The sequence below is a fragment of the Pan troglodytes genome, chromosome 11, assembly GCF_028858775.2.
Source record: "Pan troglodytes isolate AG18354 chromosome 11, NHGRI_mPanTro3-v2.0_pri, whole genome shotgun sequence".
NCBI classification, from domain to species: Eukaryota; Metazoa; Chordata; class Mammalia; order Primates; family Hominidae; genus Pan; species Pan troglodytes.
Window position 1 is genome coordinate 7,795,453 of NC_072409.2, and position 143,116 is coordinate 7,938,568.

At 48.8% G+C, this 143,116-nt stretch overlaps 1 protein-coding gene and 1 pseudogene across 15 annotated transcripts; both read right to left on the bottom strand.

The window, feature by feature from the left end:
• Positions 1–6,388: 6,388 nt before the first annotated feature.
• LOC743951 (large ribosomal subunit protein eL19-like) lies at positions 6,389–6,970 on the bottom strand (annotated as a pseudogene).
• Positions 6,971–20,360: 13,390 nt separating this feature from the next.
• FUBP3 (far upstream element binding protein 3) lies at positions 20,361–79,420 on the bottom strand. Of its 15 annotated transcripts, XR_010148557.1 has the most exons (21): positions 79,224–79,391; positions 65,616–65,693; positions 63,407–63,512; positions 48,669–48,702; positions 46,150–46,199; positions 45,628–45,699; positions 44,309–44,366; positions 42,137–42,299; positions 40,755–40,853; positions 38,213–38,317; positions 35,853–35,955; positions 34,950–35,050; positions 32,165–32,306; positions 27,924–28,084; positions 27,419–27,551; positions 27,082–27,155; positions 26,690–26,770; positions 26,434–26,510; positions 23,974–24,045; positions 22,586–22,713; positions 20,361–21,699 (listed from the first exon to the last, which is right to left on the bottom strand). XR_010148557.1 is itself a non-coding variant. In XM_016961870.4 (20 exons), the coding sequence occupies exons 1-20, from the start codon at positions 79,305–79,307 to the stop codon at positions 21,691–21,693; spliced, it is 1,794 nt and encodes a 597-aa protein (XP_016817359.1). In that variant the 5' UTR covers positions 79,308–79,391; the 3' UTR covers positions 20,361–21,690. The 15 variants fall into 15 exon arrangements, 13 of the variants coding, with proteins under 13 accessions (XP_016817359.1, XP_016817358.1, XP_063643559.1 ...); XR_010148558.1 differs by lacking the exon at positions 23,974–24,045; XM_016961870.4 differs by lacking the exon at positions 27,419–27,551 and having other exon boundaries at positions 48,669–48,699.
• Positions 79,421–143,116: the final 63,696 nt, after the last annotated feature.

A 143,116-nucleotide genomic window follows, 5' to 3' on the forward strand; every position in this document is an offset into this window, starting at 1 on the left:
TTCCAGAACCTTGCACTCAATTCCACCTGAAATGTCCTCCCTGCATTGCCCCAGAGCAGACAGGGGGTTGAGTCAGGGGGCTGTGCCCTGACTGCTGCTCCCTGAGGCCACCTGCTGCCATCCAGACCATCTCCTGCCTCATGGGGAATCATTGCATTGTTCAACAAACATTTTTTGAGCACCTACTATGTACCAGGTCCCATACAAGGCCCTGGGGGCACCGAGTGACCAGGGCAGACCCAGTTCTTGCCTTCTCAGACCACCTTCCAAGCGGTGCACCCTGGTAGGCCAGAGCTTCTCCTAGGTCGCCCTGGTGGCTCTGAGGTCTCTCTTGACAGCTTTCTCTGAGGGCTCCTGCTGAAATGGCTGTAACTTCATTTGTAGAGTGGGAACAATAACCAGGCCTGTTTGTGATGCCTGATGTATCAGGTGAATGAGCTCACACTCAAGTTGCAGGGTGAATGGTGAAAAGGTGCTTGTGGCTGGCACTCCTATTACTGTCCCCTCCCCAGAGACCACTCCCCAGGTGAATAGGTCCTCTGGGGCCATCAAGAAATGCCCAGGGCCCCAGAGACCTGCAGATGTGGGTCCAAGTCTGGTTCCAGCAGCTACTGGTCAGGAGCCAAGGCACCCACTTGTCCTCTGTGAGCCTCAGTTTGTTTATCTGTGAAATGGAGATAAAAATAGAACCTCCACTGGGAAGTCTTTTGTAAAGGATAAAAGACAGTGCATGAAAAGCTCACAGGAGACAGGATGCATTTGACTTACGAAAAATGTGGGCACCTTCCTTACATTTAAAGGACAACATATGGCCGGGCAAGGTGGCTCACACCTGTAATCCCAGCACTTTGGAAGGCTAAGGCAGGTGGATCACTGGAGGTCAGGAGTTGGAGACAAGCCTGGCCAATGTGGAGAACCCTGTCTCTACTAAAAATACAAAAATCAGCTGGGCGTGGTGATGGGTGCCTGTAATCACAGCTACTTGGGAGGCTGAGGCAGGAGAATCGCTTGAACCAGGGAGGCAGAGGTTGCAGTGAGCCAAGATCACGCCACTGCACTCCATCCTGGTGACAGAGCAAGACTCTGTCTCAAAAAAAAAAAAATAAATAAATAAATAAATAAAAGATAACATATGGTAGGTCGGGTGTGGTGGCTCACGCCTATAATCCCAGCACTTTGGAAAGCTGAGGTGGGTTCAGGCTTGCCTGAGCACAGGAGGTTGAGACCAGCCTGGGCAACACGGCGAAACCCTGTCTCTATTAAAAATACAAAAAATCAGCCAGGTGTGGTGGCACACACCTGTAGTCCCAGCTATTTGGGAGGCTGAGGCAGGAAAATCACTTGAATCCACGAGGCGGAGGCTGCAGTGAGCTCAGATCACGCCACTGCACTCCAGCCTGGGTGACAACAAAATTCTGTCTACAAAACAAAACAACACAAACAAACAAAAACAACAGCAACAAACACCACATGGCTACATGGCTTTGGGAAATATGGAAAGAACAAAGGTAGGTACCAAATATCACCTATAAAGAGATACTGAAAGCAAAACCATATGCTAAGAAAGTTGACCAGGACGCCAAGGAGTCTGTGAACCGTATCTTACGAAGAGTGGCTGGAATGAAGAACAACAGTCATCAAATAATGAACATTTGCTAGGCACCCAGGGGATCTCAATCCATCCTCAGCCCTGCACCCTGAGGTAGCTGCTGTCATTATCTGTAACTCACAGAAAGGGAAACTGAGCCACAGGGAAGTTAAGTGTCTCAGCCAGGAACACCTCTGTCCCCAAGCAAAAGTGGACCTGACCCCAATGGCTGCTGTCACAAGAGATTTATTTTTTCACATAACAGAGTACAGAGGTGGGTATGTGTCTATGACCTTGGCTCAGCAGTTCAAGGATGTGAGGCCTGAGGTTCCTTCTATTCTCATGGTGACACGATGGCCGCTGCAGCCCTGCCATCACATTAGAGGCTGGGAGGAGGAAGGGGCAGAGTTTCACTGACATGTCCCTGGTCACACACAGTGAGCAAAGAGGAGAGGTGAAACTGAAATCCGGGCAGCCTGAGTTCAGGCTGGGACCTTAACTACAACCTCCCAGCTAGGGCTGTCCAAGCCAGAGGAACAATGACTCGGGGGATCCATGTACTGTCTGCCAACCCCGAGAGCCCGTTCAAGTGGGCAGGGAGCCGCTTTTGTTTACTGCACAGAAACTAGGCACCAGGTGTGCAGAGATGAACTCCGTGGTCCCTCCTGACCCATCTCAGGACTGGGGCTTCTGGAGGACAGGCATCTGGTCTGAATCTTCCTTGGTCTCCCGGGCCAGCACCAGGGCCTGGCACACAGCGAGTGCTCAGCCCGTGAGTGAATGACAGGGTAGATGGAGCCACAGTGGCATGGACAGGTTAGGGAAGGACAGTGAGGGCTCCGGCCTTGCCTACCTCCTCTGGGTGGCACGAGGGAGCCTCTGAATCCCAGCAAAGCGGATGGCAGCTCCAGAAACTGCCAAAAGGCCAGGGCAGCCCAGATCCTCAGAACCCGGGGGCCCAGTCAGGATGTGGAAAGAGATGGTGAAGCCCAGTCATAAATGCTCCCCACTAAGTAGACACAAACAGCGGGACGTGTCCTCAGACCCCAGATCGGAGCTGGAGGGACCCGCTGCAGTGGGTTGGACCCACTGAAGATACTTCATTCCCTCCCCTTCCCTGCAGCCAGGGCCTCAGCCTCCCCCAGCCTCTGCTTCCAGCCTCTGGCCTGTCCATCCTGTGATGTGCCTCCCCAGCACCTCCCATATCATCCCCACCACCCCAGCTCCCAAACCGTCAACAGCATGGAGGACAACGCACCAATGGCCCTGCTCCTCAAGAGATCCTTTCTGTTCCCAGTGAAGCATTGGGTCCAGCACATTCACATGCAGGCAGCTCCTAGCAACTCTGTGAGATGTGTCCTTGCGTTTGCCTACTTTTACAGAGGAGGAAACTGAGGCTTGTCGAGAGTCTTGAATGCTCTCTAAGCCTGTGCCCTTCCCCTCTCCATAGCTCAGAGAATAAAACCCTCAGGGGTCCTATCTTCTTATCCCTCTGACCCCATGGGAGTCCAATGCTCACAACTGTTGAGATGACAGAAAATGTGTGTTACACTGGCCTGGAAGGAGATGTTTAATTCTATTGTTTGTTTGTTTGTTTGAGATGGAGTCTCACTCTCACCCAGGCTGGAGTGCAGTGGCGCAATCTCGGCTGACTGCAACCTCCGCCTCCCAGGTTCAAGCGATTCTCCTGCCTCAGCCTCTGGAGTAGATGGGATTACAGGTGCACACCACTATGCCTGGCTAATTTTTGTATTTTTAGTAGAGACAGGGTTTCACCATGTTGGCCAGGCTGGTCTGGAACTCCTGACCTCAGGTGATCCACCCACCTCAGCCTCCCAAAGTGCTGGGATTACAGGCGTGAGGCACTGCGCCCGGCCAGAGATGTTTAATTCTAGATTCCCTTCCCCACCCCCTTCACTCCTTCCCACCTGTCCCCTCCTCTGTGTCTGGGGTCAGACCTTGGATAATTAGGGAAGAAACTTATTTGAAGACCAGTTCAATTAGTTGTAGTTACAACGAAGGGGAATTTTGCTGCTCCAAATGTTCAAGAAGACACAAATATTCCAGAGCCTTCTGGACACGCCAGACTCTCAGATCATCGTGTATTTATTTTAATTATGCAAATATTTAATGCACACCCACAATGCATCAAGCTGGACCTGGAGCTGGGGGCATGGAGCAAGGGCGAGTCAGGTGGTGCTTGGCCAGCCCAGCCCTGGCAGCCCCTGGTCACTGGAGACTTTAGTTAAAGGTGAGTCAGTTCCATCGGCAGCTACTGGGAACTTGCCCCTTGCTGGTGCTGTCCACGCACCGAGGCCAAAGAAGAACCAGCTGGGTTCTGGCCATGAGGTGTTGTTTCCTGTGGACAGTGCCCACACCATGCTGAGGGACGCTTGCCAGAATTTTAGACTCCTTCCCTTGGGATTTCTTTTTCTTTTTTCTTTTTCTTTTTTGAGACAGAGTTTCACTTTTGTTGCCTGAGCTGGAGTGCAGTGGTGCGATCTCGGCTCACTGGAACCTCCGCCTCCCAGGTTCAAGCGATTCTCCTGCCTCAGCCTCCGAAGTAGCTGGGATTACTGGCATGCGCTACCATGCCCGTCTACTTTTGTATTTTTAGTAGAGACGGGGTTTCACCATGTTAGCCAGGCTGGTCTTGAACTCCTGACCTCAGGTGATCCTCCCGCCTTGGCCTCCCAAAGTGCTGGGATGACAGGCGTGAGCCACTGCGCCTGGCTGGGATTTCTTTTTGCTTTCTTTTTTTTTTAATTTTAATAATTTTCTTTTCTTCTTCTTCTTCTTTTTTTTTGTTTGAGAGAGAGTCTTGCTCTGTCACCTAGGCTGGAGTGCAGTGGCACGATCTCAGCTCATTGCAACCCCCACCTCCTGGGTTCAAGCAATTCTCCTGCCTCAGCCTCATGAGTAGCTGGGATTACAGGCACCTGCCACCCCGCCTGGCTAATTTTTGTATTTTTAGTAGAGATGGGGTTTCACCATGTTGGCCAGGCTGGTCTTGAACTCCTGACCTCAAGTGATCCACCCACCTTGGCCTCCCAAAGTGCTGGGATTACAGGTGTGAGCCACCACGCCTGGCTCAATTTTTATTTTTATATTTATTTATTTATTTATTTTTTGAGATGGAGTCTCGCTCTGTCACCCAGGCTGGAGTGCAGTGGCACCATCTCGGCTCACTGCAAGCTCCGCCTCCCGGGTTCACGCCATTCTCCTGCCTCAGCCTCCTGAGTAGCTGGGACTACAGGCGCTCGCCACCACACCCAGCTCATTTTTTGCATTTTTAGTAGAGACGGGGTTTCATGGTGTTACCCAGGATGGTCTCAATCTCCTGACTGCGTGATCCGCCCACCTCGGCCTCCCAAAGTGCTGGGATTACAGGTGTGAGCCACCGTGCCTGGCCCTAATTTTTATTTTTAAAATAGCTTCATTGAGGTGTAATTAATATATAATAAGCTGCACATATCTAATGCATACAATTTGCTGAGTTTGAACATATGCATACACCCCGAAACCATCACTGCAATCACAGTAATAAACATTCATCACCTCCAAAAGCTTCCCCCTGCTCCCATGTGTGTGTGCCAGGGGCTGGTGGTGGGGGGATGCTGGTAAGAACACTTGACATCTGCTCTCTTACATTTTTTAGTGTACAATATGGTATTATCAGCTATAGGCACTACGTTGTCTTTTCTTTTTTTAAAGACAGGGTCTCGCTCTATTACCCAGGCTAGAGTGCAGTGGTGTGATCATGGCTCAGTGCAGCCTTGACCTTCCAGGCCCAAGCCATCTTCCAGTCTCAGCCTCCTGAATAGCTGTGACCGCAAGTACATGCCACCACACCCGGCTAATTTTTAAACTTATTCTTGTAGTGTTGGGGTCTCCCTGTTTTACTCAGGCTGGTCTCAAACTCCTAGCCTCAAGTGATCCTGCTTCTTCAGCCTCCCAAAGTACTGGGATTACAGGCATGAGCCATTATGTCTGGCAAAAGTTTTGTTTTGTTTCATTTTGTTTTTAAGACAGGGTCGGGCTCTGTCACGAAGGCTGGTGAGTGGTGGTGCCATCATAGCCCATTGCAGCCTCCAGCTCCTGCTTTCCATGGAATTTCGAGGGAAAAACCCTCTCATTCTTGTTGTCTAGCTGGGCAAGATGTCCTTTTGTTCCCCAGAGCTCTCTTAGAGGGGTGCTTAGAGCCCCCCCACCACACAGGGAGGAACTGCACTTTCACAGCCGCAGATTTTTATGGGGGAGGATAGGTCTCAAAAACATGTTTTTTTTTTTTTTTTTTGAGATGGAATTTTGCTCTTGTCACCCAGGCTGGAGTGCAATGGCGTGATCTTGGCTCACCACAACCTCCATCTCCTGGGTTCAAGTGATTCTCCTGCCTCAGCCTCCCGAGTAGCTGGGATTACAGGCATGCGCCACCATGCCTGGCTAATTGTTGTATTTTTAGTAGAGACGGGGCTTCATCATGTTGGCCAGGCTGATCTCGAACTCCTGACCTAGGTGATCTGCCCGCCTCGGCCTCCCAAAGTGCTGGGATTACAGGCGTGAGCCTTGGTGCCCAGCTGAGATTGTGTTTTTTTCTTGCCTTTTGGCATGCCTTGCAATTTTTTGTTGAAATCCAGACACACCGTATCAGATAACAGGAACTAAGTTGTCAAGAGGCCTTTAGTGTGAGGAGGGTATATTTCATTTTATATTTATTTATTTATTTTAAAGGCTTGTTTTATTTTAATGGCTGATCCATGTAATAACGGAGGCCACTATGTACAGACAAAGGGGGAGCTTTTATTTCTTGGCCTTTTCCTCCTGGGACAAAGTCTTGATGATCTCTTCCTTCTTGGTCTGGAGGTGCTCTTCACGGAGCTTGCGTGCTTCCTTGGTCTTAGATCCGCGGGCCTCAGCCTGGTCAGCCAGGGGCTTCTTGCGGGCTTTGTCTGCCTTCAGCTTGTGGCTGTGTTCCGTGAGAATCCGCTTGTGTTTGAACACATTCCCCTTCAACTTCAGGTACGGGCTGTGATACATGTGGTGATCAATGTTAGATTCTGAGCAGCCGGCGCGGAATCCTCATTCTCCTCATCCACGTGACCTTCTCTGGCATTCAGGCATTGGCTGTACCCCTCCGCTTACCTATGCCCAAGTGCCTGCCCTTCCGGCGGGCCAAGGTGCTTTTCCAGCATTGAGCCCGGGAATGGACCGTCACAGGCTTGCGGTGACGCAAGATCGGCCCATCTTTGATCAGCTTCCGGATCTGCTGAGGGGAGTTGGCATCGGGGATTTCACTGGTCTCATCGGTTCCAACCAGACCTTCTTCTCGCCACAGTGGAGGACACTAGAGATGAGCCTCTTCTGAAGTGTGAGCATACTCATCGCTGCGGCTGCAGCAGCGAAAGGAAAGCTCTTTTATATTTTATATTTATTTATTTAAGTTTTTTGAGACAGGGTCTTGCTGTGGTGCCCAGGCTGGGGTGCAGTGGCATGATCAAGGCTCACTGTAGCCTCTAACTCCCAGACTCAGGTGATCCTCCTACCTCAGCCTTCCGAGTAGCTGGGACTACAGGCACGTGCCACCAGACTCAGCTAATTTTTTTTGTAGTTTTTGTAGAGATGGGGTTTCGCCATGTTGCCCAGGCTGGTCTTGAACTCCTGGGCTCAAGCGACCACCCACCTCGGCCTCCCAAAGTGCTGCGATTTCAGGCGTGAGCCACTGCGTCCGGCCGAGGCTGTATTATCCTCTTTCTAGGAGCTGGGCAGTGTTAGGTGTTTGCTGCGGCTGCAGGTGCCAGAGGCTCCACGTCTTCTACTGTCCTCATTGTTGTCTCCCTCCTGACTTTGGGAGGTCTGAGCCTTGAGTTCTGTCGCCTGTGACTCCCATGATTGTACCGCAGCCTGTGGGTGTGGTGAGGTGTGGGAGAGAGGGAACATTCTGTCGTCAGTCCTGTCTTGGGCCTGGGTCTTGGGGCTGTGACATTCACAAGTATCCCTGCAGGGGTGTCACTTTTCCCCCCTGCCACTTACTACCTTCTCTGGCTCAGGTTCCTTCCCGACCTAATTCCTTGCAGCCTGGCTCCTGAGCACTGTGCTTGTTCTTTGCGAAGCCTGGAGGGGGCTGGAAGGAGAATTCCATTCCCCTACCTGGGATAGGCTCTGGCAAAGCTCTTCCCCCTGGAATGGGGCCTTGGCTAGAAGGCTTTGAGTGTTTCACAAGGATCTCTACACCCACCCCAGCGAGAGCCTGTGGGATTTTTTTTTTTTTTTTTGAGACAGAGTCTAGCTCTGTCTTCAGGCTGGAGTGATCTCGGCTCACTGCAAGCTCCACCTCCCGGGTTCAAGCGATTCTCCTGCCTCAGCCTCCCGAGTAGCTGGGACTACAGGTGCGCACCAGCATGTCCAGCTAATTTTTGTATTTTTAGTAGAGACGGGGTTTCACCATGTTGGTCAGGATGGTCTCAATGTCTTGACCTCGTGATCCGCCCGCCTTGGCCTCCCAAAGTGCTGGGATTACAGGCACGAGCCATCGTGCCCGGCCCAGGATCTTTCTTCGACAGAATCAAGAGGGATTCCTGGAGGGAAACCCATGAAAGTGTGGGGGACCCCCTAGACTGAAGACTCTAGGACTTTGTCCCTCTGATGCCAGTCCACACTCAGCCTCTAGCAATTCATCCGAGTTCCCATCTGTGTTCCCACTTAGGGCTCCCGTGGCTTCTGCTCCTGGTCCACAGATGTCGCTGGGATTCTCCAGGTTCTCCTGTCTCTCCTGACTCGGGTGGAGCTTTGCCTTTGCAAACTCAGTTCTCTGAAACCTCAGAGAACTTCAAGAAAAGTTTCAACTGCAAGAAAAGTCATCGATTTTCAGTTTGTCCAAGTTAATTTTTTTTTTTTTTTTTGAGATGGAGTCTCGCTCTGTTGCCCAGGCACCATCTCGGCTCACTGCAAGCTCCGCCTCCCAGGTTCACGCCATTCTCCTGCCTCAGCCTCCGGAGTAGCTGGGACAACAGGCGCCCACCACCACCCCCGGCTAATTTTTTTTGTATTTTTAATAGAGACGGAGTTTCACCGTGTTAGCCAGGCTGGTCTCGATCTCCTGACCTTGTGATCCGCCCGCCTTGACCTCCCAAAGTGCTGGGATTACAGGTGTGAGCCACTGCGCCCGGCCGTTTTTTTTTTCTTTTTAATTTTAATAATGAAATAATGAAAGTGGTGACTTTCAAGTTTTTTTTTGTTTGTTTTGTTTCGTTTTTCAGGCTGGAGTACAGTGGCACGATCTCGGCTCATTGCAACCTTGGCCTCCCAGGCTCAAGCAATCCTCCTACTTTAGCCTCCCAAGTATTTGGGACTGCAAGCACGCGCCACCACGCCCGGCTAATTTTGTAGTACTTTTTGCAGAGATGGGGTTTCGCCATGTTGCCCATTGCACTCCAGCCTGGGTGACAGAGCAAGACTCTGCCTTACAAAAATAAAAAAATAAAAAAATTAATGACAGGCAGATAAGCACAGGTCCAGGAAACTCAGAGAACACCAATCTGGATAAATAGCAACAAATAATCACAACAAAAATACCAGAAACAGAAACACACACACACACACACACACACACGTACACACAAAGCAAAACAAATAAAAAAACACACACACAGAATCCACACCCAGCCACAATATATTCAAACTGCAGAAAGCCAAAGAGATCGGATACAAGTGCAAGTGGCATTTATTTCTTCTTCTTCTTTTTTTTTTGGATGGAGTCTCGCTCAGTCCACCCAGGCTGGAGTGCAGTGGCATGATCTCGGTTCACTGCAACCTCCAACTCCTGGGTTCAAGTGATTCTCCCACCTCAGCCTCCTGAGTAGCCGGGACTACAGGTGCGTGCCCCTACGCCTGGCTAATTTTTGTAGGTTTTTTTTTTTTTTTTTTTTTTTTTTGAGATGGAGTTTCACTCTGTTGCCCAGACTGGAGTGCAGTGGCGCTATCTCGGCTCACTGCAACCTCTGCCTCCCGGGTTCAAGTGATTCTCCTGCCACAGTCTCCTGAGTAGCTGGTATTACAGGCATCCTCCACCACACCCAGCAAATTTCTGTATTTTTAGTATAGACGAGGTTTCACCATGTTGGCCAGGCCGGTCTCAAACTCTTGACCTCAAGTGATCTGCCTGCCTCGGCCTCCCAAAGTGCTGGGAGTACAGGCATGAGCCACCATGCCCAGCCTCACACCCTGCTAATTTCTGTATTTTTAGTAGAGACAGGGTTTCACCATGTTGGCCAGGCTGATCTCAAACTCCTGAGCTCAGGTGATCCTCCTGCCTCAGCCTCCCAAAGTGTTGGGATTACAGGTGTGAGCCAGTGCGCCCAGCCTGAACCAGTTTTATTACAGTGTATGCAAAACAACAAGGTAAGCAGTTCAAAAACTGTCATCATTGACAACTGCTTATTTGTTTGAATCAGGATCACGAGGTCAAGAGATCGAGACCATCCTGGCCAACATGGTGAAACCCTGTCTCTACTAAAAATACAAAATTGGCTGGACGTGGTGGCACGCGTCTGTAGTCCCAGCTACTCGGGAGGCTGAGACAAGAGAATCGCTTGAACCTGGGAGGCAGAGGTTGCAGTGAGCCAAGGTCGCACCACTGCACTCCAGCCTGGGTGACAGAGTGAGACTCCTTAATAAAATAAAATAAAACAAAATAAAATAAAATGGTTCAGAAGATTTAAAAAAAAAAGTGTAGGAGGAATTTTTTGTCTCAAAGTTGAATTGCTAGGTAGGGCATGGTAGCTTACACCTGTAATACCAACTCTTTTGGAGGCCAAGATGGGAAGATCGCTTGAGACCAGGAGTTCAAGACTAGCTTGGGTAACATGGCGAGACCTCGTCTCTACAAAAAAAAAAAAAAAAAAAAAAAAAAAAAAAAAAGCTGGGTATGGTACACCTGTAGTTCCAACTACTGGGAGGCTGGGGTAGGAGGATCACTAAAAAATAAAATTAAAAAAATATAAAGTTGAATTGCTAACTAACCATTGCCAGATATAAACAAGTGCTTCTGCTAGACCAGCTCCATGCAGGGAGAAGTGACTTTGCCCCATCCCTCAGGGCTGAGCACAATGCCTTGGGTACAGCTGGTGCCTCAACACTATTGGTTGGATTTTATTTTATTTTTTATTTTTTTATTTTTTGAGACGGAGTTTCACTCTTGATGCCCAGGCTGGAGTCCAATGGCACAATCTCGGCTCACCACAACTTCCGCCTCCCGGGTTCAAGCGATTCTCCTGCCTCAGCCTCCCGAGTAACTGGGATTACAGGCACCCGCCACCACGCCTGGCTAATTTTGAATTTTTAGTAGAGACGGGGTTTTACCATGTTGGTCAGGTTGGTCTTGAACTCCTGACCTCAGGTGATCCACCCACCTCGGCCTCCCAAAGTGCTGGGATTACAGGTGTGAGCCACCATGCCTGTACTTATTTTATTTTATTTTTTTGAGATGGAGTCTCCCTCTGTAGCTCAGGCTGGAGTGCAGGGTCTCGGTCTTGGCTCACTGCAACCTCCACCTCCCAGGTTCAAGTGATTCTCCTGCCTCAGCCTCCCGTGTAGCTGGGACTACAGGTGCGTGCCACCACGCCAGGCTAATTTTTTTGTGTGTGTGTATTTTTAGTAGAGATGGGATTTCATCATGTTGGCCAGGCTGGTCTTGAACTCCTGACCTCAGGTGATCCATCCACCTTGGCCTTCCAAAGTGCTGGGATTACAGGTGCGAGCCGCCGCACCCGGCCTAGTTGTGGGTTTTAACTGCACGAGAACCATCACTGGTCATGGCGAGACCATCTGTTTGCTGAACCTTGCCTGGCATCTGAGCATGGAATTCCGTAATGAACTGAGAAATGAACTTTTGGGCACAAGAGCCGATGCCCACAGGCATGACTTCAAAGACCAGTGTTAGAACATTCCGCAATGGCAATGTGCGCGATGAGGACACACCTGCTCAGAAATGAGTTAAGGTAGTAGCACAAGTTGACCTGTTATGCATCTTCGATGGTGATATAGTTTGGATTTTTGTCCTGGCCAAATCTCATGTTGAATTTGAGGAGGGGCCTGGTGGGAGATGACTGGATCACGGGGGCGGATTTCCCCCTTGCTGTTCTCATCATAGTGAGTGAATTCTCATGATATCTGATGGTTTGAAAGTGTGTGGCATTTGGGCCGGGTGCAGTGGCTTACGCCTGTAATCCCAGCACTTTGGGAGGCCGAGGCGGGCGGATCACCTAAGGTCGGCAGTTCGAGACCAGCCTGGCCAACATGGAGAAACCCCGTCTCTACTAAAAATACAAAAATTAGCCAGGTGTGGTGGCACATGCCTGTAATCCCAGCTACTCGGGAGGCTGAGGCAGGATAAACACTTGAACCCGGGAGGCGGAGTTTGCAGTGAGCCAAGATCGCGCCACTGCACTCCAGCCTGGGCAACAAGAGCAAAACCTCGTCTAAAAAAAAAAAAAGAAGAAGAAAGAAAGTGTGTGGCACTTCCTGCCTTGCTCTCTCTCTCCCGCTCTGCCATGCTAAGATGTGCCTGCTTCCCCTTTGCCTTCTGCCATGATTATAAATTTCCTGAGGCTTCCCAGTCATGCTTCCTGTATAGCCTGCAGAACTGTGAGTCAATTAAACCTCTCTTCTTTGTAGATTACCCAGTCTCAGGTAGTTCTTCGTGGCAGTGTAAGAATAGACTAATACAGATTGATTAAATGTGGTGTAAATTACAGACCAATGGTTTTCATGAATGTATATATAACAATCCTAATAAAAAAGTTAGTAAACCAAACCAATTATATATATAATATGTGTATCTTATCAACTCTATCTATCTACCTATCATCTATCTATCTACCTATCATCTATCTATCTATCATCTATCTATCTATCTATCCATGTATCTATCAATAAAATAGATAATCCATTACAACCATTATGAGGTTTATTCTAGGAATGCAAGGCTGGTTTAACATTTGAAAATCAATCAGTGTAATTCATTACATTGAAGCGAAAAAGGAGATAAATCATAGATGATCTCTACAGATGCAGAAGAAAGCACTGAAACAATTCATTACCTATTCATGACAAAACTCTTGGCAAACTAGAAACAGAAGAAAACCTCCTTATCAGATAAACTGTATACCAAACATACACTCTGAGGCTACAAATAAGACCAGAATGACAACTCTCACGGCTTTCAATCAACAAGATACTGAAGGTCTTGGCCAGAGTAGTCAAGCAATACAAAGAACAAATGGCATAAGGATTGGGAACGAAAAAAATTACACCATCATTATTCATAAATGATCTGACTGTGAACACAGGAAATCCAAAAGAATCTACAACATTGTTAGGTTGTCAATTCTTCCCAAATTGATCTATAGATTCATTGCAATCCCAGTAAAAATCCCAGCAAATTTAAAATATTTTTATGGGGGTTGGGAGATCGACAAGCTGATTCTAAAATTTGTATAGAAATGCAAAGGGCTGGGAGTAGCCAAGACAATCTTGAAGAACAACAAAGCTGAAGGACTTACTGTAAAGGTACAATAATTAAGACAGTTTTGTTGGGAGGCCGAGATGGGCGGATCACAAGGTCAGGAGACCAAGACCATCCTGGCTAACACGGTGAAACCCGGTCTCTACTAAAAATACAAAAAATTAGCCGGGCGTGGTGGCGGGCGCCTGTAGTCCCAGCAACTCAGGAGGCTAAGGTAGAAGAATAGCATGAACCCGGGGGGCGGAGCTTGCAGTGAGTCGAGATCGTGCCACTGCACTCCAGCCTGGGCGACAGAGCGAGACTCCATCTCAAAAAAATAAAAATTAAAATAAATAAATAAATAAATAAATAAAAATAATAATAATACAGCTTTGGCCAGGCGCGGTGACTCAAGCTTGTAATCAAAGCACTTCAGGAGGCCGAGGTGGATGGATCACGAGGTCAGGAGTTCGAGACCAACCAGTTTGAGACCAACCTGGCCAACCCCGTCTCTACTAAAAATACAAAAATTAGCCCAGCATAGTGGTGGGCGCCTGTAATTCCAGCTACTCAGGAGGCTCAGGCAAGAGAATTGCTTGAACCTGGGAGGCAAAGGTTGCAGTGAGCCGAGATCATGCCGCAGTACTCCAGCATGGATGACAGAGAGACTCCTTCTCAAAAAAAAAAAAAAAAAAAGGAAGGAAAAAAGTGCAGCATATAATGTACTTGAGTGCATGGTGTTTTTAAAAAACATTATGGTTACAAATTTTTAAAAATGTTTAAGGCCGAGTGCAGTGGATCACGCCTGTAATCCCAGCACTTTGGGAGGCTGAGGCAGGCAGATCACCTGAGGTCAGGAGTTCGAGACCAGCCTGGCCAACTCTGCTAAAAATACAAAAATTAGCCGACGTGGTGGCTCACGCCTGTAGTCCCAGCTACTCGAGAGGCTGAGGTCGGAGAATCGCTTGAACCTGGAAGGCGGAGGTTGCAGTGAGCCGAGATCACACTACTGCAATCCAGCCTGGGCAACAAAGTGAGACTCTGTCTCAAAAAAAAAAAAAAAAGTTTAAATGCATTTAATATTTAATATGTTTTATCGAAATGTGAATCAAACAACCATGAAATCCTTGACACCAACCTACCATAATTTGGAAACCACTTGTGTGGTCCAATTCCAAGGAAAGAAAACAGATCAAGAGAGCTGATCTATCCAAGTCACAGAAAGTCATCTGTCCAAGTTGGGAACAAAAGTGAGGCCTGTGGGTTCCCTTTGCCTGAAGGAAATTGTTGATCGTTCTCTCCCCTTGACTGAAGAAGTGGAGTTAGGGAAGAATCTTTCTTTTCTTTTCTTTCTCTCTTTTTTTTTGAGACGGAGTTTTGCTCTGTTGGCTGGAGTGCAGTGGCGCGATCGCTGCTCACTGCAAGCTCTGCCTCCCAGGTTCACGCCATTCTCCTGCTTCAGCCTCCCAGTAGCTGGGACTACAGGCGCCCGCCACCACGCTCGGCTGAGTTTTTGTATTTTTAGTAGAGATGGGGCTTCACCATATTAGCCAGGATGGTCTCCAACTCCTGACCTCGTGATCCACCCGCCTCGGCCTCCCAAAGTGCTGGGATTACAGGCATGAGCCACCGCGCCTGGCATTTTTTTTTTTTTTTTTTTTTTTTTTTTTGAGACGGAGTCTAGCTCTGTCACCCAGGCTGGAGTGCAGTGGTGCGATCTCAGCTCACTGCAGCCTCTGCCTCCTGGATTCAAGTGACTCTTTTGCCCAGACTCTCTGTAGTAGCTGGGATTACAGGTGCCTGCCACCACACCCTGCACATTTTTTGTACTTTTGGTAGAGACAGGGTTTCACTATGTTGACCAGGCTGGTCTCAAACTCCTGACCTTGGGTAATCCACACACCTTGGCCTCCCAAAGTGCTGGGATTACAGGCAAGAGCCACTGCACCCGGCTTTTTTTGGCTTGTTTGTTGAGACAGGGTCTTGCTCTGTCACCCAGGCTGGAGTGCAGTGGCATGATTACAGCTTACTGCAGCCTCGACTTCCTGGATTCAAGGGATCCTCTCACCTTGGCCTCCCAAGTAGTTGGGACTACAGGCATGAACCATCATGCCTGGCTAATTAGAATTTTTTTTTTTTTTGTAGAGGTGGGGTCTCACTCCATTGCCCAGGCTGGCCTCAAACTCCTGGCTCAAGCGATCCTCCTGCCTCCGTCTCCCAAAGTGCTGGGATTACAGATGTGAGCCACTGCACCAGGCCGGTTGCCAGTTTTTGAGTGCCCATTAAGAACCAGGTGTGAAGCGCTTTACTTGTGTGCCATTGACTCCTATCATAGCCCCACAGGCGGGCAGGTGGCTACTAGCCCCACACTTAGGATACCAGAGGTTAGATCATATGAGGTGCAGGCAGGACTCAGACCCAAGTTTAAGCGTCCACACCTTCATGCCTCACACCCTGCTGCCTTAGGTAGGCTGAACTCGCCAGGCCCCACTAGAACCACGTGAGGCATTCCTTGCACATGTGCCTGGCTCTGCTCATGTGTGGGTGTGGCAAGGCAGGCCGGTATTGCAGCCAGGCTAAGGTTTGAGGAGGCCTCAGCAAGAGTGTAGCTCTCCACTGAAACCCCAGCAGAGTGGAGCACGAACTTGCCATGGAACTGGCCCCTCTGTGCCTGTGTCAGTAAGGACAGGTTCCAGCCTCTCTGAGCCCTCATCTGTAAAATGGGGAGCATAGTCCTGGTTACCTCTCAGGTCACATGTGCACAACCATGGTATGACTCTGATCAGAACCTATTTAAACCTGTTTCCTTGGCCGAGCGTGGTGGCTCACGCCTGTAATCCCCGCACTTTGGGAGGCCGAGGCGGGGTGGATCATGAGGTCAGGAGTTCGAGACCAGCCTGGTCAACATGGTGAAACCCTGTCTCTACTAAAAATACAAAAATTAGCTGGGTGTGGTGGTGGGCACCTGTAATCCCAGCTACTCAGGAGGCTGAGGCAGGAGAATTGCTTGAACCCGGGAGGCAGAGGTTGCAGTGAGCCGAGATCGTGTCACTGCACTCCAGCCTGGGTGACAGAGCAAGACTCCATCTCAGAAAAAACAAACAGACAAGCAAAACCCTATTTCCTCATCTCCAAAATGGGATAAGAGTCGGATTTTCCTTATAGGAAAGTAAGAGCCAGTGGATTCTAGTTGTTCGTGGTAGTGATGTATAAAGTCTCTGCAAACACTGAATCATCAAATACTAAACCCTTGTTCCTAAGGGAAATACAAGGCAAGGTTCCTGCAAGCCAGTGTCCACACCAATCTATAGACAATCTTTTTTATTTTATTATTATTATTTTTTTTTCAGACGGAATCTCGCTCTGTCGCCCAGGCTGGAGTGCAGTGGTGCAATCTCGGTTCACTGCAACCTCTGTCTCCCAGGTTCAAGCAATTCTCCTGCCTCAGCCTCCCGAGTAGCTGGGATTACAGGCGTGCGCCACCATACCCAGCTAATTTTTGTCTTTTTAGTAGAGACGGGATTTCACCATGTTGGCCAGGCTGGTCTCAAACTCCTGATCTCAGACAACCTGCCCACCTCGGTCTCCCAAAATGCTGGGATTACAGGCATGAGCCACTGCGCCCAGCCTTTTTATTTTTTTAAGAGATGGGGTCTTGCCATGTTGCTCAGGCTGGAATGCAGTGGCTATTCCCAGGCACGGACATAGCTCACTGCAGCCTTGAACTCCTGGGCTCAAGTGATCCTCCTCCCTCAGCCTCCCTAGTAGCTGGAACTACAGGCATGCATCAGCACTCCATAATCTTGTTTTATGTGTGTTTCTGCTTAAAGACCCCTCATTGGCCGGGCACGGTGGCTCACGCCTGTAATCCCAGCTGTTTGGGAGGCCCAGATGGGTGGATCATTTGAGGTCAGGAGTTTGAAACCAGTCTGACCACGCTGAAACCACATCTCTACTAAAAATACAAAGAAATTAGCTAGGCATGTTGGTGGGCGCCTGTAATCCCAGCTACTCGGGAGTCTGAGGCAGGAGAATTGCTTGAACCTGGGAGGCGGAGTTTATAGTCAGCCGAGATCGTGCCACTGCACTCCAGCCTGGGTGACAGAGCAAGACTCCATCTCAACAAATAAACAAAAATAAAAAATAAATAAAAATAAATACTCCTTACTTAATATGTATATTGTTCACCTATTAACATTGAACTCGTGGCCAACAGCACTGTAACTCAGGCCTGCAAGAGGCAGAACGCATATATTGCCTCCATCAGCTACACCTCAGCCTTCCTATGCTTAGGAATGCTAGATGGCCCTTTAGTGCCATGCTTGGGGGCCACTTTAGACAGTAAAACTGTCAAAAAAGAAAAACAAAAGGCACAAAATGCAAAAACTGTGGCACTAAGTAGACTGCAAGGAAAAGTGCTTATTTATGACACGAGAGCTGAAACCAGAAGGCAGAGCGCCGCCTTTTCCACCTCAGCTGGGAACACGTGCATCCGGTAACTCAGGTTTTTCACCGTGAATGACCCGCAGATGCTCTGTGGGGGTAGATTTGGGGGTTGCAAATACATTTCAGTGAGTAGGTGAATTTGCAAATACGGAATTGAAATGATGATTGACTGTAGTGCACTTCCAGGGCTGGCCAAGTTGGTACTCAACCCTAACTTTCAAGATCTTCTCCCATCCTGCTAACCATCTCCCTTGGTGGTGACTACAAAAGACAGTGCGCCCCCAGAAGGCGGTGGTCACGCTCTCCTCTGAAGCCCCAGCCGGAGTGCAGCATACAACCTGGCACAGAACTGGCCCCTCCGTGCCCGTGTGAATAAAGGCAGGTCTCAGCCTTTGACTCTGAGCCCTCTTCTGTGAAATGGGGAGATTAGGCCTTTCTACCTCCCAGGGTGCAGAGACCACCTTGGAAGCAGGTACCCGGAAAGGGCCAGGACCCCCTTGGTAGATGCTACAGAAACACCTTCAAGACAAAGGACAGCCAAGATGACCATTGTTTCAAGGGCAGTGAGGGTTGTCTTTGCTTCCCCTTCCACCCTACCCGAGACACAGACCCTGGGCCTGCAGCCCCCTGCGGAATTGAGTGTCAAGCCACTTTCTGGCCATTAATCTCTAAGCATCTATCAGGCCCATTTGCTTCAGCCCATCTTAAAAAACCCCAGCTGGGCCCTAGTGGACCAGAAGCGGGGCTGGGAGAGAGTGGGGCTGTAGCCAGCTAGAAGCTGCGGCTCTGGGGTGACCCACGTTCTCATGGACCAGGCACTGCACTGTGCCATCTGTGCCCCAGCCGACCCTACTGTGGGGGCTCTGGGACATCATGGGTGGTCACCACTTTCGAGTGACCCTGGAAAGATGGTGCCTCCTATCTGATGAGAGGCCAGGGGTACTGATTGAGGCCCGCTGGCTGAGAACTCCTCAACCCCAGCCCAAACTTCTGGGTGGGGCTGGGATCGGCTCAGCAGGGTCCTTGATGAATCCTGAACTTGGGAGGCTGGCAGAGACCCAGTAGGCATGGGCGGTGGCGGGTGGGGGGGGGCATGCATTCAGAAGACAGACTGGGCAAGCGCCCGCCCCGCCTCCCCGACCCCGACCGCCCTTACAGTGATGACCATGCATCTTTCTTAATGGAACACAACCGCTGAACTTGGTACATTTCAAGCACTTTAGCCTTCCAGTACACCAGACTGCTGATGAAAATCATCTTCCTTGGGCGCCATGTTAATGAGAGGCCAAATTTCATATGCTTGCAAACTTTCCCCCCCGCCTCCTGTCGTACCACACCCCCTCCCCCCAATAAAAGATTGCATCAGAGAGAAAGAGAGATTTCCATAATTGATAGTATGGGCATTTCACTGGGGACAAGCGCTAATCTGTACTTACCGATACATTTAAGAAAATGCATCCTCTGCAAGCCTGCGCCATTTATGACTCTTGGCACAAACCACAATGCTCAGTCTTCAATTAAGGGACACCTTAGGGTTCATTATCACACAATCGCTCCCTGTGAACCATGCCAAATGCTGTTTTGGCACAGAGCTTGGAAGATGAATTAGAAGGAAGTCTTCTCTGTAATGCCCTCTCCCGAATTCCCATTACCGTCATCAGCGTTTACGCCCTCCTCCCACTCGGCCCCCTCCCCCCACTTTCCAAGTGCCTTTTACTATTCAATTTCTCAACGTCAAACTCGATTCTCTAGAGGTGCAGTTAAAAATGCCACATCTTTTTGTCTTCCGGCTCTCAACAGGCCTGCCATGGCCGCAGATGGGCTGCTCTCCACACCCCTTTTCGGCCTGAAGGAGCCACAGATGCTTTTTTCCCCTCCTGTCAGAAGCTTGGAGTACAGACAAGGGGCCAGTATTGGCCAGGCACAGCCCAGCAAGCCCTGTTCAGGATGGAAACAGGTCTCTGCATGTAAGTAGAGGAGACCCGCACAGAAAGGCTGAGGGCGAAGGCAGGGCCCGCTCAGACGTGAAAGCAGACACTGCTCAAGGCCAGTCACCCCAACCAATGGGACAGAAGGAAAAAAAAAAAGGCGAGGGCTGATGCTATTACTTAATGCCCTTCCAAGTCTGAGGCCCACACTGTCGCCACGAGTCCTAAGACCACAGGACTGTAACTTAACACCTCTGGGGAAGGACGCCCCATTTGTTTCTTCATGAAAGGACAGGACGTAATGAGCACGTGTGCTGACGCTTCCCAGCCCTCCTGGCAATCTGGCGTCCCACCGTGGGCACGGGGCTAAGAGCGAGAAAGCACCACCACCAGAGCCACAGGTGAGGCTGGGGACAAGGAGGTGGGGGATGCAGGCAGCAACAGTCAGGGAAGCACACCGCGCCTAGGGGCAGCCCACCTACATTTGTAGGCGAATGTGTGTGCATGGGCATGCAGGGAAGGGGAGCGGGCGGAGGGCAAGGGGCTGCCCAGTCAGTCGCAGAAGTCTGCTGACCTGCCGCACGCCCTTCAACGCATCTCCCAGCTCCATCCGATGACACTCCCATACTGACTTCTTACTTAGAGATGCCTGACTGTGACAGAGAAGGGGAGCTGAGCCCAACCACGGCTCTCAAGTCAAGCTGTCAAATCATACAGAGCCATTAACATAAAATTAGCTTAAGGAACTAGCTAGACATCTAGACCGTGCACCAACGAAGGCGGGCGGACGCGGTGCAAGATGACGGGCGAGGCCCACAGGAATCCTCTTTCCCTCTCGGGCGGCCGCGGGCAGGGGCAGAGGGATGAACCGGCGAATGGAAAGCAAACAGGCCAGAAAGACTTTGCCCACAAGATGCCTTGTGGAGATTTTATTATATAGAGTGTAAAATGAATTGTCAGTCAAATAAAAAGAACACTTTGTTTTCTTAAAAACCCCATGCATAACATTTTCCAATTGTCTTTTTTAATAGTTAGACATTTCAAGCATTATAAGAAAAATAAGGAGAAAAAACCAGAAACTGTAACTTCAGTACATTTCAAACGGAATGTCCCTCAGGTCAATTAGAAATGCAAGAAAAAATAGCTTCAATTCCGTTTTTTTTCCTTTAAAAATACATGTTATCTGTACAAGATACACTACAGTAAACACTGGAAATCATATTATCCCTTTCATTAAATCAAAATTATTTAATTCATAATGCCGTTAATACTAGATTTATTTATTCATCTAGTTAATCTGACAAAATATTAAGAAAATATTTAAAAGAAAAAAGCAAACAACACCTTGGAATTAAAAATAGTTATAACTACATTTTTATACGGTTTAATGTTCCACAGTGTGTGTTAAAAGTTATATTGAATTTCTTAATATTAAAAATAACAGTATTTATATTTCTGAGATAATAGAGAAAGGTTTTTTGTTTTGTTTTAAAAACAAGCTTGGAGGTCTTAGATACACAATTGCAACTGGTAATGGAGACATGAGAAAAACGTATGCTAAACACACGAGCACATTTTTATATTACCCCTTTCGAACTCTAGAAATTATACAAACCCTACAAAATGCCCCTCCCAACCCCTGTTGGACAGCAATACAATTATCTGTCTCAGTTCAGAATTCACATCATTCATTACAATACATAATAGTTCAGTTTTTTAAAAAATGCAATAAAACCAGACAGCCAAGATACAAGAAATTAGAAGTAAAACATTAAATGAATTTACACATTTAAGAATACTTAAATACTGCTTTAAAATTTTTAAAAAGAATTTGTTACATACCACCTAAGACTTCCAAGCCACTTTCTGTTGCAACAGAAAAAACTGCAAATAAAAAGGACACAAAACAAAACCAAACCAAAACCATCATGTTGAAATGTCACAGCTCTGAGGCACATTCTGGTGCCTGACTTTGTAGGTATTGCTCCAAAAAGAATCCCAGAGCTTATACATTTGAAATAACAAAAATAATGAAACAAAAATGATCAGCAATTTTTAGTAACTAATTTTCCCGATTTTTAGAAAAATTCCGTTAATCTAAATATAGTGTTTCACAGAACAAAACAACAGTTCTTCATCAAAAGGTTTGCAAATGTAAAAACCTCTGTTACAAATAGGTTTTCTTTGACAATGATTTTGAGGGGAGAGTTGGCCACGAGGACGCTGTCCTACTGCTCCTGTGGACGGAAGGGAAGAGGAATTAGTCTGCGATGGCAGGTTCTCAGGTCTGTGTGCCAGTGACCTCCCCCAGGTCTCGCGTCACGGGAGCTGGGCCAGACAAAACCTCTGCTGAAGAGCTCTTGGGCTTCTCTCTCCACTAGGGACTTGGGGCAGGGAAGAGCGGACAGTGGGAGCCACGCTTCTCCTCTGTCACCACCAGCCCTGACACCTGTTTCCCCAGGACCAGACCCAGACGGCCAATTTGGCAGTGAGAGGCCCAACCAGCTGAGTCCAGGGCCAGGAGGTAACTGAAATGTTATCCATGAGGACCTGACTGGCATCAGGTGGGAAATGCGCCCTGTGGGAACATTTGGACGTCTTCCCTTCTTTAATAAGAAATCCGTTTTTGGCCTCTGAACAGAACCCTCTAGGTTGTGCACAGGAGAGGAAAGCTGGGCTCTGCCCCCCTGCCCTCTCACTGCTTCCTGCTGCTGCCCGGGCATGGCTGACGGCCTGGCCACTCCACCCTCCTGGAGAGCAGTCGCCGGAGCGCACCCTCTGCACTTGCTCCTTTACAGTTACGGAAACTGAGGCTTAGAGGAAGAGAGAGACTACTAATGAGCCCTGAGGTCTGGGGCCTGGATTGAGGAAGGTTCAGGCACTTCCTTGTAGGGGCTGCGCCCCCAATCCTCCCACTTGGCCTAAACTCTTTTTCTCCGGAGCGAGGAGGGACAGAGGGGCTGGAGCCGGGCTCTCAGCAGAAGCAGCCTCGCTGAGGAGCTATGGCGCCCAGAGGTTCCTCCTAGCCCAGCGCTCTCATCCTGGGGTCAGGAAACACAGAAGGCTTGCGAGCAGGGGCTTGGGGCTAGGGAGTGGCAGCGGTGCTGGTGATTAGCTACAGACCTGGCTGTGGGCCTGCGCCTGCCCTAACGTCTGTCCGTAGAAAGCGACCTGCTGTCTGTAATATTCTGCCCAGGCCATTGTGTAGTCCGGTGGGGAGCTGGCCTGAGGAGCAGCGCTGGCGGCGTGACCTGGTTGACAAAGGAGGAAACACAGGTTATCGGGAGCAGAGGTGCACTGGGCAGGACCCTTCCCAAAGGCCCTGGGCATCTGCTCTCCCTCCGGACGGCTGGAAGGCAGGGAGGTCTGGGAGGCAGTGAGGTGAGGCTGGTGTTGCAGGAGCGCTTGCTACAAAAGGTGCTGTTAGCCTCTTGTTGCCCGGCCCCTGCTATGCCTGTGAAGACCAATCCTCACGCCTGCCTTCTCTCTGCGGAAGCGCATTCTCTGCATCTCCCTGCCTGCCCCTTCAGCTCCCAGGGCCCTGTGACAGACAGAGAAGGGGGGATCCTGGGGTGGGGGTGGGGGAGAAGGGGAGTACCTAACTTGGGTGCCTGTGATAGTGTCCAAATCCTGTGAACAGCTTCAACACAGGCCCAGGGGTCTGGGAATTGGGATTTGGGGAAGACTGGGCAGCTGAGCTTACAGCACTCTGGTGACCATGACTCAACACCCCCGCCTCCAACCCCTAGAAGGGCCATGAACCTGGCGATGATGCCAACACCAGGGGGACCATTTCTCTGGTAGCCTTCAACCCGATCTCTTCCAACCAGCAAGAAACATCCTCCAAACACAAGGCACGTGAGATACCTCTTTAAACAAGCCCTCAGTCCTCCAGTCTAGTAATCGTGGGATATATCCCGAGAGTCTGGTCCTGATTTTATGTGACTCCCCAGAGACCTTTTGTTTGTTGGGTCCCTCGCCCTGCTCTGAAGGCTGGTTTCATTTCTGGGAGTTAGAAAACGGGCCTACTTAAGAAGAGAAACTAAGCACCCAGCTCCAATGCCCAGGTAAGGCCTCCTTCCCTGAATCTCACCACCTCTCCTCATCTGCCCTGAAGCACCAAGACAGAGAACAAGATGCCTGGTTGGTCTGTTTGCCTGCCAGGTGGCACCCAGCCGGAATCTTTCAGTCCCTAAGGAGACCAGACGCCAGCTGAGCCCACACTTCCAGGTGCCACGCCCACCTCAAGTCCTTTGGAGCCCAGCAGGGGGAGAATGAAGAGGAGGGGATGTGCCGAGTCGCAGGGCAGCCTGTGGTCACTGACTGACTATGCCCAGACGCCTGACAGAAAGAAGCAGGCAGGTACAGGGTGGAGGACGAAGGCAAATAATGAGATCAAGCCACACAGGGAAGGCGTTAGGGAAAAAAGAGGCGACAGTGAGCCTTGGACTCTGAAGTCTCTGGGCTGGAGGGGACTGTGCTGCCACAGGTTAGGAGGGCCGGGCACTCACTCTGTTTTTTGTAATAGTCTTCCCAGGCCTTGCTGTAGTTGGGCTGGCTGCTCTGCGGCTGGCTCTGCTGGCCTGTGCGAAGAACACAAAAGCAGTCAGGCCTTGCGGGCTCCTCACAGCCTCGGCCCCAGCCCGCCAGCTGCAGGCCCTGCCCTGCACTCCTCCACCTCGCTCCTGGCCACACACGGCTCCGCAGCCCTGCCTGGGAAGGAGGTGGCAGCTGGCAGGGCTGGGGGAAGGGGTGTAACTAAGATCACTGTAAGGGTGGGGCTGGGCACACGAGGCAACTAGCAAGGCTAGCCTGACCCTCTTCAGATGGAGACGCGAGCTTGACGGCCACAGCCACTGCTGTTCTGAGGCTCCCCAATCAGCCTTCCAAAGGACAAAGACTCCAGAGGCTGCTGACCACTCTCTTCGCGTGGCCCTCTGTTCAAGGCCTGGGGGCTGTGCCTCTGGACCAAGGGAAGTGGAGGGGCCATGTGGAGCAGGCGTAGGCAGCACCAGTGGGCTCCTGGACCCTGTCCAGCCTCAGGCCAGCTGGGGTAGGGCAGAGGGAAAGGGGGTGCATGTGTTAGGGTGGTGCAGCCCTTCTCTTCTGTGCAGGACCCTGGGTTCACCCTCTAGGCTATGTGGGCAGTGAAGACTGGGGGACGCGGAGAAACAGCCAGCATAGGGGAACAGAGCCTCAGCACCCTGCCAGGCACAAGAGGGGGTTCAAAGACTTGACCAAAGTGGCGGGTCAGGACCTCTCCTTCTGCCCAGGCTGGGGCTGGCTCAGGTGTCCACCTGCCAAGGCCCACAAAAGACCCCCTCGCTGTCTCGTCTCCTGTAAGGATTGTAGCCTGAAGCAGGGAGGAAGGGCAAACCACTGCAGAGAGCATGCAGCCAAATGCTTTCTCCACTAGTTCACTTTACTGCAGACTGAGGAGCAGCGTGGGGAAGAAGCAAGCAGCGGGAGGAAGGAGGGAAGGAGACGCCCCGCTTCCTCCCACAGGGGCAGGGCGAAAGAGGGACACAGGCAGCAAACACTCTTCCCTCAGACGCGGAGGGCGCCGGCAAGCAGGACTTCGCTGCCAAACAGTATTTCACCCACCCAAACCGGTTCTCAACTGCAAAACCCCTGAATAAACAAAAAAAGCCAAGCTCCACAACAGGAGATGAAGGCTGCCCAACGGCGGCAAGACCACTGGGTGCCTCCTGCACTCTCCCTTCCTCAGCCCACAGGCCTCTGCCCGTTCCACCCGCCAGGGGGCCGTTTCCCCTGAAGGCCTCCCAGGCCTCAGTGTCCCCAGAGTCAATCCTGGCCACCTTGCTGCCTGGAGGATTATCTCAGACTAGAACAGCAGGTGAGGAGCCGAGGAAAGGAAACAGGGTTAGCCCCTATGGCCAAGCGAGCAGAGGGAGAGGGGATGGATGGTGGGATCTGGGTGCCTTGTGGGTGCTCACTGCAGAGTGTTCTAAGATATTTGAAACGTTTCATAATAAGACACTGGGGAAAAAAAGGGAAGAAACACAACTATACAATTTCAGAGCATGCAAGTACTTTAGAATTCAAACCCAAACCCTTGATTTTACATGTGGCAAAGTGGAGCTCCAGAGAAGGCAGGGCGTGCCTAAGGCCACACAGCACTGGCCTCAGGACTCCGTGTAAGGCTGAAGTGGCAGAACCCCAGAAAGGGGGGTCAGGCCCTCCAAGCCAGGCTGTGAGGCGGGGCCTGCGGCCTGGGTGCTGTGGGAATCTGCAGACACTGAAGAAGCCTTTCTCAACACAGGACAGAAACTCCAGATGGGTCAAAAGAACGTGGATCGTACTAAGGTAAGGGTTCTGCTTTGCTTTGTGAAGGCCAGGCCAGAGGGGCTAGACCAGCTCTGAAACCCAACAGTGGTTCCTGAAGCGTCTGTGGGGACAGAGAGGGCGGCGGCTTTGACTCCCACCAGGACTTTCTCCTTCACAACCAGTCTCCCTGGAGAGGCGGGATGCAGAAGAAGTCATTCCCTAGCTGTTTGCTTCTGAAAAGTTCAGGAGATGGAAGCCTGAGAGGGGAGAGGAAGGCAGCCACCCAAGGCAGGGGGAGGGAGTTGGAGGGCCAGGAACCAGCCCCTCAAGGGGTGGAGAAGAGGAGGAGCAGAAGCTGGCTCAACCCATCCCCACCCATGCATAGGGAACAAAAGTGACAGAGGCCCAGAACTCTGAGGACAGGTGGGCCAAGAGAGGGCCAGCCCAGAGTCCCCAGCCCGCCTGAGGTTTGTGCAGTTTCCCTTGGGGCCTTTTTCTGAGCATGCGCAACCCCTGGTACAGGCCTGCAGGAGGGCCCAAGCCCCACCCAGAGGGCTCCTTGTCATTTGGGGAGGGGCATCCTGGGCCTGCTGGCTGAGTTGAACGAGGGCGTTTTGGCCCCAGGACTTCTGTGGGCCGCAACCTTTCTGGAGGGCATGCACTCCCCGCCCCGAGTCACTTACTTGGGACCTGCTGTGTGGGCTGCTGCCACGCCTGGTAGGTGCTGCCCCAGCCCTGGGTCAGAAAGGCCGGAGGACCACTGTGGATGACAAGAGGGTCACTCGTTCCTATAGGGGGCAAGTCACCCCTGTCGTCTCCCTCTTCACTGCTCACCTCCCTCACCCCAGCCAAGCATCACCAGACCCTTGCCTGTCGGCAACAGCCAAGTGACCACCTTAGTGCCGTCTGTCCCCAACTGAGTCACAGCAGGTCACCTACCTCACAGGGGTGCTGTGGGGGTTCCCGTTCACCTTGGCAGCCATGTTTGGGAAGCACCCGGAGCTCCTTGGAGGAAAGGTACTGGGAAAAGGTAAAAGAAACAACAGACTGAGCGCCTCACAACGGAGGGCTCGTCCCCTCCCCGCAGCCCCAGGGCACTGAGGGGGCGGTCGGGACAGAAGACCCTCTGCCCTCTGAGAGGCTCCCACCCCATCGCTGAGGTCAGTGAGTGATAGGCCGGAGGGACCGCTGGTGAGAGGAAAAGAAACGAGTCCTGCCCACGCCCAGAACTTCAGGCCTTGGCTGGCACTCCCTAGAAGTAGCTGGAAAGGACAGGGGATCTCTGGGGAGCGAGTGAATTCTCCCAGGCAAGACTGATGCAAGAGACTCACTTTTGATGAGGTGGGGCAGGTGGCTGGCTGAATGGACTCTGTCCGAAGGCTCCAGGTGCTCCGAGATTGGTCCCCTGTGGGGGCACAGAGGGAGCTCTCACCCGCTGTTGGTTGCACACCTCTTTCCTCTGCCCAGGCCCACCCCGAGGCAAAGCCCAGCTTTTGGGGGGATGGAGTCGAGTGAAGTAAGGACACCTACGCACTCACACTAGCCTTCCTTCCCACAGCAGGCTGCGCTGCAGAAATGGCTTCTGCCCTCCAGCGACCAATACCACCACACAGCCAGTCCTGGCACCACCACAACTGCCCTGGCATCACCCTGGGGGTAGGGACCAACCTGCTTGACTCTCCCGTCAACTTAGGCTGGCCCAAGGCTCTTTCTGCCATTCTACGTCCCCATTGAGGTGAGCAGTGGCCCATCTGTCCTCCATCAACACTCCCTTTCTTTATCTGCCTTGAGGTGCCTGAAACTAAAGCCAGAGTCAATGAAAGCTGCCTGCTGGGCTGGCCGCCAGGGCAATGCCAGCGGAGTCCCGGGGCAGCGTGGGGGGAGGCTGCCGCCCCAGCCGCTCATCTAAGCCCGCAGGGGAACGGCTCTGGGGCCTCGGCTGCTGCGGCCTTGGTGAGTCCTGCCAGGCTTCCTTCATTGCTTCTGGGCCTGGCTCTGGCACTCCCTGGGTCTCCGACCCTCCCCTTCGGCAAAGCAGGAGGGGGCTTGCCCTCGTGTGATGTGAGAACCCACAGGCACAAGCAGCACAAGGTGGCGGGAAAAGCTGGTACCTTGGACATCCACAAGAAAACAGCTATGAGTAAGCCAGGTGGGGGAAGGACCCTGTACGTACGCCAACTTTCTCATCTATGAGCTGCCTGGCCACCTCGATCTGCTGGGGAACCCCCCTGATGGTGAATCTCCGCAGGTTGGGGTCGCTGTTGGGAGGGGGGTTCCTCTGAAGCTCCACGTGCGCCCCTGACTGCTGGTTGATGCTTTTGATGTTCTCACCCCCTGTGGACAGCACAACACAGGCAGAAGAGTAAGCAGAGACTGCGGCAACTCCTGAGGCTCTGGGGCACTTGGCTCCAGAAGACAACTCGGGGGGATTTTGTGCACGTCGGCACTTGCCCTGACAGTAGAGAAGTACTCTCTATTTACTCCAAAGTGGTTCCAACTAAACCCAGGGCTCTCTCACTTGCAAAACTAGCTGTTTGGAGTGAAGCTGGACTTTCTCTCAAGGCCAAGTTGAGGCCACAGATGCCATGTGAAACCTCCATGTGAAGGTCCTGAGTGGCCCAGAGACCAGGTCTGGGCTGAGGCCTGTGGGTCTACACCATGGAGCTCACCCTTGGGGGCCAGCTGTGGGGCTCCCGCCCAGCCAGGGATGGCACTGCCCTTCTTAGCACAAGAATGGTGAGCCAAGGGCGCCTCCATGACAATGGGGCCTTCAGCCTGGCTGTGGGCAACTTTCTCCATAGGCCAAACAGATGACCACAGGCCCAACCATGCCTGGAGCCCACTCGGGCCTTCAGTATCCCACCCTGTCACTTCTCAAGTCCCTGCCTCCTCCATGGGGTGACGGTCTAGACAGGCAGTGCAAGGATGGGGTGGAGGTCACAGAGACCTGGGTGGAGCGGGGCTAACAAAAATTCAGTTGGTCTCTTTCAAAAACCTGCGAGAGTCTCAGTCTCTTAATGAAATTTGCGTAATAAAAGCTCCAGCAGCGTAACAATAGTTGGATTCTTCTTCTGAAATTCACAGAACTTGCGGATCTGCTCTGCTCAACTCTGTGGGGGATGGAGTGTTGCTAGGAGGAGCCAGAATACAAGGATAACTTGGAGCACAGTTTGGAAAAGTGGAGAAAAAGGTAATCTGCTCCAAAGCTGGTATAGGGCAGCAGCGAGCCTGGGTGATCAAAAGCAAAGACCGGGGCCAGTGTCGGCCCCTCCTCCACGCCCACAGTCAAAAAAACAGGCCCTAAATGCCATGTGGCACCTCACCAAGACACCGTCCACAATCCTCCAAACACTCCAAGCTTCCCTCTACCCACTGCCAGAAAAGCCCTGTCTCAGCCTATCGGGCCAGTAGGGAGGGGACGCTAAAGGCAGACACAAGGGTGTCTTGCCAGGACTCTACAGAGGTCCAGGAATGAAAAAGGCAGGTGGTCCTTCCTGAAGGCAGCAGGGGCTGCCCTTACGGGGGAGAAAAGACGCCGGGAGACATGACATGCAGATAAGGTCGCATGCAGAAGACGTTGGTTAAGTTTAGGATGGTTTTAAATTTAAAAAACAACTAACAAAACCAAATGTTGTGCTTGTGATTTCCTTAAGGTCCTGCTGGAGTTTCAGAGAAGCATCCCTGCATTTTCCACCCTGGCCAGACCCGCCTGTCTGGGGACACTGGGCCAGCGCCCACAGCTCTGATTTCCTCTGGGCCGGTACAAGCCCCTCCTAGGGGACCTTTACCTCTGCCCTTTACTCGGAGGCCATGGATTTTATCTTCTCTGCACCATGAAAAGCAGGCTCCTAGGCAATGTTTTTTGGGGAGCAATAAAGAATAGAGACTTGGTCAGGCGCGGTGGCTCACGCCTGTAATCCCAGCACTTTGGGAGGCCAAGGCGAGTGGATCACCTGAGGTTGGGAGTTCGAGACCAGCCTGACCAACAGGGAGAAACCCCGTCTCTACTAAAAATACAAAATTAGCCAGGTGTGGTGGCGCATGGCTGTAATCCAAGCTACCCGGGAGGCTGAGGCAGGAGAATCGCTTGAACCCCAGAGGCGGAGGTTGCAGTGAGCCAAGATCACGCCACTGCACTCCAGCCTGGGCAACAAAAGCGAAACTCCATCTCAAAAAAATAAAAAATAATAAAAAAGAATAGAAACCAAAATGGAGACCATTTCCACAGGCACACGTAAGACTCGAGGGAACCCTACCAGCCTCCAACCAGATCCACTTGGTCTGGAGGCAAAAGCACAAATACACGAGTGTCTGCGACTGAGAATCCTGCAGTCCCCAGACAGCCGAGGCCCCGGCCCTCCCCACTGGGCCCCTCATCCCCAGGCCTTGGGAACATGCTAATAAGGTGAGGAGGCGCCACAAAACCTCGTGGGGCCAGAAGGAGTTAATTTAAGTTCATCTTCCTTCAAAATGAGGTCACTAGCTTGGCACATGGTGGCTGTCTATAGACTCATTCAGCAGCCCGCTCCATTCTTCTACCTGATGGGGGGCAGAAGTGCCCCACCAGTGGCCCCCTGGCTGGACGTGAAATCGTAAAGCAATTAATCAAATCTGCTAAAAGGCCTGGCTGACAAGAGCAGGCTGGCTGCGCTATCTGTCAATGTTGCTGTGTTTATCATGGAAATCCAGCAGGGGCCAGGGAGACTCTGCGTCTGTCCAGGCCAGAGGCCAAGGAAAGATGGGCCTGGCTGCGTGGGGCTCCTCTCTCCCTTGCCCAGGAAAAGAGATGTCTCACATGGGCCCTGAGGGGTAGGGGTGTGTGTGTGTGTGTGTTTAGTGCGGTGTGTGTGTGACATAGGAAGACCCTCCCATATCCGAGATGCTAATTAGGCTTCTTTAGGCTGCTATTCAAGCATGGGACACAGACCAGTTACTGCTTCGTTCTCATCGCTGTTTTCTAGGAATCACTCAGGATGACTTTGTGGAGGACCAACTACGAGGGGCTGCTCTGTGAGCACCAAGGGCTCACTATGAGAACCTGTCATGGTGAGGCAACAATGCTCAGTCAGGGTTTAGAGACACAAGCAAATGAAAACTTCGCCGACAAAATAGTTTGCAAAAGGCCAAGAAATCTAGATCTAGCTAATCGTCAACCTACAGGCATCAACTAGCTGCAGTCTCACAGCGGTCAGGCTGACGGCCTGGGTAGCGTGGGAGTTCTGGCAGCATCTGGTGCAGCCTGCAATATCCCCAAACACTCACCAGCCCGCACACCTGCCGGCAAATGAACACGAACCCATATTGTTCCTACCAACTCTGAGTGGTTCAGTCTAAAAGACAACACGGTTTCTTGCATTTTGCAAGAGCATAAGCCCACGGTGTCCATGAGCAGGGACGAGGGCAGCTCCTGGGAGGTGAGTGTGGGGGGGCTCCCACCTGCCCAGCTCTGGAGGTCTCTGCTGGTGAAGCATCCCCAAGTCCTGCCTATCCAATACGAGCACCCCTCAAGCAGCTAAGGGGTATTTGGTGATCAAAGAAATTTGAGAAACTCTGGAGAGACGACTGTTTTCTCCACATGCTGTCAAATATCTAATGAAGGCAAATACGAAACCCAGTGACAACGGGAGTCCCTCGCTGGCAGCGAGGCCTGGCTCAGAGCCCCACGGAAGCCGAGCCCTGCTGCTACACTGGGAAGGCCCCACAGCCTCGGCCCTGGTCTCAGTAGCCTTTCTGGGTCCCAGGGCTAGCCAAGATGAACTGCTGCCAATGGCTGAGAAACGTGGCTGCTCTCTCCTGGTTCTCAGTGAAGGACAGGAAGGAGCTACAGTAGCCAGGAATGAGGGTTTCTTCCTAATGTTCTCCAAAATGCCCAGAAAAAACTAACAAATCAATGTTTATTTCCCTCCACAGAGAGTCCGTGACTCACGGTAAATATGCAGAAAGGATAAAAACCATTTTCACGTTATGCGGATCAAGACCAAATACTCAAACCTGGTAAGGGAAACAAGTGACACACTGTCGAGAAGGAATTTTCACTGAGGATACTGTCTCAACCGTCCCTCTAAGTTCCTTGGAGGTGAGTTAATTACCAATCAGTCGACTGACAAAGGCCCCCCATCTTGCGCAAGGTATCTTTTCACCAAGCTAAGCTGCCCTCAACAGGCAGGGAGTTTTACTGCTGTCTCTTCATACTCACCAGAAATAATATACTTTGCTCCTCACAACAGGCCCGTCAGCAGCCTCAGAGAACCATGCCAAGCAGGGTTTCGGCAGAAGGTGCCTACTGCCTCCAGACCGGGCAGCCCCAGCCTGCAGCAGCAAAGGGACCTCACCAAAGGTTCTGGAGGTCCCGTGACCTGCCTTCCCTCAAGCCAAACAGCTGAGGGGGGATGTGAAACCCCAGCTGCCTCTTACCTTTGCCTATGACGAGGCCACACTTATCGGCTGGCACCGTGTATGTTATCTCCTGGATGCCACCAGGGGCTCCCACGCTCCAGTCGCCACGGCCACGACCTCTTCCTCTGGCTGCTGCCAGGCCTCCAAAGCCGTCTCTTTCCTGGAAAGATCACAGGGCTGCAGCAACCTCTGCCACTGCCACAGCACCACTGCTCCTCTCTTTTCCAGGGAGGAGGTTAAGTGACGGGATGTAATCAATGCCACCCATTAGAACCTAGCACCTTTCCACACTTCCCATTCTGAAGGGCTCTTTCAAGCCAGAATTAACACCCATCACAGGTGTATCTGGGGAGGACCTGTGCAGACGAACACACGCGGTTACATAAACAGCTCAAATGTATCCAACAGAAATAGGCAGACACAAACTCCAAGGCTGAAGCCCAGCGGCCTTTCTCCCTGGAGCTTTCCTCACTGGGCCCCGATCTACAGGCATCAAGAACTGCTTTCTCCCTTGCAGCTGAGGCCCCTCTTTCCTGCGGCAGACACATACTGGGCCTATGGGAAGTCAGATATGCACAGCCTGCTGACCCTCCCCAACCAGGCACTGCTATGAGTCACAACACCTGGCACTCCAGTCAGCAAGAAGGATAAACGGATTTTACTCAGTTTTAGAAAACTTCTTGGCTGTTGTGCCCCCAAGCAGCAGCAGCAGTAACAGGTTCAAGAGTGACCATTCAGGGATACTTCAGAAGGGAGGAACAGAGGGAACCTGCCAAGGCCTCCTCCCCATGTGGGGCTGGAGAAGTCTCTGAAGCATTCTCCCACTGTTCACCCAGCAGAGAGAAAAACCTAAATCTAACAGCGGACAGAGGAAGAGCCCTTTCATTGAGACGGCAGCAAGTCTCATTCCAGCCGCTGTCCGCGGAGTCATTTTGGAGCTGCAGTATTTAAACTCTCTTAAATGTGGAGGGTGAACCTGGTCAAGCTAAGAGCTATTTCATGGAAGGGAGAAGCTGCATAGACTTTTCAACACATGAAGAAATGGTGGGCAAAACCTGCTCATGTTGATTAAGAGTAAAGTGAACGTTTACCCAGAATCTAAACCAGCAGAAAGCTGAGACAATTGGAGCGCTTTTCCCCTGCACTCTGCTCTTATGAGACAACTGCCAAGTAAACAAGGCAATTTTAGAATGGATGTTCACACACGCACACGAGCGCACAGTCAACTTTCTGGGTATGCCACAGATCTCGAAGAAAAGGTTTTCTCCCAAACATCTCGCAGCCTCTGCAGTGCAAGGTTCATAAACTTTTTTTGAGACAGAGTTTTGCTCTTGTTGCCCAGGCTGGAATGCAATGGCAGGATCCTGGCTCACTGCAACCTCCGCTTCCTGGGTTCAAGCAATTCTCCTGCCTCAGCCTCCTGAGTAGCTGAAACTATAGGCATGCGCCACCACGCCCGGCTAATTTTGTATTTTTAGTAGGGACGGGTCTCACCATGTTGGTCTTGAACTCCTGACCTCAGGTGATCCACCTGCCTTGGCATCCCAAAGTGCTAGGATTACAGGCGTGAGCCACCACGTCCAGCTAATTTTGTATTTTCAGCAGAGACAGGGTTTCACCATGTTGGTCAGGCTGGTCTCGAACTCCTGACCTCAGGTGATCCGCTTGCCTCGGCCTCCCAAAATGCTGGGTACAAGAGTGAGCCACCGTGCCTGGCCAAGGTTCATAAACTCTTGCTACAAAAAAAGGATGTTAGAGATCATTTAGAGCAGGGTTGTTCAATCTTTTGGCTTCCCTGGGCCACACTGGAAGAATTGTCTTGGGCCACCCATAAAATACACTAACACTAATGATAGCTGATGAGCTTAAAACACACACACACACACACACACACACACACACACAAAATCTTGTAACAATTTAAGAAAGTTTATGAATTTGTGTTGGGCTGCATTCAATGCTGTTCCTGGGCTGCGTGCAGCCCACAGGCTGAACGAGCTTGATTTAGTGGCTGTTTTATAAACTTGTCTAATCTTAAGAATTGCCTGGGTCTCTAGTGAAGACCCAAGACCCTCCCTTGGAAATGCTGATTCAGTAGATCTGGGGTGGGGGCCTACACATTTGTAATTTGAGTAAGAACCATCAGATGGCTCTTAGGGGATCACATAGAGAGCACTGCCTGGTGCAAAGCACCCTGAGTCTGCTGCCGGGAACACCAGACCCAGAGGTTCAAAGGCAGCTCCAAGGTCACATGACTGATGGCAGAGCTGGGACTATAATTTCCAATCTCTTGCTTTATTCTTCCGTTCTGGTCATTCTCAAATGTATCCTCAGTCCTACCATCAGTTACAGGGGTGCCTAGCACTGTCACACAGGCTGGCTCACAGTCCAAAGATGTGCATGAAATCAAGTGCATGAAGGCAGCTTTAGGACTTTGGAGGACCCTGAAGTGTCTTCTACCACTAAGACTGGATTTCACTAACACAGATTAACATTAAATACACTTGATTATTTGAAACTTGGCGACCAATCTCCATGGTATTTCCCCACATGATTTAAATAGCCAGAAACTTACTGTGTAAAGGCAATCTAGATGGTGAGGTAAATAAAGGCAGAATAATTAACGAGCAGAAAAAAATACCAAGAAGGCAGGAAAGAGGCTGATGTAGAGAAACTGCTGGTTTCCCATAATGTGACTTGAGACGCCTCAGGGTGACAGCTCTATGGTGCTGCACCGAGAGCCCCGGGTAGCACTTTCCACTTCTGCAGCCCAAACACTCACACTCCGCAGAGCTGGACCCACCTGGGCTGTAAGAATCAGCTCGCTGATGATATGCGCTGCATGCTGACACCGATCCGGAGGGCCCATGACCTGGGCAGCTCTTTCTGGACTAATCCCATCATCTGAGGAGCCAGGTGAGAGACAGGATTAGAAAAAAGCCCAACGTTAGAAGGAAACAAGGATTAATCTGATTCCCAATCAATATTCTCACCCGCGGTGCCAAAAGGGGCAACAGGAATACTGCCAGCTGCAGGGACTCTTTTGGAGTGATGTGGGTGATAGGAAAATGTGTGTCATTATATTGTTTTGCATGTTTTAGGTCAATGCTCAATTCTTATGCAATTATAGCCATTTAAAAAAATGTATCATTAAAGAACTAAAACAAAGCTTGACTTTAAAAAAGCCAAGGGAGTCAGAGCAGAGCTATGGCAACAGCTTCCAGAGAAGAGCCTGCCATGTTTTCCTCTTTTCAGACCACGTCGAAAATTTTGCTCATTAAGGCAAATTTATAAAATTTAAAAATTTGTCCTTTATTCTAAGGTGTTTTGTCTTTCGTATGTAGTTTTAAATTATCTCCAATTTAATAAAATCAAAATTATACATATATATTTTAAAATTTTACTTGGCAAAATCAAAAGCTGACATACTATGCATTTATGACATACTATGCATATACTCCAAGAAGAAAAAAGAAAAAAGGCCTGGAAATCAAAGGTGACCGACATGTATCCGGGGAGGGAAAAGAAGGCTGGGAGAAGAAACTGAGATTGGTCATCTGGTAGCAGGATGTTGCAAGGATGAGAAAGGTGAATACACATGAACCAATAGCCAAGCCCTTGTTTTGTAAGGTGTTTTATCATCCTTTTAACACTAAGGTTTTTTTTTTTTTTTTAACACTAAGGATTTTCAAATCATCATACCCACCTGGTTTAAACTGAATCCTCACACCGGCATCATTCTGGATCTTTTTGATCATTTCCCCGTTTCTTCCTATTACAATCCCCACAGCAAACCTAGGCACAGATACCTAGGCACAGAGAAACCAAACCACATCAGAACTTTTCACAAACCTGTCTTTTTAAAGGGCACTTTTTTTTTTTTTTTTGAGACTGAGTCTCGCTCTGTTGCCCAGGCTGGAGTGCAGTGGCACAATCTCAGCTCACTGCAGCCTCCGCCTCCCGGGTTCCAATGATTCTCCCACCTCAGCCTCTAAGTAGCTGAGAAAACAGGCGCAGGCAACTATGCTCGGTGAATTTTTGTATTTTTAGTAGAGATGAGATTTCACCTTGCTGGCCAGGCTGGTCTTGAACTCCAGACCTCAGGTGATCCGCCCACCTCGGCCTCCCAAAGGGCTGGGATTACAGGCGTGAGCCACTGTGTCTGGCCAGGACACTTTTTTTTTTTTTTTTTTTTTGGAGATGGAGTCTCGCTCTGTTGCCCAGCCTGCAGTGGCACGATCTTGTCTCACTGCAACCTCCACCCCTGAGGTTCAAGCAGTTCTGCCTGCCTCAGCCTCCTGAGTAGCTAGGATTACAGGCACCCGCCACCATGCCCAGTTTATTTTTGTATTTTTTAGTAGAGATGGGGTTTCACCATGTTGGCCAGGCTGGTCTTGAATTCCTGACCTCAAGTGATCTGCCTGTCTTAGCCTCCCAAAGTGCTGGGATTATGGGCGCGAGCCACCACGCCCGGCCCAGGACACATTTTTTTTTAACACGCAACTTAGTTTTTATTATAGTGCATTCTTGGAAATGATATAATAAAGGACATTTTTCCCTTTTAGGAATAATACTGTGGTTGAACTGCGTTCTTTTTTTTTTTCTTTTTTCTTTTTTTTTGAGACAGAGTCTTGCTCTGTCGCCCAGGCTGGAGTACAGTGGCACCATCTATGCTCACTGCAAGCACCGCCTCCCAGGTTCACGCCATTCTCTTGCCTCAGCCTCCTGAGTAGCTGGGACTACAGGCACGCGTCACCACACCCGGCTAATTTTTGTATTTTTAGTAGAGACAGGGTTTCACCACATTGGCCAGGCTGGTCTTGAACTCCTGACCTTGTGATCCACCCGCCTCTGCCTCCCAAAGTGCTGGGATTACAGGCGTGAGCCACCATGCCCGGCCTGAACTGCATTCTTAACTGTTAAATGCATCCAATTTGAGATTTGATCAAAATGGTTATAAAAATGAATAAGCCTTATAGATAAAAGATGAAAAATAGTAATTTTGCCTTCTAATAAACACACCATACACACTGTTACCCGGGCTGGACTTGTTATCCAGGCTGGGTTACAGTGGCGTTAACTGTAGCGCACTACAGCCTCAATCTCCTGGGAGGAGTGAGCCTCCCTCCTTAGCCTCTAGAACAGCTGGGACTATAGGAATGTGCCACACTAGGCTAATTTAAAATACTTTTTTTTTTGTTTTGGTAGAGGTGGTGTCTGGCTATATTGCCCAGACAGATCTCAACCTCCTGGCCTCAAGCAGTACTCCTGCCTAAGCCTCTCAAAGCACTGGGATTACAGGCGTGAACCACCATGCGTAGCCCTAGTGGTTCTTTAAAATGCATTTTTTTCCTTCATTTTTCTTTTATTGTGGCTAAAATATACATAATATTTATCATTTAACCACTTGTAAGTACACAATTCAATGACATTACACACATTCACAATGTTGCGTAACCATCACCACCATCCATATCCAAAACATTTCATCATCCCCAACAACTCTGTATCCATTAAACAATACTCCTCCTTCCCCCAGCATCTGACAGCTTTTGCTACTTTCTGCCTGCATGCATCTGCCTCTTCTAGGTGCCTCAGATAAGTGGAATCGTACAGTATTTGTTCTGTATCTGTCTTATTGCACTGAGCATACTGTTTGTAAGGTTCATCCATGTTGTCGCATACAACAAAATTTCATTCTCTAGGATAGATTCTGACCCCATTGCAACCTCATCAATAAACACAGGCTGCCGAGTTTGACAGAATCATGACATACATCACCAAGAAAACCTGAACTTTGGTTTTTACCTGGGCAACTGGTTACTCTCTAAAGCAAAGCTTCAAAACCGAGGGAAATGGCCCCATGCCCTGAAGTGTAGCCAGCTCCCTCACTGCAGGCTGCTGCTGTTCCAGTCCACCCTCACACCCACCCTAAGGAGCCAGAGAATTCTTAAGGTTTTGAGACAAAACTTAACTAACTTGCTCAGGGTTAAAGAGCTAACAAAAGTGTGACCTACAACTTTAGCCCTCATCTCATTTGCCTACTAACCTGTAATGTAAGCATACCTCTATACTGCCTCCTCCCATTCGAGAGTTGAAATCGCCGCGTACACCCCGAAAGTCAGCTTGGTCTTTTTCTCGGATAATCTCTAGTACCATTTCTCTTGCTTGCTGCATAAACACAAACAAAAAGCATTATGAGAAAAAATTCCTAAAAAAAGATACATCACCAGGTGAAATTTCAAGATCAAACCCTCTTAACTTGGGTTTAAAGGCGCTCAGCTGTAGGACAATTCACTTATTGCTTATGGGACATGTAGGGGGATGTGTGGATCGTATCTTAAGTGATGTGTTCTTTCCACTGCCCAAATGTCCACACGGGGAAGGGTCCACCTTCTATAAAAAGCCTCAGTTGGGTGAGCACATCTGCGTGTGGTCAGAAATGGATTCCTATCACCCCTAGGTGTTTTTACATTTTTAAATCTTTTTCTTTCTGATCAATAAAGTGGATTGACCTAGGTGTTTCTTGATGCCATTTCTTTCTAGCAGGAAGGGGTGTCTAAGAGCGCCCACTGAGGGCAGGTCCATGAGACAGAGAACTTTGCCAAGGCTTTACAACACAGAGGCACTCCAGTAAGTTAAAAAGAAAAGGCTGAAAGCCAAACACATTGCTTTAAACAAACAACAACAACAACAACAAAAGGGCAAGCCTATCTTATTTCTATAACCTACTGGTGAGACTTCCTTGTGGACGTCACTATATCCCAGGCAGATTCAAGTGTCCTTCTCCCCAAAACACACAGTTGGCAAGTCTATCACTGCATGTTGGCCAACCCATGCCAGTACCAGCCACACAGGAATCTGCACTAAAGACCTACTGTACCTTACAACTCAAGGGAATGTGAGAACTGTGTCTAGGAAGAAACAAAACAAACCCGTCAGCAATTTGAATCTTAGGACAACCTTAGGACATTTGCAGAAATCTGGACATGTACTGGATACCAGATAATGTTTCAGAAGTACAGTTTTCTTAGGCCTGGTTATTCTTAGGAGACACATGCTTAAGGATTTAGGGGTAGTGTCATAACATCTGCCACTTCAATGGTAAAGAAACACACACACATGCACACACATACAGCAAAATGTTAGGCAGGTTGAAGAGATATATAGGTGCCCTAAGTACAGCCGGCTCCATCTCCTAAATGAAAAAAAAAAAAAAATGAAATATACAGTTTTAAAATTTAAAAATCACTAAAACCCGTTAAGTTAAAATTATTTTCCTGCAAATTTATGGGACATTAATGATATATTCTTTGCTTGGGGTTTTTCCCTACAAAAGACACCATCAAAGGCTGTGATAGAAAAAGAAGGCCTCTGAGGGAGGGCAGCCAAGAGGCAGGCACTCTGTGGCCGCCCACAGGCCTGGATCCAACACCATCACAGTACTGGAGCCCACGGCCGGACGCTGAGCAGGGTGGGGAAAGGCGAGAGGCAATCTGGTTCCTTAAATGCCCAACTGTTCACACTGAGAGAAGGCTGGGAGCTCTGGAGGAGGCAGCGCATGGGGACTCTGGCCCGATGGAAGTGAACAACCGTATCACTGACTGGAGTCCCCAGGCAGAACTATACCCACCACTGCCCTCACTCCTGTTCTAAAGCTGTTATTTTACAGGTGTACCTTGACCAGCTTAGCTGAAGGACAGGGTTCAGAACTGGGGGCAATATTTTGCCAGGGACTGGATACTTTCACTGATCAAAACCCAATGCTCCCAGAGAAGACCCATTCTTGATGGTGGCCTGGCTCACCAAGGAGCATCACCCCGGAGCTACTCTGAATGTGGCAATGGCAAGACAGGCTGCAGGTGGCAGAAAAAAGTAGATCTGTGTTTCACTGAGGACAGACAAAAACCCTACACCCTCCGCCCAGTTGAATTCCCGCTACTAGCAAGAGTTGGAAGGACAGGACCACCCCAGGGGATAGAAAACCAAGTCCCTTACTGCTTCCAGCCAGCGGGGCTGTCCCGCCTGGCAGCTCGGGGTGCAGGACACTTGCTCTGAGGGTGCCCAGGCACTTGGGTGGCTCTGGTGCTCACCCTGTGCTCACCTCCAACCTTAGCTGAAGGGCTTGCAAAATAAGCCCAGAAGAGAACGAGCAAGTAAACGCCAAGCAGAGCCTATATCTCAGCTGACCCCAGGTCAGCAAATCAAAACTGCACCTGGAAAGATGACGTGGGGGAAACAAAACAAAAAACCAACTGTCCCGAGCCGTGCCTCCAGCAAGAGCTCGGAAATGTTCTGCACACACACAGTCCAAAACAGTCACCACCAGCCTCAGGTGTTACTGGGCATTTGAGATACGGCCGGTGTAAATGAGGAGCTCAGTTTTTATTAATTTGAGTGAATTTAAATAGCCACAAGTAGCTAAGGACTCTGGTTTTGGGCAGCACAAACCTAGATTCTTTTCATCACCAAACTTTGTTGAGAACAGTTTACCTTCAATAACGGAGCTGCCAGTTTCACAATTACTTGAGGAAGATAAAAGCTCTAGGGTACCACCGAGTGATAGCCCCAACAGCCAGGACTCACCCAACCCATGGCACTTTCCTACCTGTACTTTAAATGCATCTCCAGTGATACGAAGAGGCTTGTCTGCTCCCGTGGGCAATGGGCCATCCTGGATCATGACCATCTTCACCCCTGTCCGCTCCTGTGGGGAACACACACCAGCACAGCCTCATGAATAATGCAGGGCATGAAATGCAGGGCAGCACAAAATCGGACCCAGTCACACCCACAATAAGCGCACATCCCACCTACCACCAGGGACTGCCTTCCAACCTGGGCCATGAAGCTGGCTTCTGTGACAGCAGACATATAGGTCGGGTAAGACCATGTCCAAATGCGAGATGTAAAACCATCTCCTAAAATGATTCCAGTCCCTGGAGCATCTAAGCACTAAGGAGCTACTTTCACTGAATGCCAGGCACTTGGCACACACTCCATTTGACATTATGTGATTAGAACTTCTGTGGAACTGACAGTCAAGTCCTGCCATCTTTCTACTTCAGCACATACGGCCCTAGGTCCAGAGCTAATGAGTGGCGGACCAAAACTGGGAGGCTGGGATCCCAAATGATAAACTCCCTGAGTCTACATTAGGATACCATCCTTACAACCAGGACCCAAGGACCAGGTTATGAGATGGCACGCAAGGGACGCCACAATCCTTTACTCGCAACTGCAAAATCCCTTTTCTGAAAGAAAGTTTACTTATAATTCATTTGGCAGCAAAACTGAACTCATGTCAGTGTATTTTTTGCCTTTCTCTGAGTGTATTATTCTATTTAGCTACAGAAATATGCATCTGATTTCAGGGTACAACCCCAGAACTTGCTGGGAGTGTTAAATTCTGAAACCCGTTTGGTCCCGAGAGTCTCAGATGAGGGATTCTGGCACTAACAGCAGCTAATGCTCATGGAACATTCACTCAGTAACAGGCTCTTACATAAAAAGAAAAGAACGGCTATTATTTTAGCTCCATCACAACAGTGAAGCCTGCACTTGCCCCTTTTGACACACAAAGACCCTGAACCTTCAAAAAGTAAATGAGCACATTTAAGATCAATCAATGAGGGAGGAAGAATGCTGGGTCAGAGCCTCTGACTCCAAATACTGCACTTTTATCTGAGATGCTGTCCTATGATGATAAAAGCAGCCCTCACAGAGCTCACTGCCAAAAAGGCTGCTCAAAGTTCACTGGGGCCCCTGATAGGGCACACCTGCCCTAGTACTTGGCATCATATTTGGCATCAGACGTGGCCGTGGTGTATGTTCAGAAGCTGTCTGTCAAATGGAGGAAGGAAGCCTCAGCACAATGCTGCACAAAGCCAGCCCAGCCAGGGAATGCCAGCCGTAAGCAGATCTCCTGGGCCAGGAAGCTGAAGACCTGCTGCGAGCGGCCGCTGTGCTCCGTGCTCCGGGCTCACACACCTGCAACTGCTTGATTGTTTCCCCTCCTCTGCCGATGACCAGACCCACTTTAGATGCGGGAATGAGAATCTCCTGGATTGTGCTGTTGCTGTCTATGTCATTATGAAAGCCAGGTCCATTTCGACAGCGGTCCACAATCTGTCCCAGGAGCCGTTTGGCTTGTCTTTGGGAGGGAAAAGAACCACAAGAGAACCAGCATTAAATGGAGGCTCTAAGTGTGCAAGACAGGGAAATAGCACTGAGGGAAAAACCTGCGGGAGTCAGGGCAGCCCTCCATCCAGCTCCAGCTCCTGCCCCCACAACCCGGAGGTCTCTCTGCCATCCGCCACGCTACCGGGCTGGAATTTAAAAGCAACACACACCACAGTACCAACGCTGTGACACAGAGCCTTGCCGCCCCTTTCAAGCCTGCCCTCTGCTCATGCTTGTGTCTCCACAAAGGTGTCATCTCCTATTAGGATGCCGGCTGCTCTGGAGGCAGAGACCATCTTTCATCCCTTTACATCTCTCTGTTCCCCCATCCAACATGACCCTTCTCACAGAGTAGACTCAATATATACATTTGTTAAATAAATGCAGGCAGGAGAGAGAGCCAGCAATGAGAAAGATGGGAAGAAAGCAAGCAAGGATTAGTACTCACTGTCTGAACTCCCATACTCCACGCTTCTTCTTCATAACCAACAACACTGCTCTATGACTTTTAAGGTAAGGCTATGAATCCCAGTTTGGTTCCAAGAGGTGGGAAAGGGGGAGGCGGTGCTGGATGCAGCTGTGCACTCACAGACACCTGCTTTGGGCTTTCCATGGCAGCCAAGTTGGGACCCTGCATGTCACGTGTCCTGCTATTTGTGTTGGTTTCTTGGGCAGCGGGGGAGGGCAACTGCAATGTTGTGACAGCACAGCACAGACCACCAAAGTCATCTGCTGTGCCAATTTCCTTTTCTGCACCAGAATTTCTCCTGGTTGTTATTTCTCGTATTGATTCTCTAAATTGCCACACACAATCTGCTTTTTGGTTTCTCTAATGGAGAAGAATTCAGCTACTAAACAGGCTAGCTGTGCTGCTCACTGAAGACAATGAAATTTGTTTCCTCCTGAAGTTATAATCCCACTGCCTCTGCTCCTTGGGTAGACAGGAAGCAGGAATGGTTAGAAGAGTAGGAAGAAAGAAGAGAAAGGCAGGAAATAGATGTTGCCTTTTGTAGTCTTGAGCCTTTGTGTACAGAATCAGCTTCGTGTATCTTCCCAGTTACAGCAGCTTTTTAATATTTTGCTTGTGTACTAGATTAACCTGTGTTGGAAGAAAAATGCTTTGACTCCAGCAAACCATCCAGTTGCCCTGTAATGCACACCTGCCAGCGATATTTATTATGGTTCACTGCTTGCAATGTGATGGCAGAACAAGAGAATTTAAGCTCATCTAGACTCCCTGAGAAATGGAAACAATAAAACAACCCTACCTATTGAGTCAGATATAATCTTAGCACCCCTGTCCGCAAATGCAGTGCTGCTCCGTAGATTGAAGGACAGTGAGCAGGCTCTAAGTCAGTATGTTTCCCTTTCCCAGGAGATTCTTGGATTTATGACACCTGCACCTGGTATAAGGTTCTGAGTATGTGAGTAACAGGGTAGGAAAGCAATGTTAGTCTTAAGGCTGTTGCAAGGGCGCCAAAAGTCAAGACATCCTCTGGCCAGTCCGTACGGCCCTCTGAGTAGAGCAAAGTCACGAAGAGTTGATTCATTTGGTTCACAAATATCAGAAGGGTAACGGGATCAGCCTCCAGCCAAAAGACCTGGTACCAGGATTCTCAGTAGCTCACCAAGTGACTGGCTTACTAATCCAGACCTGCTCAGGTAAAGGAGGTGTTAACAAGGAAGAAGTAAGTTGATTAGAGCATTCAGGTGGGGTGAATGTACACTCCTGAGACCCTGGTTTGAAGTAGATGTTATGACAGCTGTGGGGTTTAGAACAAATGTGATATCTCGTGTATTTAAGGTAACAAAAACCCCTGGCACAGTAACCTCCCAGATTCTTTTCCTGTGGAATTATCTACCTGTGTGGCCAGACTGCAGCACAGACTCAGTGTTCAGTAACAGTGTTGCCCTTCCATTTCTCCCCATTTGGGGAAGGAGGAAGAAGAGTGAAAGAAAAAGTAAATAAAATAAACTTACTCAATACTTTCTGGGGTTCCGGTAAGTACACAGGGCCTCTCTGGAATCCCAGAACTCTCTATAAGAAGAATCAAGAAGATGAGGGGTGTTGGTGGGCACCGGGCACATGCACCTCTGCCTCTGTAAGGCTCTCTCTAGGGCTGCTTCCTACGCCAGCCCTGCAGAGGCCCAGGCTCCCAGAAAAAGACAGTTTGCTTCCACTTGTGGACAGAATATTAAGCTGGCAGCTCCACCCTAGATTCTCGAAGTAGAAACAAGTCCCACAGGGGAAGCTAGAAGGACATGACAGAGGTCTGTGAGTTGGTCCTGATTACCCATCTCAGCTTCACTTCTGACCCACTCACATGCTAGTAATTGTTTCAGTCACTTTATCGTGCTGTTCCTCAGTTTCTCCATTTGTAGTTTAATGGTCATTTGTCTGCACACGGCAAGTAAACTAGTACTCTAGGAAGGAACTTCATGACACGCACATCAGGACCATACCAGTTACTGCATGAATGTCCCAAGAGATCAGTGACATCTATGTGGAACTGGGCCATTTAACGAGAGAAACACGTTACTTTCTAACACCACACGTGATGCCTCATTTTGTTCCTGAAAAAATTTGCTTCTTAAAATCCTTCCTCAAAAAAAATGAAAGAGAAATAGCTAACAGGAGTTACTGCCTTCAAGACACTGTAATAAGTATCTTTTAAAAGGACATTTTTCTAGTCAAATGTCCTTCAAACCCCTTCCTTTCCAATGGAAAGAGGTCAAGCTCAAATTAGATGACAAAACCATAAATAAAATAAAAAATTGTTCTTCACTCCATCTCTCTCCATATTGCATGGTCAAAATGGACCCAGCTAGGAAAGGTCATAAAACATGTTCAGTGAGTGCTAATTCAGCCAGGACCCCCAGCTATCCTCTTCCCACAAAGGGAAGGGACAGTCTCATCCATGGGAGCCTCCCCTGATGCATGTAGTCAAGGAGTGACCCCAAAGCCATAGGATTCCTACAGGCCCCACTATGCCACTATGTCTGGCATAACATTCTGGTGCAGAAAACATAGGTCCTAGAGTGGCAGGTGTTTGGGAAGGGGCCATGTCTGGCCACAGAGCTGAGGGAGGGTTTACCCTAGAAGCCAGATGGAGGCCTTATCTCCGGGCCCACCTTTGCTCTGATCCTTCTGGTTCTCATTTAGGAGTCCAACTCCCAAAGTGCAAGGAAAACACTAATCGCATATACTTACCCAAGCAACAAGCAAAGTACCGAATCTGGAAAGTTTTGCAAAATACTAATTTCTATAAAATTGATATCTATTTTTAAAAAGCCCTTACCTGAAGCAATCTGAATTTTGCAACCAGATTCTGCTTGAATCCGTGAAATCTGCTCACCTCCCCTGCCGATAACTGAAACAAATTGAACAGGGTCAGAATACACGCCCCTATTCCATATTTCACCACGCATGAATGACTGAATTAATTCCACAAACTGTGACGCTTGGCTCACAATACTACACATCGAGTTGGCCCCCGTGAGCCCATCTCCACTCTTTGGGCATGATGGCAGCAGAAAGCCCTTGTGAAACAGCCTACAGGCAGAGGGGATCTGAGCTGAGGTGGGGAGAGGTGGGGAAGGGAGGGACATCCACAGTCCAGTGCTCTGGTTTCTCCCTCAGCCTGAAGAGACCTGCAGCATTTCAGAGCTGTGGGGAATGGCATGTGCAAAGCATTCTACTACAGGTGATACTCACAAGAGAGATTAAAACAAAAAGAACATCCTGGCAAAGCAGCTCAGAAAAAAAGAGAGAAAAAGAAGAGACAGGAATCAGGGAAAAACTAGACAACGTGGATACTTACTAAATCCAACCATTTTGTCAGGCACTTTGAATTCTTCCGTTATTACCGTCCTAAAAACAAAGAACATTTTGGAAAAAATACAGAATACAGACTTTTGCAGCCATTTTAGGTCCCCAAACTGCCCATACTGGCAATGTTGCATGATAAAAGCTTAAAATACATCAGGCCAATTTGGCCAACAAATCCACCACCACCTACAAAGAGTGTCACGTAATGAACCCTCTGGTCAATCACTCCTTCCAAAGATCTAAGCCTTTCATCTCCTTGTGTCAGAGGAAGAAACGTCAGGGTTTTCATGAAACCATCACCTCCTCTAACAGCTGTCTTTTCTTCATACAGCACCTCTCAGTGTTGCCTCATTCTGCCTGGTTAGGTGCTCTCTAACCAACGGGCCATCAATCCCAGGTCACTGAAAGGTCCTCCAGGGTTTTGGGAGATGTTTAGACTTCTATTGCGGAGTCCTCTCTAGATGAAGAGATATCCAACTTTTCTTCAACATCCCTTGTTTCCCAATCTTTTTATTGTTTTCTGGCCTCCCTTCTAATTTATGGATGTTTTTAACGGTGAGACGCCCCAAATGGAACCAGTATCCGATGGAGGCGTAATCAGTGTTGACCAGAACAGAATAATTACCTCACTTACTCTGCAAGGTACTTCTGTTAAATGCTATCCCATCCATTATGTGCCTTTTTTTTTTTTTTTAAACTACTACTGCACTGGCTTTTTTCAACAAACCTTCAAATCTGCCATACAGTCTATTGTGGACAATGTCCAATTTGCCCAACACCCCAGAAAGCAATTAAATCTCAGCATTTACCTTGGGAGGATGCTAAATGCAAGTAGTTTAAAAAAAAAAAAGGCAAGCATTTTTAAACATCTCTCACACAGCTGGGTTTTTACCCATCACAGAAAGGATTGAATAAGTGCATATTTTTAGGGAAAGTGCATCACTTAAAAGAAATGCTATAGCATAAATAGCACTTGCCACTGTATCATTTTGATGGGAACAAACAGTCTTCTCCCTCCCTCCTTGAGGGAGTTTACACCCTCAAGCTTATGAACAAGACGGGATTCTCTCCACCTCTTGCGATATATGTGTTCTCCCCAAATCAGGCAATTCATTCCCAGCTTCCTAATCAGTAACACCATGGATGTGAATGCCAAGCCCTGCTGTCCCAACGCGTCCTGCAGCAGAAGCCAGGTCCCTGTCAGGATGTGCTTCCTGACCCTGTTACGAGGGATGACAGGGCTCTTGTGCGTGTGGCCAGGAGGCTGCTGCTCACACCATGTGTAGCATGAGCTGTCTATTCTGTCTACTCTCAGAAAATATTACCTGGGAATTGACTAGAGGGGCTTCAACACTACTGCAATACAAAATGTAACGAGGCCCAGGCAGCCCTTGGCCCTAAGGAACACTTCAGCCAACTCTGAGGAAGAAACATTCCAAGACGAACTGCTCTGGGTTTCCAGGAAGAAAACGTTCTAATCTAAATGCAAGGCTGAAACTTGTCCAAGGTACAAAATAGAAACACCTTGGAAAAGAAAATCCTGACTAGTTATGGCTTGATAGGAAAGTCAGCATTTGATACCAACGATCACCTCATTTAAATTTTTCAATTCATCAACAAACAAAACAAAGCAAACAAAGAAACAACAATAACAACAACAACAACAACAAAAAACCCCAGGATAAAACTTTTGTTTAACTGATGACCGGTAATTTCTAGAAACTCCCAAACACCTAGGCAGAATACAAGATGACAGAATTGTTTTGCTGATAGGTTAAGGATATGTTACAGCAACAGATACATAGCACAAAATTCATCCTTCCAGAAGAGAAACTGTGGCAGTTTCTTGTATATTTTTCCCTGTTTGAAGGGCGATACACTATGACCACACATACCCCATCTTACAGATTGGCCTTTGTAAAACTCAGGGCTCTTTCTGTATCTCTCTAAATCTTCTACGTTTGACAGAAGGCTATGAGGGGACACAGAAACAGAGAATCAGCTGGGCTGAGGCTCTCTGGCAAGTCCCTACCACTTCGGAAGGATGGAACCCTGGCTTCTGGCCTCCTCACCACGCACTAGCCACCCACCCATACTCCCTGGGCACCCAAAGCATTCTCTTGTGAGTGTCTGACCCTCACACTTCGAGGTGTCTCTTCTCAGGTGAAGGGGTTAAGGATTAATAAAATACTGGCACCACCACAAAACCAGGTGGGAAAATCTCATTCTCTCCTTTTAAATTAAATGTACATTGGTAGAAAGAGCAACTCCAATCTTCTACAAGTATTTTAAGTTACTGCAATAATGGCTGATTTTTAATGCCTTGTATTAGTTTATCCCTGAGCTGACACTATCTTGGAAATGGCTAGCAAAAAACTCGAGTCTTAAAGAAGCCTAACCCATGCTTTTTCACACTCTCAACCTCTGACTTTCTAGCACTCTAGTACAGATGGTGGATCAATAAACAATTAGAAATGATCAATAAATAATAAAACGTAACCCACTGCTTACCTTTGATGTACCAAGGCCCCTAACTGGTTACCTACTGTGGCAAAGAGAAAGAGAAAAAAAAAATCAAAGCATTAGCACGGATAAACTAACTTCATCCTTACCATTCTTACCATTTCGGGTGGGGTGGAAAAGAAAGGCAGAAAGAAAGCAAACAGTAATTTAGGCTCAGTGGCTGAAATGAATGCGTTATATGATATGAAACAGGAGGGGACATCTTGATCAACACAGTCTGTAACCCAGTGTCCAGCTGAACACAGGATAAGAAATTGATCTGTGTGTCCACATGCTGTGAGGCCTGGGAGAAAATCCTGCTAGCCTAAATCCCTCTAACTTCCTACCTCCCTCCTGCTCTGGATCCAAACTCAATGTAAAGGTGGAAAGAGATCCTTCTTTCTCTTTTAAAAACAAATGAGGAGATTTACCCTCCTTGGATGCATTGTTAAGGACTGCTCCACAGCAGCTGTAGTCATGAGGAACACGCACATATGCTCCTCCTGGCCACGGGGGAGGAGACGCCCCCTGGTGCCCCCCTCGCCGGCCCCCCCACCCCCAAGAGCATAAGCATCTGAAGGAGAGGATCCAGCCTCCCACCTCCACAGGCCTCGTCACGGACCCACCAGAGCAGTCCATGTGCAGCGGACACTAAGAATGAGCAACTGCCTTTCAAGCCCATTTCACAAAGACAACGGTGCCAAACAGCCTCTTATTATTAAAACCAACTCTGTAATCACATTCCCACAAAACCACTTTAGCTACACTTTTTGTTCCAGTTTCTCCTCTTTCAGCTATTGATGAGTGTCTCTCCTTCACCAGCCATCAGCAAAAATGATTCTGTAGTGTTTCTCTTTTGGAAAATGCAGCTCAGGAAACACAGTCAGCAGACAATGAAAAAATACAAATCCTAAACATATCACAAAGAACCAAATGCACCTTACAAGATGCTAAAAAGGGCATTCAGAAATACGTCTTTGGGGAAAGTTATTCTAAGGACATGAGCTAAGTCGCAAAGGATCGATTACACCCACTTGAGGACAGAGAATGAAATGGTTTGACAACTGAACTCCATCTGAATCAGAACAGGGAGCCAACTGCTCTGCTTGTGCTCAAACTCACTGCTGTCATTCTCCGACTGGACAGTAAAGAGACAAAGGAAAAAAAGCAGACCATGACATTTAAAAAGAAGAAAAAGCAGAGCAAAACAATGCTAGCAAAAAGCAAACGAAGCTACTGAGTCAATACCATATTTCTTCTGGATCAATAACAAGATAATGGTCTACAGCCAAAATATTGACACTAGACACTATTAATCTGCTTATCTCAGGGATAAGAGAATTGTTTTTTATTGACTCTTAAAATTTTCTCTTTGCCTATCTGTTTGAATATAACAAACATTCTTGCTTGGAACAGGTAGTGTTCACAATTCCCATTCTGCATGAAAACTGGACAATCACCAGGTCAGGAAAGAAATCCTCACCACAGACTCAGCCCCTGAATAATGTTGGGGCTGAGACATTCCTGAGGGAGGTATGTTGGCCACATAGGGCAGTGGGGAGGAAAAGAAACACACCAAAGGAGAATGTCAACGACAGAGTACCTGTGAGCTTGGTTAGCTGTTCCCATTTATGGGTCAAGCTCAGCTTCCCTGATTGCTATCAGAATTCCCCTCTTAGTGGGTAAAGAATCTACTGAAGCCAGAAGAACTAAAATGTCTTGAAATGATGAGAACACAGAGGAGAGGTGCTCAGCATTCCTCAGCTGGGGTAATGAGGCCGCACCGTGGGTTCTGGTCCACTGCGTTGTTTGGTAAAGGATGTCAAAGGGCCGATGATCTTCAGAAATTTCTGTCTCAGCCAGAAAAGCCACAGAAACAAAGGGCAGTGCTACCATAAAGAACTTCCTGAGATTCACAAGAATATTCAGAGGGCTCCTGTTCAAAAGCCATTTGAAATTTTGTGCTCATCACAAAAATGGCAATTCCTTTTTGTTGGCAAAGTATGTGTTACAGGTGCCACGCACATGACACCATTCCTGCCAGCCACGGTGGAGGCACTCATAATGACCAGAGATGAAAATGTTCACACTATCATCCCACAGATAGATGGGCTGCTGAGAGCCGCATCACTGAGAGGAAATCAGGTTCAAGTCCAGAGTCAACTCCGAGCTGGCAGATGCTTAGGAAGGATAAATCATCTCCCTCCTCCATGCAAATGCTGGAGTCCACCCAAGGCTGAAACATGTGATTGCAGTTTCATTCCCTTCGGAACATTCCCATTTGCTGCCTAAAAATGAAAACCAGCAGTTAGATCAGGGGCGCTGGGTACTCATATGGCCAACTTCTATGTCCAACTCCAGGAACAGGAACCTCTCCTCAGTCTTCGCAATGAGGAGGGGTCACACTAAGGAGGCAGATGGGAACACCTATCATATTCAATTGAATGGAACTACACTCATTTTCCTGTAAAAAAGGAAAAATGCTGGGTAAAATCAGTCCTGTTTCCACTAATGGTGTGTGCTGGTTGACAATGCATCTTCTTGCTTCCAAAGGTCCCGTTGGAGCAATTCCAGCATATACAGGTGTAGTTCTCGTTTCCCTTGTGCACTATATAATACGAACTGCCTGGGCTGTGAGTCATCCTACGATATCATAAATTCTTTCTGAAGAGTAATACTCTGCCAATTTTTTTTTTTTTTTTTGAGATGGAGTCTCGCTCTGTCGCCCAGGCTGGAGTGCAGTGGCGCGATCTCGGCTCACTGCAAGCTCCGCCTCCCGGGTTCACGCCATTCTCCTGCCTCAGCCTCCCGAGTAGCTGGGACTACAGGCGCCCGCTACCACGCCTGGCTAATTTTTTGTATTTTTAGTAGAGACGGGGTTTCACCGTGTTAGCCAGGATGGTCTCGATCTCCTGACCTCGTGATCCACCCGCCTCGGCCTCCCAAAGTGCTGGGATTACAGGCGTGAGCCACCGCGCCCGGCCTACTCTGCCAATTTTAATAATAATCTTAAAAAAAAAAAAAAAGGAGGTCAGGTCAGGTGCTGTCACTCATGCCTGTAATCCCAGCACTTTGGGAGGCCAAGGCAGGCAGATAACTTGAGGCCAGGAGTTCGAGACCTGCCTGGCCAACATGGCAAAACCCTGTCTCTAGTAAAAAAAAAAAAAAAAAATACACAAATTAGCTGGGTGTGGTGGTGCACATCTGTAATCCCAGCTACTTGGGAGGCTGATGCACAATGAACCGGGGAGGTGGAAGTTGCAGGGAGCTGGGATCGTGTCATTGCACTCCAGCCTGGGTGACAGAGCAAAACAATCTCAAAAATCAATCAATCAAACAAACAATAACACAAAAAAAGGTGATCAGACACATTTTTCCCTATTAGTAAAGAAAAACAAGATTTCATTTTTTTTTCCTCCTCCAAAAGAAACAAAACTGCACTGGGAAATACATGCAACTTTGCAATACACATCAGCTTTTTTTTTTTCCTGAGACAGAGTCTCGCTCTTGTTGCCCAGGCTGGAGTGCAAAGGCGTGATCTCGGCTTACCACAACCTCTGCCTCCTGGGTTCAAGCGATTCTCCTGCCTCAGCTTCCCGAGTAGCTGGGATTACAGGCATGCGACACTACGCCCGGCTAATTTTGTATTTTTAGTAGAGACGGGGTTTCTCCATGTTGGTCAGGCTGGTCTCGAACTCCCGACCTCAGGTGATCCGCCCACTTTAGCCTCCCAAAGTGCTGGGATTACAGGCGTGAGCCACCGCACCCAGCCATATCAGCTTTAATAGTTACACCCCCACTCCCACCCCAGCACAAGGAACAAAAATGCCAATTCCTCCTTCACGACAGCACAGCCAGCACGGGCTGGCACCCACACGGAACCACTGGCCAGAGGCAGGTGAGTGAGTCTGTTGGGGGGGGTGGGGAGAGAGGAATACCAGTTTTTATAACTGTAAAAACAAATAACCCAAATCTTCCTTTTTAGATTTTGAAAACAATCCTCCCTCCTCTGCCTCTTCTTTGGATTTGCAGTCTCCTCTGACTGACCAATGGCTTTCCACGCCCCAGCTCAGGTCAGTAACACACACTTAGCGGTGAGGATTCAGGGCGTTTTTAGAAAGCTTTTCCCCCAGGGACACTACAAAGGCTTCCTGTGTTCTAGGCAGCAACTCTTCTTGCTCCAGGGCCACAAAACACTGACATGCTGAGTTCAGCTGAAAGTCCTTTGGCAAGCAGAATTTATTAATTTTGCAAATTATTTTTTAAAAAGTGAAAGTAAATTCAAGTTTATCTCAATAATGTCACTCTTTTTTGTTGTTGTTGTTTGAGACAGAGTCTCGCTCTGTCTCCCAGGCTGGAGTGCAGTGGCGCGATCTCAGCTCACTGCAACCTCCGCCTCCCGGGTTCGTGCGATTCTCCTGCTTCAGCCTACCAAGTAGCCAGGATTACAGGTGTGTGCCGCCATGCCTGGCTAATTTTTGTACTTTTAGTAGAGATGGGGTTTTACCATGTTGGCCAAGCTGGTCTCAAACTCCTGACATCAGGTGATCCGCCTGCCTTGGCCTCCCAAAGTGCTGGGATTACAGGTGTGAGCCACCGTGCCCAGCCAATCACATCACTCTTACTTGTAGTCTACTGTAAGCTTCTGTGAGTGGAAAGACCACCACCCCCAGCCACACTAGGTGCTTTCCTGGGCACCTCACCTGCGTGAACCCACTTGGTCCTACAAGAACCCACCTTTGAGGCAGCTACTGTCACTGCCATTCCCATCTTACTGAAGAGGAAGGTGCGATCACACTGCACCCAAGCCCTCAGAGGGGCATGCAGGTGAGGGGCCTGTGCCCATGCAAACTCTGTACCCCTTCATCTTCCCCTGTCCTTTAATTTTGTGGGTTTCAACACTTATCACTGTTTAATTTTGTGCTATTAACTCTCTTGATCATTCTTCATCTCACAAGTCAGTGCCTTCCAGGTGCTGCGCACTGTGACAGGACCTGAGGATACAACAGTCAACAAAGCCACCTTTGCCCTCAGGGAGCTTAGAGTCTAGCAGGGAAGGCAGAAGGCAACAGATGAGGGGGCCTACCCTAGCCTCCAGGGACGTGTTGGGCCCTGCACCTTCTCCTCAAGAGCCTAAGAGGAAAAAGAATTCTATGATAGTATATTCATAGCCCTAAGCTTTACTTTCATTTATGCCAGTGTCATGAAATCAATATAGGGGGTCACAACCAGCTTTATTAAAAAAAATGAAATAGAAAACAGAATGTACCATATATAATAAGAGTAATGTATTTCATAAAACTTTCATTTCAGTCACATATGTGTTTTAATATGTCTGTACTAACTAGTTCTGATGGAAACAGTTTTTCTCACATTGGGAGTGGTATTTCTTTTTTTTGTTTGTTTGTTTGAGACAGAGTCTTGCTCTGTCGCCAGGCTGGAGTGCAGTGGCATGATCTCGGCTCACTGCAATCTCCACCTCCTGGGTTCAAGCGATTCCCCTGCCTCAGCCTCCCGAGTAGCTGGGACTAAAGGCGCGCACCACCATGCCCAGCTAATTTTTTGTATTTTAGTGGAGGCGGGGTTTCACCTTGCTGGCCAGGATGGTTTCAATCTCCTGACCTCGTGATCTGTCTGCCTTGGCCTCCCAAAGGGGATTACAAGCATGAGCAACCGTGCCAGGCCCGGGAGTAGTATTTCTTAAAGCTTGAAAATAACATGATATAACCCTCATGATAATCTGATGAGGCAGGTATCATCAGGTCCATTGTACAGATGAGGAAACACAGGCTCAGAGACGTTAAGGAACTTGCCCAAGGTCAAACAGCTAACGACTAGCAAAGCTGGGGTTCAAACCTTGATCTATCAGACTCTGAAGTCCACATGTTTAAGTACTATACTATTATGGCACATGAGACAGAGACCCAGGTCCAACCTCCCTTCTGTCACTTATCATGTATCTATCTGGCCTTGGTCAAACCACTTACTTCTTCAGACACTGGTTTCCTTATCTACAACAATAAGGAGTTTAAGCTTCAGGTTCCCTTCTAGCTGTGATCTTAGGTGACCCCCTCTCCTCCGACTCAATCCCTAACCACTGGCAACCACTAATCTGTTCTCCGTTCCCAAAAGGTTACCTAAAGGGGATCATGCAGTATGTAGTTTTTTGGGATTGGTTTCTGGCACTCGGCATAATTCCCTGGAGATTGATCCAAGTTGCTGGATGTACTCAGCATTTGTTCCGTTTTACCGCTGAGTGATATTCCACGGTATGGCTGGCTGTATCGCAAGCAGAACCATTCATCAGTTGAAGGACACGTGGGCTGTTTTCAGTTTGGGACTATTATGAATAAAGCTGCTATGTGAACAGGCTCTTGTGTGAACATTTTCCTTTCTTGGGGATAAATGCCCAACAGTGCAGTTGTGGACTGTGCGTAAGTGCATGTTTAGTTTTGTGACACTCCCAAACTGTATTCGAGAGAGGTTCTACCATCAAGTTGAACTCTGGAAACCTATGAATCCTCTTTTAATTTGGCAACTACTTTTCTTCCCTATTAACAGCTGCGAAGAATGTAACAGGCATTGTACATGAGCTCGAGTTATATTTTTGTCACAACATTGATGCTGCAGGTTTAGCTCATTCATTTTTGTGGAAAATGTCTACTATTTTACCTAGCTGGCTAAGCCAACTGTCCACCAACCAGTCACATGATGCTTTGCCAAGGGGAAAAATCTCACTGCCTTTTTCCAACTTACACATATGTATGTACCCATGTGAGTATCATCTCACTTCTGAATTATAATCCTAAAATGCATAGATGGGTGAAGGGAGGGAGGAAGAAACAAATGCAGGTGGCTGAGGTAGGGGGGTAGGGCACAGAGCCTGTGCCAGGAGTTGTCAACTGGATAAAATCAGACCCTGTCCCCTTCACTATTTCTTTGTTGTTGTTTTTTTTTTTGGAGACAGAGTCTTGCTCTGTCGCCCAGGCTGGAGTGCAGTGACACGGTTTCAGCTCACTGCAACCTCTGCCTCCCGGGTTCAGGCCATTCTCCTACCTCAGCCTCCCGAAGAGCTGGGACTACAGGTGCACGCCACCACATCCAGCTAATTTTTGTATTTTTAGTAGAGACTGGGTTTCACCATGTTGGCCAGGCTGGTCTTGAACTCCTGACCTCAGGTGATCCTCCCGCTTCAGCCTCCCAAAGTGCTGGGATTACAGGCGTGAGCCACCATGCCCAGCCTCCCTTCACTGTTTCTTACCAAGGCTCTACCCTTTGTTACCTTGGGATTCTCCATTCAGAATTCTTGCCTGGCCCCACTGCTTGGGGATTTTTCCACCCCAGGTGACCGCCCACTGTACACCAAAAGCGGGGAACGGGAGAAGGGGCGTGGCAGGAAGGACATAACCTTCAGGGGCAGATGTGACTCTCAGAAAGGCCCATTTTAGGGAAGAGGGCAGACAGGAGGTAAGGAGCTGAAAAAGGAACCTGGGAAGCCTGCCCATGTCCACCGCCCCGGAAAGCCTTCATCTGCCCTTGATGATGACTGCCCAACCACATCCCAGCCTCACTTTACCTCTTCCCTCTTCACAAAAGGCAAACCTTCCTCCTAACCCCTCCTACTCTCAGGAACTAGGTTTTGGTCTTGGCTTTTCATCCCTCCAATATCTGTCATCATCCCCCATTCAGGGAAAGTATCAACACCTCTGAGATTCACTTTCCCCTTTCCAGAGTGGAGACTGGTGGCCTCAGCACCTGCCTGGGGTGCAGGTCACAGGCAGGGGTCCGGGCATCATGGCTCTCACCACCGCTAGCACTTGTACCTCCTATCTCCTGTCTCTCCTTGAGGTCTGGGATTTTCAAACGTCTTTTCCTCCTTCCTGTCTTCCTTTTCTGTCCTTGCCCTATGCCACAAGTACTGAAACAAAGCTTGGAAAGGATCATAGAAATAGTCTATTTCACTCTTCCTGCAAATAATTCATTTGACAGAACGCCCAAGAATTCGTCCTTTACCCCGTAAGAATACAGCAGTTCCGCCTCATCCATGAGGGATATGTCCCAAGACCCCTGGTAGGTGGCTGAAGCCATGGAGAGTACCGAACCCTGTATACGCTACATTTTTTCCTATACATTGGTGAGTGGGTAGTGTATACAGTGTGGATACACATGCTACTCAGAATGGTGTACAATTTAAAAATTAGGAATTGGCTGGGTGCGGTGGCTCACGCCTGTAATCCCAGCCCTCTGGGAGGCAGAGGCAGGTGGATCACGAGGTCAGGAGTTCAAGACCAGCCTGGCCAACATGGTGAAACCCCATCTCTACTAAAAATACAAAAATTAGCTAGTTGTGGTGGCGCACGCCTGTAATCCCAGCTAATTGGGAGGCTGAGGCAGGAGAATCACTTGAACCTGGGAGGCAGAGGTTGCAGTGAGCCAAGATCACACCACTACACTCCCGCCTGGGTGACAGAGCAAGACTCCATCTCAAAAACAAACAAAAAAAAAATTAGGAATTATTTCTAAAATTTCCATTTAATAATTTCGGCAGTGGTTGACCGTGGGTAACTGAAACCATGGAAAACGAAGTCATGAATAAATGGGGAACAACTGTATTATCAAAAGTAGAAAGTGTGGTACTATAAAAGGTGCTGTTCTTCAGCAGGTCATGAAGTAAAAAGAATAAAAAGGACAAAAAAAAAGGTGCTACATAAATAGCAAAGACGAGTCTTTGAGTGAAGAGGCAGGCATAGTTTCAAAGCCCCTTGCATGGCCTTACCCCCGCCACCCCAGTGGTGAGGACAGTGCTGTACTCTCCTGAAGTCCTGGTTTTGGTGCCACCCACTACACAGAATGCAGGGCGAGGATGAGGCCTGCTTAGTTCAACTAAAAAAGCTCCTAAAAATGCTCCTGAGGAAGAAAACTGGAAAGGCTTTGATCTTTGATCAGGAGAGATACAGAGGCGCAAATGGGAAGTGACTTCTCTGTCTGTCCATCAGCTCTGGGCCAACATGAGAAAGCACTTGTTTCAGGTGGTTAGGGCAGTTGGACAGTGAACCATGAGACGGGAGACTTGTTTAAAGAAACTGGGGGAGGGGTACTCTCTATACACTTCCCTAACTAAAGATGAAGAAAATGTTTTCATCAACTGATGAGGCTGATTTTAGTTGAGGGCTGGCAAATTAAGCTTGAGGGCCAGCTGCCTGTTTCGGTGAAATATCTTATTGGCTCACAGCCATGCTCTTCATGTAGATGCTACAGCTGTTTTTGAACTCCAATAGCGTAGCTTAGTAGGTGGGATACATAGCCTGCAAGCTTAAATTTATTTTTGTTTGTTCTGAGATCACTATGTCACCCAAGCTGAGTGCAGTGGTGCGATCACTGCTTACTGTGGTCTTGACCTCCCAGGCTCAGGCAATCCTCCCACCTCAGCCTCCTGAGTAGCTGGGGCTGCAGGCATCACCACCACACCCAGTTAATCTTTTTTCATTTTTTTGTAGAGACGGGGTCTTGCTATATTGCCCAGGCTGGTCTCAAACTCCTGGATGCAAGCAATCCTCCCACCTCAGCCTCCCAAAGTGCTGGGATTATAGGCATAAGCCACCATGCCTGGCCCCTAAAATGCTTACTATCAGGTCCTTTATAAAAAAGCTTGTTGCCAGGTGCAGTGCAGTCCCAGCTACCCAGGAGGCTGAGGTGGGAGGATCACCTGAGCCTGGGGGATAGAGGCTGCAGTGAACCATGACTGCCCCACTGCACTCCAGCCTCAGCAAGAGTGAGACCCTGTCTTTAAAAAAAAAGAAAGAAAAGCTTGCCAACCTCTAATTTAGATTACATTTAAATTCGCACTTCTAAATCACTTAGCTAATACTATTGTCTTAAATTTGGAACTTACTTTTCCCAAAATTTAAAAATGCAAATCGTAGGAAACACGGGAGAACTTGAGCATGAAAAACATGGGAGAACTTGAGCATGAAGAGTCCATGGGAAATGAAGCCAGTCTCTATGGCCACATCACGTAGGCTCTGCTAGGAGAGGTGCACAGCGGGACCCAGTAACCGCGGAAGGAAGGTCTGCCCTGAGCAGGGGGCAAATACACTGCTTTAGAAATTCAGAGAAGGATATGACTTAATATTCACTGGTCAGGTGGGTGTGTGAAAAAGGGAAAAGAGGGGGAAAAAGGGAGGGAGGGAGGGAGGGAGGGAGGGAGGGAGGAAGGAAGGAAGGAAGGAAGGAAGGAAGGAAGGAAGGAAAAGGTAGAGAGAAGACCAAGAGGCTAGGTGGCATGTGGGCTGAGCCCTGAAGAAAGTCAAAAGATAAGGAAGAGGACAGGTTTCTAGGAAGAAGTTGGCTGAGCAGGAGTTGGGCAGGTTAAGAGCTGGGTGAGGGGAGAGAGGAGACAGGCAGCCAGGCTGCTGCACAGGAGGAGCACAGGAGGTGCACAGGAGGAGCCAAGCGGGAGGGCAGGCAATGGCCAGGCTGGAAGATCTGCACCTCCCTGGTTACTGGAGGAATGAAACTGGTTGGACTGACTGCAGGGAGAGGCTCCAGTTGAAGCATGAGAGAAGTACTGGATGAAAAAGGTGCCACAACTGAGACCAGAAGGCAGATTCCTGAACTGGTGGGGTGCCAAGGATGCATATCAAAGACTGCTGGAACATGTGGGTGTCAAGACTGAAGACAGTAAAGGTTAAAATGGCCTGATCCAAAGCTGGAGGGCGGTGGAGTGACTGGTGACTGCTCTTCCCAGGGAGAGGCATTCAGGCAAGCTTTCAAACTAAGCTCTAAATTCTGCTCTGGGTTCTAAGCAGACTCATGAACAGCGTTCTGACAAGTGGCTCAAAACTGCCACTCTCTGAAACACAACTAACCCAAATCCCTTTCTATATCAGGAACAAATCCTTTCCCTTGTTCCACTGCCTAGCATATTAAAAAAAACTTTACATATATATATATACACACACACACACATACTTATATATATGTGTATATGTGTGTGTATATATGTGTATCTATATATGTATATATGTATTTTTTGAGATGGAGTCTCACTCTGTTGCCCAGGCTGGAGTGCAGTGGTGCGATCTTGGCTCACTGCAACCTCCGTCTCCCAGGTTCAAGTGATTCTCCTGCCTCAGCCTCCCAAGTAGCTGGGACTACAGGCGCGTGCCATGACATCCAGCTAATTTTTTGTATTTTTAGTAGAGACGGGGTTTCATCGTGTTAGCCAGGATGGTCTCAATCTCCTAACCTCGTGATTTGCCTGCCTTGGCCTCCCAAAGTGCTGGGATTACAGGCGTGAGCCACAGTGCGCGGCCTTATTTATTTTTCGGAAATACGGTTTTGCTATGTTGCCCAGGCTGGCCTCGAATGTCTGGGCTCAAGCTTTCCCACCACCTCGGCCTCCTGGGTAGCTGGGATTACAGGTGTGAGCCACCATGCTGGGCATCTCTAGGAATTCTAAGAGGAGATGGCCACTGTTTTTAGATGTGGGAGCCTTTGGGGGAAAATTCTTTAGACTCACACTGAAGATTTTAAGGGGATGGCACTCACTTGATTGTAAAAATTCTTGTGTATTTACAAAGTGTTTATGACCATAAAACAGAAAATCCACCCCAGGGCCACTGGAACTAAGATAACCATTTAAACTACTTATCCAAAATAGTATGCTGTGATCTTTTTATATTTGACTGGTGTTAGTGATTCCCTAGGCCAAATAGGGATGATTGCATTAACTGCATTTTTGCCTTAGCAGAAAGCAGTAATGCAAAGTAACCTCTTTACCTTTTCGAGGCAATCATACTTTGGTTCCTCTTGAGACAGCAACGTAAAAACAAAACTAAGTTGTCTGCCTCTGTGCACACACCTCACTAACGGACAGTGTCTCTTTGGCCCAGTGTTTCCAGAAATTGAGATCAATATATTTCACAACTCATTCAGCCTTTCACAACAATTTCACAATTCAGCCTTGTTTTTTTCACCCACTGCCTGGCGCGGAAGGGTTAAAACTTGTGCTTGCAGTGAGCAGGTATCTGCTGCGTCCTCTGCATAAGGAATACCTAAATATTTGCAAATGAAACCCTCTAGCATTTTGCAGACATTTTTCTCCCATTAGTCCATTGCACGTACATTTGAAAGAAATTAGCACTAATAAAGAGATTATCAGTATTGATAAAGAGAACTGGGTCACAGGCAGATGTTAGCTGACTTGGCCAAAGATCACCCAGTAGGTCCAGAATCTCACTTAAAACCTCGGGTTCATTATTATATTGCGTATTTTCACTTACTTGTTTTGATAACCATATTTTTTTCCATGTCTACCTTTTGGGGAATAAGTCTTCACAAACAGAAAATGACCATGGTTTATCTTTTTCTTCCCTCTAAATATGAAGCCCTCCTATAGCAAGAAGGAAAGTTTCTGTGTCGTGCTGAATCTCTCATCCTCCTTGAACACCTGGTCTTAGGTAACAACAGGCTGTATTTGAAGAACAAGGAATTTCCCTCAGGCTTCTTACATTCTGTATTACAGCTCGATAAAATTAATCGTGTCTTCTGTTGAGCACTGTTTAAATAACAGGATTACACATACTGTTTTTTTCTCCAAGCTGCTCTCCACGTGTAGAATTTGAGTTCTGTGTTGATCTCAGCGTCTGGGGACTGCCACAGCCCCTTTTTGTCAGTTGTCTTCTGGTAGGGGTAAGGTCACTGGGCCACTCTCTTAAGAGACAAAGAATGTGAATAAGCAGATCCTGTGAAGGGAAGTGATGTTCATGTTTACCTGGCCACCTTCTAGGCTCACAGTCTTGCTGATGGTGTGATGAAAAGTTTAGAAAAGCAGAGGCAGACCAAGCAGCCGGAATTCTGGCACATTTTTCTTAGCAATAAAGATTTCCAAAGGCTGTGTAGCTGTTTGTTTGGTTTGGCTTGGGTTTTCTTTGACAGAGGCTACCAGATCACTTCTTTAGCAACATGAACTTTCTAACTTTCCCTTGAAGCAGGGTTCTTTAACCTTTACGAGGTTAAAGTTCAGTCCTCTAGAACTTTTTGGAGGTGTTATTTGGGTCTATTTAAAAACACTTCAACTCAGCCATAAAAAAGAATGAGATCCAGTCATTTGCAACAACATGGATGGAGCTGGAGATCATTATGTTAAGTGAAATAAGCCAGGCGGAGAAAGACAAAAATTACATGTTCTCACTTATTTATGCAATATAAAAATCAAAACAGTTGACCTCATGGACATAGAGAGTAGAAGGATGGTTACCAGAGGCTGGGAAGGGTAGTAGGGGGCCAAGGGGACTCGGGGGGGAGGGGGGTTAATGGGTACGAATAAGACCTACTATTTGATAGCACAACAGGGTGACTATAGCCAACAATAACTTAATTGTACATTTTAAAATAAAGAGAGTAACTGGATTGTTTGTAACTCAAAAGATAAATGCTTGAGGGGATGGATACCCCCATTTTCCACGAGGTGCTTATTTCACATTGCAGGCCTGCATCAAAACATCTCATGTACCCCATAAATACATACACCTATGCACTCACAAAAATTACAAATAAAATAAAATAAAATACTTCAACTCTTAAGTTAACTAAAAAGAACCTTAACATACGGTTTATTCAGGACATTGAGATTTGCAAACACGTCTATGAACTGGAGGATTTAAAAACGTACTAGGAGGCATGGTGGCTCATGCCTGTAGTCCCAGCTACTTGGGAAGCCGAGGTGGGAGGATCACTTGAGCCCAGGAGTTCAACAGCGCCACTGCACTCTAGCCTGAGCAGAGTGTGATCCCATCGCTAAGGGGGGATTAAAAAAAAAACAAGAATTCCTAGAGACCAGAGAAATGAGTCATGGCAAATTATATTTTTCTATGTAAATAAAAACATGCACTTTTGGGAGAAAAGATTATATAATACATACTGTTCTACATCTTCATTTTTCACATAATAATACATCACAGAAATATGTACAAACATAAATGATTGGGTACATAGCGACAGAAAAAGAACACAGAGAAGACACCGACTCACTCGACTACATGCAAATTCATGTCAATCTAGTGTACTTCACTATCTCTTCTATAGTAACAGGAGACAAAATATGATAAAGATGTCCAAGCTCTCTACAGAAACACATCTGATAGATACTCTGCCAGAGTGCGGGGGATTGGCACTTCTAAGTGTTTTCAAATTCTTTTTGGGATGGAGTAGGGTATATAAACCAGCCAACAAAACAACAAATAAACGAATTAAAGAAAAGGGATGCTTCTAGAAAAAGCCTGACATAAATGGGAATGGTGAAAAAGCTGGCAGCTAGACTGTAGAAAGGTTACCATTCTTCTCTTTCTTTAAGGTCAAGATGTAGCCACAGCTTCCCTAGAGCCATGCACCAAATCGTAGCTTTTCTGTGGAGAAAGTGGGAACTTCAATTCCCATGCGCACTGAAGAACAGAGTTAGGCTAAATCAAACAAAATTCTCAAATAGGTCAAATTACTTCCAAGCTGATGCTCAGGGGCCAAGTCTTTATCTCAGAGCCCAGCGAAAAGATTTCTGTATTATCAAGGCAAATAGGAACTCAAATGCTGAAGAACTGCTGAGAAAAATCATCCTAAATACTTCCCTTCAACCTTTCTTCTCAACAGAGTGACACTTCAGAGAGTCGTTAAGGTAATGGCTGACAAATTCAAACTTAACTGGCAGGTTCACTACCACCTGAAAGGCAAAGATATTTCTGGCAACTTACCTCCATCATCCAAGGGCCGTTTTTGTACTCCGTATCCATATACTGAGGGGTCCACTAGAGGTGTGGAATTATTCAAGTGAGGAATTGAATCAATTTTAGCAGCAATCTACAGAGAGAATCAGATTTAAACACTCAGTAACAAACCATGGCTCTATCTGAGGGAGAAAGACAAGTGTCCTCTTTAAAGGGCTATTATCCCATTTCTCCCCTGACCTTGATCAATGGAAGGCAGCACCGCAAGAGCACAAATACTTTTCACTGTTAAGTGAGTTTTCTTTTGGTCTTAATAATAACTTGTCTTTAGTACTTTCAAAAATGTGTCTCTACCAGCAAATTAGTATCCTTTTTTTTTTTTTTTCTGAGATGGAGTTTCGCTCTTGTTGCCCAGGCTGGAGTGCAATGGCATGATCTTGGCTCACCGCAACCTTTGCCTCCCGGGTTCAAGCGATTCTCCTGTCTCGACTTCCCAAGTAGCTGGGATTACAGGCATGCGCCACCACGCCCAGCTAATTTTGTATTTTCAGTAGAGACAGGGTTTCTCCATGTTGGTCAGGCTGGCCTCGAACGCCCAACCTCGGGTGATCTGCCCCCCTTGGCCTCTCAAAGTGCTGGGATTATAGGCGTGAGCCACTGCGCCCGGCCGCAAATTAGTATTTTTAAGTCACCACTTAATATACAGGCACATCCCATCTTAAGAAGAAAAAAAAATAAAAGCAAGCCAACAATTGAAGAACTTTCTTCAAAAAGTTTAACTTTTCTCACAGGGTTCGCTTATGCAACAAATTCCCCAAGAATATTTGAAAGGCCTCATGTGCTCAAATGTGACAAACGGGTCTCACTCTGTCATCCAGGCTGGAGTGCAGTGATGTGATCATTGTTCACTGTACCCTCAATTTTCCAAGCTCAAGTCATCCTCCCGCCTCAGCCTCCCAAGCAGCTGAGACTACAAGTACGCACCACCATGTCCAGCTAAATTTTTTAAAATTTATTATTATTTTTTTGATATGGAGTTTTGCTCTTGTTGCCCAGGCTGGAGTGCAATGGCACGATCTCAGCTCACTGTAACCTCTGCCTCCTGGGTTCAAGCGATTCTCCTGCCTCAGCCTCCTGAGTAGCTGGGATTACAGGCATGCACCACCACGCCCGGCTAATTTTTTTATTTTTAGTAGAGACAGGATTTCACCACGTTGGCCAGGCTGGTCTCGAACTCCTGACCTCAGGTGATCTGCCTGCCTCGGCCTCCCAAAGTGCTGGGATTACAAGCGTGAGCCACAGCGCCTGGCCTATTTTTTTAATTTTTAATAGAGATGAGGACTCAATATGTTGCCCAGGCTGGTCTCGAACTCCTGAGCTCAAGCAATCCTCCTGCCTCAGTCTCCCAAAGTGCTGGAATTAGCACTTTGGCTAATCCCATGGCTCAAAGGTGTGAGTCATGGTACCCAGCCTGACAATTCTTTAGGAATACACCCATCCTATAAACTTTAATGTCTATAAACTGATGTGTGATCTATAGAGATGTAACATAAGCTTGTCTTTACTGGAAGTGTCCAGACAATCTCAGAAGGATTCCTGCAGCAGAGAAAGGGAGATGATCTCTAAGAGCTATTTCAACTTTTAATGTTTATTATCAGTGAAAGGACAGAACATAGCTGTTAAAAATTTCCCCCCAGAAACAAATGGTATGCAGAACTTCTTACTTATCTACTTTGTTCTCAGCAGGAAATTATATGTGATCTTCATAATAAAGCAACTCTTTCATTTAACCAAAGGAATATTTACAGCAACTGCTCTTGATGTTAGTCCCTCAGTTAAAGTTAATAAACAGGGGTCTATCGGGGGCAGCTAGCACAGCTGTGCCCCAGAGCAAAGTCTTCAGTGGTAGTTCTGAGCTAGTCCAAATGTTCCCAGAAGTCTCACACCTATTGGGACCAACAGAAATTACCTGAAACAAATAAACAACCAAAGACAATCATGATACTGAAAACCAAATACAGGATTTAAACAGCAGACATCATCCCTTACATTTACGAGTTCTGTGATGTTGAGGCAAGTCTCCCTCCTCTCTGCATGATGCCCCAGGGTAATACCATATATTTCATAGTTTTTGAAAAGATAATAAGATTCCTGAAGGCAGAGGAATACTTGAACACACCACAAATACTAGGGTTGTAAAACAAGGCAATTCACCCAACAAATGTTAAGTACCTACTGTGTGATGGGCTTTTTGAGGCACTGGAGCTTTTGTGGTGAAGGAGAACCACCAGGCCTGGCACTTAAGAGTCAGCAGCTGGGGGAAGTTAAAGGTAAACCAGGTAATCAATAAACTGATCATTTCAGCAGGTGATAAGCATTACCACAGTAAGAGAAGATAATGTCACACAGAGCGTGCTTAGGAAGCTGCTTTAAATGGGGTGAATGGGCAGGCCATTGTGAGGAGTGACATCTGAGTCCTACGTGATGATGAGGAGCTGGCTACATAAAAATCTGAGAAAGCATGTTCTAGGCAGAGGAACTTGTACAAAGGCCCTGAGGCAGGAGCAAGCTTGGTAGGTATGAGCCTGGAAAAGAAGTCAATCTTGCCAGCATGGAAGGAACTAGATATGTTCCAAAGGTGGGTAGTTCACACTGGACCCTTTCAGGTCATGGTGAGGAGCTTGGACTTTATAGGAAGGCTGATGGGCAGCTACTGCAAGTCTTAAGCAGGAGAGTAACATGCTGATTTCTGCTTCTAAAACACCCCAGCCAAAAGCATGGTGGCTAGCAAAGGTAACTCCAGCACTTTGGGAGGTCAAAGCGGGATGACCGCTTGAGGCCAGGAGTTCTAGACCAGCCTGGGCAACACAGCAAGACCCCCATCTCTACAAAAAATAAAAAAGTAGCTGTGCGTGGTGGTGCATTCCTGTAGTCCCGGCTACTCAGGAGGCTGAGGCAGGAGGACTGCTTGAGCTGGGGTTTGAGGTTACAGTGAGCTACGATCGAGCCACTGAACTCCAGCTGGAAGATGGAGTGAGACCCCATCTCTTTAAAACAACAACAGAAAACAACAAACAAGATCCCCTTGACTGCTAGGAGACAAGATAGGAAGAAGGAAGGAAGGAAAAGATAGTCTAAGCCAGACTCAGCCTTAGGAGATATTACTGTAGCCTAGGCCAGGGCTTGGCAATCTACCATTGGTGAACCACTTGCCTTTGTAATTAGAGTTTTGTTAGAACACAGCCACACTCATCTCAGAGTGAGACTCTTGACTCAAAAACAAAACAAAACAAAAAGACAAGCTCTATATGAAATTATCCCGGTTCCCTTTAAATGATGCCTCTGGGCTTCCAGATCTTTTACCTTCCTCATTTTATTTTTGAGATGGAGTCTTGCTCTGTTGCCCAGGCTGGAGTGCGGTGGCGCAATCTTGGCTCACTGCAACCTCCGTCTCCTGGGTTCAAGCAATTCTCCTGCCTCAGCCTCTTGAGTAGCTGGGATTCCAGGCATGTGCCACCATGCCTAGCTCATTTTTATATTTTTAGTAGAGACGGAGTTTCACCATGTTGGGCAGGCTGGTCTCGAACTCCTGACCTCAGGTGATCCACCTGCTTCGGCCTCCCAAAGTGCTGAGATTACAGGCGTAAGCCACTGCGCCTGGCCCTTTTCTCTTCCTTCTAAAGTAGCTAAACTGTATTCCTGAGTCCTTGGCCTGCCTTCTAACGTATGTAGTAGTTTCATGTCATTTTTTCCTCCAAAGCCGCCATGATAAAAGTTGTTTCGACAGCTTCCTATTCCTAATTTAGATTAAATCAACAAGTGTTCTTCCAAAATGTGACTGAGCCTTTCAGGTTTCTTCTTAATTCATGCTCACTTCATTACCTACAATTTGGGAAATTTCCACTATGAGAGAAGTAGTACAGAATAACAGTTGAGATACAGCTCTGAAGTGAGGAAACTGCATTTGAACCCTGGTTAAACAAATGCTGGGTATGAGTTCAACATTACAATGTATAAATTACATTTATACTATGGTGTAGACTATGTTACATTATTCTGTAAAGCAGCAATATACTCCTTCATTCTTCCACATACTACCTTGTTCCAAAAAATGATTTTAAATGCCTAATAGAATTAAACTGTAATGCGTGCTACTCTGCTAAAACCACTTTAAATATGCTATCTCATTTATTCCTCACCATGATTCTCTAGGAGGTTCTTGGCTCACTGCAACCTCTGCCTCCTGGATTCAAGAGATTCTCCTGCCTCAGCCTCCCGAGTAGCTGGGGTTACAGGCATGCGCCACCACGCCCGGATAATTTTTGTATTTTTAGTAGAGATGGGGTTTCACCATGTTGGCCAGGCTGGTCTCAAGCTCCTGCCCTCGTGATCCGCCCACCTCAGCCTCCCAAAATGCTGGGATTACAGGCGTGAGCCACCGTGCCCGGCCTTATTATTTCCGTTTTAAGACAATAAAAACTGGGGCTCAGACATGGAGTGACCTGCCCAAAGTCACCCATCTTATAAGCGGCAGAAACAGCCTGCTCTATTTTATTCCTTTCTTAATAAACTTGCTTTCAGTTTACCAAAAAAAATAAAAATAAAAATAAATAAATAAATAAATAAATAAATAAAAAGTGGCAGAAACAGTATTCAAACCCAGGTCTTCCTGACTCTGGAGTCCAAGTAAATGGTATGTCGAAGATTCAATGATATGGCAAAAACCATAAAGGAGGTACACAAATCATTAAAGTTAGAAAACATTAATTTCCTATTTTCAATTAATTATTCTCAGTGCACATTTTCAAGACTAAAATTCTCTGACCACTTGGCTGCTCCCTTCCCTCCACTTAATATTTTCTTAAACATATCTCAGTTCCCAAGGACTTAAATAAAGCCTGACTTCCAGTGCACAGAGCCCAAGCAATTCTTCACATAATTGATCATTTTAAACAGTAGTTACTTAAGGGAAGTGAGGTACAGTCCTCAGTTCATAATGCTGTAGGCCAGGAGATAAAAGCCAGGATGGTCCACAAAACCAAGGCCACTCTCCTCCTTATCTGCAAGCGTGACCCTGAGAGGACTCTGCTACCAATTTTCTACCACACAAGTTATTTTCCCCCTTTTCAGGGGGAGGCAAATGGGTTATCTCACTACCCATGCTATTTTAAGCACAGTGATAAATGAAAAACAAATCAACGTCACAGACACTTAACTACCAGTAGTTAGTGGAAACTCAGAGAAGGAGAGTACTGGACCAGGAATCAGTCAACAGTCCTGATTTTCCAGCCAGTTCTTCCCGCATGTGACCTTGGGCAAGACCTTTAAGAGCCTTGCTCCTTGGTGTCTTCACCTGTAAAACGCAGAGGCAAACTAAACCAGTGTTTTCCCAAGAAAAATGCACAAGGTGATCTTGGGAGGTACACGGATGAATGTTTTTAAAGTTCCATTGTTCTCACAATTACCTTCTATGCATGACAAAGTTTTCCACTTATGATACTGACTTAGTTCCCTTTTGAAAAACATTTTAGGGGCATGTGTTCTCAGGATCTCCTTGGGGGTATGTCACAGGCAAAAAAAAAAAAAAAAAAAAAAAAATTAAATAGGCCGGGTGTGGTGGCTCATATCTGTAATCCCAGCACTTGGAAGGCTGGGGTAGAAGGATCGTTTGAGCCCAAAGTTTGACATCAGCCTGGGCAACATAGTGAGGCTTTATCTCTACAAAAACAAAACCAAAAAAACCTAGCTGAGTGTGGTGGCGTGAGCCTGTAGCCTTAGCTTCTTGGGAGGCTGAGGCAGGAGGATCCCTTGAGCCCAGGAGTTCAAAGTTACAGTGAGCTATGGTTAAGCCACCACACCATAGCCTGTGCAGGTACAAGACCCTGTCTCTTAAAAAAAAAAAAAAAAAAAGTATATATATATATATATATATATATATACACACACACACACACATACATACATATTTAAAATAAATCTGGCTGGGTGCAGGGGTTCATGCCTGTAATCCCAGCACTTTGGGAGGCCAAGGCTGGTGGATCACTTGAGCTCAGGAGTTCAAGACCAGCCTGGCCAACATGGTGAAACCCCGCCTCTATTAAAAATACAAAAATTAGCTGGGCATAGTGGTGCATGCCAATAATCCCAGCTACTCAGGAGGCTGAGGCAGAAGAATTGCTTGAACCCAGGAGGTGGAGCTTGCAATGAGCCGAGATCGAGCCATTGCACTCCAGCCTGGGGACAAGAGCGAGACTCCATCTCAAAATAAATAAATAAATAAATAATCTAAATTTAAGAATATTAAATAATGTATTGAAGGTTCAATGATATGGCAAAAATCATAAAGGTGGTACACAAATCACTAAAGTTAGAAAACATGACAATTAATTATTCCCAGTACACATTTTCAAGACTAAAATTCTCTGACAAGTTTCATAACCAAAGTAGGTCACCTTATAAATCCAAATAAAAAGTTGCACATAGCCCCACAACTTCATACTTACTAGAACTCTATACCAATTAGAAACAGGCAAAGCCACCTGAATGCCATCCACATACGTGTCCCTGCTACTCAACAGGGATCCTGTTGATTGGCATGGATACAGCAAGCAGAGGTGAAGGCTCACACCAGCATCGAGGGTGTGGGACCCAACTTGCTTCCCCAGAGCCTGCGCAGCACAGCCACCCAGAGAGGTCCTGCCTGGGAGAAAGGTAGGTTGGACTGCAAGACTCTACTCCCCACAGTGGGAGGAAACAGTATGCAGCCAGGGGAGTAGCCCTGTGGCAAAGAACAAGTTCCTAAGACAGGTTTGGAGTCATGGGCCGCAGGGGCAGGTCCCAGTCCTGCATCCCACTACCTAATGTTACAAAGAAGACAGTGCATCAAACATACTGCCTACTAAGTGCCTGACAGTGCCCTCATTTAATTGTCACAGTGACCTTCTAAAGTAGCTACTATTCTCCTTACCGTGGGACTTGGAACCAGTCTGCCTGGAATTGTATCCACAGGGATAACAAGATAACAAATGTAAAGCACTAGAAACAATGCCGGGTGCACAGTAAGGAACCAGAAATGCTTGCTATTTTAACCTCTTATTGCAGAACAATGACACAGAAAAATACATGGATCATAAGTTTATAGCTCACTGACCTTTCGGACACTAAAATACCTATGTAACTAGCACCTAGATCAAGAAACATCACCAGGACCCCAGAAGTCTGCCTCATGCCCCCTTCAGTCACTACCCACCCCACCAAACAGGGTAACCTCCTAATTTCTAACACTATTGTTTTTAAAATTATTACTATCATCAACTATTTCTGCATTACAGATGAGAAAACTAAGACTGAAAGAAGTTAAATAACTTGTCCAAAGCCAAACTAGTTAAGTGGCAGAACCAGAACTTGAACTCATACTGTCTGAAGCTCAAGTTTGTCTCTTAATAATCACATCACAATGCCACTCCCCGGGAGTTTTGTGACCATCAAATGAAAGAACATATATAAGAATCCTTGCCTGGCACCCAGCACAACATGGGCTCGATGAATGAGAACTATTGTTGTCATCAGAGATGGAGCCCCGGCTGATCCTGCCCTGCTTACTTGCAGTAATTGAAATAAAGAATTCTATGACAATTGAATAAGATGCAGCTCTTCTTGGGAGGTTTTCCTGACAACCTCATCTCTCCTATGCTTAGGCAGAATTAAATACTCCCACATTTGTGTTTGCAAATCACCTTACAAACTACATCTAAACAGCATACTCTCACCGAGTATGTTATGTTGGTTACACTGTCTCCCCACTATGAGAGCTGAGGACTGGATCTGTCTCCATCATCTTGGTACCCTTAAGACAAAGAGTCCTTAATTAGGAGCCCCAGGGTTTAGTTTTAGAGAATTCATGACTTCCCAAAATTACATCCCAAACTATTTAAATATTTCTAGGGAGTGGTTCAAAGTTTCAAGAGTCTCAGAAAGGTCCACGTTCTGAAAAAGTTAAAGAACTTTCCTAATGCATAGCAAAATGCTTGGCACAGAGAAGGTGCTCATTAAACACCTGCTACATTTAAAGTGGGTATGGAGAGGCCCACCTGTAGGCAGAATGCTAAGATGATCAGGTGAGGCTCTATGCTGAAATACTGTTCCAGGTGGGTCACTCCCACCAAAGGCCCTAAATGTGACACTCCCATTAGCTATCTCCTTCCATTCCATTGAATTCCACCAACAATCCTCCAGTGATCTGTTTAAAGACTGACAGGCTGGGCTCGGTGGCTCACACCTGTAATCCCAGCACTTTGGGAGGCCAAGGCAGGTGAATCATGAGGTCAGGAGATTGAGACCATCATGGCCAACATGGTGAAACCACATCTCTACAGAAAATACAAAAATTAGCTAGGCGTGATGGTGCACGCCTGCAGTCCCAGCTACTTGGGAGGCTGAGGCAGGAGAATCACTTGAACTCAGGAGGCGGAGGTTGCAGTGAGCTGAGATCATGTCACTGCCTTCCAGCCTGGTGACAGAGTGAGACTCCATCTCAAAAAAAAAAAAAAAAAAAAAAAAACGCCGGGTGCGGTGGCTCACGCCTGTAATCCTAGCACTTTGGGAGGCCGAGGCAGGTGGATCACAAGGTCAGGAGTTTGAGACCATTCTGGCTAGCACGGTGAAACCCCGTCGTCACTAAAAATACAAAAAATCAGCCAGGTGTGGTGGCAGGCACCTGTAGTCCCAGCTACTCAGGAGGCTGAGCAGGAGAATGGTGTGAACCTGGGAGGCTGAGCTTGCAGTGAGCTGAGATCACATCACTGCACTCCAGCCTGGGTGACAGAGCGAGACTCCGTCTGAAAAAAAAAAAAAAAAAGATTGCTGCTTCAGCCACCTCATTGAGATGAAAAACCACCCAACTACCTCTGCTAAGGAACCAAGTCCTTCCTAAAATGCAGAGGGCATGGGTCCAAGAACTGCTGCATATATTAACTATGTGTACCTCTGAGAAAACTGCTTTATCTCCCTCTGGCTCATTATTTTCAAATATAAAATGAGAATTAATAGCCCTTATTAGCTGGGTGTGGTCGCAGCTACTGGGGAGGCTGAGGAAGGAGGATTGCTTGAGCCTGAGAGGCAGAGGTTGCAGTGAGCTGAGACTGCGCCACTGCGCTCCAGCCTGGGTGACACAGAGAGATCCTGTCTCAATTTATAAAAAAAAGAGAGAGAGAGAATTAATAGCCCTGGTCCTATCTTACCTGATGGTTGTAAAGACTGAATTCCTCAATAAGATAAAACCACTTACAAACTTGTCTTACTTATCTTTGCACTGGCCCAGCATCCAGCAAGGGGCCTTGGACTCAGCAGATCTTCAATTAATGGTAAGTAATCTAAATCAAATCACTACTTCCAATCACACTACTCAGTCTTGCAAGTGATTTGTAACCATCTGGTATTAGAATAAAAATGTAGGCTGGGAGTGGCGGTGCATGCCAGCTACTTGGGAGGCTGAGGTGTGAGGATCCCTTGAGCCCAGGAGATCCAGGCTGCACTGAGCTGTGATCGTGCCACTGCATTCCAGCCTGGACAACGTAGCAAGACCTTGTCTCAAGAAAACCCAAAACCAACAAACAAAATCTTTATAATAAAACTCCAAATGCAGAACATTTTCAATTGGGATGATTCTAAGATAAAGTTATCAGAATAAAGACTACACAGAAGAGGAGGAGAGAGAAGGGAGTATGAATAGACAGCAGATATAACATAAGAAAGCACAAGAACCAAAATAACATGGTGAGCTTTTTCCAGATCCAGTTAGATGGACGCTCTGAATGTCTAAGGGTTTGAAGGGACTGCTGAAATTATCTAGCTCCACATTTCCTGACGTTTGATGCACAGAATGTGATTTGGTTCCATGGAAAGAGGGCACGAAGTGATCTAACTTCAGGACATTTACAAAACACACCCTAAACCCTGTAGGAGTTAATGCACATAAGCATGTTAAAGGTTCTGAGAAGTCCTACAGCAAAGAAGCCAATTCACCTTTATTTAATCCTGCATTCCCCAAACTTAACTGCCCATGATCTCTTTTCCACGGAAGATCTTTAAACAGCCTATAGATCAAATGCTAGGAAAGCCCAACCCAGCCCAAGGTCATGCATCGGCTTACAGGCAACTCAGACCTCCTAACTCTCAATCCAGAGCTTTCCATTAGAAATTTCAAATAAAAACCAGAGACGACTGACTCACAATTTACAAAAAGATAAGTAAAAAACTGTCAATTAGGCATCCCAAAGAACAGTATAAAACAATAGCAAGATGGCAGGAATGAAGACAACCCGGAGAGTGTGAATGCCTCATGTCAAAAACGCAGCAGCTACTCAGCTCCTGCTGATTATCGCTGTGCAGGCTGTGGGAGCAGTGTGGCCAAATCTTTTCTAGGGAAACCAGAAATCTTTTTTTTTTCTTTTGAGAGAGAGTCTCACTTTGTCGCCCAGGCTGGAGTGCAACGATGCAATCTCCACTCACTGCAACCTCTGTCTCCCAGGTTCAAGCAATTATCGTGGTTCAGCCTCTCGAGTAGCTGGGATTACAGGTGCGTGCCACCACGCCTGACTCATTTTTGTATTTTAAGTGGAGGCAGGGTTTCACCATGTTGGCCAGGTTGGTCTCATCCTGACCTCAAGTGATCTCCCGGCCTCGGCCTCCCAAAGTGCTGGGATTACAGGCATGAGCCACAGTGCCTGACCGAAACTTTTTTTGAGATGGAGGCTTGCTCTGTTGCCCAGGCTGGAGTGCAGTGGCACCATCCCGGCTCACTGCAACCTCCACCTCCTGGGTTTAAGCAATTCTCCTGCCTCAGCCTCCAGAGTAGCTGGGATTACAGACATGTGCCACCACGCCCAGCTAATTTTTGTATTTTTAGTAGAGACGGGGTTTTGCCATGTTGGCCAGGCTGGTCTCAAACTCCTGACCTCAAGTGATCCACCTGCGTCAGCCTCCCAAAGTGCTGGGATTACAGGCATTAGCCACCATGCCCAGCCCGAAATCTTGCTCTCTCTTTTTTTTAATGCAAAATCACTCTAGTTTCTTTTGTTTTTTGAGACAAAGTTTTGCTCTTTTCACTCAGGCTTGAATGCAATGGCGCGATCTCGGCTCACTGCAACCTCTGCCTCCCAGGTTCAAGCTGTTCTCCCACCTCAGCTTCCTGAGTAGCTGGGATTACAGGCACCTGCCACCACGCCCAGCTAATTTTTGTATTTTTAGCAGAGATGAGGTTTCGCCACGTTGACCAGACTGGTCTCGAACTCCTGAGTTCAAGTGATCCGCCCACCTCGGCCTCCCAAAGTGCTGGGATTACGGGTGTGAGCCACCGTGCCCAGCCAAAAATCACTCTAGTTTTTAAGTGTTGGTGCTGGGTGGGTCAAACAAAGCATGCCTGCAGGCCCACAGTAAGTCTTCTATAGCTCACAGGCCACAAGTTTGAGAACTGTGGTCTAAGTAAATTTCTATTTATGAAATAACTGGTACTTCAGAAGAAACCAAAGTTTGGTAATACACATGGGCTATCAGAGTTTAAAATAAAGACAGCCAGGCATGGGGGCACGGTGCCTCACACCCATCCCAGCACTTTGAAAGACTGAGGTGGGAGGATTGCTTGAGGCCAGGAGTTCGAGACCAGCCTGGGCAACATAGTGAGACCCTGTCTCTACCCCAAAATAATTATATTATATGATAAATTATCACATTATAAATGTTCTCACCTGCAAATGAGAAAAGCCTTAGAGACATACAGTGGAATATATAGTTTATTTACTATCTACTTTCCAATACCCAGTATGAAGTTCAGCACTTCCATTAACATGTGGTGGCGCACACACACTCAGTGACATCACCAAAACCCTTTAAGGAAGACTCACTCCGCCAGGTACTCTACTGGGTCCCAACAATGTAAAGCTACAGGAGCAGCCCGTGGATTTCCTGCAGACACTAGTTTCCTTCAAGTGTTTATGAAAGCTAAAATGAGTGTACAGGCAGGAGTTAGTCCCTTGTGAAATGCTGACTTGAGCTATTCAATCACTGGACATGTACAAGACAGTCTCAGTGGAGTACCACTTAGATCTCTTGAGTGTTCAGCACACTTGACTGAGCCGGGAGTCAAAACCATGTGTTAAATGAGCCTCGCAGGGCGAACCCATTGGCCAATGAATGGAGGCTTTTTCTTTTAATGGTAGATGTACAGTGTTCTCTTAAAAGGAAACCTAGTGCTTGTTCTAAGAAGTCAGAATCTTAAAGCATTAAAGTTCTAAATCAGCCCAGGGTATACAACACACATCCCAAATTACCTACTGCTCAGGCTTAAACTGTGAAACAGCAGCACTGGGAGAGATTTTCAGGAGGACTGTGGAACTTCTGAGGCCCCACACCAATCAACATTTCCCCAAAATAGGTGCCAGTGAAGAAGAGGTTCGGGCCTAAAAATCTGTCAAAAGGTTACTTTCTACTGATTCTACAATGGCTTGGTCACACTCATTTAAGTGTAGTGCTACCGTGATGCCGAACGAACTCTAGAAAGCACCATTTAGACTGCATTCTGTATCAACATTATATGCTGTAGTTATACAATCCAGAGGCATTGAGTGGGTCTATCTAGATCAAAACAGATCTAATGCTTTTTAAAGTCCTAAAAAGTATTAGTAGTTTCTCGGAGAACAATTTCTATTTAGGCGATGACTGGCAAACAGCTAGCTGGTCCAGCTTGTGGAAGGCTGCTGTCAACCTATAATGCACTGTGGCATCACACTATCCTAACAAGGGATTGCTCATGGGTGATGACAGGTGCTACTAAATTATCAATGGTAGACTTTCTAGGAACATTTAAAAATATTTTTAGGAGAATGGAACAACATAAACCAGACTTGGATCTACTCATCCAGAGGTCCCCTTGTAAGCTAGGCAGACAGTCAGTATAGAAGTGCAGAGGACGGCTGTGGAACAGGATGAACTACTCAGGATTTTGTCTTATCTGAACTAGTTGAAGAAACACTACTTCTGCTAACCAGCCAATGACTTGGGAAAAGTAGACATTTGTTTTTTAATATCCAGTAGTTTTTAGATCTTCATCCATGGAACTGAATGAGATCACATTTCTTTCTTTTTCTTTCTTTTTTTTTTTTTTGAGACAGTGTCTCACTCTGTCACTCAGGCTGGAATGCAGCGGAGCAATCACAGCTCACTGCAGCCTTGATCTCCATGCTCAAGCTAGCCTCTTGCTTCAGCCTCCCAAACAGCTGAGACTGCAGGGGTGGGCCACCACATCCAGCTAATTTTTTAAATTTTTAGTAGAGACAAGGTCTCGCTATGTTGCCCAGGCTGGTATCAAACCCCTGAGCTCAAGCCATCCTCCTACCTCAGCCTCCCAAAGTGCTGAGATTACAAGCATGAGCCACTGTGACTTGCCCAGATCACATTTCTACTACCCTATAGAATGGATGTAAATTACCTGCTTGTGCCAAACATTAACTCACTAGACTTCACACTGCTGGAGAAAATGTTTACATTTTATTTGACATCTTCAGAGACTTCTTTTCAATCTAAGAATACCATGCTCAGAGTAAACTAACAACTGATGCACTTTGCTGCAGAGTCCAAAGGATATACACGGAGGCTTCAAGATGTCAGAGGGAAAGCCTAGTTGGTAAGGTGTTGGACTTCACACACCAAACTTAATAGAAACTGCAGGTTCAAATCCCAGCAGGGTCAACTGAGACTATTACGATCTGCTAGAAAAACTGAGCATGAGACACTTTACTGCTCTTTGACAAATTTAAGAGGGCCTTCCAGACTGTCTCTGGAGTTTATGAGGAGACATAAAAGGGGAAAAAGCTTTGCATTTAAATAAATATACTGTCTTTTAGTTCTGTTTAATGGGGAGAAAAATCACATCTCTGTAACATGCTGTGTATATAACAAAGAAACAGAACTATCACCTTCCAGATACCCAAATGAGATCCTTAGAGTAAGTTTACCATCAGCATATAGTATTACAGATTTCTAACATTCCGTTCTTGCCCAATGCAAATCTATATACAATAAACCTAAAATTACCCACCAACCTGGTTTTTCTTTAGTTTTTAAAGGCCATCAAATCCTTGGAGATAGTATGGACCTCCAGCTGTTAACATTCAGAAGGAACACACTTACAGCCCTGTCTCCATTGGGCTTATTACTGCTCCAGTCAATGGTGCATTTCAGAGCTGAGAACAATTCCAATGAAGTTTTCACTGCTAGTAGTAAACACCACTGCTTCAACAATCCACATTAGGTCAGCATTTACCAGAGGGTCTCCCTCTGGAGCAGGTTGTCCAAGAATATGAGTTCAACCACTGGCTCAAGAGAAGCGGAATGTCTTCTCAATGGTTCAAAATTCACTTTATGTTCAACTACAGGCCTTCTGCAAACTGAGGATCTGAGCCCTTTAGGGCAGTGACTATAATTCTTCCCGGACATAGAAGGCCAACAAGGTGACTGTCACACATCAGCACAGAGCGAAAGCCATTACATATTAGTAGCCAGTGAGAAACAAGGTTCAGGACCCTGTACTGTAGAGGAGAGCACTGTAACACGCCAGCAAGCAGAGTGGTGGAAGGGGAGCTGGGTGGCATGTTCATCCATTACAGCCATGGGTGGATCTGAAGTCTAAGTAAGATGGATACTCACTACTGTACTGGTTGGCACCTAGGCAGTAAAGTAACAATTCATCAGATAAAATTTTAGGTGGAACCACAGGTTTGGAAAGTTCTGGGATCCAATATAATGTCTATAGGAGCATCAATATATAACATGAAAAGTCAGTATCAGGGAAACAGGTAGGGTTCCCTCCCCTGGAATACTGGAAAGAGATGTAAAGACCATATCTTCAAGCGCCCAAGTGAAGACCTTCTTCTAATACAATGACTCCTGTGGCTTTCTGTTAGGAATCAAGCAGTAATTAGTTATAGCCCAACTTTTAAAGTATCAGTGCGCTTACAATTACATAAGAAGAGAGGAGGACATAAGACACTTAACCGAGGAAGCTGAAGTGTTAGGGCTGACTTGTAAGTAAGTTTTAGATACAAATGAAGAACACGTTCTGTTCTAAGTACCATGCCAGAAGCCAGTAAGTATTTTTGGCAGGTCCCATATTCACTCTCTGGGGAAGCCTGGAGCCTTCTAAAACCCAGTTGATTTAACTCTGACAAAACGCACGACATTGTCAGACAGTAAAGTTTCAATGTCGAAATGAGGCCATATCATTCTCCCCAGTAGAGGCAAGCCTGCCATGAGAAATTTCTACATCTTGGGGACCACCCCCACACATGTAACACCTCCCTCTCTCACCTCTCCAAAGAGCACCCTCACATATAAGATGCCCTCGAGTTCCTTCTACTCAACAGAAAGTCTAAAGACGACGTTCCCCAAGTTTTAACAAGCTACTGGGCGTGAGACAGCTGCTTTATGTCTACACCCAGATCCTCCCCGTGGGCTTCCCGGACCCCTCCCCTCGCGAGGTTCAGAACCCCGCGCTAGCTACACTGTGGGTCCAGGCTGGCCGCTGGGGCACGATGGGGCCAGACGCTCTAAGCAAACCCTTTCCCAGCGACTTCAGGCACCTGGGAGACCCGCCCGACAGACCGGGCCTGGGCCTCGCAGTGGCGCCTTATCCCCCCGGCTCCTCCCGGCTGTAGGAACCCCACGGAACGGCCCGGCCCGGCTGAGACGTCGGTTCAGGCTGCCTCCCGCCCCCCAGGCCCGAACCCCTCTTCCCCGCCCGCCAGGCCCCGCCTCGGGATCTCATGCTCCTGCCAGCCGGCTGCGCCCGTACCTGCCGGACCCGGTGCAGGGCATCCACGAAGCCCTCGGCCTTCATCCCCACAGGAGCGCTCTGCCCCTGCACCAGCTCCGCCATTACCGCCCCCGCCGCCGTCGCCCCCGCCGCCGACGCCGCCGACGCCGCCGCTCGGCTCCCCGGTCCGGCCTCCCGCTCCGCTTGGGGACCCGTAGCCGGAAAAGGAAAGTCGCCCTACTTCCGGCGGAAGGGAAAGCCGGGACGCTCGCAGCTGGAGGAGCCGCGTCTGCGGGGCGGGGTCAGGGCACGTGACCTTCGACCGATCGGAAGTGGGGGCGGGACGGCAGCGCCGGGGTGGGCTCAGATCGCCAGGCAGCCGTCGGTCTCCAGGGTCCGGTCGCGACCCCTCCCTTCCCGGGCGGGATTTGGTCCAGGTCCGTCGATGGCGTCTTGACAGGTCCCCGAGGCTCGGATGTGGTCCCGAGGTGTCCGCTGTCGGCCGTTTGGAATCTCAGAGGGACTGACGTGGCTCTCCCAAGACGGCACCCCGATCTCCCAAGACGGCACCCCGAACAGTCGTGGTTCATCAAAAGCCTGGTCCTGGGCAGCCCCTCCCTGAAATGGCTGTTGGTTGGGAATTTGGGGGCTGAGCGCTTTGAAAGGGCATTGGGACAGCATCACAGAATGTCAGTGTCCCACATTTGCGGGGAGTCCCGGGCCCCAGTTCTTACACTGCAGTTTGCATGAGGATGGGCCACCGCCACTTCCGCCTGGGGTTGTCTGGTGATGCCCCCAGGAGGGACGCGCCCACTGAAAAGCCAGCGTGGTGTCCTCTTACACGGTCCTTAACAAACTCTGGGACTCTGGGGGTGCAGGAAATACCACAGGACCGTCATTACTCCCATACCGGCTGAGTCACAACTGTATTGCAGGAGGCTTCTTGGAACGCTTATGTAACTTTAATGGAAGTGACCAGGTACAGATCTTCTACAGCAAGGAAGGAATCTTAGTGCTAGAATTCAGTTGAGCCTTTGAGTTGGCTCTTCTTATAAGTGAGCAAACAAGTAACAAGGTTTAGGGGGCGCCCATTTTTGTGTTAGCACGATTGCCCTCATGTTTAATATTTCCCAAGCCCTATTATGATAAGGAGTTGGACTTAATGAAGAACCATGTTGTCAAACATCTTATGCCCATCTTGAAGTTGTGAAGGAAGATGAGCACCAAGAAAAGGAAATAAATAAAATCCAATATGGGCCGGGTGCGGTAGCTCACGCCTGTAATCTTAGCAGTTTGGGAGGCCAAGGCAGGCAGAACTCTTGAGCCCAGAAGTTCAAGACCAGCCTAGGCAGCATAGTGAGACCCCGTCTGTACAAAAAATATAATTAGCTGGGCGTGGTGGCAAACACCTGTAGTCCCAGCTACTTGGGAGGTTGGAGTGGGAGGATCACCTGAGCCCTGGAGGTCAAGGCTGCAGTGAGCTATGATCACGCCACTGCAGTACAGCGTGGGTGACAGAGCAAGACCCTTTCTTGGGGAAAAAAGTCGCATATAACTTTCCTTGATGACCCCACCCTCACCCCTCACTGTGTCATTATGCCAAGAGAGCTTTGGGCATTCTAAAGAAGTATGAGGAATACTTGACCAATAACCAAAGCATAGTTATTTATTTGTTAATGACTTCTTTCCTAGACTGTGAGTTACTTTAGAGCAGAGACTTATTTTTCCCTGTATCCCTAGGGTGTGGCACATAGTAGGTGCTTAGTAAACTTATTTTGCATTCAATAATGCCAAGTAGAATAATTCATAGATTATGGCAAAATAAAAGAATTTGGCAAAATTGCAAGATTGAAGATCGCTTTCAGGAAAAATGTTCCAACCCCTGTTCAAAAGTACATAGCTTGCTGTGTTGTTGAAGTGCCAGCACGAGGAGGACCATGCCAACACATCCATTTATTGCCCATTCTGGGTGTGTTGAGCGTTTTAAGTTTGCTATGCTTGTAAAAATCAAGGAATGGCAGTGGTATCAACTTTCATGAACACAGTCGTTCAGCTGAACCAAGTATCAGTGATAACTTCTGTTTTGAATTTTAGAAATATATCTCTGAGGTTAGAATGTTGATTCATGCATATTCCAGCTGGCTTCCCCTATGAGTATAAATAGGGAAAACAAGGCTATTGGCCCAAATGTAAGTTATATTCCAAGGTTTGGTCCAAAGACCAGAGAATCCCTAAGTAGGAAGACAGAGTTTTGTTTTCCCCTCTTTTACTGGTTGAGTAACTTTGAGCAGGTCACTTATATTTGGGGGCACAGAAGATGAAGATAACCCTGAGCTTGTCATGTCCACTGTTAATTGTTCTACTAACACCCTAGACTTCATCATCTTGTTATAGCACTTATCACAGTTGCTTTTAAATCATCATGCAGTTATATATTTATTGTCTGCCTTTTCCACTAGAATAAAGCCTCTGCTGACATCAGGTCTATGTTTGTCTTGTTAATTGCTCTCCCTACCACCTAGCACCAATGCCTGGCATTTGGTTGGCTCTCAGTATTTGTGAAATGAATGAATGAGATGATCTTGTCCAAAGAAGACAGGGAAAGATTCTTAGAGGTTAAAAAAGAAAAATTCGGCCGGGTGTGGTGGCTAACACCTGTAATCCCAGCACTTTGGGAGGCTGAGGCGGGCAGATTACCCGATGTCAGGAGTTCAAGACCAGCCTGACCAACATAGTGAAACCCCATCTCTACTAAAAATACAAAAAGTAGCAAGGCGTGGTGGAGGGCACCTGTAATCCCAGCTACTTGGGAGGCTGAGACAGGAGAATCGCTTGAACCCAGGAGGCGGAGGTTGCAGTGAGCTGAGAATGTGCCATTGCACTCCAGCCTGGCAAGAAGAACAAAACCTTGTCTCAGAAAAAAAAAAAAAAAAAAAAAAGCTGGGTTCAGTGGCTCACAGGCGGATCACCTGAGGTCAGGAGTTCAAGACCAGCCTGGCCAACATAGTGAAACCCTGTCTCTACAAAAAAATACACGCACACAAAATTAGCCAGGCGTGGTAGCAGGTGCCTGTAATCCCAGCTACGCGGGAGGCTGAGGTGGGAGAATCACTTGAACCTGGGAGGTGGAGGTTGCAGTGAGCCAAGATCGTGCCACTGCACTCCAGCCTGGGCAACAGAGCAAGACTCAGTCTAAAAAAAAAAAAAGAAAAAGAAAAGAAAAATCCACATACTGTGGTTGTGACTAGTTTTGCAAACCATTCCTATTCATAACATTGCAATGCCTCTAGATACTACCAACTAGAAGCCACGCTAAAATGAAACTGTATCAATGAGGAGAGTCTAGGTTATGCTACAGTAACAAGCCTTAAAACCTCAGTAGCTTACAACAATACAGGTTATTTCTCACTGGATACATGAACATGGTGTTGCCTCCACTACGTGTCCTGTTTACTCTTCAGCCAAGGCTGATAGCAGCCTCTGTCTGGAACATTAAACTTTATCAGGGCAGAGGAAGAAGCGAGTGACAAAGCACGAACTGGTTTTTAAAACTTCTGCCTCAAATGCTAGGCACTACTTTTGTTCATGTTTTATTGGTTGAAGAATGTTTGCCTGTTGTCAATAGGATGCAGAAGTATGAAGCATACATTGGCTTTTAAAGCTTTTGCCTAGAAGTGAGTGGCATATGGCACTTCTGCTCACATTTAATTGGCCAAAGCAAGCCGTGGCCAAGCACTGATCAAGTGGCAGAGAAATATAGTCCATCTCCAGGGAGAAACAGCAAATATGTTTGAATAGTAACATGATTTTTCAAATAAATCAAGAGAAAAAAATAAGCATGGAGAATGTTGTACAGTAGATTTTAAAGGATATAACGTGGGTGGTTTCCAGAATTCGTTAACTACCCTAAAGACCCTCAGCATCTGGTCATTTGTAATTTGGGGAAGCTTTGCCTTGCCATCCCAAGATCTGCGTTGTTTATATCTCTGAGGCAGAAATAGCTTATAGCGATAAATCGTGAGTGAGAGAATTCTCCATTTAGAGACTTTCACAGGTCCCCAGAGCAGACCTGTTCCAATGTCAAGTGTCCACTGGAATTTCAAGTGCAGACTAAGGAGCATGTCAGCATGAAATCTGAAAATTTAAAAATAGAATTATTAAGACTCTCCAACACTGACTGAGGGATACAGGCATGCCTTGGAGCAATAGGAGTGATCCAATGATTGGAATAGTGCTCTTTGTCTTAGCATCAGAGGGTAAATTAGAATCTACCTTTAATAGGGAATGCATATGTATATGTATATATGTAATTGTCACTTAGTGATGGGACTATGTTCTGAGAAATGGATCGTTGTGTGAACATCTCAAAGCATACTTACACAAACCAAGATAGTATAGCCTACTATACTAGGCTATATGGGGTAGGCTATTGCTCTTAGGTCACAAACCTGTACAGCATGGTACTATATGGACTACTGTAGGCAGTTGTAACACAGTGGTAGGTATTCGTGTATCTAAACATAGAAAAGATACAGTAAAAATACAGTGTTATAATCTTTTTTTTTTTTTTTTGGACCGAGTCTTGCTCTGTCTTCCAGGCTGGAGCGCAGTGGCATGATTGTGGCTCGCTGCAACCTCCACCTCCCGGCTTCAAGCAATTGTCTCTACCTCAGCCTCCCAGGTAGCTGGGATTACAGGCGCCCACCACCACACCCAGCTAATTTTTGTATTTGTAATACAGATGGGATTTCGCCATGTTGGCCAGGCTAGTCTTGAACTCCTAACCTCAGGTGATCCACGCTTCTTGGCCTCCCAAAGTGCTGGGATTACAGGTGTGAGCCACCACGCTCGGCCCAGTGTTATAATTTCATGGAACCACCGTCAAATATGCTGTCCATTGTTGACAGGAATGTGACTGTATATCTCCCCGATTCCACCTTTGGCCTCGTACCACCCTGCTGGTACCATAGAGTAGTGCTACACTCTCAAGTAAGTTCAAAGAAACTTAGTAAATTTGGCTAGTAAATTTTTTGGTACCACACTTTTCCAAAACAATCTATTCGGCCTTCACACTTTTAAAAAAAACATTATTTTTTAATAGAGACAGGGCCTTACTATGTTGCCCAGGCTGGTCTTGAACTCCTGGGCTCAGGCAATCCTTCTGTCTTGGCCTCCCAAATTGCTGGGATTATAGGCATGAGCCAACTCAGCTGGCCCCTCAAAATTAATGATGTAGCTAGTTATAGAGCTCTGGATTGTAAATAATTCTCCTTTAGAAGACCGAAGGCATCTCTTATTGTCTTCTAGCATCTCATATACATATATACATATATATACATACATATATATACACATACTTTTTTTTTTTTTTTTTTGAGATTGAGTCTCACTCTGTCACCCAGGCTGGAGTGCAGTGGTGCAATCTTGGCACACTGCAACCTCCTCCTTCTGGGTTCAAATGATTCTACTACCTCAGCCTCCCAAGTAGCTAAGATTATAGGCATGCACCACCATGAATGTCTAATTTTTGTATTTTTAGTAGAGACGGGGTTTTGCCATGTTGGCCAGGCTGGTCTCCAACCCCTGACCTCAGATGATCCATCCACCTTAGCCTCCCAAAGTGCTAAGATTACAGGCATGAGCCACCTCGCCTGGCTCCAGTATTTCTTTAAACAGTTTTATTGCTGGGCATGGTGGCTCACGCCTGTAATCCCAGCACTTTGGGAGGCCAAGGAGGGAAGATCCCTTGAGCTCAGGAGTTTGAGACCAGCCTGGGCAACATCGTGAGACCCTGTCTCTAAAAAACAAAACAAAACAAACAGAAACAACAAAGTGCTTGTACCATTTTTCAGTTTTTTTCATTCTTGTAAGCAACATGTGAACATTCCAGTTCTCCAGTTTCTTTACCTACTTGACAACATTTGAGTCTGGTCAGCATTTTAAACTTTAGCCTTTTTTTTTTTTTTTTGAGACAGGGTCTCGTTCTGTCACCCAGGCTGGAGTGCAGTGGCGCGATCTTGGCTCACTACAACCTCCGCCTCCTGGGTTCAAGTGATTCGTCTGCCTCAGCCTCCTGAGTAGCTAGGACTACAGGCGTGTGCCACCATGCCCGGCTAATTTTTGTATTTTTAGTAGAGACGAGGTTTCACCATATTGGCCAGGCTGGTCCCGAACTCCTGACCTCGTGACCTGCCCACCTCGGCCTCCCAAAGTGCTGGGATTACAGGCGTGAGCTACCACGTCTGGCCAACTTTAGCCATTCTAATAGGTGTGTTGTAGCATCTCACTGTGGTTTGAAGTTCATTTATTTATTTATTATTTATTTATTTTTCCAAGACAGAGTTTCACTCTTGTTGCCAAGGCTGGAGTGCAATGGCAAAATCTCAGCTCACTGCAACCTCTGCATCCCAGGTTCGCACAGTTCTCCTACCTCGGCCTCCCAAGTAGCTGGGATTACAGGCACGTGCCACCACGCCTGGCTAATTTTGTGTGTGTGTGTATTTTTTTGTAGAGACAGGGTTTCACCAGGTTGATCAGGCTGATCTCGAACTCCTGACCTCAGGTGATCCACCTGCCTCGGCCTCCCAAAGTGCTTGGATTATAGGCGTGAGCCACCGCACCTGGCCTGAATTTGCATTTAATTAATAACTAATGAAGTTGAATATCTTTTTCTATGCTTATTTGCCATTTGATATTTTGTTTTGCTTTGGTTTCAGCAAACAACTCTGCTAATTTATTTGCCATTTGTAGATGTTCTCTGATGAACTGTCTGTTCAAAAGTTTTGCCCATTTTAGAAGCTGGGTTTTTAAAAAATTTGGGGACGTTGAAGGTTCTTTATATACTGTATACAAGTCTTTTATAAAATACGTGATTTGCAAATATTTTCTTTCAGTCTGTGGCTTGTCTTTCTGTTATTTTGTCTTTTGAATAGAAGAAGTTCTTCATTTCAATGATGCCCAATTTATCAATGTTTTGTTTTATGGATTGTACTTTTGGTATCTTACCTAATAAGAGAACTGTCTAGCCTAAGGTCACAAAGATTTTCTCCTATGTTTTCTTCTAGAAGTTTTATAGTTTTAGGTTTTACATTTAGGCCTATGATCCATTTTGAGTTAACTTTTGCATCAAGTGTGAGGTAGGGGTCAAGATTCTTTGTTGTTGTTGTTGTTGTTTTGAGACAGGGTCTTGCTCTGTTGTCCAGGCTGGAGTGCAGTGGCACAAACATGGCTCACTGCAGCCTCAATCTCTGGGGCTCAAGCAATCCTCCCATCTCAGCCTACCCAGTAGCTGGGAGTACAGGCATGCACCACTACACCTGGCTATTTTTTTTTCCTTTTTTTAGTAGAAATGAGGTCTCACCATCTTGCCCAGGCTGGTCTTGAACTCCTGAGTTCAAGCAGTCCTCCCGCCTCAGCCTCCCAAAGTGCTGGGATTACAGGCATGAGCCACCACACCTGGCTTCATTTTGTTATCATAAGGGTGTCTGATTGCTTCAGTACCAATTGTAAAAGGGACTATTCTTTCTTCATTGAATTGCCTTTGTACCTTCATTTAAAAAAAAAATGAATTAGCCACAAACGTGTAGGTCTATTTCTGGACTCTCTATACTGTTCCATCGACATATGTAGCTATCTTTTCCCCAACACCATACTGTCTTGATTACTGTAGCATTACAGTAAATCTTAAAATCAGGTAGTGTAAGTCCTTCAACTTTGTTCTTCTTTTTCAAAATTGTTTTGGCTACTCAAGTTCCTTTGTCTTAGCAAATAAATTTTAGAATTATCTTGTTGATATCTTAAAAAAAAAAAAAATCTAGGCCGGGTGTGGTGACTCATGCCTGTAATCCCAGCACTTTGGGAGGCTGAGGCAGGTGGATCACCTGAGGTCAGGGGTTCGAGACCAGCTTGGCCAACCAACATGGCGAAACTCCATCTCTACTAAAAATACAAAAATTAGCAGATCGTGGTGGGGTGAGCCTGTAATCCCAGCTACCTCGGACGCCAAGGCAGGAGAATCGCTTGAACCTGGGAGGCGGAGGTTGCAGTGAGCCGAGATCACACCACTGCACTCCAGCCTGGGCGACAGAGCGAGACTTGTTCTCTAAAATAAATAAATAAATAAATAAATAAATAAATAAATATCTGTTGGGATTTTGATTGAAATCATAAATCTATAGATCAATTTGGAGAAAACTGACATCTTAACAATAGTGTGTCTTCCAATCTATTAACATTATATATCACTCTATTAATTTTGGTCTTTAATTTCTGGCCCAGTGTTTTATAGTTTTTAGCGTACAGATCCTGCACATATTTTGTTGGATTTATACATAAATATTTCATGGCTTTTGGTGCTGTTGTAAATGATATGTTTTAACATTTTGATTTTCAATTATTTATTACTGATGTACAGAAATTAATTGTTTTGTTTTTGGTTTTGAGACAGAGTCTCGCTCTGTCACCCAGCCTGGAGTGCAGTAGTGCAAACACAGCTCACGATAGCCTCAACCTCCCCGGCTCAAGTAATCCTCCCATCTCAGCTTCCAGAGTGGCTGGGACTACAGCCCCATGTCACCATGCAATGGTTAGTTTTTTATTTTTTAGTAGAGACAGGGTCTCACTATATTGCCCAGGCTGGTCTCAAACTCATGGGCTCAACCAATTATCCTGCTTGAGCCTCCTAAAATGCTGGATTATAGGCATGAGCCACCACACCCAGCCTAATTGCTTTTTAGATAGAACTTTTATCCCTAAAACTTGCTAAACTCACTTATTAGTTCTAGTAGCCTTTTTGGGTCGATTTCCTGAATTTTTTTCTTTTTTTGAGATGGAGTTTCACTCTTGTCACCGAGGCTGGAGTGCAGTGGTGCCATCTTGGCTCACTGCAGCCTCCTGGGTTTAAGCGATTCTCCCGCCTCTGCTTGCCAAGTAGCTGGGATTACAGGCGCCTGCCACCACACCCAGCTAATTTTTGTATTTTTAGTAGAGATGGGGTTTCACCATGTTATCCAGGCTTGTCTCGAACTCCTGACCTCAAACCATCTGCCCGCCTCGGCCTCCCCAAGTGCTGGGATTACAGGAGTGAGCCACCTCACCCAGCCCTTTTTTTTTTTTTTTTTGACACAGGTCTCACTGTCGCCCAGGCTGGAGTGCAGTGATGTGGACACAGCTCACTGCAGCCTTGGCATCCTGAGCTCAGGAAATCCCCCTCCCACCTCATCCTCCTGAGTAGCTGGGAGCACAGGTGCAGGCCACCATGCTCAGCTAATTTTTTAAATTTCGGTAGCAATAAAGTCTCGCCATGTTTTCCAGCCTGGTCTCAAACTCCTGGGCTCAAGTGTCTTTCGCCTCGGCCTCCCAAAGTGCTAGGATTACAGGTGTGAGTCATCACGTCCGGCCTGCAAAGATTCTTGGCTTCTGCTCTGCTTTATGGCTACTCTGCCATCCAATTTGTGATTTGTGCCTTCTAGGATTGTTTCTTTTTTTTGAGATAGAGTCTCGCTCTGTTGCCCAGGCTGGAGTGAAGTCATGTGATCTCAGCTCACTGCACTCTCTGCCTCCCAGGTTCAAGCGATTCTCCAGCCTCAGCTTCCTGAGTAGCTGGGATTACAGGCACCTGCCACAGTTCCTGGCTAACTTTTGTACTTTCAGTAGAGATGGGGTTTCAACATGTTGGCCAGGCTGGTCTCGAACTCTCAACCTCAAGTGATCCACTTGCCTTGGTCTCCCAAAGTGCTGGGATTACAGGCATGAGCCACTGCACCCGGCATAGAAATTTTTTTTTTTTTTTTGAGACGGAGTCTCGCTATGTCCCCCAGGCTGGAGTGCAGTAGTGCAATCTCTGCTCACTGCAAGCTCTGCCTCCCGGGTTCATGCCATTCTCCTGCCTCAGCCTCCCGAGTAGCTGGGACTACAGGCACCCGCCACCACGCCTGGCTAATTTTTGGTATTTTTAGTAGAGACGGGGTTTCACCGTGTTAGCCAGGATGGTCTCAATCTCCTGACTTCGTGATCCGCCAGCCTCGGCCTCCCAAAGTGCTGGGATTACAGGTGTGAGCCACCGCGCCCAGCCAGAAATTGTTTTTTAATAATGTTTTTTCATAGAGATGAGGGTCTTACCATGTTGCCTGGGCTGGTCTTGAATTCCTGAGCTCAAGTGATCCTCCTGCCTTGGCCTCCGAAAGTGCTGGGATTATAGGCGTGAGCCACGCATCTGTATTAGTACTTCTTGTCAGCTGTTGCTCTCCCTCCCATGCACTTTAATACTGTAGTTTCTTGTTTGTTTGTTTGTTTGAAACGGAGTCGCCCTGTGTCCCAGGCTGGAGTGCAGTGACCCAATCTCGGCTCACTGCAACCTCTGCCTCCCTGGTTCAAGCAATTCTCCTGCCTCAGCCTCCCGAGTAGCTGGGATTATAGGTGTGCACCACCATGCCCAGCTAACTTTTGTATATTTTTAGTGGAGACAGGGTTTCACCACGTTGGCGAGGCTGGTTTCAAACTCCTGACCTCAAGTGATCTGCCTGCCTTGGCCTCCCAAAGTGCTGGGATAAGAGGTGTGAGCCACCGTGCCTGGCTGATACTGTAGCTTTTAAACCTTTAATATTTTTACTTTCATTTTTAATATTTTGTTTTCCTCTCATCCTTGTGATTGCCTGGAGATACTTTCATTGTAATGAGGTCTTTACACAGAAGAGTTACTCACATATATTTAACTGGCTATTATAAATAGGATCAATTCTGACCATATGATATGGCCTGATTTTCTACCTTAGGCCTCTAGGTGGTCTCTCAAATCTACCCTCAAAAAGTCTGAGAACATTCATCTATACCTTTATTGCAGCAAGTAATGGTGGTGGCTGACAGGTGCCTCAGGCGGGGTTATGCCTGTGAATACGAAGCTCACTGGCTTGTGGGAAAAACTCAGCCAAATAAACCCTTGCAAGATTGGGTATATCCCCTTCAGATCGACCAGCCCCAGCTATTGTATTTTGGTTTTGTTTTGTGTATGATCTGGGAGACTTTTCACTTCGGATTGTGAGAAACTTGTTCAAGCATGACATTTGTCAAAAACTGGCTGCATATTAAATGCCAGGAAGCATACAGAAATGATTACTAAATATTTCATGCAAAATATGTATTGATAGCCAGGTGTGGTGGTGCGCACCTGTAATCCCAGCTACTTGGGAGGCTGAGGTGGGAGGATCGCTTCAGCCCAGGAGGTGGAGGTTGCAGAGAGCCAAGATCATGCCACTGCACTCCAGCCTGGCCAACAGAGCCAGCCCCTTTTTCGAAACAAACAAACAAATAAACAAACACACACACACATACTGAACACTTACTATGAGGCAGCCCCTGCTAGACTGGATGTTACAAAATGTCAGAGGTCATTTCTGGTGTGCTTAGCACGACAGTCGCCGTCCTGGTAGACATATATTAGATGCTTAGTGAATGTAGACAAAAACAAATCATGTGTGAATGCATTTACCACGTTCTGAGGCTAAAAAGATGAAAACAATGTCATGTTTTGAACATTTCTTCTCTTTGAGCTTCTGCTTGCGTGTTTATTCCATAATGCCTGCTTGCTAAATAGCTTGTACGTGCCAAACCCCACTATCTTAAATTATTACTCTCATTCTCTTGACTACCAGGCCCCTGGTGGAATCGTACAAAAAGTATCCTTCATTTTCCAGTTCCCAGACTTCATTCCTACCTAGATTTCCCCATTCAGAATTCCAGATGGGTCTGGGGACACATCAGGGTTGGATTATTCATTCTGGGAAGGCAGGAGGTCATCTGCCTTTCGGGGTTACAGTTTCTCATTTCCCGTATTAGATAGAAATCTTATGATCATCTGAAACAAAAATTATCGCTGATTGACAAAGGGATCAGGGCTGGGTGTGGTGGCTTGTGCCTGTAATCCCAGTACTTTGGGAGGGCAAGGCAGGTGGATCACCTGAGGTCAGGAGTTCAAGACCAGCCTGGCCAACATGGCGAAACCCCATCTCTACTTAAAAAAGAAAAAAAAAATACAAAAATTAGTTGGACATGGTGGCGGGTGCCTGTAATCCCAGCTACTCGGGAGGCTGAGGCAGGAGAATCATTTGAATCTGGGAGGCAGAGGTTGCAGTGAGTCAAGATCACACCACCGCACTCATGCCTGGATGACAGAGCGAGACTCTGTCTCGACAACAACAACAACAACAACAACAACAACAACAAGGGATTTGTCTCACACCAATGTTCATAGCGGCATTATTCACATTTGGTAAAATTTAGAAATAATTCAAATGTCCATCAACAGATGAACAGATAAATAAAATGTGGCATATAGATACAATGGAATGTTATTTGGCCTTAAGGAATGAAATTCTGATATACACATGCTATAACATGGGTGCATCTTGAAAACATTATGCTAAATAAATTAAGCCAGACACAATAAACAAGTGTTGCATGATTCCACTTATACGAAGTACCTGGAGTAGTCCAATTCACAGGGACAGAAGGTAGAATAGAGGTTACCAGGCACTGGGAGAAGGGAGGAAATGGTAAGTCATTGTTTCATGGTAGAGAGTTCCTGTTTGTGATGATAAAAAATTCTGGAGATGGATGGTGGCGATGGTTGCATAACAATGCCAATGAATTGTACACTTAAAAATGGTTACAATGATAAATTTTATGTTGTTATTATGATGATGATGATTATTGAGATAGTCTTGCTCTGTTGACCAGGCTTCCTGGGTTCTAGCGATTCTCCTCCCTCAGCCTCCCGAGTAGCTGGGACTACAGGTGCCCACCACTATGCCCAGTCGATTTTTTTTTTTTTTTTGAGTTAGAGTCTCACTCTGTCGCCCAGGATGGAGTGCAATGGCGCGATCTAGGCTCACTGCAACCTCCACCTCCCTGGTTGAAGCAATTCTCTTGCCTCAGCCTCCCAAGTAGCTGGGATTAGAGGCACCTACCACCATGCCCAGCTAATTTTTGTATTTTTAGTAGAGACGGGGTTTCACCACATTGGCCAGGCTAGTCTCGAATTCCTGACCTTGCGATCCTCTCGCCTTGGCCTCCCAAAGTGCTGGGATTACAGGCGTGAACCACTGCACTGGCGGATTTTTTTTTTTTTTTTTTGAGACAGAGTTTCAACTTTTGTTGCCCAGGCTGGAGTGCAATGGCATGATCTTGGGTCACTGCAAGCTCCACCCCCTGGATTCAAGCAATTCTCCTGCCTCAGCTTCCCAAGTAGCTGGGATTACAGGTGTGTGCCACCATGCCCAGCTAATTTCGTATTTTTAGTAGAGATAGGGTTTTACCATGTTGGCCAGGCTGGTCTTGAACTCCTGACCTCACGTGATCCACCCGCCTTGGCCACTCAAAGTACTGGGATTACAGGCATGAGCCACTGCACTCGGCCAATTTTATGTTATTTATATTTTACCACAATGAAAAATGTATTCACCCCAGGAAATAAAACTTTGGCCGGGTACAGTGGCTCATGCCTGTAATCCCAGCACCCTGGGAGCCTGAGGTGGGAGGATCACTTGAGTCCAGGAGTTTGAGAACAGCTTGGGCAACATAGTGAGACTCCATCTCTAAAAAAAATTAAAAAAAAAAAAAAGTAGCTGGGTGTGGTAGTGCACACCTGTAGTACCAGCCACTCCAGAGGCTGCGATGGGAGGATTGCTTGAGCCCAGGAGATGGAGACTAGGGTGAACCATGATCACTCTGGGCAACAGAGCAAGACACTTTCTCAAAATGAATAAATAAATATATAAATAAAATAGAATTTTGAGGAGTGGAAAGAAGGCTGGGGGCGTGCTGGAGTGATGCTGGGAGGGCTTGCGAAATGCATACCACAGACAGTCTGAGGTTGGTGCATGGGAAAGGCTGGCCAGTCAGGAAGTGCTCTCTTCAGCTCTCTCCTTGGTAAATCTCATGTGCCTCTTTTTTTTCTTTTCTTTTTTTTTTTTTTTTTGAGACGGGGTCATGCTCTGTCACCCAATCTGGAGTACAGTGGCGCGATCTCAGCTCACTGCAACCTCTGCTTCCCAGGTTCAAGCTATCCTCCCACCTCAACCTCCTGAGTAGCTGGGACTACAAGCACGCCCCAGCAAGACTGGCTAATTTTTGTATTTTTAGTAGACACAGGGTTTCACCATGTTGGCCATGCTGGTCTCGAACTCCTGACCCCAAGTGATCCACCCGCCTTGGCCTTCCAAAGTGCTAGGATTACAGGCGTGAGCCATGGCGCCCGGCCTTGTGTGCCTCTTTTGGCCTCATCCTTCTTTCCTGTGGCCAACCTGCTATTTTTATTCCTCAGCCTGGATGATGGAATATTGGAGCAAACAGCCCTGCTTAGCCTCAGATGAACTTAGGAGTTTACATGACTTCATTTTCAGCTACTGAAAAGAAACTGACTTTGCCATCTCAGTTCTAGAATCACAAGGCAAGATTCCGATTGGCTCAGAAAGGTCAGGTATCATCCCTAAACCAATCAAGAGTGGCCAAGGTTGGAGCCCCATCAACCATGAAGTTGGAGTGGAAGGACGGAACCATTCTCTCCAAATGCACTGTGTTGATGCAGTGTTTACCCAGCAGACAAAACGGTCCGTGTCTATGACAGAGTTACACAAAAAGAAAGGATTGGACTCGTATTTGTTCATTTTCCTTTTGAGGTGCGGAATTACTCTCTCTCTTATCCTCTTGTCCTTTCCATCATCTTTGTGAGGCGAAGTAGGTGAACATCAGATCCATTTTATAACAAAGAAAGTCAGGCACAGTGATCAAGTGACGCATCCAGAATCCTGGTAGAAATTATTATTATTATTATTTTGAGACAGAGTCTTGAATTAGTCAAGCTGGAGTACAGTGGCGTGATCTCAGCTCACTGCAATCTCTGCCTCCTGGGTTCAAACAATTCTTGTGCCTCAGCCTCCCAAGAAGCTGGGAATACAGGTTTGTACCTCCACATTCTCCCAGCTAATTTTTGTATTTTTGGACGGGGTTTCTTCTCCATGTTGGCCCAGCTGGTCTCAAACTCCTGGCCTCAAACAATCTGTCCACTTTGGCCTCCCAAAGTGCTGGGATTACAAGTGTGAGCCACTGAGCTTGGCTTATTTATTTATTTATTTTAAGACAGGTCTCACTCTGTCACCCAGGCTGGAGTGCAGTGGTGTGATCATGGCTCACTGTAGCCCTGACCTCCTGGACTCAAGTGATCCTTCCACCTCAGCCTCCTGCCTTGGCCTTCTCGCGTGCTGGGATTACAAGTGTGAGCCACCGTGCCTGGCTTACCCAGAGAGAGAGAGAAAGAGAGAGAGAGAGAGAGAGAGAGAGAGATGTTGGCATTATTCACAATGGCTCAGGCACACTGAGGAACTAGCCATAGTCACATAGCTTTCTCTTACATGGAAGGCTGCCCTTAATAATATCATATTAGTTTTCTATCGTTGCATAACAAACAACCACAAATTTAGCAGCTTAAAACCACACAAGTATATTATCTCACAGTTCTGTAGGTCATAAGTCATGCCAGAGTGTAGCTGGACTCTCTTCTTGGGGGCTCACAAGGCTGAAATAAATGTGTTTCTGGGGCTGAGGTTCCATCTGAGGCTTGGGGTCCAAGCTTATGTGTTTTTTTTGGCAGAATTCCCTTCTTGCAGCTGTAGAATTTATAGGAGCAGGTGTTCAGGAGCAGCAGGAGTGAATGCCTCCCTCTGACACTTCACCTTCTCTTAAAGGCTCACCTGATTAGGTCAGGCCCATCCAGAAGAATCTTTCTTTTGATGGAGTAAAAAATCAACTGATTAGTAACCTAACCGCAGGAACAAGATCCGATCATATTTACAGATCTCACCTACACTCTAGGTGAGAGGGTTATGCAGGGCGTGTACACAAGGGGACAGGAACCCGGGGGCCGTCTTAGAATTCTGTCTACCACAGGGACCAACAGAAGTTTCTCTTCTGAATCTCTTGAACCCGGGAGGTGGAGGTTGCAGTGAGGCAAGATTGCGCCATTGCACTCCACCTGGGTGACAAAAGCACAAGTCCATCTCAAAAAAAGAAAAAAATTTCTCTTCCATGTGATGTATTAGATTGGTGGGGCTTGGGGGAGTAGGTAGGGTAAGCAACCATTCAGGAAGGAAGAGATTCCTGGAGTGTGGAGCTTTACAGTGCTAAAACCAGGAAAGTCCTGAGAAAACTGGGATGAGTTAGTCAAGGAAGGAGTAGAAAAAAAAGGACCCAGCCAGGCGCGGTGGCTTACGCCTGTAATCCCAGCAATTTGGGAGGCCGAGGCAGGCAATCACCTGAGGTCGGGAGTTTGAGACCAGCCTGGCCAACATGGTGAAACCCTGTCTCTACTAAAAGTACAAAAATGGGTGTGGTGGTGCATGCCTGTAATCCCAGCTACTCAGGAGGCTGAGGTAAGAGAATCGCTTGAACCCAGGAGGTGGAGGTTGCAGTGAGCCACGATTGCACCATTGCACTCCAGCCTGGGCCACAAGAGCAAAACTCTGTCTCAAAACAAAAACAAAAACTAAAAAAGGACCCATAAAAGACCACCCATGGCTGGGCATGGTGGCTCATGCCTATAATCCCAGCACCTTGGGAGGCCAAGGTGGGAGGATCAGTTGAGCCTAGGAGTTTGAGACCAGCCTGGGCAACGTGGCAAAACCCTGTCTCTACAAAGGGAAAAAAAAAATTAGCCAGGCATGGTGGCACACCTGTAGTCCCAGCTACTTGGGAGGCTGAGGTGGAAGGATCACCTGAGCCAGGGAAGGCTGAGGTGGAAGTGAACCATAACTGCACCACTGCACCCCAGTCTGGGTGATATGGTTTCGCTGTGTCCCCACCCAAATCTCATCTTGAACTGTAGCTCCCATAATCCCCAAGTGTCATGAGAGGGAACCGGTGGGAGGTAATTGAATCATGGAGGTGGTTTTTCCCAGGCTGTTCTCATGATAGTGAATGAGTCTCGTGAGATCTGATGGTTTTACAAAGGGCAGTTTCCCTGCACACACTCTCTTGCCTGCCACCATGTAAGACGTGACTTTGCTCCTCCTTCACCTTCTGCCATGATTGTGAGCCCTCCCTAGCCATCTGAAACTGTGAGTCCATTAAACCTCATATATATATAAATCACCTGTCCTGGGTATGTCTTTATTAGTAGCTTGAGAATAGACTAATACACTGGGCGACAACTAGACCTTGTCTCAAAAAAAAAAAAAAAAAAACAAAAACGACCAGCCCGGCTACCTTAGCCATCCCTGATTGTTGCTTTGGGCTTTTGGGAAGAGAAGATAACTGGAGAGGGCAATAAAGCAATGTCAAAGGAGGGAACAAGTGTGAGGGGAATCATAAAACGAAAAACAATGTGGATTGTATCCCTATGGAAGTTGGGATGTAGCCACTTGGGAGTGGCTTAAAGCTACTAAATAGGCCAGGCAGGCCAGGTGCGGTGGCTCATGCCTGTAATCCTAACACTTTTGGAGGCTGAGTTGGGCGGATCACCTGAGGTCAGGAGTTCCAGACCAGCCTGGCAAACATGGCAAAACCCTATCTGTACTAAAAGTACAAAAGGGGCGGTGGCTCATGCCTGTAATCCCAGCACGTTGGGAGGCCGAGGTGGCTGGATCACCTGAGGTCAGGAGTTTGAGAGCAGCCTGACCAACATTGTGAAATCCTGTCTCTACTAAAAATACAAAAATTAGTCGGGCGTGGTGGCATGTGCCTGTAATCCCAGCTACTCAGGAAGCTGAGGCAGGAGAATTGCTTGAACCCGGGAGGCAGAGGCTGCAGTGAGCCGAGATCGTGCCACTGCACTCCAGCCTGGGTGACAGAGTGATACTCCATCTCAAAAAAAAAAAAACCAAAAAAAAAAAAAACAGAATTAGATGGGCATGGTGGTTCATGCCTGTAATCCCAGCTACTTGGGAGGTTGAGGCAGGAGAATTGCTTGAACCCAGGAGGCAGAGGTTGCTGTGAGCTGAGATCGCACCACTGCACTCCAGCCTGGACAACAAGAGTGAAATTCTGTCTCGAAAAAAAAAAAATGCGGGTGGATCACAAGGTCAGGAATCTGAGACCAGCCTGACCAATATGGTGAAACCCCGGCTGTACTAAAAATACAAAAATTAGCCGGGCGTAGTGGCACGTGCCTGTAATCCCAGCTACTCAGGATGCTAAGGCAGGAGAATTGCTTGAATCCAGGAGGCAGAGGTTGCAGTGAGCTGAGACTGAGCCATGGCACTCCAGCCTGGGTGACAGAGCGAGACTCTGTCTCAAAAAAAAAAAAAAAAAAAAAAAGACTACTTAGGGATTGTTGCACTAAACTTCCGTCCATCCATTCATCCAACAAAGGCGCTTCCTGTGAATGAGTTATTAAGGCCAGGGCCTAGAAACGGCCCTTGCCTTCGATAATCCATCCGCCAGAAGGGGAGATGCTATCAGGAAAAAGATAGCTCAGAAGAGGACTGCAAGTGAAACTGCAAAGGATACAAGATAACAAGCAAGCCATAAAGAAGCCCGCTGTAGGAGTCTATGACTGGAAAGCAACAAGAGTTAGAAGATAAAAATAGGCTGGGGTAAGCCGGGTGCAGTGGCACATGCCTATAATCCCAGCACTTTGGGAGGCTGAGGTGGGCGGATCCTTTGAGCCCAGGAGTTCCAGACCAGACTGAGCAACATAATGAAACCTTATCTCTACAAAACATTTAAAAAAATTAGGCCGGGCACGGTGGCTCACGCCTGTAATCCCAGCACTTTGGGAGGTTGAGGTAGGCGGATCACCTGAGGTTGGGAGTTCGAGACCAGCCTGACCAACATGGTGAAACCCTGTCTCTACTGAAAATACAAAATTAGCCTGGCGTGGTGGCGCATGCCTGTAATCCCAGCTACTCAGGAGGCTGAGGCAGGAGAATCGCTTGAACCCAGGAAGCGGAGGTTGCGGTGAGCCAAGGTCACGCCATTGCACTCCAGCCTGGGCAACAAGAGTGAAACTCGGTCAAAAAAAAAAAAAAAATTGCCAGGTGCAGTGGTGCATGCCTGTAGTCTCACCTACTGGGAAGGCTGAGGTGGAAGGATCACTTGGGGCTGGGAGGTTGAGCAGTGAGCCATGATTGTGTCACTGCACTCCAGCCTGGGTGACAGACCAAGATCTTGTCTCAAAAAAGAAAAAGAGAAAAATAAAATAGACTGGGGTGACTGGGGTGGCAGTGGTACAAGAAATGCCTATTGCCCTGAATTCACTGGGGCTGGGGGCCTCGTTGGTGGTTAGGAAAGAGAAGGCCATGCTAATGGTTCTAGAACAGTGACTGTCCAAACACAGGCCACAGTCTCTATTTGTTATCCAGAGGTTATGGGATTTCTTTTTTTTTTTTTTTTAAGATGGGGTCAGGAGTTCGAGACCAGCCTGACCAACACGGAGAAACCCCCGTCTCTACTAAAAATACAAAAATTAGCCGGGCGTGGTGGTGCATGCCTGTAATCCCAGCTACTTGGGAGGCTGAGGCAGAAGAATTGCTTGAACCCGGGAGGTGGAGGTTGCAGTGAGCCGAGATCGTGCCACTGCACTCCAGCCTGGGTGACAGAGCAAGACTCCGTCTTAAAAAAGAAAAAAAAAGCCCAAATTTGTTGTCATCTCTTGAAGAATGAAGAATCCTTGCCTAAATTAAAAGGATGAGTAAATGTACAGGTGTGCCGTTTCTCTTTTGATTCTCACAGCTCCCAAAGGACTCCAGGCTCAAGGAAACAGGCCTTGACAAGGGCCAGTGCTGAGGACAGGCCCAGGCCTGCACTGCCTTTTCATAAACATGCCTCGCAGAGATGCCCCCTCCCACTAGCCACGGTCCACTTCATGCTTCAGTGAAAGAGAAGGATGTTTTCTTTCCTTTTTTTTTTCTTGAGACCGAGTCTTCCTCTGTCACCCAGGCTGGAGTGCAGTGGCACAATCTCAGCTCACTGCAGCCTTTGCCTCTCAGGTTCAAGCGATTCTCCTGGCTCAGCCTCCCGAGATGCTGGGATTACAGGCGCATGCCACAGTGCCCGGATAATTTTGTATTTTTAGTATAGACGGGGTTTTGCCATGTTGGCCAGGCTGGTCTCGAACTCCTGACCTCAAGTGATCTGCCCACCTTGGCCTCCCAAAGTGCTGGGATTACAGGCATCTGCCACTGTGCCTGACCTGTTTTCATATGTTAGAACCTGGGACTTGTAGATGTTTCATGCAGAGAACGGATTGTGGTTTGTTTGCCAAGATAAACTATCCTGGAAGAAGTGGTAAAGATGAAAAAAAAAAGAAAGAAAGAAAAGGAAAAAAAAGAGAGATAAACCAGATAAGCCTCTGGAGAGCACAGGGGAGTGTCCTGAAGACAAGTGTCCAGTGACCAACGAGTAGTTTGTCCAATGAGGGCCTTCACCCCTGAGGTTTGTCTGCCCAGCTTCTCTCAGATCTGAGGTCCTTCCCTCCTTCTTTTCCTGCTGGCATTGGTAAATTACAAGATGTGTTATTGAGTAAAAAAAGCAAGTTGTAGAATGATGTGATCTGTCCGATCTATTTGTGTGAAAACAAATCAAATGCACACAAACCACACTGTTTATTTCAAAGGATAAGTGTATATGCATGCAAATACGTAGAAAAATACCCGAGGCAGCTGCCACAAAATAACAGAGATAACCTCTGGAGAGCTGGGAATGGATGTGGGGATGAGACAGTGAGCAAAACAGACAGTCACAGGACTGTCATGTTTAAATATTTAAAATGTCTTTTTTTAAAGTTTAAAATCATGTTTAAAATTTTTTTAAAGAAGTAGTAATATTTTATGCATTATTTATGTGATTAAAAATCTTTTTTTTTTCTTTTTTTTTTTGGAGACAAAGTCTTGCTCCATTGCCCAGGCTGGAGTGCAGTGGCGTGATCTCGGTTCACTGCAACCTCCGCCTCCCGGGTTCAAGAGATCCTCGTGCCTCAGCCTCCTGAGTAGCTGGGACTACAGGCGGGTGCCACCACACCCAGCTAATTTTTTGTATTTTTAGTAGAGATGGGGTTTCACCATGTTGCCCAGGCTGGTCTGAAACTCCTGAGCTCAGGCAATTCACCCACGTCAGCCTCCCAAAGTGCTAGCATTACAACCATGAGCCACTGTGCCCAGCCTAAACATCCATTTTTAAAAAGAGTTTAATCTTTAGTTCATAATGAGGATACGAAAGCTGGGTGAAAATAGCTGAGCCTTGAACACCATGGGTTGAACTGCGCAGGTCCGCAGGGATGCGGAGTTTCTTTCACCTCTGCCACCCAGGAGACAACCAGAGCAACCCTTTCCTTCCTCCCCTCCTCCTTAGCCTACTCAACGTGAAGACAAGGATGAAGACTTTTATGATGATCTGATTCCATTTAATGAATAGTAAATATATTTTCTCTTCATCATGATTTTCTTTCTCTTTTTTTTTGAGACAGGGTCTTGCTCTGTCACCCAGGCTGGAGTGCAGTGGCCCAATCATGGCTCACTGCAACCTCCACCTCCCAGGCTCAGGTGGTTGATCCTCCTGCCTCAGCCTCCCGAGTAGCTGGGACTACAGGCTCGCACCACCACACTAATTTTTGTATTTTTTGTAGAGATGGGGTTTCACCATGTTGCCCAGGCTGGTCTTGAACTCCTGGGCTCAAGCAATCCACCCACCTCGGACTCCTAAAGGGCTAGGATTACAGGCATGAGCCACTGTGCCCAGGTGATTTTATATTTTTTCTCTTTCTTTCTCTCTCTTTTTCCTTCCTTCCTTCCTTTCTTTCTTTCTCTTTCTTTTTTTGACAGAGTTTCACTCTGTCGCCCAGGCTGGAGTGCAGTGGCACAATCTTGGCTCACTGCAACCGCCGCCTCCCTGGTTCAAGTGATTCTCCTGCCTCAGCCTCCTGAGTAGCTGAGATTACAGGTCTGTACCACCAAGCCCTGCTAATTTTTGTGTTTTTTAGTAGAGACGGGGTTTCACCATGTTGGCCAGGCTGGTCTCGAACTCCCGGCCTCAGGTGATCTGCCTGCCTCAGCCTCCCGAATGGTGTGTGCCACCATGCCTGCCCATGATTTTCTTTTTAAGGTGGAGTTTTGCTCTTGTTGCCCAGGCTGGTGTGCAATGGCACGACCTCAGCTCACTGCAACATCCGCCTCCCGGGTTCAAGCGATTCTCCTGCCTCAGCATCATGAGTAGCTGGGATTACAGGCACCCGCCACCTCGCTCAGCTAATTTTTGTATTTTTAGTAGAGACGGCATTTCACCATGTTGGCCAGGCTGGTCTCGAACTCCTGATGTCAGGTGATCCACCCACCTCGGCCTCCCAAAGTGCTGGGATTACAGGTGTGAGCCACCGCACCCATCCCCAGACAATTTTCTTAATAGCATTTTCTTTTTTCTAGTTAAATGTTGCTGTATAAATACAGTATATAATATGTAGGGGCAGGACTGGGAGCAGTGGCTCACGGTTGTAATCCTAGCACTTTGAGAGGCAAAGGCTGGGGGATCGCTTTAGCTCAGGAGTTTGAGACCAGCTTGAGAATTGGTATCACCAACAGGGTCAAGGGCTGCGTCGCAAGGACTAAGCCACCGAACTGGAAATATTTCCACTCAGTGGCAGAGACCACAGTGAGGCCAGGCAGCTTCTATCTTGCTCTTCCTGTTGCTGCCTCGGCCTGACTCCTGCCTTCAGCAGGAGGGCACTCGCATCCCAGCTGGGACAGGTTTTTTTTTTTTTCCCCTCACTCTGTGGACCTAGGCTGGAGGGCAGTGGCGTGATCTTGGCTCGTTGCACCCTCAACCTTCTGGGCTACAGCAATCCTCCCGCATCAGCCTCCTGAGTAGCTGGAACTACAGGCGTGCACCACCACACCCAGCTAGTATTGTATTTTTTTGTAGCGACAGGGTTTCCCCATGTTGTCCAGGCTGGCCTCAAACTCCTGTACTCAAGCGATTCTCCCACCCCAGCCTCCCAAAGTACTGGGATTTTAGGCAAGAACCACCGTGCCCAGCCTCCACCTGAGGATTTTCAGAGTAGGTGGAGGTGCCATGAGGGCAGATGAAACCCTATCAGGGCCCAGACAGGTGTCATCATCCTTCAAGAGAGGCAAGAGGGATTCTGCCATGCCTAGTTCTGCTGCACTTTCCCCATCAATGTCACAGAAGTGCCATGGGGGCCGGGCATGGTGGCTCACGCCTGTAATCCCAGCACTTTGGGAGGCCAAGGCAGGCAGATCACTTGAGGTCAGGAGTTTGAGACCAGCCTGGCCAACACGGTGAAACACCATCTCTACTAAAAATACAAAAATTAGCTGGACATGGTGGCACGCACCTGTAATCCCAGCTACTCGGAGGCTGAGGCAGGAGAATTGCTTGAGCTTGGGAGGCGGAGGTTGCAGTGAGCCTCTGCACTCCAGCCTGGGCGACAGAGCAAGACTCCATCTCTAAATAAATAAATAGAAGTGCCATGGGGCCAAAGGATTCCCTTTGGAAACCCTTGTGAAGGGGTCCAGGTTGCTGATCCCTGGTGTTTAGTTCTCATTAGGAGGTCACAGAAGTGTCAGATAACCCAGCACACTTAAACAATTTAAAAATTGAAATAGAAGCGGGATCTCGCTATGTTGCCCAGGCTGGTCTTGAACCCCTGGTCTCATGCGATCCTCCAGCCTCAGCTTCCCAAAGCACTGGGATTATAGGCATGAGCCACTGCACTTTGCCAATCCACCACACTTTACCCCTTTGGAGGCCTCAAAGCTGTGCTTTTAGGAAACATACAGCATTGAGGTGCCAGGCTGGCATGGGAGGGCGACCTTTGAGATGTTCCTGCAGGCATGACTGGTTCAGGAGAGAGAGCGGCAAGCTAAGCGGGAACAGGTTTTGTTGCCCAGTTACACTGCTACCTGCTACAGGATGCTTCCTAAATTGGTGCTCTGGTTACTATTTTTTTTTTTTTTTTTGAGACAAAATCTCACTCTGTCACCCAGGCTGGAGTGCAGTGGCGTCATCTTGGCTCACTGCAAACTCTGCCTCCTGGGTTCAAGAGATTTTCCAGCCTCAGCCTCCAGAGTAGCTGGGATTACAGGCGCCCATCACCACGCCTGGCTAATTTTTGTATTTTTATTAGAGACGGGGTTTCGCCATGTTGACCAGGCTGGTCTCAAGCTCCTGATCTCGGGTGATCCGCCTGCCTCGTCCTCCTAAAGTGCTGGGATTATAGGTGTGAGCCACCGCACCCAGCTGGTTACTCTTACTAATAAATTACCCCAAACTTTAGCACCATAAAACAAGCATTCTATTATGCTTACTTTGTGGGTGAGGAATTTGGGAGAGTTTAGCTGGGTGTTTCTGGCAGGGGAGCATCTCGTGTGTGGGGCTACAATCAGATACTGGAGCCGGAATAGCAGGGGCGGGCAGAAGCTGCTGTTGGCGGGGCGTCTGGGACCACCGGGGGCTAAGTGAGCCTCTGTCTGTCTTTATGAATGTCAGGTCCTCTTCCTGTGGCCTCACCACACAGCAGTCTCAGGGCCTTGGACTGCTCACATGGTGGCTCAAGGCTTCTTCAAGAGAGATAGTCTGGCCAGCAAGGTAGACACTGCCTGCCTCTTGGACCTTGCTTGGGAAATCACCTCTGTCTTCCTGTATTGGTTGCAACAGACAACAAAAGCCCATTCTGATTCAAGAGGAGGGGACACAGACATTGCTTTTTGATGGCAGGAGAATCAGTCACCTTGTGGGTAAGCCCGTGGGATAGGAGGGAGACGCTGTTGCAGTTATTTGAAAATGCAATTGCTCACACCTGCCAAATTCCTAAACAGTAGTAACCTTAGCTGCCCTCTGGGTTGCTGTCATCCTCAAGGGAGTGGGCAGCCTGCATAAGAGAGATTTGGGACCCAGGACTGTGAGTGAAGCACCACCAATTTTTCGGAGTGAAGTTACTGGATACAAGAGCTGGCTTTAGCCACAATTATGAGGAAATAGTTCATAAAAATGGCAAACCTCCAGCCGGGCATGGTGACTCATGCCTGTAATCCCAGCACTTTGGAAGGCCAAAGTGGGCGAATCACCTGAGGTCAGGAGTTTGAAACCAGCCTGGCCAACATGGTGAAACCCCATCTCTACCAAAAATACAAAAATTAGCGGGACATGGTAGCGCACACCATAGTCCCAGCTACTCCGGAGGCTGAGGTAGGAGAATCGCTTGAACTCGGAAGGTGGAGGTTGCTGTGAGCCAAGATCCCACCACTGAACTCCAGCCTGCTTGGGCGACAGAGCAAGATTCTGTTTTAAAAAAAAAAAAAAAAGAAAAAAAAAGGCTAATCTCTATACTAAGCACTCAGCTACAAACACTGCATGTGCGCATCTCGGTTACTCCTCACACTGACGCTGGGAGGCAGGACCATTAGTATCCCCATTTTATAGCTAAGGAAACCAAGGCTGGGAGAGGTTAGGGACTCATAGTTAGTGAGTGGCTGAGACAAACACCTGGGTGCAGGCAGTGTGGGTGAGGGGCAGAGAGACCAGGAGGGGAGGAGAGCCAATCAAGGATGCCCTGCCAGCAGCTGGGGTGGGGGAAGTTTTAAAATGGCCACAAATTCCCATGAAGAGGTAGAGTCTACACCCCCTTCCATTGAATCTGGGTGGACTTGTGACACTTCAGCCAATATAGCAAAGCAAACGTGACAGTGTGTAACTTCCATCCCTGATGAGGTCATAAAAGGCAATGCAGCTTCCTGCCTTGTCCACTGGGGCCCCTGAGCTGCCCTATTGGAAATCTGACTACTGGAGGCCGCCATGCAGTGAGGAAGCCCAAGCTACGTGACGAGGCCATGTGTGGGCATTTCAGTCATCTGCCCCAGCTAAGCTGAGCATTCAGACCATCCCAGCTTAGTGCCTGGCATTCAGGGAAAGATGCCATCACAGGGTTTTTTTTTATCTCTAGGCATTGAAGTTGCCCGCTAACCATTCCAGTATTCCCAGCTGGATTCTCAGACACTGCGGGGCAGAGCCAAGCGTTCCCCTGTGTGCTCCGTCTGAATTTTGGATCTGTAAATCCACAAGCATAGTAAAATGGTTGCTACAATAGTCCTTGGAACAGGGTGCAACTAGGGCTCAGTTTTTGTGGGGGACTTCTGAGCTACTGTGTGGGGGCACCCCTAAGAACTGCCCACCTCCTCCCTCTCACTGATTGAGGGTCACTCCTGGGACACTAATTTGCTGGCATTTCGGGCTGGCCCCTCATGTGGGCCATGCATGCCTGCCCAGGCAGAGAAGGGAAGGAACCCCCTGCCGAGCAGGCATGGGACCTATCTTGTGGATAACCTCCGGAGGTGGCTAAGCTGGTAGGGTCGGGTGAAACAGAGGCTGCACAGGGATGAGGTCAGGGTTTGAACCCTGCATCCCCTGCCTCCATGGAGCCCAGTGTTGCCTTTGAACTTCTCTGGGGACAATGAGAGGCCCCAGAAACCCAGATAGGAGAGAAGACTCTGGACTCAGGTCAGAGCGGTTTTGGGACATCTTTTTTTTTTTTTTTTTAGACAAGGTCTTGCTCTGTCACCCAGGCTAGAGTGCAGTGGTGCTGTCTTGGCTCACTGCAGCCTCGACTTCCTGGGCTCAAGAGATGCTCCTTCCTCAGCCCCCACCCCAACACCAAGTAGCTGGGATTACAGGTGCCTGCCACCACAACCAGCTAATTTTCAAAATTTTTTTTCTTTTTTTTAGATGGAGTCTTGCCCTGTCGCCCAGGCTGGAGTGCAATGGCACTATCTCGGCTCACTGCAACCTCCACCTCCCGGGTTCAAGCAATTCTCCTGCCTCAGCCTCCCAAGTAGCTAGGATTACATGTGCGTGCCACCACACCAGGCTAATTTTTTGTATCTTTAGTAGAGATGGGGTTTCACCATGTTGGCCAGGCTGGTCTCGAACTCCTGACCTCATGATCCACCCGCCTCGGCCTCCCAAAGTGCTGGGATTACAGGCTTGAGCCACAGCGCCCAGCCGAATTTTTATATTTTTTGTAGAGATGGGATTTCACCATGTTGCCCCGGCTGGTCTCAAACTCCTGGGCTTAAGTGATCCACCAGCCTCGGCCTCCCAAAGTGCTGGGATTACAGGCATGAGCCTTTACACCTGACCCTGTGACATGTATCAATGCTCAAGGACCAGGCGGTCCACCAGCACATCCTGGGGCCTCCCTTTTCCCATCCATGGCCGGTCAGCATCTATTCCAATCCCTGCCTAAGCAGGAAGCAGACCAAGGTCATATTCCAGGATATGCTTTGCATATTTGCCCCATGTCTGTCTCCCCTACCAAACCAGAGCCTCCTGGTGGGACAGGAGTGGGGGCTTCCATTCCTGGGGACCTTCCTGGTGCCCAGCTAGCAGCCTGGCCTCTAGCATCCAGCTGGCAGTTCTCTGCCTGTCTTGTTCACCTCTGTAGTTGTGACACCCTACTCTCTGTAAGTGCTCTGTAAATTCTTTTCAGCAGGCTGGGCGTGGTGGCTCACGCCTGTAATCCCAGCACTTTGAGAGGCCAAGGCGGGTGGATGATCACCTGAGGTCGGGAGTTCAAGATGAGCCTGACCAACATGGAGAAACCCCATCTCTACTAAAAATACAAAATTAGCTGGACGTGGTGGTGCACGCCTGTAATCCCAGCTACTCGGGAGGCTGAGGCAGAAGAATCGCTTGAATCTGGGAGGCAGAGCTTGCAGTGAGCCGAGATCATGCCATTGCATTCCAGCCTGGGCAACAAGAGCAAAACTCCGTCTCAAAAAAAAAAAAAGAGAAAAATTCTTTTCAGCAAAGGATGAAGTAGGTGCTTGACTGTTTCACATGTGAATAAATAAATGTATGAGTAAATAAATGCAGACTTCTCTGAGGCAGCCCAGCCCACACAACCTCTCCTTCTCTCTGGAGGTCTCCACATTTAATGCCTACAAAGAAGGCAAGTCTATCCATTTATTCTCTGGTTTATCTGACGTGGCCTTGGCTTTACCTCTGAGACGGAAGGTACCTCAACAGCAGCGCCAGCTTCTACACCAGATGAATAATTACAGAAACTCAGCAGTTCCCATTTTTATCTTCTGCCAATGCTTTCCAGGTGAAAGTGCTGAAAAAATTTTCCAGTTTTTTTCAAAATGAGTTTTTTTTTTTTTTTTTGAGATGGAGTCTCGCTCTGTCACCCAGGCTGAAGTGCAGCAGTGTGATCTCAGCTCACTGCAACCTTCGCCTCCCGGGTTCAAGCCATTCTCCTGCCTCAGGCTCCCAAGTAGCTGGGACTACAGGCGCCCGCCACCACGCCCGGCTAATTTTTTGTATTTTTAGTAGAGACGGGGTTTCACCATGTTGACCAGGATGGTCTCAAACTCCTGACCTCAAGTGATGCTCCCGCCTCGGCCTCCCAAAGTGCTGGGATTACAGGTGTGAGTCACTGCACCCAGCTGAACTCTTGTAAACCTAATTTGGCTAAAGTTTTTCTTTTAACACTTGCTAAGGTAGTCGGCGTATGCTAAGGACCACGCTACCCACAGAGAGTGAGTCTTCCCGAGGGCTCGGCACAGCGCTGGGTGCTTGGACAGCCCCCGGTAGTGATCTGTCATCATTGTCCCACAGCTCCCTCCCGCTAAACCCCAGGGGTCTTGTACCTGCTGGGTGTTCTGTAAATGCCGGATGCCTCATTGCCCTGTGTCTGGAGTTGGGGCCAGTGTTCCCATCCCAGAACTTCAGTCTCTAAACACTGGCTCCTGTTGGTCTCCTGTCATGAAATACTCTGGCTAGTGGCTCTTGGGCTCCATGGCCTTCCTCCTCGCTGTAGCTGCAGCCTCAGCCCCGCCTCCAACCCCAGTGTGAAAAAGACGTTCCACTTCCCCGACAGGGATCCTCAGCCTGTGGTGATGCCCCAGACCCTACGTTCAGAGTTCTTATGCAGGGGTCTGAGGAGCCCTCCTAGGATTTGGCTTCAGAGGGCCGGAGAATCCCCTAAGTGCCATCATCTGGATGGTGCTACACTGCCTCCTCTGTCTAAATTTCTGTGCAAGTACTAGTACCACAAAAATTTGCACCTGCTAGACAGCCGTGCCTTCCTAACATTTAGAAGCTCCTTGGGGAACAGCTGTGTGACTTTGGATGCACACCTTAACCTCTTTAAGCCTGTTTCCTGCTTTACCGATCCTGGGCCCGGCCTGCTGGTTGTGATATACAGCAGGTGCTCAGCCATGGGGTCAGGGCTCGGCCCACCCTTCTCGTGAGTCTTGAGAGCCAAGGAGCTACTTCTGAGATCATATCTCAGTGGGCAGCGTGGATTTGATTCAGGGAAGCCATGCTCCACCGAGCCCCGCGCTCTATGTGGAGGCTGGAAGTCATTCGGCTGGGAAATCGCTTGTCCTCAAGCCCGAGCCCACTCACGGAGCTGAGCTACCGTGAGGGAAATTGTCCTAAATGTGAATCCACCTACGAGCCCGGGGAAAGTGATTGTGATGCTCATGAGCGAATTGCGGTAGCCCTTCCGTGCACAATGTTTCAGCTTGTCTGCCTTCCAATCACTCCTAAATAATATGTTTTATCTGGTGTGACTGCTCGCTGGGGTCCTGCTCCACCCAGCACTAGCAGCCAAAGCACGACATTTAAAATCACGTCTGCTTTTCATTCATAATGAACAAAATAGGTTTCAGACTCCCACAGCCGGCCACCAGGCACTGAGGAACCGCCGTCTCCAAGACGGCTTTGGGTCACTGACAGGGCTGTCGCTGAGCTGGCACCAGCGTGAGCCAGAAACCTGTGCCATCTGCCTGAAAGAAGGGATGAACAAGGCCAGGCGCGGTGGCTCACGCCATAATCCCAGCACTTTGGGAGTCTGAGGTGGGCAGATCACCTGAGGTCAGGAGTTCGAGACCAGCCTGGCCAACATGATGAGACCCCCATCTCTACTAAAAATACAAAAATTAGCCAGGCATGGTGGCACACACCTGTAATCCCAGCTACTCAGGAGGCTGAGGCAGGAGAATGGCTTGAACCCGGGAGGCAGAGTTTGCAGTGAGCCGAGATTGCACCACTGCACTCCAGCCTGGGCGACAGAGTAAAACTCCACCTCAAAAAAATAAAAATAAAAATAAAAATAAGAAGGGATGAACACAGTGGCCGGGTGGCTGGATGGCACAGCCTCACAGAGAGGCCCTGGGTTCAAATCCTCCCTCCTCCACTTCTGGGCAGTTTGACTTTCAGCACGTTGCTCGTCCTTCCTCTTTGTGCCTCATTTCCTCATCTGTGCAAGAGATGGTAAAGTCTTTGCCAACCAATGGCTCCCCCAGGCTTCTCCCCAGCAAGAAACCAGTCAGGGGAGTTTCTGGTTTGCCCCCTTTTTATGACATTGACTTCAAATATCAGCTTCTGGCCAGGCACAGTGGCTCATATCCCAGCACTTTGGGGGGCTGAGGTAGGAGGATCACTTGAGCCCAGGAGTTTGAGACCAGCCTGGGCAACACAGCAAAACTTCATCTCTACATAAAACACAAAAAATTAGTTGGGCGTGGTGGAACACACTTGTATTCCCAGCTACTCAGGAGGCTGAAGCAGGAGGATTGCTTGAGCCCAGGAGGTCAAGGCTGCAGTGAGCCATGATCATTGCACTCCAGCTTGGGTGACAGAGTGAGACTCTGTCTCAAATTTTCAAAAATGTCAGCTTCTTAAAAACATTTTTTTTTTTTTTTTTTTTTTTTTTGGCCAGGCATGGTGGCTCACGCCTGTAATCCCAGCACTTTGGGAGGCCGAGGCAGGCAGATCAGCTAAGGTCAGGAGAATGTCCAAGACTACCCTGGCCAACATGGTGAAACCCCGTATCTACTAAAAATACAAAAATTAGCTGGGCATGGTGGTGGGCACCCGTAATCCCAGCTACTAGGGAGGCTGAGGCAGGAGAATCGCTTGAACTCAGGAGGCAGAGGTTGCAATGAGCCAAGATCGCACCACTGCACTCCAGCCTGGGTGGCAGAGCAAGACTCCGTCTCAAAAAAAAAAAAGTGGTTTTTTTTGGTTTTTTTTTTTTTTCCGTATCTCAGTCATGGCATCAAAATCCATCTTCTGTAGGTGTATACCTATGTCCATAGCAGTATGACTCACATAGCAAAAAGGTGGAAGCAACCCAGTGTTCACTGATGGATGAATGGATGAATGATATGTGGTCCATCCATACAATGGAATATGATTTTCGGCCTTAAAAAGAAAGGAAATTCTGACACATGAACCTTAAAGACATTATACTAAATGAAATGTCACACATGAAATGACAACTACTATGACCTCACTCACATGAGGTCTTTGGAGTTATAAAATTTATAGAGATAGGCCAGGCATGGTGGCTCATGCCTGTAATCCCAGCACTTTTGGAGGCCAAGAAAATGCCAGATTGGTTATAGCTTGGTGTTTGCCTTATTTGAACAGGGTTTGAACAGTGGGCCACATTTGATTGGCCAAAACTTGGTGATTGGTACAAATGTAGGCTACTGTCTGTTTATAATTCCATTTAGGTTATACTTTATGATGTACAGAGAAACCTTTAGGCTGAACTTAAAATATGTAAGGAGGCAGCTTTAGGCTAACTTGGTTTAACACAAGTAATCCCACAGTAAGAGCTTGTTTCCTGCTCACATCACAGTCCAGTATGAGGAGAAGTGTTGGGTATGGGATCTGCTCCATGAAGTCATGCACGGACCCAGGGTCCAGAGCATGAAGGATGGTGCAGGATGTTTTAGGAGCCAGGACCAGAAGTGGTGACATCACTTCCTCCTTATCTTTCATTGGCCAGAACTCAGTCACATGGCCCTACCTGCTTGCAAGGGATCCTGGGAAATGCAGTCTAGTTGTGTACCTGGGAGGAAAAGGAGACCTTTTGGTGAAAAGCAGCCAGGACTCGCCGCTGGTAGGAACCATTAGTATTTCTTTCTTTCTTTCTTTTTTCTTTGAGACAGGGCTTCACTCCTGTTGCCCTGGCTGGAGTGTGATGGCACGATCTTGGTTCACTGCAACCTCCTCTTCCCAGGCCCAAACAATTGATTCTCCTGCCTCAGCCTCCTGAGTAGCTGGGACTACAGATGCGTGCCATCATGACCAGCTAATTTTTGTATTTTTTATACAGACGGTGCTTCGCCATGTTGCTCAAGCTGGTCTTGAACTCCTGAGCTCAACTGATCTGCCCACCTCGGCCTCCCAAAGTGCTGGGATTACAGGCATGAGCCACCGCGCCCGGCCAACCATTAGTATTACAAGTAATGACAAAACCCAGAATTACTTTTGCACCAACTTAATATTTCGATTTTGCAGGTGAGGAAACTGAGGCTTGGAGAAGTTCAGTGGCCCAGCTGGGAGGGGGTAGTTCTGGAGTTCAGCTTCAGGCTCTCTGACTCCGGAGAGCACGCCCTTAACCACTGGGCTACGCTGCCTCTCTGGAAGTGAGTGCTGAATTGGATAAATAGGTATTGAATGCCCATTGGGGCCCTCATGGGGGCAGCATGTATGTTTTCAGAGTGAGGAGGTCAGATCCAAACTTCCTGGGTTGTGTCCTCAACTCTGCCTCTTACCAGCAGTGGGATTTTGGGCAGGTCAGGTGACCACTCTGTGCCACAGTTTTCCCTTCTGTAAAATGGGGACAATAAAGTACCTATCACACAGTGCTGCTGTGAGAATCCATACAGAGCCCTGGGGGCAGGGCCTGGCAGATGACAATTGGACCATTCGCAGTGTGGTTTTATGGCAGACCCTGGGGACACAGGAGTGACCCAGCCTGACTCCTCCCAGGTAATGTCACTCACTGATCAGACTCCTCCACTCCTAGAGAAGAGTCCTGGCCTTTTCTAAGCCTGTCCCTTCTCTCTCCCAGGGACGGCAGGGGCAGGGGAAGAAAGCAGGGCAACATAGTAAAGCCACTTCCTTCTTTAACCCGGTGTCCGAGGGATTTTGTCCACGGCTCATCCTGCTACAATAGGAGACAGCCAAGCTGATCTCACTGGGAACCCGCTTGGACCAAGGAGGAGGTACACTGAGAAGCAGGGGCCCGGTTCTCTACCTTGTCCATGGGAGCCCTCGTTTGGTGATGCCAGCCCCAAGGCGACTGCTTCTCCTTCTGCCTCTGTCCCAGTGTGGACGTGTTGTCACTCACCTCCTCATTTAAACAGCACTTGCTGGCCGAGCGTGGTGGCTCACACCTGTAATCCCAGCACTTTGGGAGGCTGAAGCAGGCCTGAGGTCAGGAGTTCGAGACCAACCTGGCCAACATGGTGAAACACCGCCTCTACTAAAAATACAAAAATTAGCTGGGTTTGGTGGTGCGCGCCTGTAATCCCAGCTACTCAGGAGCCTGAGGCAGGAGAATTGCTGGAACCCGGGAGGCAGAGGTTTCAGTGAGCCAAGATTGCGCCACTGCACTCTAGCCTGGGTGACAGAGTGAGACTCTGTCTCAAATCAAACAAACCAAATAAAACAAGCAAACAAAAAAAAAATCCAGTGGCTTCTCAGGGGGGAGGGGCTGGTACCCCTGGCTCCTGCCACCTGCCCGCAGCTCCTCCTCCAGTCCTTGATCCCGTTTTCTGCACACCAGCGTGCTCCATGAGGGCCGTTAACCAAGGAGAAAGAGCTGAGAAACCAGGAGCTGATGGGCCCGTTTTGTCACTCAACAAACTGGTCAAGGAGGCCCACGAGGAGCAGGCCCTGTCCTGGGCCCCAAAACCCACAGGTGAGTAAAGCCAGGCCCATCCCCAGAGAGTGCTAGAAGGAGTGGGAGAGAGAGTGGGAAGGGGAGCCAGGAATGGGAGGAGAAAGGTGTCTCAGCCCCTCTGCTGCTTTCTCTGTAACCAGGGTGTGCCTTTTACAAAGTGCATCTCAATGCATCTCTTTCCTGCTTGAAATCCCTGCATGGGCCGGGCGCGATGGCTCATGCCTGTAATCCCAGCACTTTGGGAGGCTGAGGGGGACCGATCATGAGGTCAGGAGTTTGAGACCAGCCTGGCCAACATGGCAAAACCCTGTCTCTACTAAAAATACAATAAATTACCCGGGTGTGGTGGCAGGTGCCTGTAATCCCAGCTACTCTGGAGGCTGAGGCAGGAGAATCGTTTGAACCTGGGAGGTGGAGGTTGCAGTGAGCCGAGATTGCGCCACAGCACTCCAGCCTGGTTAGGCAACAGAGCCAGACTCTGTCTCAAAAAAAAAAAAAAAGAAAAAGAAAAGAAAAAAAGAAATCCCTCCATGGATGTCCTCCCCCACTCTCCACCGCCCTGCAGGTAATGTCCCCGATTCTACATACTCCACCCCAACTGCTGCCACTTTCAAACTCCATGCACCCGCCTTGCTCAATTACAGCAATTCTCAGACATGCTGTTTCGTGTCTCCACGTGTGTTCGTTTGCTAGGGCTGCTGTCATAAAGTACACCTGCCGGGGGCTTAAACAGCAGAGCTTTCTTGTCTCGCAGTTCTGAGATCTACAGGATCTGAGATCAAGGTGTTGGCGGAGTTGGTTTCTTCCGAGGGCGGTGAGGGAGAGTCTGTTCCCTGCCTCTCCCCAAGCCCCAAGCTTCTGGTGGTTTGCTGGCCATCTTTGGCATTCCTTGACTTGTGAAGGCATCATCCTGATCTCTGCCTTCATCTCCACACAGTTTTCTGCCTCCGTGTGTGTGTCTGTGTCCAAATCCACCCACCCCCCTTTTTTTTTGGAGACAGGATCTCACTCTGTTGCACAGGCTGGAGGGCAGTGGCGCGATCTTGGCTCACTGCAACCTCTGCTGCCTGGGTTCAAGCGATTCTCCAGCCTCAGCCTCCCAAGTAGCTGGGATTACAGGTGTGTGCCACCATGCCCGGCTAATTTTTGTATTTTTAAAGTAGAGACAGCATCCATTTGCTTGTGAAAAGCTGGGGCACCACTCCTCGGTGAAGACTTTATCTTCATCTGCTTCTGCAGCTCTAACAAAATACCTCAGACTGGGTAATTTATAAAACATAGAAATGTACTTTCCATGGTTCTGGAGGCTGAGAAGTCCAAGTTCTGGTGCTGGCATCTGGTGAGGGCCTTCTTTTTTTTTTTTAATATTTATTTTGTGTAGAGATAGAGTCTCTACACGAGAGACCTGTGTAGAATGTGGACCAGCTGATCTCAAACTCCTGGGCGCAAGAGTTCTTCCTGCCTCAGCCTGCTGAGTAGCTGGGACTACAAGCATTTAGTTGGCTGCCTTTATGCTCAGCTAATTTTTAAGATATTTTTTTTTTTTTGAGATAGGGTCTCTCTCTCTGTTACCCAGGCTGGAGTGCCACGGTGCAGTCACAGCTCACTGCGGCCTCCACCTCCTGGGCTCAAGTGATCCTCCTGCCTCGGCCTCCCAAAGTGCTGGAACTACAGGTGTGAGCTACCGCGCCTGGCTTGGTGAGGGCCTTCTTGCTGCATCCTCACACGGCAGAAGGCAGGAGGGCAAAAGGGCATGATCCTCCTCTGTCAAGCCCCTTTACAGAAGGGCACCTCCCTTCACAAGGGAGAAGCCCTCGTGGCCTCGTCCCCTCTTAATGGCCCCACTTCCTGATACTGCCACATTGGCAACACCTGAATCTTGGAGGAGACCCATTCAACCCATGGCAGAGGCTGGGTGTGGTGGCTCACGCTTGTAATCCCAGCACTTTGGGAGGCCAAGGTGGGTGGATCACCTGAGGTCAGGAGTTCGAGACCAGCCTGGCCAACATGGTGAAACCCCTTCTCTACAAAAAATACAAAAATCAGCTGGGCATGGTGGCGGGTGCCTGCAATCCCAGCTACTCCGGAGGCTGAGGCAAGTTAATCGCTTGAACTCAGGAGGCGGATGTTGCAGTGAGCTGAGATCGCGCCATTGCACTCCAGCCTGGGCAACAAGAGTGAAACTCCATCTCCAAAAAACAAAAAACAATAAAAAACTGTAGAAGACCTCTCAGTAGCTGGGCTAGAAGGGCCCGTCCCTCCCCTGTGCCCCCCTGTCCTTGCACAGTGCTGACCAGCACATCATCAGATACTCTGCACCGTCTGCCTGACTTTTTGTCTCCTGGAGCCCACTAGGTTGTCATCTCCTCAGGGGCAAGGATTGTGTCTTACTCACCTCGGTGTGCCCAGCAGCTTGGCAGGGCCAGCTCATAGGAGATGGCCCTGGACTGAAGCCCATGGAATGAATGCACTGAGGAGGCAAGAAAGATGAGGCAAAAGGTAGAATAGCTGAGGCTGGGCGCGGTGGCTGACGCCTGTAATCCCAGCACTTTGGGAGGCCGAGGCGGGAGGATTGTTTGAGTCCAGGAGTTCAGGACCCGCCTGGGCAATAGAGTGAGACCTTGTCTCTACACAAACAAATTAAACAATTTTTTAAAAGATGGAAAAGCTCCTCTGGATCTCGCCTGCCCCGGAACCTCCCTTTGGTAGGGAAATTGCATGGTTCCCACGGCTCTCCTAGAACCTCGAGACTCTTCTGAGGTCTGGATTTTCCCCAGTGGGTGGTCGATGGGGGCTGGCAACTTGGGACCAGGAAGAGAGAGGTGGGAGTCCCAGGGGCTCAGGCGGGTGGAGGTGGGAGCGTGCAGGAGGGGGTGCAGGCGGGGTGGGAGCCAGAAATCAACAGCGCCAGGCCCAGCCTTCCTCAGGAGCAAACCACAGTCCTTAAACACTCCCCAAACACACTGATGATGTAAATCTGGTTTTAAAATAATAACAATAATGAGAAATAAGAAGAGTGAGCAGATGCAAGAGGGAGGGAAAGGGGGCTCTGCCAGGCCCCCTCCCCAAGGGGGAAAGCACGTGGAAAAATTGAAATTAGTTGTGACAGCTGAAATTCTCTACTCTACAGTCGACATTTTGACAGGGTACTTAAAAAAATAATAAGAAAAGGGAAAGTGGTTTGGGTCGCCCAAGGAAGGGGGAGAATGGGGGATTTCAAGTGACACAAGACGCATAATTCAAGCTTCTTAGATTGCAAAAGCTCTTCTTACCTAAGGGGCCTGCTGCCTTTATTTTTATCCAAATGGCTCAATTACCGCAAAGCCCCACAGAGAAAATTACGGATGTTTGCCTCTATTTTTCTCCTCTTGTCTCGACAACTGTAGATATTTTGTTTTCCTTCTCTCTCTCTCGCTCTCTCTCTCTCTTTTTTTTTGGTGGTTGGTGGGGTGAAGAGAGAAGGGGGGGTGTTCAGATGGGCTCAGGGGCCAGGGGCTTTTGAATTGCTCCTCAAAGCCCGCATCTCACACACACACACACACACACACACACACACACCCCTCCCACAATCCTAGGCCACACACCACAGCTGGTCTTTTTTGTGCGTCCATTTTGACATTTGTCCTTTCTGTCTTCTGCTGTTCCTTTCCTCCCCTCCCCTCCCCTCCAGTCTCTCCTCTTACTTCCTGCAACAGCAGCAGCAGCAGCTTTGGGCCTCTCCTCTGCCCAGCGGGCACCCCTCCTAGGAGCTCTCGTCTCATCTCAGCTATTTCCAAACCCTGCAATAGACACAGGGAGGCACGGAGGTGCCCATTTTCCAACCTTCTTATTGGCTCTCCGTTTGTCATTTTCGGAATTGGCACTCTGGGGAGCCAGGGCTGGAGGCTGCAGCTCTCACTCCTGCCCGCTCTGCCAGATGAGGGGTCCCAGCCTAGCAACCTGCCGCAGGCTCCAGAATGGTCTCTGGGAGCACTAGGACTGGGAGGAATGGTGTCTGAGCATGAGGTCCTGGGCCTCGATGCTGGGGACATGCAGAGGAGGGGGCTCCTGCCAGTCCGAGTTACCTCTTATGCCCTTCTCTCTATCCCACCGTCCTGGCCTCTGTGCCATCCTCATCCACCTCTGCCCTGGGTAGTGCCATCCACTACCTCCCTGCCCCCCTTGGGCCCCTCCCACCAGGCCACACCCCTCCCTTGCTTAGAACCTCCATGACTCATTGACCTTGGGATACAACCCCTCACTGGCCTCGGATCAAACCCAAATCGCTCCCCATGGCCCACAGGGCCCTGTGGACCAGCCCCACCTCCTCTCCAGCTTCATCACGAATTCTCTCTCCCAACTCACAGCTCCCTCCTGCCTTGGGCCTTGCAGCTGTAGGTCCTCCCCTGCCCTGCTCTCTCTCTCTCTCTCTTTCTCTCTCTCTCGCTCCACCCACTTAACCCTCACTCAGCATCACTGAACCGTCACCTCCTCAAGCAGCCTTCCCCACCCATCAGGTCAGGCTTTCATAGCACCTGCATGGGGACAGGGAACAGCCAATCAGAGCCCAGCTGCAGGGTCCTGGAGGCCATGGTGAGGCAGGTGCAGCAGGACCCAGGTGAGGGAAATGGACACAGGAAGCACCCAATGTTTATTGAGTTTACTCTATTTTTTTGAGATGGGGTCTTGCTATGTTGCCCAGCCTGGAGTGAAGTGACCCAATCATGGCTCACTGCAGGCTTGAACTCCTGGGCTCAAGCAATCCTCATGTCTCAGCTTCCTGAGTAGCTGGGACTCCAGTTGTGTTTTAATCACCATGGCTGCCAGTGGCCATCAGCCTGTCTATCCCTGTCCGTGTGCCTCTGCCCCCCAGTAATTCTCAATTTGGTGGCAGGCACCTCCACTAGCCTGCAAGCCCCCACCCCACCTCACAAGTTTGTAGCTATAAAGGGCACACATCATAGGTGCTCAATAAATAGCTGGTGATGGATGCAAAAGCCCTGGGACCAGGCCCTTTCTGGGGACCACTAAATTCTATGCCCACCAGCCCCCACCTACGTTGCACCCGCAGGCGCCTTAGCTACAGGCAGCTGCCAACAGAGCAAGAAAACCAGTGTGGTGCATGGCATTGGTGGGGCCCCTGGCATTGTGGTTTACTTCAAAGGCTTCTGAGGCAAAGGGCTGGGTGCAAATTCCAAGCTCAGCGCTCTCTTGCTGGGTGATTTTGGGCAATGCGTCCAGCTCCTCCGAGCCTCAGTGCCCTCACTTGTAAATGAGGGAGATGTTGGGTTTGAGGGGGACTAATGTATGTACATTGCTGAACGCCTTGTGTCTTGAGCCTGCATGATTATTGAATTAGCTATATTTATTGTCCTCTTGCCTTCCAGAGTCAAGAGGGATCCCTGTTTGCCCCTTGAATCCATCATGCACTCAACAACCATTTCTGCATTCACTGGGTACATATTTTATGGAGTTTCTATCATTTTCCAGGTATGGAGATACAGCAGTGAATGACTCAGATGGAAAGCCTGCCCATGACAGCTGCCATTCTGAGGGATCCACTTCCTGCAATGTCTCACTGACTCCTCCCACGGCTCTTGGCAGTAGAGACTATTATTGTCCCCATCTTACAGCTGGAGAAACTGAGGCTCAGAAGACTTGATCAATTTCCCCAAGATCATTCACTTACTGGCAGAACCAGGACTTGAACTCAAGCCCTTGGGATGCCAGAACCTGAACTTTCAACTTCTGATTTTTTTTTTTTTTTTTTAATTGAGATGGAGTTTCACTTTATTGCCTAGGCTGGTCTCGAACTCCTGGGCTCAAGCCATCCTCTCACCTCAGCCTCCCAAGGTGCTGGGATTACACACATGAGCCAACACACCTGGCCTCAACTGCTAATCTATAATGGTAATGCTTCTCCAGAAAGATTTTTCATTTTTTTCTTTTTCTTTTCTTTTGAGACGGAGTCTTGCTCTGTCACCCAGGCTGGAGTGCAGTGGTGTGATCTTGGCTCACTGCAACCTCTGCCTCCCAGGTTCAAGCAATTCTCCTGCTTCAGCCTCCTGAGTAGCTGGGATTACAGGCACCTGCCACCACGCCTGGCTAATTTTTGTATTTTTAGTAGAGACGGGGTTCACCATCTTGGCCAGGCTGGTCTTGAACTCCTGACCTCATGACCCACCCGCCTTGGCCTCCCAAAGTGCTGGGATTACAGGCGTGAACCATCGCGCCCGGCCCAGAGAAACTTTTCTAAGTGCATTTCAGATTGGGTCATTTCTTTGCATAATCCTCCTCAGTGGCCTCCAAACTCCTGGGCTCAGCCCAAGGGTTCTCTGCAAGTCTGACCCTGCCTTCATCTGCTGCCTCCTGTCTCCCTTGAGCCCCATCACCCTGGCTGGGTGTCTCCTTCCAGCCACACTGGTCCTTCCCGTCCCCAGAGCGATCTGCTCTCTCTTACCTCCAAGCCTTGGCATGTGCTGTTCCTTGTGCCCAGAACACCCTTCCCCTCCTCTTTGCATGGCTAATCCTCCTCCTCCAGGTCTTGGCTAGACCTCCCCTCCCCAGGAATGAGCTCCCTGAGGCTGTGAAGCAGCCCCACCTTCATGCTCCCCCATGCGGGGCTTGCCAGTCACAAGGGGACTCATGACCTGTTTCTCCTCTAGCCTGTGAGTTCCCCCAGGCTGGTGCCTGCTTCTGCCTTTTTCAAATTTATACTCCAAGCACACTGCAGGAGCTCAACACTTAACTTGCTAAAGGAGCAGATTAAAGAAAAACTGTAGAACCTGCTCTCCTGGCCCCCTCGTTTCACCCTAGCTGCAGAAGTGAGCAGTAGTCACGTTTTTCATGACAAATGAAGATGGGTGCTCCTTTCTTCCTCCCTCCCTCCCTTCCTCCCTTCTCTCTCTCTTTCTTTTTTTCTCTCTCTCTCTTTCCCTCCCTCCCTTCCTTCCTTCCTTCTTCCTCTCTCTTCCTCTTTCTTTCTCTCTCTCTCTTTCTGATGGAGTCTCACTCTGTCACCCAGGCTGCAGTGCAGTGGTGCAATCTCGGCTCACTGCAACCTCTGCCTCCCAGGTTCAAGCGATTCTCCCGCCTCAGTCTCCCCAGCAGCCAGGATTACAGGTACCCGCCCACACGCCCGGCTAATTTTTGTACTTTTAGTGGAGATGGGGTTTCACTATGTTGGCCAGGCTGGCCTTGAACTTGACCAAGTTTCAAAGGCTGCATAAGAGTTAGCCCAGTGGAAAGTAAGTGGAAAGCACTGAAGAGGAGGCAACAGCCTGTGATCAAGCCAAAGCTGTGAATCAGTTGTGGTGGGAGAACCATTGGCCATTCTGAGTGGAAGGTGCAGGTACACACAGAGCAGGGCAGAGAGGTAGGGGAGAGGGCTGGCCAGCTGGCGGCACCATGGTGTGCCTTATACGCTCTAACCAAGCATTTGGACCTGAGCTTTAGGCCAGTGGTTCAAACTGAGCTCCCTGGAATCCTCAGAGCCCCATTGGCACCTGGAGGAAGGTGAACCAGAGGGAGGGAACGGACGAGATGATGCAGGTTCTGCACCCAGCCCCACCCCAGGTCTCAGGGAAGCTGCACTTTCATTGGTTGTTCATTTAGATTTTCCGTGTAAGATTTCATTTGAAGGGTTTGCAGCAAATGCATTGGAAACTGCTCCTGCAAGCTGGGAGAAGTCTTAAGCCAGAAGTGACATGACCAGCATTTTATGATTCATTTGTTCTTCAAAAAACTTGGCAGAGGCCGGGCACGGTGACTCATGCCTGTAATCCCAGCACTTTGGGAGGCTGAAGCGGGTGGATCACCTGAGGTCAGGAGTTTGAGACCAGCCTGGCCATGATGGTGAAACTCCATCTCTACTAAAAATACAAAAATTAGCTGGGCGTAGCGATGGGCACCTGTAATCCCAGCTACTTGGGAGGCTGAGGCAGGAGAATCGCTTGAACTCAGGAGGCAGAGATTGCAGTGAGCCGAGACCGTGTCACTGCACTCCAGCCTGGGTGACAGAGAGAGACTCTGTCTCAAAAAAAAAAAAAAGAAAGTAACATGGTCAAGCATCAGCCCAGGACAATGACACTGTCCTTCCTGTCCCAGGCATTCCTTGCTGAGAGCATTTGTCCCCCGCCCTGTGCCACTACTGAGCTGTACAAGGAAGCAATCCCCTGTAGCAGCTCAGAACTCAAGCCTCGGACTCAGGTTCAATTCTTGACTCTCAGCTCACCCATCGTGGTTCCTTGGGCAATTGTGTATAAACTCAGTTTCTGTACCTGAAAAGTCAAGCTAATAACAACACCCACCTCCCGTCGTCAAGGTGAGGATCACACAAGATCACTGGTGCCAAAGGCTTGGCGTGGTGTCCAGCACACGCAATCCACAGCACCTGCCCTCCCTGTAGGCAGCTGCGAGGTCCCTCTCAGGAACAATATGTGCTAGGGATGGGGATACAAAAACAGAGCTGTAGGTCTGCCCGTGGGGACCTTACAGTCCAGGCGGGGGAGCAGGAGTCTACACACCAGGCAGAAAAATAACGAAAAACCAATGAAACGCAGGCAGAAGGGGATGAATCCAGATGGCCAGATCCTGTGTCTTGGCTCAAAGTAGAGGCTCAATAAATGTTTGTTGAAATGAAAAGGATTGCTGGGCATGGTGGTTCATGCCTGTCAGCACTTTGAGAGGCCGAGGCAGGTGGATCGCTTGAGCTCAGGAGTTTGAGACCAGCCCAAGTAACATGGCAAAACCCTGTCTCCTCAAAAAAATACAAAAATTAGCCAGGCATGGTGGCACACACCTTTAGTTCTAGCTACTCAGGAGGCTAAGGTGGGAGGATCAAGATTGCTTGAGCCCGTGAGGTCGAGGCTGCAGTGAGCCATGATTGCAAGCCATTGTACAAAAAAGAAAGAAAGAAAGAAAAAAGAAATGAAAAGAATTGAAGTCAGTGGACAGAAAGATCGCCCTGGGCTGTGGGAGTCTAGGAAGCCTATGGGGGGAGCAAGAACCTGAGCTGGCATTTAGGCAGTGGGCAAGATGTTGGTGGCTGAGGGCTGGGGGCAGGTGGGGAGCACCCCAGTTTTATAAAGAGGGGGCCTCCTTATCCCAACCCTGCTACAAACTACTGGAGGCTGCTTAAAAACAACCTCACTGTTTTTCCTCTCGTTCTACCTTTCTGTGTTGTCTAGATGTTTTTGGTAATGAGCGTGTGTTACTTTAAAAACCAGAAAAAGCAATTAAGTTATTTTCATTGGCAAGATTTTTTTTAAAAAAAATTCACACACACAAAGGATGGTTACAATAAAGTTCACACAGAAAAAAACAGAAGAGGGATCAGGAGCAAAACCGAAGAGGGAGGTAATTATATCAGGAACCCTGGAAGAGGAAGAGTGAGTTATTTTGATGAATGATTCACCCTGACTTACAGCCTCCAAGATGAGGCCAAAAGGGAAATCGGGAGGGGTGGAAGATGGGGTAAAAAAAGGATGCACGCTTTGCAGGGTGGAGAGGATTGAGGGCCGTGGGGGAATAATGATGGCAACTCTGGTTTGCTGAGCACTTATCTAAGCCGAGCACCCCGCTGAAACATTTCCATGCTGTTCTGGGGAGGATGTTATCTCTGCCCACACCGTGCAGATGAGCGTCGCATCCGAAGTCTGGAAGCGGGAAGTGGCCGCTCAGACCTCTGAACCCACACATGCTAGTGCTAGCTGTGCCCACGGCTCTCCCTCCTCTGCCGCAGGGGCAGGAGGAGGCTGCAGCATCGGCCAGCGGACAGAGCCGTCCTCAAGCGCTGTTGTAGGAGTGCAAGAACTCGCCACCCTTGAGACCGCCGGCCTGAACACTGCAAGCTGCTGCCTGAGCCTCTCTGATGGAGTCCTGATACAGCGCAGCGACAGTTGAGCCCAGAGATGGCAGGGTACATGTGTGACAGAGGGGACAGGCCATGGAGCTTAACCCCTGCCTCTCCAGTGGGGCCAGCGAGGAAAGGGGCCTGTGGAGCCCGGGCAGGAGCACTGGTTCGGCCGTCTCATCCTTGTCCCTCTGAGGGAGGGTCTATCGCTTTTGCCATCCAGCCTGGGCTGTTGGAACAGGGTAGGAAGAGTGTCTTGCTTCTGCTCTTGAACCCTGACCACCAGCTTCTTCTCCATCTAAAACCAGGAAGGGTCTTTAAAAAAGGTACCTGGCTGCTCCCCTCCCTCCATGGCTCCCTATGCCCTCAGGATAAAGCCAAGCTCCTTACCACAGTCTACTGGGTCCTTCTCACCTGGCCCTGGCCACTTCTCTGTCTCCTCCCTTGGGACTCCACTCACGCTGGCCTTCTTTCTGGTCCTCCAGTTCAGCTCTGCCTCAGGACCGTTACATATGCTGTTCACTGGCCCCTGCCTGTGCCCACACCCTAGTCTGGTGAGGTTCTTATCTTTCTGATCTCAGCTTAGCTCACCCTAGTTTCCAAGTCTGGGCCAGGGGCTGCCCTGTTATGAGCCCCAGCAGCCCTGTCTTGTGCTGACTGGCTCCAAGGACTAACCAGGCACCACCTCACCTTGTGCTAATCATGACAGGCGCTGCTGGTATCTCATTTTCCTGATGAGGAAACACACTCAGAGAGCCTGAGGCTACAGGTCAAAAGGCAGAGCTGGGATTTGAACCCAGGTCTGTCGGAAGCTCCCAGTGCGTAACAACAGGCAGCCTTTGGGAACTGGAAGAGACCCCAGAAGCCACAGTCCAACCCGCTTATGGGGTGGGTGGGGAAACTGAGGCCCAGAGATGGCCAGTGACTCCCAGGGAGCTGGCAGAGAATCCTGCCCACCTGGCTCCCCAACCCGCCCCCCCCAGGCCCGAGTTCCTCGCCTCCCCGCCCTCCACCCAGTGACCAGAGCTGCCTCTTCTCTCCTTGCAGAGCCTTGCAGTGCAGAGGCACGGGAGGGAGGCAATGGCTGGGCCGGGCACCCTCCCCAGGAGCCAGGTTCTGGCTGGGGGAGCGGAGGGGCCTCCAGCTTCCTTCCCCACCCCGCCCCTAGCCCTGCTGGCAGCTGCTTAGCCCAATTAGCCAACAAGTGGCTGTTTTGTGGAGTTACTGCTGATGTGTTTTAAGTGGCTTTCTGAGTGGGAAATGTTCGGGAGGAGAATCAGGCAGACAAAGGGGCGCGAGTGCATTAGGTTTTATCGCTCTGTTTTGTACACGTCTGACATCACTCTTTAAAGCAAGTTCTGTTCGGCCCTGGGAGAATGATAAAGAGACAAGAGGGAGGGAGTGCAGGCAGGCAGACACGCGCGCTCTCTCCCCAGCTCTCTCTCTCCCCTGCTCCCTTGCATGCATGCCATCCATCCCGTCCTCCAAGTGGAGGCATAATGGCCGGAGACGCTGAAGCAAACCGTCCGACAGATGGGGCCTGCCCTGCTCCGAAGGGGAGGCTCGGCTGCAAATAAAGTCTTCAGGTGAAATAGAATAACTGAAGTAGCCAACGATTGTGCGGTGAGAGGGTAATGCGTCTGCCTCTTGCTAATGGCTGCCCAGTTGCCAGAGAATGAAACCTCTTCTGATCACGCAGGCGATCCAAGGACAAAAGTCAGCGAGGGAGATGGCAGAGAGAGCGGGGAGGAGGGAGCCCCCCAGCTTCATTCCCCACCCCCACCCTCGTGCTGAGGCTTGGACAAAGGGCCCATCCCCGCCTCCAGCTGCTCACTCAGGGCTTCGGCTCCAGGTTTGGTAAAAAGTAATGAGCAGGAAAGTAGCTACCTTTGAGGGGGCACTGGAGGGGATGCTGGGGGTGGGGGGCAGGGGTCCTGGGAGGAGGGAAGACTGGCGTAGGCAGTGGTCACGCAGGGTGGATGGCGAGAGATGGTCTGAAGGTACAACGGCTTTCCTTTTGCCTCAATGCAATGCAGTCATCTTCAGGAGCCCCCTTTCTCTCCAGCCCTCGGTTTCTGTTTCCTTAAAAGGAGGAGCTTTGCTTTAACCTATTGCCCATCTGCTTGTCCGTCCATCCACCCTTCCAAATAGTCATTCGTTTGGTAAGTTTTTGTCTTTTTTTTTTTTTTTGAGACGGAGTCTCACTCTGTTGCCCAGGCTGGAGTGCAGTGGCGTGATCTGGGCTCACTGCGGCCTCACCTCCCAGGTTCAAGTGATTCTCCTGCCTCAGCCTCCTGAGTAGCTGAGATAACAGGCATGTGCCACCCCACCCAGCTAAGTTTTGTATTTTTAGTAGAGATAGGGTTTCCCCATGTTAGCTAGGCTGGTCTCAAACTCCTGACCTCAAGTGATCTGTCTGCCTCAGCCTCTCAAAGTGCTGGGATTACAGGTGTGAGCCACCACACCCTGACATAAGTATTTTATTTATACATTTATTTACTTATTCTGGTGATTCATGAATTGGGCAGCCCCCAGACCAGAATAGGTTGAGAGAGACTCCCAGTATTTTTTGTAAAAAGGTTAAAAATATTTGTTTTTTGCTGTGCATGCACTTCCGGGCACTGAAGTTGACACACACTTTCCTGCTTCCCTTTCTTCGTTCATGGTGAGCTCTCCCCCCTGGAAACCTCCATTCTTCCATCTTCACTTAGTGAAATTGTATCCACTTTCAAAGCCCATTCTGCCTGCTAGCTCCTGGGTGCCACTTGTTCAGATGTACTCATCTCTGTCTGAGTTATATATCATTTGATTTAATAAGTATCTTTTGAGCATCAGTTATGGGTTAGGTCTTCTGCTGGGGCTGAGAATACTGAGGTGAACGAGAAGCTCCCAGGTTAGCACAGGGGATAGACAGTGAATGAAAAATCCCAGAAATCATCATTCATTACAGCCGTGACACTGCTCTGAGGGGGAGTCACACAAGCCTGTAACAGGCCCCACGCTGGCTGGAAGGTCTGGAGGTCTCCTGGAGGCAGAGACCCTATGGGTGGGGAGACTGTTGGGGGAGGGGGAGGAGGGGCCCCGGAACACTGAGCCCTGAAGGAGGCCGAGCCCCAGGTGGGCAGAGAGAGAGGGAAAGGAGGAGTCTGGGTAACAGAACAGGGAGAAGGTTCTGGGACATCCAGGGCAGTGGCTCTCACCTGTAATCCCAGCACTTTTGGAGGCCGAGTGAGCAGATCACTTGAGGTCAGGAGTTTGAGACCAGTTTGGACAATATGATGAAACTCTGTTTCTTTTTCTTTTTTTTTTTTTTTGAGACGGAGTGGAGTCTCGCTCTGTTGCCAGGCTGGAGTGCAGTGGTGCGATCTCGGCTCACTGCAGCCTCCGCCTCCTGGGTTCAAGTGATTCTCCTCCCTCAGCTTCCCAAGTAGCTGGGACTACAGCCGCGCGCCTTCACGCCCAGTTAATTTTTGTATTTTTAGTAGAGACGGGGTTTCACCATGTTGGCCAGGATGGTCTCAATCTCTTGACCTCGTGATCTGCCTGCCTCGGCCTCCCAAAGTGTTGGGATTACAGGCTTGAGCCACCGCACCCGGCCACCCTGTTTCTACTAAAAATATGAAAAAAAAATTAGCGGTGTATGGTGGCACATGCCTGTAATCCCAGGTACTCAGGAGGGTGAGGCAGGAGAATCTCTTGAACCCGGGAAGTGGAGGTTGCTGTAAGCCGAGATGGCGCCACTGCATTCCAGCCTGGGTGACAGAGCAAGACTCCGTCTAAAAAAAAAAAAAAGGAAGGTTCTGAGGTGGGAAGGGACCCCTGAGGGGCAGGAGGGACCACAGCCAGGGCCAGTGAGGCCACAAGAGGCTGGGCGCAGGAGTGAGACCAAGAGAGGACTCCGTTCTGCAAGTCGTAGTCGCAAGCATTGGCGGTCCCAAAGGCCATCCTTGCTCGGATAGGGGAGAAAGACGCTCTTTAAAAAAAAAAATTTTGTTTTCACCAAAGGCAAGTCTTTCATTGAACTTCTTGCACCCCTCATCCACCCCCACCCAGCCCCAGTGCTGGCTCTTCCCCATTGTCCATCCCCGCAGCACCTGCTCAGGGGCTGGAGGACAGGAGGGACACACATAGCGGGAAGAAGGAGCAAGAGACAGAGACAAACCTTGTGCAGCAGACGGGGCAGACCACTGGGCGATGGGGGGCACCGGGGAAAGACGCGTGTCTCCTTCATGGCTCCCCTCGGGAAAGGAGTGGAGAATGCTTTCAACATGGAGAATGCCTTCTCCCCCTCCAGTAAAAGGTATGTCTTTTGGGGGTTTTCTCATTGCAATGGTAATGCACACCTGCTGTAAGAAAAAGCCAAGCGTCTATTAACTGGTTCTCAAAAGGAAAAAAAAGGAAAAGCCAAGTGTCTCGGAAATCAACAGGCCAGAACTTTGGAGCCCTCCTGGCTCCTGTCTTCCTCCCACCCCCAGGTCCAGTTGATGGGCTCCACCTTTAGAGTGGCTTCCGCTCTGACACTGACAGCCACCTCCACCCTCGGCTCTGACCTGAGCCCCCACCACAGATCTAACAGGCTCTTCACTCAGCAGCCAGCGGGGCCCTTTATCAATGGCAGGGCAGGGCACTCCTCTGCCCAAACCATTTAGTGTCTTCACTTTGCTCAGAGCAAAAGCCAAACCCTCCTCTCAGCCCTCAGGGACCTGTGTGATCCGCTCCCACCCTTTCCTCTGCCATCCCACCTCTTTTCCCCCAGGGGGTCTTCAAGGATCTGGTCCCACACTGCACTCACAGCAGCTGCTGTCTGGAAAGCCTCAAGTCATCTTGTCCTGAGTGTGTGGCCCCCAGGCCATAGTCAAAGACTTGCTTAGAAACCCAGCCTGAGGCTGGACGTGCTGGCTCATGCCTGTAATCCTACCACTTTGGTAGGCCAAGGTGGGCGGATTGCCTGAGCTCAGGCGTTTGAATCCAGACTGGCCAGCATAACAAAACCCTATCTCTACTAAAAATCCAAAAATTAGCCAGGTTTGGCACATGCCTATAGTCCCAGCTTCTTGGGAGGCTGAGGCAGGAGAATCGCTTGAACCTGGGAGGCGGAGGTTGCAGTGAGCTGGGATGGTGCCACTGCACTCCAGCCTGGGTGACAGAGCAAGACTCTGTCTCAAAAAAAAAAAAAAAAAAAAGAGCCAGGTGTGGTGGTTCACATCTGTAATCCTAGCACGTTAGGAGGCCGAGGTGGGTGGATCACCTGAGGTCGGGAGTTCGAGACCAGCTTGACTAGCATGGAGAAACCCCATCTCTATTAAAAATCACAAAATTAGCTGAATGTGGTGGCACATACCTGTAATCCCAGCTACTCGGGAGGCTGAGGCAGGAGAATTGCTTGTATCCTGGAGGTGGAGGTTACGGTGAGCCGAAATCGCGCCATTGCATTCCAGCCTGGGCAACAAGAGCGAAACTCTGTCTCAAAAAAAAAAAAGAAAAAAGAAAAAAAAAAGAAAGGAAAAAAAAAGAAACCCAGCCCGGGCATCATCCTTTCCTCCAGCCCTACAGACCCTGCGGCCTCAGTAGCTCCATGTCCTTATCTCTGCCTCCCAGCTCAGCAGGATGACTGCAGCTTGGATCCCTGCTCTCTGGTCTGTGGCTGGGAAATTGGCCCCAGGCAGAGATCTGGTGATTGTGGGGCTCACTTCATGGGTTTCCCTTCTCTCAGGGATTGTGGTCTTGCACAGTCTGAATCTATGATCTTGCACTGAACAGAGTAGCCTCATAGATTCCATCAAGGGCTAGTTGTATACCCACTACTCCTCCGCGGCCTGTAGCAGATGTTTGCTATTAGCTTTATTTACTTATTTTTATAAAAATTTTTATTTTGGAATTATTTTTATTATTATTCTGTACAGACAGGGTCTCACTCTGTTGACCAAGCTGGCCTTGAACTCCTGGCCTCAAGTGATCCTCCAACCTTGGCTCCTAAAGTGCTGGGATTACAGATGTGAGCCACCACGCCTGGGCCCAGAATAATTTTAGCTTTATAGAAAAGTTGCAAGGATAGTGCCGAGAGCCCCTGTATACTCATCATTCACTTTCTTCTACAGTTAACATCTTCTATAACCATGGCCCATTTGTCGAAAACTAAGAAATTAACATGGGTGCAATATTACTAATTAAACTACAGACTTTGATTTCATCAGTTTTTTCATTAATGTCTTTGGATTGTCTAAAATCTGATCCAGAATCCCACGTGCTAGCAGCTCTATTTCAATAGCCGGAAACTGGGAGCAACCCAAATATCTGTCAACAGAAGTTGTGAAATAAATTGTGGTGCCTTCCCATAATGAAATATGACGCAGGCCGGGCGCGGCGGCTCACACCTGTGATCCCAGCACTTTGGGAGGCCTAGGCGGGCGGGTCATTTGAGATCAGGAGTTTGAGACTAGCCTGGTCAACATGGTAAAATACCATCTTTACCAAAAATACAAAAATTAGCCGGGCATGGTGGCTGTGCCTGTAATCCCAGATACTCAGGAGGCTGAGGCAGAAGAATCGCTTGAACCCGGGAGGCAGAGGTTGCAGTGAGCTGAGATCGCACCACTGCATTCCAGCCTGGGTGACAGAGCGAGACTCCATCTCAAAAAAAAAAAAAGAAAAAAGAAAAAAGGAGTCTGACACAATTAATTAATGAATTCATAAGTTTTTAGTAAATGATTAATTTTTAAGTGGGGTTGAAGAGGTTAGAATTGTCATTACCATTTGTGGCAGACAGACCCTAAAGTGACCCCTGTAATTTTTGTTTAAAGGAATGGAGTCTTGCTATGTTGCCCAGGCTGGTCTTGAACTCCTGGGCTCAAGAGATCCTCCCGCCTCAGCCTCCCAAGTAGCTAGGACTGTAGGCATGAGCCACCATACCTGGCTGACTCCCACTGATTTTTAACCTTTGGTATGTACACTCTTTGTAACCCCTCCTTTTGACTGTGGGTGAGACTAGGGATGTGCTTTTGGCTGAGATGATAAAGCTGAAGGAGTTTTGCAGGTGTAATTTAGATCTCAAGGCAGTTCATTTTGAGTTCATTGAAAGGGTTAGGCTGGACTTAATTAGGTAAAACCTTAAGTCTGGGCCCAGTGGCTCACGCCTGTAATCCCAGCACTTTGGGAGGCTGAGGTGGGTGAATCACTTGAGTCCAGGAGTTTGAGACCAGCCTGGACAACATGGTGAAACCCCATCTCTACCAAAATACAAAAATTAGTCTGGCGTGGTGGTGCATGCCTGTAATCCCAGCTACCTGGGAGGCTGAGGTGGGAGGATCCCTTGAGCCCTGGAGACTAAGATTGCAGTGAGCTGAGATCACGCCACTGCACTCCAGCCTGGGTGACAGAGCGAGACTCCATCTCAAAAAAAATGAAACAAACAAAAAAAGCTGAAGAGAGACTTGCAGAAGCAAGCTTCTATGGTGTGAACTGCCTTAGAGATGGCCACGTGGCACCAGGGGGCCACTGGCTGACAGCCAGCCAGAAAACAGGGAGCTCAGCTCTACTGGTGCAAGGAACTGAATTCTGCCAACCAATGCAAGACCTTGGAAGACGACCTGAGCTCTGAAAGAAGATGCAGCCCGGCTGACACCTTGACTGCATTTCAACAGCTGATCCATGTGTGCGCCAAGGTTGGGAGTGCTGGTGTTTAGAACCTCCCGGAGTGAAATGAGAAGGGGGGAGTGTGCGTATGTGCGCGTGTGTGTGTGTTGACTGCAGCCTGATGAGACCCTGAAGACAAGACCCATTCAACTGTGCCCAGACTCCCGAGCCACAGCCACTGTGAGATGATCAACGTGTGTTGTTTGAAGCAATAGGTAGCTAATGCACCACCACAGCCATAGTGACTGGGAGCGGCATGGAACACTCCTGAGGTGCAGTTCAGATTTGTGCAGTTGACTATATGTAACTTACACCCAGGCTAAAGTGATCCTTCCACTTCAGCCTCCTAAGTAACTGGGACTACAGGTGCATGCCACCACACCTGGATAATTTTTAAATTTTTTGTAGAGACGGGGTCTCGCCATTTGCCCAGGTTAGTCTCAAACTTCTGGGCTCAAGTGATCCTCCCGCCTCAGCCTCCCAAAGTGCTGGGATTACAGGTGTGAGCCACTGTGCCAGCTCATATGTCTTTATTTGAAGAGACCTGGTTCCTCATCTCCAGTCCTGCATCCCATCCTGCTGGTTTCCTTCCCAGGGCTTTTCATCACATGTAATCTTCTTACATTTTTGTTTGCTTGTAACTTTTTGTTTGCTTATTAGTTTGTTTTCTGTCTCATCCTCTAGAGCAGTGTTGTACAACAGAAACGTAAGCCTCATAATTTAAAGTTTTCTAGTAGCCGCATTAAAAAAAAAAAAGAAATACGTGAATTTGTTTAATGCAATATATTCACAGTATGATCATGTCGGCATGTAGTGAATATTTTTAAAATTGAGATATTTTACATTCTTTTGCTTGCACTGTTTTTTGAGACAGGGTCTCGCTCTGTTACCCAGGCTGGAGTGCAGTGGCAGTGTGATCATAGCTCACTGCAGCCTCGACCTGCTGGGCTCACGCGATCCTCTCACCTCAGCCTCCTGAGTAGCTGGGAGTACAGGCCTGGCTGATGTTTGTATTTTTGTAGAGGCAGAGTTTTGCCATGTTGCTCAGGCTGGTCTGAAACTTCTGAGCTTAGGAAATCCTCCTGCCTCGGCCTCCCAAAGTGTTGGGATTACTGGCGTGAGCCACTGCGCCTGGCCAGTTTGCACTGTCTTTGAAATCCAGTGTGTATTTAACACTCACAGCGCATCTCAATGGGGACTGGCCACAGTTCATGCGCTCACACGTGGTGGGGCTACTGTCCCGGACGGCATAGCTTGAGACCGTAAGCTGTGGGGTGGTGGGGCGCATGGGGCTGAGGTCTCGCCCATTTTGCTCGCTGCTCTACCCCAGCGCTCAGCTCAGTGCTTAGCATGTCTCTGATGCTCAATAAATATGCAGTGAAGGAATGGGAGGTGAATGAAGTTACTTCAGATACTCTTTGGACATCTGGAGGGTATCTTTTTTTTCCTCCCTTCCATTCTACCTTCCTTTTTACCTAAGTCCCTTCCCACCTTCCCTCCTCATCTCAGGTCGTTTCTTTGGGGGTAAAGATCTTAACACACACATGCACACTCACCCCTTCTCGTTTCACTCCGGGAGGTTCTAAACACCAGCACTCTCAACCTTGGCGTGCGCATGGATCAGCTGTTAAAATGCAGACTGTGGTCAGTAGGTCTGGAGCAAAGGGGCCCAGATTCTGCCTTTCTAGTGAGCTCCCAGGGGCCCCTGTGGGTCAATGGCCCCTGCTTGAAGGCGGGAGGCTGTAGAGCCGCCTGCTCTTCCTGCTGGCTCAGGCTAGGGGTAGGGGGTCACACGAGGACCGAGGAGAATTTGGACTCAGAGCCCTCCTGCTCTTGTTAACCTTCCTCCCTAAATATGGGCTACTGTGCTTTCTGGGGAGCAAGGGGGTCCCAGCATGGGGTGGCTTGCTGCCTCTGGCCTCTGCCCTCGTTGGGATGTTGTGACTCAGGCAGGACACTCTGTTGAAGGTGGAGTTTCTGCCCCACACAGAGTCAAAGGCAGGAAGTCCCACCTTGGAGGCACACTGGGTCCACTGGTCCTGCCCAGAGGCTGTGGGATAGCCAAGCTTGGCCTTCCAGGGACCTATGATACCCCCAATACCACGACTGCCCCACCAGACTGGCTGGCCACTGCCACCTTCGCCCGCAGGAGAAGGCCGAAGCTGAGCAGGGAGAGTTCCCCCTGGGGAAACTGGAGACTTCCTTGAACTTACTCTGTGACCTTGAGAAGCCCCCCAGCCTCAGTTTCCCCATCCAAATTCTAGGGGCTGGTCTCAGCAATCCCAGCTCCTGCCTGAGACTGTCGGCGAGCCCAGCGAGATCCTGGGGCCGTGCATGTGCACAGAGGCTGACTCCGCGGCTGTCCGGGTGGGATTTCTGGCGGCAGGGGTGTCTCCCTCCTGTCCCAACTGGCCCACATGGGGCTGTTTTTCACAGCACCATTGATCCGGCTAAACCAGGGAGATGCATTACATCTCCTCCGGAGGTCAGGGGTTGGGCAGCCCAGCTGGTAAATCGCCCGCTGGCTGTGTTTTAAGGCCCTGCCCTGTGTTTCGGCTCCTTGGACCTTGGGAGAAACTGCTGAAGTTTGATATGGCTCTGGGGGCCCATGGGGGCAAAGGGCGTCAGGCAAGGGAGGGACAAATAGATCGATGGGAAACTGCCATGACCTCATGACCTCGGAGATGGCTTCAAACTGTGTCTTAACATGCCCTGGTAAATCTGAGGGTGGACCTGCCTCCCCTGGGGACAGTGGGGACAGTGAGGACGGGGCGGGAGGAGGCAGTGAAGGGCATGCCAGGGAAGTGAGAGACCACGGTCTGAGCGGCTGGATTCTTAGCGTTCGCCAGCTGCAGCCAGGCTGGGTTTGATCTGCTCTCCCTTGTTGTCATGTAGCGGGGACACCGCACTTTACAGTGTGCACCGTACGCGCTGCACGTTCTCTCCTTGCGGGTGCAGACTTTGATGCTGGGGAAGACTGGGCTCAGCCTGGGCCCAGGTGGCCCGGTTTGCAGGTGGCAGAGCTTTTGAGGGACTGCAAATGGGTCAGTCTAGCTGAGGGACAAAATCCAAAGGGAGTCCAGACAGGTGGGGACAGGGCTCCAGAGGTGGCCAGGGACCAGCGTCACACTTTAAAAAGCCCCAGGAAGCTTTCAGCTCAGGCAAGAGAGGGAGGAATAACATGCAATTGTGTTCCAGAAAGCTCACATGGCTTCAGTGCGGGGCCAGAAGGGAAGCTGGTTTGGTTGCGATGATTCCTCACGGGCCCCCACCATCTTCCTAGGCACTTGCCCGCAGGGCCCGGAGTCACAGATCTGGGTTCGAATCCCATCTCTGCCCCTGACTTGCAAGTGACTTCTCTCTGAGCTCTGGTTTCCCAGCCTATGTCTCTATGAGTGTTAGACGTTTGGCTGAGACAAGCTCAGGCGCAGTGCCTGGGGCCGAGCCGTCAACGCGGCCGCTGTCACCCTCCCACTTCCCCTCGGCCAGGCAGCCTCAGTCTCCCTCCCAATGCCACAGCCCTCCTGGGGTCTGCAGGAAGTAAAGTCTGTACACCTGCCCAGTCCCTGGTGCCCAACCCAGATGGGCTGAGGGCACACAGTGTGGAGGCAACCAGCCATTTCTTCCTTCACCTTTACCCTCTTTCCTGGAGTTGGGGGGCAAGATCCAGGGGGCACCTCACTGTCCTCCCAGTGGCATTAACTCCTTGCTGGGCCTCTTGTGACCCCTGGGGTAAGGCACATCCAGAGGCTGGTGGCCGCAGGTTCCAGCCTGGTCGTGACTATGACTGGCCCTGCATCAGGGTGTGCCCTTCTCTATGGGCCTCAGTCTCCCCATTTGTGCAATGATTGGCATTTCCCAAATACAACAGGCATGACTGGTGGCCCAAAAGATGATTTGGGCTGAACATTGCACCCGCTGTGATAAATGTATCCTCTTTCTCTTTTTTTTTTTTTTTTTTTTTTTGAGACAGGGTTTCACTCTTCTTGCCCAGGCTGGAGTGCAATGGCACGATCTCAGCTCACTGCAACCTCCGCCTCCTGGGTTCAAGCAATTCTCCTGCCTCAGCCTCCTGAGTTGCTGGGATTACACCCACCACCATGCCCGGCTAATATTTTATATTTTTAGTAGAGAAGGGGTTTCACCATGTTGGCCAGGCTGGTCTCGAACGCCTGACCTCAGGTGATCCACCCACCTCGGCTTCCCAAATTACTGGGATTACAGGTATGAGCCACCGCACCCGGCCTAAACGTATCCTCCTTTTCGTTCTCTTCCATTCCATCCCACAAATTCTCACTGCATCAGAGAGACTTGGGCTGGTGTCACTTGGTTTAGTGCCTCTTGGATACTGGCTAGACTCACTTTTTTCTTTATGTTTGAACATTTAAAAATTTAAATTGTGGCAAAATATGCATAACATAAAATTTACCTTAACCATCTTTCAGTGTACAGTTCAGTCATGTTAATAAACTACCTTTTTATTTTTTGAGAGAGGCTCGCTCTGTCACCCAGGCTGGAGTACAGTGGTGAGAACACAGCTCACTGCAGCCTCAACCTTCTGTGCTCAAGCAATCCTCCCACCTAAGCCTCCTGAGTACCTGGTACTGCAGGTGTGTGCCACCACGCCTGGCTCATTTTTTAATTTTTTTTTTTTTTTTTTTTTAGATGGAGTCTTGCTCTGTTGCCCAGGCTAGAGTGCAATGGAACAATCTCAGCTCGTTGCAACCTCTGCCTTCCTGGTTCTAGTGATCCTCCTGCCTCAGCCTCCTAAGTAGCTGGGACTACAGGTGCACGCCACCATGTCTGGCTAAGTTTTTTTTTTTTTTTTTTTTTTTTTACTTTTTGTAGAGACGGGGTTTCGCCACGTTGGCCGGTCTGGTTTTGGACTCCTAACCTCAAGTGATCTGCCTGCCTCTCAAAGTGCCGGGATTACAGGCGTGAGCCACTGCACCTAGCCTAATTTTTAAGTTTTTTTGTAGAGGTGATGGCTGGGGTTCCTCCCACGTCTTACATCCAGGATGTCCGCAGCCAGGACAGAGCTGACGTGGGGCTTCTGGACACAGCATTGGCAGATGGGTGGACCCAGCCAAGCTGGGAGGTACAACGTTCAAGGCCTGGGCTCTGGCATCAGACGTTCCTGGGTTTGAATCCTGGCTGGGCCTCTCGTGTGGCTTTGGGCAGGTGGTTTAGTCTCTCTGGGCCTCTGTACCTGTCCCTGTAAAATGGGGCTGCTGCTCCTTGCCACAAAGGGTCGTTGTGGATGGTAGAGGTCATCTCCATAGAGGCACTTGGAATACATCATTGTTGCCATTATCCACATTAACCAGGGCTAAGCAGGGTGGCAGAAACCCAGCTGAGAGGTACCACCTTCCACGCACCCAGGAAGAGGTGGCTCAGAAATATCAGCCTTTCTGGTCTTTCTTCTTTCTGCTTCTCATTCTCTCCAGTTGGCCCAGTGAGGGCTTAGGGCATCGATCTTTCCTGAAGCTCCTTTTCATTTGGAAAGGTACCGTCCTTGACAAACTTTTCCCACCCTCCCAAAGCTTCCCAGGACCAGAGAAAGGGAATGGGAAGCAGGCCCCAGGAGGTCCGATTACAAGCAGCCCTGCCTTACCTGCCTCCTTCTCCCCTGGGGCAGGGGCTGCACAAAGGGCCGTGTCACTGACCACTGTGATCAAGTGACCAGATTGCAGGGGAGGGGACGGGGCGCAGGGGAGCCTGTGTAGTCCTCTTGTCTTCCTCTGGGGCCGGGCTGATTCCCCAGGGCACCCTTTTGTCCTGGGCTCTCTCTGTGTCTGCAGCCCCAGGAGTCAGGGCTGCGGCTGCTGCCTGGCCCCATGTGCCAGCCCTGGCCACTCACTTCCCAGCAGTCTGGCCTGGGATGCAGATAAAGCCTCCTTTCAGAGCTCAGAGTAGGGGGCCTGGGGAGGAGCGTGGGGGTCCTTGGGGCTGCCAGACAAAGCCGCCTTGTTGAGAGGGCTCGGAAGGAGTGGGGACCCCAATCCCTGGTGAGCAGCTTCCCCTCAGGGGCTCACCAGGGTGCACAGGGTCAGCTGCTCCCAGGAGCGGGGCCATGAACCTCACTGAGCCCCAGGCCTATGAGGTTAGGGAGGGTGGGGCTGAGGGTCCTGGGATCTCTGACAGCAGGACTCCTGGGTCCTGGAGTTCCCTGGCTGCCATTTGACCTGGCTTTTCTCGATCACTTCAGGCACCCACAGCTTCCCAGTGCTCTTAGAATCAACCCCATGCCCATGCCCTGCCCGCCTCTCTAGCCCCTTCTTCTTCTCTCTCTCCTGAGCCAACTCTCAACTCCTTTTGGTTCCTTGACCCTCTGGCCTTTGCACATGCTGTTCCTTCTGCCTGGAATGCCCTTCCCTGCACTTTTCACATGGCTGCTCTCGCTCTCCCTCCTGGGAGGACCCCTGACTCCCCTCTCCAGATGCTCCCTCCCCCAGCACACCCAGGAGCTGGTTTGTTTCCTTCATCTCCATATCCCCAGCACCTCGAATAGTGCTGAACACAAAGGGCAAGTGTAATCAACAATTTCTGAATGAATAAGATGTCCCTGTCCCTCCAAGGTGGGGTCAAGCCCCTTCCCAAGTCACGTAGTGACTGGGAGGAGCGGCCAGGATTGTAGCCCTTGGTACTTCATCCCAGGGCTTTTCTAGGGCCGCATCATCTCACCCACAGCTGTAGAGTGTTGCCCTCCGCCACTCCCATCCAGAGGAAGGGGAAGGGGGCATTGTACTCCTACTTCCATCTCGCCACGCACACCCCCCCTACTCCATCCTACCATTGGCGCCCAAGGGCGGGGGCTGCCTCCATGGAGGCGAATGAGGCGGGAGCTGGGCCTGCGAGCAGATTAACAGAGACATAAATAAGTGATTGCAGCTGGGCACAGTGGCTCACGCCTCTAATCCCAGCCCTTTGGGAGGCTGAGGCAGGAGGATCACTTGAGCTCAGAGAGTTTGAGACCAGCCTGGGCAACATGGTAAAACTTCATCTCTACCAAAAATAAAACAAATCAGTCATGCGTGGTGGTGCACACAGGTCGTCCCAGCTACTGGGGAGGCTGAGGCGGGAGGATAGCTTGAGCCCAGGAGGCTGAGGCTGCAGTGAGCCTGAGCCATCATCACACCAGGGATAAACAGCTGGGCGGGGGGCAGCATCCACACAGCAGATTCCCCAACCTCAGGCAGGAGTCAGGTCAGCTGGGATCCCAGATGGAAAGGCCTCTTGTTTCACAGCTGCTTCATTACCATCTTAACTGAGTGGCTGGCTGTGTCCTTGCAAGCCCTGTGGGGGTGGGGGTTGTGTCATGATTAGTAACAACTGGTGCCTGCCACCACTCCAGGGTCAGGGTGTGGGGGAGGGGCTGGAGGAGGAAGCCAGTGCATGGGAGATTTGGTTTGACTCTGTGTCCCTACCCAAATCTCATCTCGATTTGTGGACCTAGTGGGAGGTGATTGGATCGGGGAGTGGTTTCCCCCATGCTGTTCATGTGATAGTGAGTTCTCACGAGATCTAATGGTTTGAAAATGTGTGGGAATTCCCCCTTCTCTCCCTCTCTCCTGCCACCACGTAAGACGCGCCTTTCTTCCTCTTTGCCTTCTGCCGTGATTGTAAGTTTCCTGAGGCCTCCCTAGCCATGCAGAACTGTGAGTCAATTAGATCTCTTTTCTTTATAAATTACCCGGTCTCAGGTACTTCTTTATAACAGTGTGAAAACAGACTAATACAATGGGGTCAGGGCAGAATGGTGATAATCAGTAGCAATAGGACAAAAGTTCTCATTTGTGGAACAGTTACCTGGTGTCTGCCCTGTTTTAAGATCTTTATGTGCATAATATATTCCTCAAGACAACCCTGTAAGATAAGTACTATTATTGGGCCCATTTTACAGATGAGGAAACTGAGACTCAGAGATGGAGTAATCGGCATGCTCCGGTTCTGCCTGAGTTCCAACTGGGGCTTGTGACCACTTGGCTCCCCAGAATACCTGTGGCTCTGCAGGGAGCCCTCAGAGGCTGTGGCAACTGTGATCGTCTTTTCTGGGGAGGCTGGTGAATGTGGCCTTATGGGTGGGGAAGGCCCGAGTGGGCAGCATCTGCACAGTTGGTCCTGGCTAAACACGCAGATACTCAACCCACCCAGATCCTAGGAACCACCCAGGAGCCTGGTCATCAGGCATCAGCTTCTGTGCATGCCATTGGCCTCCATCTCTCCAGGCCTGTGTTCTTCAAATTTCAGTGAGCATCAGAATCACTCAGGCAGCTTGCAAAACAGGTGGATTCCTAGGCCCCAGACTCAGAGAGGTTCCAGATTTAGGAATCTGCCCATTTATCAAGAAACACCCACTTCTAGCACACACCGCTCCGCCATTTCAAAAGTCACAAAGGAAAACAGCCCAGAGTCCTTTTTGTATCGGCATGCCCAAGCCCATCTAGAACTCTGAGATGTGAGCTGGAACTACTTGTCTCAAATTCCTTTTTTTTTTTTTTTTTTGAGACAGAGTCTTGCTCTGTCACCCAGGCTAGAGTGCGGTGGCGCCATCTCGGCTCACTGCCAGCTCCACCTCCCGGGTTCACGCCATTCTCCTGCCTCAGCCTCCTGAGTAGCTGGGACTACAGGCGCCCGCCACCATGTCCAGCTAATTTTTTGTATTTTTAGTAGAGATGGGGTTTCACCATGTTAGCCAGGATGGTCTCGATCTCCTGACCTCGTGATCCGCCCGCCTCGGCCTCCCAAAGTGCTGGGATTACAGGCGTGAGCCATCGTGCCCGTCCCACTTGTCTCAAATTCTATGGCCTGCCCCCCTCCCAGCCCTCCCACGGGGTCTTACCAGCAGGGTCCCACCTCTCCCGCCCCTGGAAGCCTCACAGAGGAGAATACCGGAGGGGCTTTCAAAATTGCACAAATTCTACAAAGGACATTTGAAAAGAAAGGGAACCTACCTTCTTCAGGCGTCATTGAGTTTAAGCCTTTTGTTTTACATTTGGAGAAAGCTGGGTCCAGAAATGTTCCGAGCCCTGCCCAAGGTTCTGGCCTGAGGAGCCCTCTGCAAGCTCATGGCAGAGTCAGTTCAGTCACTTCCCATGACACCAAGCTGCTTGGGGTAACAGGTGTTTGGAATTCCACCACAAGAGGGTCAGTGCTTACTGCTAACTGCTGGGAGGGCTCCGTAAAGGAGCAGCACATGAAGCCGTTGAAATAAAGGGCTTCTAGCTGGGCATGGTGGTGTACACCTGTAGTCCCGGCTACTTGGGAGGCTGAGGCAGGAGGATCATTTGAGTCTGGGAGTTCGAAGCTGCAGTGAGCTATGAATGCGCCACATGCTCCAGCCTGAGTGACAGATTGACAACCTGTCTCAAAATGAAATAAAAAATAAAGGACTTTGTGCTAGCTGGGCTGATGAGTCCCTGGGGCCTGGCATACAGCAGCTGCTCAGTTAATATTTACTGAAATTTGTAATGAGCATCATTCACAGCAGTGGGCAGCAGGGCACACAGTCTGCCAGGATCCGTGGCCTCTGGGACAAGGAGACCAGATCTGGAGTCCCACTCTCCAGGGAGGAGGCTGGTTCCCTTTCTCCTCACCCCCTTATGTGGAGACCTCAGTTTTACTGATCCAAGATCAGACAGATGACAAAATGAGTAAAGCTGGCTGAGTGTGAGACATTAGGGAGTGGTGAGGACTGTAGCCAGTGTATCGATGGCATTTGAATTCTGGTTTTTTCAAGAAGCATTGAGCCGACCAATAGAAACCCTGGCATACCTAAGGGCCAAGTTAGGCCCCTGGCCGTGGGTTAGTCATAGTCAGTGTTCTGTGTGATGCTGGCTGGGGAGTCTGGAGACTAGCGTTTCATCCTGGCCCTCTTCCAGTTGAGTCCATGGGCTTGGGCATCACTGGCCTTGGTGTCCCCACCTGTGCTCGGAAGGACTGGGTCGGGATCAGCTCTGAGGCTTTGTGCCAGGAAGGTGCCAGGAAGACTGGGATGGACACCAGCGTGACACCAGGCTGCTCTGGCTTTAAACATGCCTCGATTTGATAGGTCACCGGATGTGGGCTTAAAAAAAAAGAAAAACAACTGCCTCGATAGCCCCATCAGCGGTGGCAGTGACAGCAGTGAGCGGCTGAGCGGAGCCTGCTGGCGCGTGGGCCACCTGCAGAGCCCTCCACAGCTGGGAAGATTAGTCTCTTCCACTAGACAACACCCATTACCATGTTCCAATAGCCATCACTTCCGCTAGGAGAGCTGCAGATGAGATATCGATTGCACTGACCCCAGACGAGCCCTTTCCCCAGCCTGAGAGGCGTGCAGATCAGCTCAGCACCCGGCTTACGGCCCGTGGCTCCTGGCTCCAGGCAGCCAAGGCCCTCTGGCCTCCTCCATGCAGCCAGGAGCTTCTGGATCCAGGTGGCGCTGACAGCGGCCCCACCAGGTGGGCTGGTTTGGGGTGGCATCCTGAGGTTCGGAGCAGGCTGAGGCCTGGGCTCTGAGCCTGTATTCCCCAGGCTCTTTGATTTCCAGATCGGCGATGGGGAGGAGGTGTTTCAGGAGATGGCAGCAGAAGTGTGAAGATGGAAAGGAAGCCGCGTCTGGCTGGGTCTGCATTGAGCTTCAGGAGGACATGCCTGGCTGGGTTGTGGGGAGTAGAGAGGAGGCTGTCTCGGACTGGGGATGGCCTGATGCCAGCACTTGGCACTCGAGAGGACAGTGGAAGCTTTGGGGCCAGGAGGCGACAGGACCTTAACACCCCCTTTGTCCTCCTGTGCTTTGGGCCTCCTTCCCAGGCACCCCCGCCTGCTGGCAGCTCCTAGGTCGTCTGTGGCTCCCTCTAATCAGACAAATTTAGATAAAGGATTATTACACACAAAAAGTAAAATGTTATTATAAATGCATTTCTTTTTTTTTTTTTTTTTTTTTGAGACAAGGTCTCACTCTTTCACCCAGGCTGAGGTGCAGTGGCACAATCTGGGTTCACTGCAGCTTCGACCTCCTGGGCTCAAGCCATCCTCCTACCTCAGCCTCCTGAGTAGCTGAGACCACAGGCATGCATCACCACACCAGGCTAGTGTGTGTGTGTGTGTGTGTGTGTGTGTTTTCTGTAGAGATGGGGTTTCGCCATGTCTTCCAGGCCAGTCTCAATCAATCCTCCCACCTAGGCCTCCCAAAGTGCTGGGATTACGGGTGAGCTACCTCACCTGGCCTATAAATGTATTTCTTAAGGAGAATAAACGGGGACAAATGTAAGCCATTTTTTCAGCTTCCAGAGTTAGTACCTCCTCAGTCTTCCACTTGGGTAGGAAACTGGATTTTCTGGGAGTGTTGATAGCTGCTGGAGTTGGATAGGGAGTTCTCCATGAGCAGATGGGGCCTGATCCAAGTCTGTGTGTGTGTTTTCTGTAGAGTTGGGGTTTTGCCATCTCAAGCACAGCACCCGGCCTGGGCCCTCCCTGGCATCGTGTGGAACATGCTGGAAGGACAGGGAGCTGGGCATTTACCCCAGCTCCCACCACTGCCCACCTCTACTTCTTGTTGTCAAAGAAAGCCCTTGGCAGGAAATGGGGCATCCAGACCTCTGCACCCACCTCCCTTGGTGGAGACAATTCCCTTGCACTTCTGGGCTGCATGTGTCTCAGAGCAAATTTCTTGGGTGCTGGGGAAAGGTGTCAGGCAGAAAAGAAGTGAGCTGCAGGTGTTCTCAAGTGTGCCCAGGACTTTCTTTTCATCGGGTATGGCAAGATGGCAGACACGGAGACAACTGCCCAGAAGGAATTGATTACTCACAGTTTCTAGAGGAGGGACCCCACACCCCATGGGGAGGCACCAGGGTGGGTCAGGGGGTGGCAGGAGCGAGGGCAGAGCCTGGCCCAAAGCCTTCACTGTGGTTCCTGCGGGAAGGAACGGGCAAGGGAGGCTAGGTGCGTTTCAGCGAGTTTGGGATGGCTAGTTTGAGAATTCTGGCAGGCTCTGGGCTGTAGGGGTGGCCTCTAGTTGTCTGGGAAATGGCCCTGGATTGATTTCAGGCAGGGGAACAACTGGCTTGGGGTGTGAGAGTTTAGAGGAAGGAGATGCTTGGGTACACAGGCTCTGGATTTGTTTGTACATGAAAGGCAAGTTTGCAGGCACATTGTTTGCTAGCTCTAGGAACTAGCCAGCCCCGGGAGGAGCAGTCTCTCCAGGATTAGCAAGGCCCTAGGATGTGAAAGCATCATAAAATACAGGAAATAACAAACATGATGAGTACAAGAGGGGCTAGAGGGAGGATGCTGTCAGCATGCTGGAAACTTTCTACTATAGCCACTGGTGAACTTCGGGGCAGAGGGGAGAGGGTGGGTACCAACAGCATCTGAATTCACCTGGACTCTGGCTATGGGGAACTGCTCCCTCCTCACCTCCCCTCCCCAACCCTGGGTATTTACTGAGACCTGACTGAATACTGGTTCTAGCACAAAACCACACACGGCATGTATTCCCCTTGACATTCACAAGTAAGGTGAGCACTAATGTTATCCTGGTTTCATAGCCGAGGACATGGAGGCCAGTCAGATGCTAAGGAAGTCACTCTGAGTCATGGGTTAGGAAGTGACAGAGCCATGATTCGAACCCAGGTCTGTGCTGCCTCACCTGAAAAATGGGTTGCTCATTCCACCTCCTCTCCTCTCTGTGATGGTTGTGAGGCTCCAACGGCATAAGTAAGGAGGAGACAGCACCTTCTGAGCTGTCAACCCCGTGTACACGTCGAGGCAGGGTTTTAATTT

Excerpts from the sequence above, each read along its gene's own strand:
- FUBP3 (XM_016961869.4), bottom strand. The coding sequence starts at position 79,307 with ATGGCGGAGCTGGTGCAGGGGCAGAGCGCTCCTGTGGGGATGAAGGCC. Across the intron at positions 48,703-63,406 it reads ACGGCCCTTGGATGATGGAG|TAGGTAACCAGTTAGGGGCC; the intron begins GTAAGTTGCCAG and ends TCTTTGCCACAG. Across the intron at positions 26,771-27,081 it reads CCTGCCCCACCTCATCAAAA|TACCTTTCCTCCAAGGAGCT; the intron begins GTGAGTCTCTTG and ends ACCTTTTCCCAG.